The sequence below is a fragment of the Sparus aurata genome, chromosome 6 (assembly GCF_900880675.1).
Source record: "Sparus aurata chromosome 6, fSpaAur1.1, whole genome shotgun sequence".
Taxonomy (NCBI): Eukaryota; Metazoa; Chordata; class Actinopteri; order Spariformes; family Sparidae; genus Sparus; species Sparus aurata.
The window spans coordinates 22,905,936-23,050,114 of NC_044192.1; the positions used below are offsets into that span (position 1 = coordinate 22,905,936).

The 144,179-nt window shown below is 40.5% G+C and overlaps 7 protein-coding genes across 46 annotated transcripts in view; 2 read left to right on the forward strand and 5 right to left on the reverse strand.

Moving 5' to 3' along the window:
* Positions 1–257: 257 nt before the first annotated feature.
* LOC115583923 (nuclear receptor subfamily 1 group D member 1-like) lies at positions 258–11,394 on the reverse strand. The gene is made up of 8 exons (XM_030421175.1): positions 10,637–11,394; positions 4,797–5,108; positions 4,600–4,688; positions 4,337–4,481; positions 2,190–2,773; positions 1,891–2,076; positions 1,587–1,797; positions 258–1,487 (listed from the first exon to the last, which is right to left on the reverse strand). Exons 1-8 carry the CDS (start codon positions 10,653–10,655, stop codon positions 1,291–1,293), a joined length of 1,743 nt encoding a protein of 580 aa, XP_030277035.1. The 5' UTR covers positions 10,656–11,394; the 3' UTR covers positions 258–1,290.
* A 12,070-nt stretch (positions 11,395–23,464) lies between these two features.
* On the forward strand, positions 23,465–70,321 carry LOC115583205 (retinoic acid receptor gamma-A-like). Of its 4 annotated transcripts, XM_030419761.1 has the most exons (10): positions 23,465–23,677; positions 42,344–42,743; positions 43,972–43,992; positions 61,458–61,606; positions 63,610–63,751; positions 63,869–64,032; positions 64,169–64,345; positions 64,542–64,746; positions 65,348–65,506; positions 66,051–70,321. In XM_030419761.1, exons 2-10 carry the CDS (start codon positions 42,575–42,577, stop codon positions 66,377–66,379), a joined length of 1,515 nt encoding a protein of 504 aa, XP_030275621.1. In that variant the 5' UTR covers positions 23,465–23,677; positions 42,344–42,574; the 3' UTR covers positions 66,380–70,321. The 4 variants fall into 4 exon arrangements, with proteins under 4 accessions (XP_030275621.1, XP_030275624.1, XP_030275622.1 ...); XM_030419764.1 differs by lacking the exon at positions 64,169–64,345; XM_030419762.1 differs by lacking the exon at positions 43,972–43,992.
* A 194-nt stretch (positions 70,322–70,515) lies between these two features.
* Positions 70,516–78,852, reverse strand: LOC115583204 (calcium-binding and coiled-coil domain-containing protein 1-like). Of its 3 annotated transcripts, none has more exons than XM_030419758.1 (14): positions 78,830–78,852; positions 76,876–77,024; positions 76,636–76,738; positions 75,663–75,868; positions 75,270–75,482; positions 75,004–75,152; positions 74,846–74,915; positions 74,321–74,575; positions 74,129–74,230; positions 73,726–73,821; positions 72,829–72,916; positions 72,578–72,735; positions 71,598–71,680; positions 70,516–71,267 (listed from the first exon to the last, which is right to left on the reverse strand). In XM_030419758.1, exons 2-14 carry the CDS (start codon positions 77,005–77,007, stop codon positions 71,240–71,242), a joined length of 1,683 nt encoding a protein of 560 aa, XP_030275618.1. In that variant the 5' UTR covers positions 77,008–77,024; positions 78,830–78,852; the 3' UTR covers positions 70,516–71,239. The 3 variants fall into 3 exon arrangements, with proteins under 3 accessions (XP_030275618.1, XP_030275617.1, XP_030275619.1); XM_030419757.1 differs by lacking the exon at positions 78,830–78,852 and adding an exon at positions 77,982–78,151; XM_030419759.1 differs by lacking the exons at positions 73,726–73,821; positions 78,830–78,852 and adding an exon at positions 77,982–78,149.
* A 740-nt stretch (positions 78,853–79,592) lies between these two features.
* On the reverse strand, positions 79,593–82,343 carry LOC115583206 (single-strand selective monofunctional uracil DNA glycosylase). Its single transcript, XM_030419765.1, has 2 exons — positions 81,823–82,343; positions 79,593–80,999 (listed from the first exon to the last, which is right to left on the reverse strand). The coding sequence occupies exons 1-2, from the start codon at positions 82,147–82,149 to the stop codon at positions 80,469–80,471; spliced, it is 858 nt and encodes a 285-aa protein (XP_030275625.1). The 5' UTR covers positions 82,150–82,343; the 3' UTR covers positions 79,593–80,468.
* A 939-nt stretch (positions 82,344–83,282) lies between these two features.
* znf740a (zinc finger protein 740a) lies at positions 83,283–106,212 on the reverse strand. Of its 30 annotated transcripts, none has more exons than XM_030421418.1 (21): positions 105,847–106,212; positions 102,985–103,147; positions 102,604–102,786; positions 101,854–101,970; positions 101,032–101,149; positions 100,706–100,789; positions 98,422–98,505; positions 95,849–95,932; positions 95,246–95,329; positions 94,677–94,760; positions 94,229–94,312; positions 93,473–93,556; positions 91,652–91,735; positions 91,234–91,317; positions 90,773–90,856; positions 90,235–90,318; positions 89,378–89,461; positions 88,854–88,937; positions 87,750–87,833; positions 87,214–87,332; positions 83,283–86,680 (listed from the first exon to the last, which is right to left on the reverse strand). In XM_030421418.1, the coding sequence occupies exons 2-21, from the start codon at positions 103,027–103,029 to the stop codon at positions 86,507–86,509; spliced, it is 1,932 nt and encodes a 643-aa protein (XP_030277278.1). In that variant the 5' UTR covers positions 103,030–103,147; positions 105,847–106,212; the 3' UTR covers positions 83,283–86,506. The 30 variants fall into 30 exon arrangements, with proteins under 30 accessions (XP_030277278.1, XP_030277276.1, XP_030277277.1 ...); XM_030421416.1 differs by having other exon boundaries at positions 101,824–101,970; XM_030421417.1 differs by lacking the exon at positions 105,847–106,212 and adding an exon at positions 105,496–105,813 and having other exon boundaries at positions 101,824–101,970.
* A 3,014-nt stretch (positions 106,213–109,226) lies between these two features.
* Positions 109,227–125,101, forward strand: LOC115584052 (LIM domain and actin-binding protein 1-like). Of its 6 annotated transcripts, none has more exons than XM_030421401.1 (10): positions 109,227–109,315; positions 112,865–113,004; positions 114,343–114,385; positions 117,956–118,384; positions 121,236–121,290; positions 121,640–121,737; positions 122,115–122,166; positions 122,329–122,360; positions 122,469–122,602; positions 122,773–125,101. In XM_030421401.1, exons 2-10 carry the CDS (start codon positions 112,886–112,888, stop codon positions 123,815–123,817), a joined length of 2,007 nt encoding a protein of 668 aa, XP_030277261.1. In that variant the 5' UTR covers positions 109,227–109,315; positions 112,865–112,885; the 3' UTR covers positions 123,818–125,101. The 6 variants fall into 6 exon arrangements, with proteins under 6 accessions (XP_030277261.1, XP_030277265.1, XP_030277262.1 ...); XM_030421405.1 differs by having other exon boundaries at positions 122,472–122,602; XM_030421402.1 differs by lacking the exon at positions 109,227–109,315 and adding an exon at positions 109,334–109,350.
* Positions 125,102–125,708: 607 nt separating this feature from the next.
* The window catches only part of LOC115584026 (SPRY domain-containing protein 3-like), an 18,680-nt gene continuing 209 nt past the window's right edge, over positions 125,709–144,179 (reverse strand). The window contains exons 2-11 of the mRNA XM_030421355.1: positions 142,351–142,497; positions 142,103–142,178; positions 137,896–138,020; positions 136,373–136,505; positions 136,060–136,248; positions 133,257–133,406; positions 129,507–129,564; positions 128,765–128,884; positions 128,547–128,668; positions 125,709–128,443 (exon numbers count right to left, since the gene is read on the reverse strand). Of these exons, the coding sequence (XP_030277215.1) occupies positions 128,309–128,443; positions 128,547–128,668; positions 128,765–128,884; positions 129,507–129,564; positions 133,257–133,406; positions 136,060–136,248; positions 136,373–136,505; positions 137,896–138,020; positions 142,103–142,178; positions 142,351–142,478 (1,236 nt within the window). The 5' untranslated portion in view covers positions 142,479–142,497 and the 3' untranslated portion in view covers positions 125,709–128,308. The remainder of the gene's footprint in view (positions 128,444–128,546; positions 128,669–128,764; positions 128,885–129,506; positions 129,565–133,256; positions 133,407–136,059; positions 136,249–136,372; positions 136,506–137,895; positions 138,021–142,102; positions 142,179–142,350; positions 142,498–144,179) is intronic.

Below are 144,179 nucleotides of genomic sequence, written 5' to 3' on the forward strand. Positions count from 1 at the left end.
TTGTCCTTGTGTCGGTGTTTGCAAAGAACTTCGCCTTGTATTTATTGACGTATATCGCTCTTTGAATTTATAGTTACTTGTTATCACACACTCAAATATCAAGTGGTGTTTCTTGTTTATAATGAGGCCCCTAATGGCTCCTCAGAGCTGGAGCGCGATTGGCTGATTGCCCCTGTTGCTAGGTTACGGCTCTGCAGTGTGCCTGAAGGGAGCATCACAGTGAGGAAGGAAGTGAAAAAAGATGAACACAAGGAAAATTGCTATATAACGTTATTTTTTAATAATGGTACTCTATGGTGTAACCATAAAACATTTACAAAATATTCACATGGTGATGCAGTCAGTCAACGACACATTTATATATCCTCAATTATATATCTTCAAATTAAAAAGTTTATACTCAGAGCGTGGTTCAAATGCTGCTGTCTGGAGAGCAATCTATTATTGGTGACATCATACAACACCTCAATACTAACTTCATTTACATATCGAAGAATCTGCAAACTAACAAGGTTTATGTACAAAATTTACAGGAACGAACCTCGACATTGAACCCATCAGACGTGGTCTAAAAATGACCAATAATTTCTCCCTGATTACCGCATACAAATACAATGCAAATGACTCATTTCTTAAAAATGTTATACATTTCTCAATCACAAATGGGTGATTTTCATAAAGACTTCCCACATGGTGACATGTTGTGAAAATAGCTTATGTCATTTCAACAGGGCATACACAGACCGACATTTCTATTGCTATGTTATGCATTGATTTCAAAAGGTCTTGGAAAGTGCCCTTTACACTCTGTATGGAGCATGAATGTACGGTAAGAAACCATTGTTGGTGAATGTTTGTACATGTGTCTGTGCTTCCCTCTTGTTTAGCTTTGTGAGCTGGGATTGGAGGACAAAGTCTAGTCTTTCTTCTTTTTGGTCTTCAGGACAGAAGCCCGTCTCGGACACACTCCAGGAGGGAGAGAGGTGACGACTCAATGGTCTGATGTTGACTCAAAGAACCGAAGGAAGAACACAGTCTATGTTGTGATAGTTTTTTTTTTCAAGTGGGCCTGGAAATGAGTGGAGGAGGAATCAGTTTGTGTTCAGGAGCCTCCACCTCCTGTTGTGCCCACGCCCTTCACTCTCCACACAGCATCAGACTTGGCACAGCTCCCACGACAGCTGTCCATCATGCATAGGCCAGTGTGCTGTATGTGGAAGGCCAGGCATTCATGGGGACGCAGGGAGGATCCCCAAAGCAGATACCTCGGTCAGCTTCGGCTCGCCGAGCTCAAGGATCTATGCGGAAAGCTAAAAGCTTGTCAGAGTGGTGGTTGTTCAGGGTGCGCAGGTCCGGCAGACGTAGCAGCAGCTTTGGGAAGAGGGTGCTGTCGTCTGGGCGGCGACTTGTGATGAGAGAGCGCAGAGCTTTTATGAGATTCTCCTGCAGCTGCTCCACCGCTCCAACCTCCACTATACCAGAGCGATCTGTACAAAGAGAGGAGAAATCAGGGTTAGACTCAAGGATAGGCAAACAACAAGTACACGCTCCAATGTATGAACATATATGGGATGTGTGACTCTTACCTGCTGAAACAAGCACAACAGCCATGAAAAGTGCCATCTCATCCGGCTCCAGGCCCAAAGAGCCAAGCTTCTCGCTGAATTCAAACATGGCGTCCAGTAAGGAGCCCATGCCCAGAGCCCTCAGGGATGCCAGCGAGTATGTCTGCCCGTTGAGGAAGGTCACCGTCCTCTCCTTGGGGTCAAACAGTGAGCAGAACCTCACCATCAGAACCTGCGTACAGACAGAAGCACACCACGTCAGCACCCCAAAGGAATCAAAAAACAGTAAGTCAAGAAAAAATCTCACAGATGTAACTGGATGTACCTGGAAAGTGCCGGATTTGAGCAGCATGACCTGGTCATGCTGGCTGAGAGTCTGGAAGCCCGGGATGCTCTTCGCAAACTCCACCACTTCTTTAACAGCGGGGGTGAAGCACTGGGAGAAAGATTCCCACACTTCCTGACTGGAGCGACTGGCCGGAGCCACGGGACATGAGTTGAGAGGACACGCCTGAAGGAGTCAGACAGAGAGAGGACATTAAAGAAAGTGTAATGGACTTTTTTTTTATATTCAATTGATAGATATTCACATCACACACTCGATAGGGAGAATAAAAGTCTTACCAGCACTTTGGCTCCTCCATTTAGCTTCCAGGGGCAGGGGCTTTGGTTCTGGGAATCCCTGGCTGAGTAGCCGTTCTGATTGGCATGGTAGGAATGAGATGATACGCTGCCACTGAAGGGGCACTGATTCTGATTGGAGGAGAAGTTGTACTTGGCGTTGTCGATGTTATTTGTGTTATTAGCTGTGTTTTCATTGTTGACAGGGCAGTTTGTGGTGACGTGGTAGCTGGATGTCAGGTTGACCTGCTCCCCCTGAACTGTGTGCTGATTCGGGGCAGCAGAGTGTGAGGGCTCCTGTACTGAACTGTTCTGGAAAGACGAAGAGCGGCTATTGCTGTTGCCGTTCCTGTTCCTGGCAGCCATCTTGAGCGGCTTCTCATCACCGTTGATCAGGTTGCTGCGGTAAGACTGCGATATGGAGCCCACTCCTTCGTTGGTCGGGTTCTGTGGACTGCAGGGGGCTTCGGGGGGAGATGACACCTCCATCTCCATGGAAGCTGATTCGTTGAGACTGTTCATGTAGCTCTGCATCTCATCCAGAAGTCTCTGCTTCTCCCGTTTGGGTATACGCCCGAAACGCACAGCTGAGGACAAGCAGAAGAGAGCATCCTCTGTTAGCATTTACTGGCATCGAGCATCGATTCGTCTGCCAGCTTCTTACTGGCAGGACTTGAATAATACAGAAACAGAAACCCAGGCAGTGAGAATTATTTTCACATTCAAACGCGATAGTGAAACTACAGCTTCTTGTTCTAAAACCATAATCTCTTTGTGGATTACTAATCCCGAAACCTTTCTACTGTGCACATCACAGCTGTTCCACCACAATACAGACACTTAAGCCTTCATCTCAGCCAACTGCCTCATCCTCCTCTCCAGCATTTCCTCTCCTCCCATCCCCCCCTGTTCAATTCTGCACCTCCACTGACAGCCCTATTTATAGCACGCTGTATGCTACACCACCCCCCTCCTCCCCCCCTCATCCTCTCTCTCTCTCCCTTTCCCTCTAGTTCTTGTAGTTGAACACTCGCTCTCTCTTTTTTTCTCTGGAAGTAGGTCACTGGGTCAACAGCATTGAACATGACGTCCTTCATAAAGTGACAGGGTGAATGAGAAGTGCGAAGGTCGCAGCAGGTGGGAGAGGTGAAGAGAGAGGTGGAAGGTGGGAAAAACAATTGGATGATCAAAAGTAAATTTGCGAGATATTTTGTTGTCAAGAGGAGGACGTGACATGAAAATCAATCTGTGGCTCTTGAGAAGGGATGTCATTACAAATTTTCTTTTTTATTTACTGCCTGTGCTGTAAAGTGAGTGAAAACGTGTTTCCCTGTTGTGATCCGGTGAATTAGCAGGTGACTTTTTCACTGCTGCATTTTGGCTTTTTTTTTTTAGGTCAGCTAAAAATTTTGCTCCAGTAAAGAGCATGATTTATTATCACCCAGTTTAACCGCATCCCGGGAGATCAGAGTCCTGCGGTGAAATACAGCAGTAGGGAAGATTAAACATATTAATATTATTGTAATTTCAAGTCGGTTTTCATGATGAACAGGGCCGAATAGCTACGTCTGACATGATTATCTGTAAATGTCAGTGTTGAGAAAAATAAATGGGCAAGATTGTACATCTGGAGTAATCAACAACTTTGTGCCCCAGTTTCCAAAAATAAACTGTAATTGTCACACTTTCTAGATGACTGATGACTACTGGGACTGAGGAGCTCCTCTTGCCATAAATCAGGCAGAAGGGGCAAGGAGAGCGGAAGGCAGGGGAGGGGGCAGAAGACAAAAGGAGGGGAAGGGTGAGAGAGGAAGATGAAGAGAAAATAATATTCTGTGATGAGGAGGGAGCGTTTCTTAAAGGGACGGTCATTCGCCCACTTTTGGAAGTATCGGCCATAGAGATGTCTGACTTCTCTTGACTGTAATATTGTATGCGAGAGATGGTAGACGTCTCTACTCAGACTAATACAATTTAGATGAATAAATAGCACCAACAGCCCCTCGAAGAGTAAGTTTACTTTCTTAATTTCCCTCTGAATAATGATTCTCTATTTAAGAGAGGGAGAGATCATCTCCCTCTAAACTAAGAAAACAAAAAAAAATCATTTCAGTTTAAGTTGCCATATGTCTTGGTGTCTTGTTTCTCACCATCTCTGGACATGCCCACGGAGAGGCACTTCTTGAAGCGGCAGTGCTGGCACCGGTTTCGGTTCATGCGCATGATGAGACACTTCTCATTCTTCACACACATCTTGTAGTGGATATTCTGCTGAATGCTGCGTCTGAAGAAACCCTGAAGGGGGGAACACAGGAAGGATAAAGAGTCAGAAGGGCGTCTTTTGTGGCAGTGTGCTTGTACCTGCTAAAGGAAAACAAAGACATGACAAAAGGCTGTATTTGTATGGTCTCACCTTGCAGCCTTCGCAGGCATGCACGCCGTAGTGGAACCCAGAGGCGATGTCCCCGCACACCTTACACAGGAGCACCATACCTCCAGTCTCTATGAAAGAGGCACACATCCATCATCAGAGGGAGAAATACAATAACAAAAGCGCTAGCAGGTGAACACAGGGGCGAATAGGAAGGAGGGAAGGGAGTGGGTACTTACTGGTGAATGTTCCAGTGAAACCACAGGGTCTTTTGGCCACTGTGGGATGGTTGTAGGTCGCCGATGATACCGTCGTTATCTGGGTAACGGGGGCATTGTTTACTTCAGGAAACTGGAAGACCATCCGCGGGGGAGAAGTTCCTCCCCCTTGTTCCCCTCTCTGCTTCAGGGGCCCAATCTCCTGAAAGGAGACACCCTCTGGGGATGAAGGTTGCGAGTGGGAGGAGGGCGACTGGGTCTGGTATCCACTTGAAGGGCTGCCAGGACTCGGGCTGGCACTGCCGCATGAGCCAGCGTACAAGATAACACCACCTGGAGGAACAGAGAGGGGCAAAAAAATCAGTCATCTGCATCTAGGTCGGCGTTCACATGCGAGATGCGCGTGGGAGTGCAAGTATTGAGCAAGGCTCTGCTTTGATTCAGTGAGCTTAGCTGGCAGACGTCCACAACCACACAAAAAACCTTGATCAAGTTGGGACAACAGAAATTGGATCTGGTGAATAATTTAGAAAAAATGTCACAGCCAGAGCAACAACAGCTCTGACCTGGATAAGTGAAAAGAGTCTTTTGGTTTCTAATCTGTTGTATCATCAAATAAAAAAAGGCTTTGTCATTCAATGGCCGCATTGGAACTTTAGCATGCTGGAAAGCCGTTGGAGAGTGTTGTGTGAATAGATAAACACCACTATCAGCTGATCCAGCACCCACTTTCTGGTTATTTACCCACAAATACCACAACATTTAACTGTTTGATAGGTGGATTTATGGATGCCTAAAGGGGACTTTATTAAAATTATAATGTAAACTTGAAAGGTTATTAGATTCATATTAAATGTGACTCCACAATAGCATTGTAATTTTTGAGTAAAAATGAAAATGAAAATGTAATAATTTAATTTACATTATCATTTTCACATCCTTGTATGGCACCCTATGGCCATATTAAAATGAAAATCTAGAAACTGTATGACATTTAATTACATTTCTGTGATACAATAGGCCAAATGTGAGCGACAGGAAACACCATAAAAGGCTTATCACAACATGACAGTCAGCCACCATATGTCCACAATGAGTGCCATAGACAAGCTATAAACACGCCTTTGTTTAGGGATGTCAAATCAAGTCGGAAATGCCCTATTACCCCTCAACACAATGCCCACCCACCCCCCTTGTTTGAGACAGTGTTCTTCCCTGCAAGATGAAAGCCTGCCCCTCACGTGCAGCCTGAGCCAGCCAGCTCCCTGCCTGCCTGCTTTCAGCACTGAGGCTTTCCTCCTCCCCCTCCTCCCGCCCCGTCCCTTCTTCTCTCTCCTCCTCCTCTCCTACCTCCTCCCCTTGCTCCCTCCCCGTTTTGGCTGCGGGCCTGCAGACCCAGCCACCTGACCGGGAGCTCACATGGACTCTTGACACAGTTCCCGCCCGGCTCACAAGGCTCTTTGCGCAGTCCCGTGTAGACAACAGCAGCAGTACAATAACAAGCGCTGGGGCTGATCACGTTTGGAATAGAGAGGGCTTTAATGCTGTGACTACAGATGTAGGGGGAGGCATTCCACAGAGCCACTAGAAACCGTGCAGAGGGTTACAGTCACGTTGGCCGCTCATTTGACACATTTAAATGATTTGCTTGAGGGTTTTAGCCAGTTGAGACAAGAATTTCTGCATTTATATCACAGGTATTTAAACTCATTAACCAACTTTCAAGGCTGGCATCACTGCTTTAATTTATAATATCATGTAAATAAAAGTAGACAAATTACATACATACATACATACATACATACATATACATATATATATATATATATATATATATATATATATATATATATAATAAAAAACCTCTATCATTAGAGACATTTGCAGTTATATTTCTTCCCCTTATGACGTACCACATCTTCAGTTCAGAGGTTGCCCTGCTTTTAATTTGATTGTAGATCACTGTGTCAGATGTCAAAATACCTTCACATAGAAGCCTACTAACAAAAATGTTTCCCATGTGCAGATACAGCATCACTTGGCTGATGTCATCACGATCATGATCGCTCTTTGGGGGTGACTATCGCTTCAACGACAGCTTTGTAACAAAAATACTCGTCCTTATTCTGCCTGACAGGTCACTGCAGTCAAGTTAAGAGACGTGACGCATCTAAAGTACAAACAATACCCTTGGACTGTCTACAGTGTCATTTTGTGTGCATTTCCTCTCAAGGACTCTGAATCATCCGAGGAAAAAGGCTCCCTCGTCTCCTGCGCTTTCTCTCCTTGAGAGAACACGTGCTGCGTTTCTGTTTAGCTCTAAGTGCCTCCTTAATTCCTCTTCTCACACGTGTCAACACTGAATGTAAGGTACTCTGGTGGCCTGACAGCTTGTGTGTGTGTGTGCTGGCAGCTCCAGTATAAGACCATGACTTCAGCTCACACACAAATGTTACATGTGCCTGCGCTGTGTCCGGTGTGTGTGATAAAGATAAAGCTTTATGGACATGTGTATCACCTGCAGAGGAAAAGGGTCACATCCAACAGTCACATGAACTCCACACCCTCTTTCTACATTCATAATCTCCGCCCCTCGTATTTGAAAACATTGTATATTCCGTGTCCCCCTCATAACCATTTCCTGGAATCTGGTTTGACTGCGTGCCAGAGTGAGCTCTGGGAATATCATCTCTGCTGTATTCACGCACAGGTTACAACATGTGACCTGTGGATACACACGCGGCCATAAGGGTTTAGAATAAACAAAAACGCCCCCTCTTTTACCAGTCCTCCGTGACTTCCCCTCTCATGTGTTCCCTCCCCGTGGGCATGCATGTGTGCATGGCAGGAGCACTGTATAGACGCCATATATCTGGGGGGGGGGGAGAAACTCCCCCTCCTAACTTGTCTGTCCTCTTACATGTGAACATTAACAACTGTCTATGGGCAGTAAGCCTCACTCCACGTGAAACAGCTGGCCTCGTGTCATGTGTCTCTTTATGAAGCACTTAAGGTTCTATGAACTAAACCTGAGTTGAATTTGCTTTAAATCACACAGTGATCTCTTAATGCTGTGTGAATTATTGCTGAATGTGTTAAAGTAGCTCTGTAGTTCAAAAGACTAACAAGTTTGGGTCTCAAGGGTTCAACCGAACACAGATTAGAAGAAGTTATACTCCAATCTTCGGATAGAAACACTATCTGTCACCTGAATCAAGCTTGGCTTTTAATGCGAACTAACTAGTTGAGCGATCATCTGTCAAGTTTACAGCCACAAGGAAAATTGGTTTCTAGACTGGCGTCAGAGTTCAGCATTGAGCTTATTCTTCCTGTTAGCATGAATGACACCTGTGATGCATTCATTCATACGTATTGGAGGTTTTGAAAAAACATTCTTCGTATTATAATTTTTTCATCCTCAATGTTCAGCACATAATCATACTATTAGGTCACAAGGTCATCTCTCTGAACAGTGGAGGTCACTGGACAGAGATCCTTTAACCATGGAGTAATGCTTATTATCCCTTCCAGACACACTTTTCTTTAAATCATATTACATGGTACAATCTTCAGGCGCAGTTGAATGGAGAGCATACGGTTGACTACTTTCCCCCAAATGCCCTGCAAAATACTAAATAGGGTTTCTTTACTGATTAAGGCACTCGCCAATGATTTACACCAATGATGTTGTGTTATTGTTACCGTTCATTTGGCTTCTATAAGACTGAGCATATACACTATTATAGGAAGGGAGACAACAATTACGGCCTCCACCAACACTGTGGTGTGTGACGTTGAAGCTAGCAGTCTGCAAAGTCCTTCATCTTATCTTTAAAGCAAACATACGCAAGAGTAAAGATAAAACATACATCCGGAGACACAATATTCCACATAATTACATAACATTTCTTGTGGGTTTCAACAGGAAAGACGAACAAAACGACAATGATGCACAACTGTGTGTATTCTGATAAACTGTACTGACATGGCTGGCTTGTTTTGTAAATACTATTATAGCTTATCATGCACGATAATAGTTTATCTACGCACTTAGAGTGCACTGATATAAACTGAAATAAATAGTGGTGTGTGTGTGTGTGTGTGTGTGTGTGTGTGCCAACTGAGGTGACAACAGGTACTGGTGAGTCATGTCACCCAAAACCCAGCTTGAATGCGGCCAAATGTAGGTTGATATGTCGTTTTCAGACGCCAAACAGCAATAATTCGCATATAACACAACACTCTGTGTTCACCAGGACTCATTTCAGACCACTTATGGCAACCAGGGCGAGAGAAGGAGCCGCTGAAGCTCTCTGACCCACTGACCAAGCTACCAGCGAGTACAGAGGAATCCCCGTGCGAGCAGAGCTCGAGCGGCAGAGAGCGCGGGGGAGAGGGGCGGGGCCCGGGTGGTGTGGGGGGTGATCAAGCGCCGCACGTGGAATCTGAGGCTGTATACACGTGCTGTGAGCTCGAGGCGGGGTGGCTGCGTATTAAGAATCAGGCGCATGATTCCCAGCATCATCACGACGGTTTCTACCCAGGGTGCACCGGGCGAGAGGAGGATGAGGAGATGGCACGGCAGTTATAATAGTCACCTGCTGTTCAAGGGCGTCATAGTGTCGCTTACCGTGGCTATATATATATTTTATATTACGATTCATGCGGTGATTATGAACGGCGGCGTCATCGCGCATTATTTATTAATTATCATTTATTAGGGTATATTTTTGTATCTTGCTGTGATGCGGTGTCCATTTCGATTTTTATTTTATTTTAGCGCTAATAAATATTTTAACATTTCATTTCTGATATTCACGGGAACCACTTTCAAAGGAGCGTGTGTCATAAATGATGTGCGCTCGGTTCATTCATCGGCTCCTCCCGCTATGAGTCAAGGTCCTGGCAGGCGTGGGTGTTTACTCCTAACACTTCTCCCTTCCCTCAAGTCATGTGTGCCCGCGACACGGATGGAAAACGTTGGCACTTGTTTTGACTCAGAGGGCGTGACTACTCTTTGACACAAACCGCCCCGCTCACATGTGTTCCGGAGAGAAACTCTGCGACATAAGCCCAAGTTAAATGACACACACAGTGCCAGAGAAAAATAAGTCACAATCCACTTTCTCGCAACTTCCCTTAATAAACGCGTCAGGTGTTTCACTGAAGCACCTTCTGTACAGTGAGAGTGGCGATCTGACTTGTCTTCACATGCCGTGGCAGGAGAACGTGCCCGCTCCGCTCAGGGTCGTCCTGGGTCGCGCTTCACGTGAGTTTTGTTTACATGCAAGAAAAAAACGGAAGTCCGACGTCCAAAGACTGCAGAGGACTTCCCTCTGTCCTACAGCAGATATCTCACTCACAACTCTCAACTGTCTGCGGCTCAGCTCAGAGGCACCTGGCGACGCGCCAGATGTTTACGCAGCTGAATTACAGTTATAAAAAGCCAGTTAAATTCAACCAACCCTTAATTATAGGATGTGCAAATCCAGTGTCATTGTAGCAGAGACATTCATTTCTTTTCTTTTTTTTTAAAAAAAAAAGCTCCATAAACATCATCTTGGCCGAGAATACGAACTTGCGGCTGATAAATATGATCTACCCACTATTAAACACAGTCTCTCAAAATAATATGCAGTGGGACAGTGTACATACACCACAAACGCATCGGTGCGATTATTCACAAGTGCTGATAAATCATTCTTAAAAAATAAAATTCGCTGTATAAGAATATTATATGGTATACAATGACATCTGCTCACCATTGTCTGCTTCTTTTAAACATTACTCGCTAAAATATATTTTTCTGAATCCCAAGACTTTTCAAAAAGACATCCAGTAGAATATAAAGCTTAACTTACCACCGGGACTGTTTTCCATGTTTCCTTGAAGATCGATGTTGTTCAGGTGCTCCGTTGCTGTTTTAATCGTGAACGTTTAGTGCTGGACTGATCGCGTTTGCTTGCCACCGAGGAGTTTCGTTGATATAGGTGAAAGAGTCATGAACTGCCAAGGCATAAAAAGTGTATCCAAAAGCTCAGACCAACACGAGTGTGCACAGGGCATTGGGTTTTCTTTTTGTTTTAAAAAAAAAACGGCTAAGAAAAAGTTGTTTTTTTAAAAAAGAAATATTCGCGAAAAAAGAAATTAGAGCAGTTATCTATTTGATCCAGATTACTTCCCCCAAAGGTGAGAAGACGCACGAGACGTGATGCCAGGCTGTGGTGAGATATCACTGTGGAAGAGCTTCTCTAAATTACACGTCCTGGAGCATTCGTATGCTTGCCATGTAGTGTCACCAGCGAGCGGAGTGGAAGTAGTTTAAGCACCCCACTCATCAATAAGCAACACGCGTCCTAAAATAACCAGCACGTTTTCAGGTGCCTGAGAAATGTGACCATTTTTTTCCCTCCTCTCTTTTTGTGTGTCCCGTCAACCGCCTGTTTGTTGATGTGTATCAGGGATCTCTCTCTCTCTCTCTCTCTCTGTGTCACGCTCTCTGAAAACATCTCACCCACCTCCTCTCTACGTGCCCCCACTTTTTTTTTTCTCCTTCTCACTTTTTCATTGGCCGAGAGCCCCGCGTGGAGACGGCACATTGGGCTCGTTCGACATTGGAATGCTGCTTAAAGCTCTTCAGCGTGTGCGCACAGCACGTGAGCCACGCTGCCCTACTGACACACATTTTATGCTAATGAGCTGCCCGGGCTCGTCGATAAGAGAGCGAGGAAACGAGAAAGGGCTGGGCGGAGGGATAGGAGGTCTCACTCCTCCCTCGTTTCTAGGCTCCTCTCACATGTTTGGTGGTTGAAGGCAGACGGTGGTGAGTTTGAAAGCCTCGAGAGGAGAAACACGTTTGTTAGTGACGCCACCGACTAAAGACCAGTAGTTTAGCTGTGGGTTGAGGTCACTCTGCACAAGCACCTGGCATTATTTTTGATCAAGTAAAAAGGGGGCAGCCCTTCAGATTTAGACATTGTAGGCCTAATGTTATGTGTTTGTGAGCCAGACAAAATGTATCCCATGGTAATTCTGTTTTTAAATGTCAATCAATCAAGAAAAGCCTTTATTTCTGCTTCTACCTATCCCATCACATCACATTATCCTGCTGCACTAAAGGGGCTCTGTGGAACCTCTGCTTATGTTCATGTTTATGTTAATGTTCATAGGCATAGGAAGCATTTGAATTGTAGGCAGACAGTTTTATCAGCGGTTCAACGGGGTGGTTGCCGTTGTCCCCAAAATTCTTTGTGTATTTGTCATATGATATGTTCTGGTGCATTTTAACAGGTGGTTTGATACTATGTCTGGCTAAAGTAGCACGAGAAAAATTAATCAGTAGGCCTACATTTTACAATTTCATCCAGAGGAAGTGCCCTAGATCACATATTTGAATGTATATGTAAATTGATTCAATGACTAAAGCTCTTAGCTGAAATTATGATTGCAGTATATCAACATTAATGATGCATTGACACTTTATTTTAAAATAATTAAATAACATTAATGAGTGACAGTTTTATATTTAAAGTTAGATCCTATTTTATTCCCTTCAATTTAGATTTTAATTAAAAAATAAATGTTTATAGTTTTCATTTTTATGACATCCACCCATCATAAAACACAATGTCAACACACTAACACAAGAGCCACTGAACATACAGTTAGGAAGCATGTTTGATAACTACTCTTGTCTCGTTTGTAGGCTGGCTAAACTGTATTTATTGTGGCGCACTGAGCTCCCTCCCTATCTCTGGTTGTACGTTGCATTACCAGGTCACCCAGGGCGAAGTGGACACAGGAGCACATATGAGAGCAGGTACTGGACCGTAGGTGCAGATCCCACCGATCTCCTCCAGAGGCTTTCTGGTGTCAATTCCCAATGCCTCTGTTTTTCTCACGGTTGTTTCGAACAAACAGCCAGCGACGGTGCTGATGCAGCCGACTGTGAGCTGTAGTTGCCCAAGTAAACACACCACCACAACAGGTTTAATGGCTGTGATGCCCATGTCAGCGTTTAACATTAGCCCCTGTTGCTCTCTGTTAGCATAGCAGAGAGTGGCACTGAGATGAGGCACTTGAGAATGAGCATAAAGTCCCACCAGAGTCCTTTACAAAGATATCCACAGTCCAGCAACATTAAACTCCTTAAACAAATCATCCACAGGCAGACAGTCATTTTTCATGTCACATTATAATCTGCATACATATGGATAATTAAACAAAAAGATTCATATGTGTACACTGCTACAAATTGCTGCATTCAGCCCCTTTAACATTTAAGTTTTTTGATGGAATGTACTAGGTTGGCATTCGTAAGAGCAATGTTAAAGTAATTAGTAAATAAAAGGCCAAAGAGAGATTAGTTATGTGATTATTATTATTTTTTTTCAAATTAATTTATTATTTAAAGGTGGCATTGAAGGTTCTCAGTCATCCAGGTCATGGTTATTCTAAGTGCTGTATTGTAGTCAACTGGACTTGTTTCAGTTTCCTGAATCATTTGAAGGTGCAGAGATCCGGCCCTCTGCTTGTATTTTCTTATTATTTTGCTATGTTTGGGTGTTTCTGGACGTCAGCCATTTCATCTCACTCGCCAGAATTAAAATGTTGGCACTTATTGTTTCTGCAGACCGCTGATACAGTCACATCTGCATGTGTCAAAGGCTATGAATCATACTGACATTTCTTCAAAATGTGTCATGTCATTTTCTGATCACATGTCGGTCAACAGATTTTCATATCAGGAGGTGAAGGGGTGGAGTTACAGGCCAAAAGGCTGCTAAACCAGTAACTGCAGTTCAAGGCTGTGTTTCAACAGCCACAGGAAGTGATGGAATATAACATACAAGTAGATTTACTCAAGTACTTTACTTAAGTAAAGTTTTGAGGTACTTTTACTTTACTTGAGTATTCCCTTTTTCAGCTTGTCTGTTCGGTTATGGAAACAATACATATTTCTGTGTTTGTATTATTACCTCATTATAGGTGTTATTTGTATGAATGACTTTTACTTTGATCAAATTAATGTTTTAAAACAATATCTTTACTTTGACTCGAGTAAAAGGCATGTTTTTCCTCTCTTGAATGGAGGTTCTAAAGACAGAGAATGTCGTTCACTATGCACATTGTGTAGCCCACTGAGGCAATGTGATTGTGATTCTGGGCTATATAAATAAAATTAATTTGAAGTACGACTTTTGGGTACTTTTTACAACACTGTTCACAGGTCAAATGACGCTGTGGGTTGGCAGACAAACCTCCGGGGTTGCTGCACCCAGTGTGTTTACAAACAGCAGCAAATCATGCAAAGTTTGCCTTTGAAACAGAAAGATGAGATCAAGCTTTATAAGTCCTCTGGAGACAAATCTAGCATTAGCACAAGACAACCAAAGATATCAGAGAGATTGGGTGTAAATAATGTAAATAAATAATGTTTATCTGTTTTTTTCTCCTCCAAATAATAATGATACTAAACGCAATCAGAAGGCAGTGGAAGCAAGGGCTCAAAATATAATCCTACCATTTGAATGACTGCGTCAAAGCTGTGCACAAAGCTGAATGAGCAGAACGCATGCGCGAAGACCAACGCCCACCTTGTCACACCGGAAACAGGCGCAGCCTCGGATTAGCGCGTGGCTGTCTGCCTCGCACATAGACGATCTTTGCCTGGATGGGAAGGCACGTGTGGGCAGGGCGGTGCTCACCGTGACTCCCACCGCCCCTCCTCCTCCGCATCACGTTTCCTTTTCTCTCCGCAGATTGTGTTTGCGAAAAGCCAAAATAACGCCGGGGATTGGCTGGAAGAGAGCGAATGTAGGTCAGTAGCTGCTTGTGCAAACATGAGCATCGTAAAATAGCCCGAATGTGCAGAAATAAAGCGCGGCGTCCTCAGAACGATCTGGAAAGATTCGTCTGTTGCTGGCAGGGCACGTGGAGGTTTAAATTTAGGTCATGTCGACCACCCCTAGGCTTCGGGGGGGATATTATTATTCACAACCTTTCGCTTATTTCGATAGGTGAGCTGAATTTATAAAAAGAAAAAAAAAAGAATAAGGAAAAGCTCCTCACCGCAGCCTTCAACTTGTGGGGAAGTAGGCTATGGGGTCACAGCGTGGCTCATATTAAACTCGTCACCTGCTCTGGATTTCAATGTAATCTGCCAGCGGCTATCAGTTTCCATCTGTGCTAATCATAGAGCATCTTCATTTCACGGACCTCAGAGAGTCTTTATTACACGTTCGTGCGAGCATGTCTGCACATTTGGACTCTGTCGAAACTCTGTTCAAACAAAACACAATCTTTGTATGCACAGAGCCAACTCATGTTTAGAAACATGCGAAGTGAGTCTTCATAATATGGGTGGAAAGGTTATTCAGTTGCTCAATGATGAAGTTAAGAGAAATTAGGAACAACTTTATGGTACTCCCACTTTTTTTTCCATGTTATCCTCATTTCAGATAGACATGTTGCACATGTTGCTGCTCTACATGCTTTCATCAGATGTAGTTATGTATTTATTTTAGATTGAGGGGATCAATAAAGTATTTACGATTCCGATTCTGATTTCGAAACATATTATGAGTTTATAAAAATTAGGCATTGTTAGGGACTAAATTACCCAATAGTATATAAAAGCTCTAACTTTAGCTGTACATACAATATAACACTAACAGGGGTTATTCTGCATAATGGCTTACTTTTATTACTGGAAATTCATTTTGTTCCTAACAGTCCCGGCCTCTACTTAAAGACTTAGTGTGCAGGATTTGTTAGTGGCTGTTTATAAACACATGAGACAGACAGATTGTTGAGTCTCATTCCCAGCAGAGGTGTCATTTACACTGGGGACGTGTCCTCGCCACTTTTCTAAATGGCTGATTCTGTCCCCATCACTTTTTAAAAACACAACTTGTTAAAAAAGTGTTCCTTTATATAGTTTTCAACAATGCTGACTTGAATATACCTTAAAGCTGCAGTATGTAGGATATTTTGTTATAAACATTCAAAATGAACAGAACTCATCAACAGAATTGGAGGACATTTTCTGTCAGTTTTTGACTTTATGTCACAGACATCACTGTTTTGTGTTGCAGAGATATCGAATGGGGTTAGCATGCTCACTAACTAACTGTGAGCGATTTTGTACCAGAAAAGATTGAACCATCGAAAAAACAAAACAAAACCACCTCTTCCCATGTTGCTCTGAGCTCCTAGTCTAGGCCTAGTCAACTGATACAATCGATAGCTGCACTGTAAACTGAGCTTACTAGCTAACAGCAGCTACAGCGAGCAGTGATAATGTCGCCTCCAAGTCGTTTTTGAGTGTAAATTTAACAGATCGCCAATAATTACACATTGCACCTTTCACAAATGAGAACAGTTGACTGACATGCACTAATTTTTGCTTTCATTGAACTGATTGCTCTTATTTGAGTTTGTTAATTCCGTCATTGTCACAACCGTGGTTGTCACCATATTTGTGTTCTCCCTTGTCCGTATGAATGTGATCTCAGCGTGCTGCTGTAGAAGAGCTGAGTGCTCAGTCAGTGCTCCCTGAATAAACACTAATTGATGCTAGTGCTTTACTGTAAATGTGGTTCTGCCATTGTTTTATTGGCATTTTGTTGAAGTTGTGGATGTGATGCATATGGATGATTGTCAGTTGGTCGATCTCTGTTATTGTGCGTTTTATGCAGAGTACTTATTGTATTGTCGACTCTGTGATGAAGTCCTGTTTGAAGCCCCGTTATGCAGTTTTCACCCTGCTTGTAACATTACATTGCCTAATATGATATCAACTCAAAGTGACGTCCTTGATTCCCAAACCCACAAAACAAAACCTCGAAGGTTTCTCAGCATGTAGAAGTGATGATGTCCTGCTTTATTACTTTGTCATGTTAACTTCAACCTTTAAAACAGTACACACATACACATTTTTAATGTGCTAATATATAATGTAATACTATCATTGATAAATATGTTTGTCATGTGTTTCACATCCACGTTAAGGTGAAATAACTCATGCATAACAGTATTATTGGCTTGTTGTTGAACTGGTTTTTTCCACTGATACCATGTGTTGTTTTGTTAGCTCAACTTCCTGTTTCATCCTTACTCCACTCTTTTCATAATTTCTCATTCAGCATGGGACCATTTCATATTTCAAGTCGTTTATCCTTGCCAAAATTATTGCAATTCATGATATTATTCTGACAATCACTAAAATATACTTAAATATCTTAAAATGGCACTTCAACATACTTAGGTCACTAAACTTTATGTGTTGTTAATAAACAAATGTTTTTGTTGCATCACAGATAGGACACACATCTTTTTTTAGTTTTAGTTTATTTTGGCTGGCAAGATGCAATTCAGAATAAATAAAATCAATATAGGACTGAATGTCATCCAGCTAGAAAGCTTTTTTAAATCACTCATGTGACGATATCCATGATGATCCGATTGTGGATATATCCCACAATTGACTTATCCCTTTACCAAAACAAGAGATTGAGAAGATTTTGTTTTGAACCATGGAATGCTCTGTGATAGCTTATGTGCCATACCTGAATTTACCCAGCATTCTCAAAGTGGAATAAATGAATGAGTAATTGTAATTTTGCTTAAGACCCCCCCCCCCTTCCAGACCTCACTTTCAACATGATCTTGAACATGGAACAGTGGCCTGGGGCAGACATGATAAGTGATTACAGTGCGCACCTCTGTGGCTGGAATAAGTGGTGCAGGTCACTTCTGGTGGGTTAGACAGATGTGATTGTTGTTGTTGTCATTGGACCAAACAGAGAATCAGGTCACCTGAACATGATGAGTTATTTGGGGCATGATGTCAGTGTTGGGGACTTTTTTTTTTAGGGTGTCACATTGTGGCATTTAATAAAAATGTGCCAGAGGTAACTTTTTGATATATTTATTTTTTCTCCAAAGTTGGTATGTTTGGCTGAAACATGGAAACATTTGGGTTCATCTCATTATGTCTATTTACTATTCAGCAACGAAAATGCCAGGACAGAAGACTTAAGGCCCTGAACCCTCTCAGACTTACCTGATGTCACCGAGCAAGTGTTTTAGTGAGAGAGGCTGAAATGAGCTTTCTGAAACCTTTCTGGGTTTCTATGTTTAAACATTTATAGATATTAAAGCAAAACAAAAAATACACATCTGCACAAAAAAAACAAACAAAAAACATTCAGTTAGATGTTTCAGGGAAGAACCCAGAGGAAAATTTTACTGCTCAAAGCTTGCTCCTTTATGGCTATGGAGCCGTAAAGGAGCTCAATGAGAGTTCTCGTTTCAGTCTCGTTGTAGTCTTTTTTGGTCTCAAACATTTCTCATTTGGTTCTCCTAAAATTCCTTAGGAGCAATGGGTGAGACTTGCGACTTTACCGCTTAAATCTTGCTCCTTTCCAGCACTGGGGAGACATTCTGAAACTTCATTGAGAGCTTGATGAGATCTCCTTTGAAACTTACAGGGAGCCCAAGTTCAGATTTTCTGCACCTGTTTCTCAGGAGAAACAATTGAGAAACAGGAGAAATCAGCCACAGCCTCACTTTGGTCTCACATAGATCTTATAGTTGTCTAGGAGAAATGAATGAGACACTACTGAGATCTCTTTTCCAATTTTCGTTTCCTCTGGGAATCTTTCAATTTAATTTTTTAATTTTTTAATTGATCACTTTATTTGTTTGAGAAGAAAATGTCAGATCTTAGATATTGATATTAAACAAATTCTTTGTGGGAATAAAAATTGTGCCAGTGTTTTTTTTGTTTTCACGCTTTCTCTGGTCACCCATATAAACTTGCAGAAATTCACACATATGGAAAGTAACCATAAAGGTCTCAAAATGCCTGCAAAAGAACCCTCGTGCACTTCACAATTTGACAATGGGAAAGCCCTAAAACCAAGTGAGTCATTATAGTTGGTGGATTTGAGTGTAGACTTCGGGGTTGGGCCATAAATTTCTCTCCATTTCCTGTCAGAACTGTGTTTCGGTAATGCAGGACTATTGATTTTCCACAAGGTGGCAGTGCTTGTTAAGGCAAAGGCCAATGAAAAACTGGACTTATTTTAAGTGGGGTTTTTTTTGGCCGTTTCATCAAGTTCTCCAAATCCCCAGAGGATTTAAATCCAACTGTAAGAGGCCTTTTGAAACCTCTGTTGTCACAACGCTTCAGATTCGTAGACGTGGATGTGTGTGTGTGTTTATATTAGCAAATATGCAGGGAGTGCTAAATTAGACATATAATACATTAGCACTGGTGCTCTAATTAGAGTGCTGGGAAAATAAAGATATGAGCAGTCAAGCCTCATTAACTGCTTGTGGTGTATGCTCACACTGTGCTAATGTGCTGTATATAAGGGTCAGCAAAACACACTGCAAAGTTACAACATTTTTGCTGTCCCATTGCTATGTTGTCACTGCTCCCAGTGACACCTGTGAGAGTGAGTACAGTTTTGCCCAGGGCTATCATCCATCACCCACGCCTCCTCTACTCACTTAGTATTGACAATTACTGATTCACCATATTGACACTGTTTCTTTAACACTTTATGTACCTAGAAAGTTTTGTAAAGAACAATTATCGTCATATTTGACTCTGTAGAGATGCTGCAGTGCTGCACTGTATTGTTGGCTGCTGATTCTTTGTCTTCTGCGTGGATCGAGCCCTGTTTTACTGCATTACTCATTTCAATAGCGTCAAAATTCCCTCCAGTACTCAGGTGAACTGAAATCAATCAAGAGGCAATATACGCAAAGTTTAGGTTTAGATCCAATGCCTGATTTTAGATGCTGTATGACAGAGGTTTATCCTCCACATCTGCCAATTCAGAAAACAGTCATAACCAGAAAGATTACAAGATACTGTACCCTACTCAAATAGAAGGCACGTGCTGGGAAAGATCTGGGTTTGGGTTGAAATGATCACTCTTGTGAGGATTCCTGCGGGTCTAGGATAGGGTCACCATCTAGAATTGACCAAAATAGAATAAGGAACTGCGATTAATAATGAATACCAACATCAATAATTTAATATTGAATCCCAATTTACATTGAATGCTAATATTCAGCTCTCTTTTTCGGTTGCAACGCAGAAACAGCTCCACTGGCCCAGTAAATCCCATGCAGAGGCTGACGAGGTATTGCATCTTCTTCCATTTCGACAGTTACCATGGTGATGAGAGCCGTCATGGATGGGGATTCGTATCTCGGGTCAGGTGAGGTGAGTATAAACGATGACTAAGTGCATTAATAATATATGGACGGTAAATACGAAGGCGGTGTGTCTGAAAACAGACCAGAGTACAATTAATAGGATAAAATCAGCCTCTAGACAGAAACACAGCTGGGAATATGAGGTAAGTAAGTAAAGCAATTTAAGATGTGAAAACAGTGGTTTGTAGTGACTCCAGAGGCAACAGACGTGTAGGAAAAAGTGAGACCGTGGGTGCGGTTGGCAGTGGCAAATTAGCCGTTAAATACAGTCAGTTGATGCCATATGTTAATATGAAGTTGTGCAGGAGAGCTTTGCCAGTGCAGCTATGGGCTGCAATGATGAGATGCTGGTCATGTTCGTCCAGGTAAAACTAAAACCAGTGAGGGTACATGTAGGGTGGTATCCTCTGGTATCAAGGGACCAATCTGATCGGAGAATCATATTTAGCCTGCTCTTATTTCTCTTCGCTGTCGCTCTTCCTCCTCACCAGTAATTATTTAAGCAGCAACCATCATGTCTCAAGTCTTAATCACCACAAAGTTAACACAGGATGCCAGCTTCTGATGCACTGCACAGCCACTGCAGCTACATGCATAGATTGAAACACTAATATTCACAGCTGAAAAGACAAAACAGGTGGCAGTCTTTCTCTGGAATGAGGAAGATGGAAAAACAGCAGTGTCTCAGGAATAATTTCTCACATATTAAGGATGGTTTGGTCTGATTGGCAGACCTCTGTGACATCAAAGAGATAAACTTACGTTTCTGCAAATTGTTTGACTGGATAAGCCTCGTTATTCAATTTGCCTAGAAGCATAATCCACATAAGATTGTGTTAATCCAAAATGAGGATGTGTGTGTTCTAAAAATGTCAGATGAGCAGACAAAAGAACAGAGCTCAAAATGTGGGATTGTATGAGCAATATTTTAAATTTCCATTGCTGAGGATTAAGTCCTAATTTCAACTCCTTTCCAGCAACAGTGGTTGTGCTTACTATTAGTAACTAGTATTTCTATATGGTGGAAACACATCCTCAGTAGATATCATGTAAATTAAAAATTAACTGAACTCGAACCAAAATAAAGATCCACTGTGTAGGATTTAGTGTACACCCCACTGTGGCCACAAGTATGAATATGATATTTAATTTCTGTTCCTTAATACTACACACTAGACCTTTAATAGAATATGCTATTTTTGTAAATGACTTTATCTATTTTAAGGTGCAATATATAGGAATATTCATTAATTAAAAAAAATAATATATTTTTTTTAAACTACAGTTATCACAAGACTGTGAAGAAGCACCTGCTTCGACTTTACATTACGGTGCCATGATCCTCCAGTGCCTCCGTCCCAGGCCTGAAAAACCTCCTCCTCCCTGTGCACCAAGTTCTGGACCACTGGCTGCACAGCTAACTGAGCTAACTAGCCAACAGCAGCGAAAAGTTAGCAGCAATTAGTGGTTCCTCTGATTATTTGCCGCCCCCATTTGTTTGAACTCAACAGGTGGCCAATTCTTACATATTGCACCTTTAATGCCATTTTGAATTTAGTGATTATAAATAGTCATACAGTGCCCAGTCACTGAAGTTTCTACAATGACTCGTATTGTTGTTCAGCTACGCATCAACACTTGCAAACTAGACAGTAATATGTTCAAATCAATAAACCATTTCCCAATTTTAGTGATATATTTTACCAGTTCGGTCACATTTGAACAATCTCCAGCGGGTGAGATTCCTACAGTGAGTAGCACATTTGTCCCTGTGCTATAATGATTTGTGCTCAAAGTAGCTCAAGTTCAGAAAAGCTCACATGATCTTGAATTTGACTCATTTGCTGCCTGAGGGGACGTTTGATGGGAATGTAGGAAACAGCTGGTCACAATAAAACGGAAAAACAACAAACACATCAACAATCAGAAAGGAAATATTGTACTGCTGGCTCCATTAAGGTGGGTCACTGGAATACACTAGGTAACATTCAGAGATCAGATTTCTGAATGTTTTCTGCATTAGTCTCCTTATAAACAAAACAAAGCCAGTTTTGTGATAGCAGTAGCAATCTATTTCTGATAGTTGCCCTGTTTACCCTCCAGAGGGCATTTAAAGTTTCTGACAGGCAGACAGACATCGCAACAGGCAGCCAAGATCTGCTGAAATCTGTTGACAGGCGGACGCTTGTGAAGAGGTGCCAGGTTATCCTGAGGGGGACAGCTCCACCCCTGTTGTATCCCAACACTGTAGTCTATTTACTTTTGTTTTAGTACAGTGAGGAGAGTGGAGACCGTGAGGAGTCCATGAGGGCAAGTAAAACATTAAGAAATGTACTTTATACTTCTACTCCACTACATTCTGGAGGCAAATATTGTGCTTTTTACTCCGTTACATTTATTTGATAACTAGTAATTTGTTACGTTGCAGATTACACGCAGCACTGGAGCAAGTCATTTATATGAACCATTCTTGGATTTTAAAAAACACTGATTCAAGTGATTCAGCAGTGAATATCTGATCCAATGATCAGCTGCCCCGTAGTATACAGTATAACCCAACATATAGATATATGCATTATTGACTTTTACCTGCACTTTTGATACTTACTTTCATTTATTGACATATGATCACTTTTAATACTTAAGTACATTTAATATCTTAATATTCTGTATTTCCTTATACACAGTTGTAAGGAGTTGAAGTGTTGACTTACTCAGCATGTTATCGTATATTATCAATAACATTTATATGTAACACTTCATTCTGCTTACAATGACATAATAGAGTGTTATAAACAATTCATTACATGTTTATACACTGATTTCAAATGCTAAATATGGGTACATTGAATAAAGTCTGACCTATTCATCCCTGGACTAAATGTGGCTTGACCATTGGGTCTTTTGTGCGCACTAAGTCAAAAAATGGCGTTCTGATTCGAATTTCCATTTCCATTTTCAAACTGCGCCACATTGCGCCGAGTCGTGCCTGAGATGGACCATCTCTCCGCAGTGAGACCAGAACGCGCCCGGCACGTCTCCGAATGGGTTTCGTTGGCGTCTCGATGACCCCCCCTTCGCCCCCTCAAACAAGTGTGTGTTGTGCCACGAAACTCATGTCTGTGCAGGAGGACATTTTTAAAAGTCTGTGTGTGCTCAGCTCTTAGTACTTCTGTGGCCTCCTTACTGTATCTCTGTGAATTGCAGGTTCATCTCAGTTCCGTGTCCCCATTTGTCCTCTCAGACGTCGGCTTTATTCTACTGTTTCGTCACGTTCCCTCTCAGCTGTAGGCTGTAGGAGTTCTGTTAAGCTGCTGCCGATGAAAACCCAACGTTTCCTGATTTTGCTGCTTCATAATAAGAGTTTTCGAATAACAAAATAACGCCGGGCTTTTATTGTGAAGAATTCATATGAAATGAAATTTATTCACCGTTTTACAGTAGCTCCTTTGACCACGAGTCACAGCCATGGATCAGCCCGCTGCTTTTACATGTAAACGTCGTCAACTCAAGACAAGCGCGTCATTTGTTAAAGACACACCTTTATGCGGGTAGCCCCGTTGTAATGGAGATGCAAATGCCTTCTGCTCTGGACTGACACGCCGAGTCAAAACGAGTCGAGCCAAGCCATCACACGTGTATCGAAAGGGCCATTCGAGGTGCTGGTAGGCAGATTTTGTTACCTTATTTGACCACAGCCAGGCTAGCGGTTTCGCTCTGTTTCCAGTCTTTATGCTAAGCTAAGATAACCTGCAACTGACTGTACATTCATATTAAGCGTGAAGACTTGACATTGGTTTTACTTTTATTATCAACTCTCTGCAAGAGCGAAAATACGCATTTTTCCCAAAATGTCAAAGTATTTCTTTAAAACGGGAATTTACTGTTTGTCAGCCATTTGAGCGATAATTCCACTGATAATCTTATGAGAACTGATGAGGAGGACATCTTTATAGACTGTCCTGTTTGCGGGTGACGGGCGGGCTGAATGTGGCCTTCAGGTGTATGATGGGCAGCTGCTGAATTTTGGGGGAAAAAAGCTTGTGTTTAAAGCTGAAGAAGAAGGAGAAGGAGGTGACGCAGGAGCCTCCATGACGCTTCTCTCGATCTTCTTCTTCTTCTTCTTCTTCCCTCCTCCTCCAATTATCCGTCCTAAATTCTCGTTCATCCAATCATTTCGTTTTCGCAGCGCTGCGCCCTCCAATCACCATCTGTCGTCCAGGCAGTAACACTTATACATATCTGCTGTAATTAGACAATCATTTCCACATGTGGATCAAACTCCTTCAACCACTCAACCCCTACCTCACCCTCCTATCCGCCCACTGTCTCCGTTTTCCTCCCTCTGTTTTTCTTATTTCCCCGTCTCACACTCTACTACCCTCCGCGTGCCCCTTTTTCACTTTTGCTCTCCCCCCACGTCTCCCCCGTCTCTTTCTGATTGAATTACCATAAGTGCAGGTCTTGGCCAAAATATGCCAGCTTGTTCTGATTAAAACTGTCCTTGTTATACCAGAGACTTTCCAAATGGCTGTGAGCAGTTTCTGTGTTTGGGGGTTGGCTCAGGAGGAGGAGGAGGAGGAGGATTGGGGGGGGGATGGAGGGGTGCACACGCAGTTTGTGTTGAAAAGAAAAATGCTGCCAGACAACATCGGACGGCGAAAGATAAAGAGTGGAAGCCCGAGAACAAGATGGGGACAGAGTGGACGGAGATGGAGAGACGGCGTGGTGAGGCGGGGAGGGCGCAGAGACGGAATGAGACAGTAATGGTAGTTGACAGAGTTGGGTTCACAACAGGTTCATGGTGACATCATGGTTGAATTTTGGGGAACATTTATATAGGAAAAACTATTCACTGCTCATTGGATGCACATGTACGCCCCCAACCTACTTTTCCTTTCCCCGTCCTCTTTCTGTACTTCGCCATGAACACTGATCATCGCCACCAAAAATGCACATTTTCTTTGCCGCATTAAAATAACTGTTTTGGCCTCAGCTTAGCGAATATGCACATCTCCGTGCACACATATGGTTTACCCATATTTCGCCCGTGTTTAATAAAAAAGCTCCCTCAACTCTCAGGTTGTTAAACTTTATAACCCCAAACTGACAACTGCTACCCAGAGTGTCACTCTTTTCCCTCCTTCTCTTCCCCCTCGTCCTCCTTTTTCTCCCATTTTTTTTTTAATGCCTGCGAGTCTAGCCAACCCTCACCACTGGTACAGTATGTTCTTTGTGTTCATGTTTAGCTGTTTGAGGGACAGAAAAGACATAAAGGAGCCGTGGGACCCGAAACGTGTTTATGGTGTATGTGTGGGTGTGATTATATTTGTGTCAGCTCTTTTTCTTGCTTGAAGAAAATTAACAGCAGGGAGTTGTGGTGTATTAAAGGTTCTTTGTGTCTTGTGCATGTGTATTTTTTTGGGGGGTTTTTTTTGGTGCCAGTGTTTATTGGTTTGTGGGCATTTGCCAGCCGTAATATGAGAGTAAGTCTGCTTCGCGTTTTTGCATGTATGCTTGTATGTTTGTGTGTGTGCCCAGGCGAGCTTGTCATGCATGCCTGTCATCCTCTGCATGCCGCTCTGTGCACCACAGAGCTTCACATGACATCAATCTGAGAGCAGTGGGATAGTGATCTCATTACCAACAGCCTGTTGCTGATTAAAACCTGCCGTCTGCACCCTCCTCCTTCACCCTTTCTTTTCTTCTCCGCTCTCTCTCCGACTTCCTTGTCCTTCGCTCGACTCTCCCCCTCCTCTCCTGCTTCTTCCACCCCTCTACTCCAGAGTCGCACCATTCTGCGGTTTCTCCGCTGCTAGCTGCCAAAAAGGGCCCCTTTTCGAGCTCTGCAGAAAGTTATAAGCTCCCCTCGTTTTTCCTTTTTGGTTTTTATTCCTTCGTTTCTTTGTTCTGTCCTCTCTTCTGTGCATCTTTCGGCCGTCTTTATCAGATGCCTCCAGTAGTTACCGACCTGCAGGCCTCATCGAAACCCTTCTCATGTTTCTAATCTTCTCTCTGAGTCAATCTGCTTTGACACTCATCGATACAGAACAAGAAAAAGGGTGAGGGTGAGGATGGGGGATGGGGGTGGGGGCAGAAAATGTCTGTGAATGTGTCTGAGAGTGTGCGTCTGTGTGTGTGTATCACCATGTGGACGCATGTGCTTATTAGCGCCTCACAGATTTACAGTCAGAAATACACAAATGCCTCTTTCACACTCAGCCAGACGTTATACACTCCCCTGCTCTTTGCGCATTTCACTGACACAGAAACACAAACAGGACTAACCTTTCACCTTGCTCCTCGCCAACACTGCTGAGAAGTGTGGCACTAACCCAGATGGTCGGAGAGTGGGACTGTGATTGGACGCTCGCAACCCCGTTCCAAGTCAGAAGTCACTCAGCAGAAAATGACATCAAACACTGTGCTTATTTTAACATACATGGTCATTTTGTTATAGTAACCATTCAGTGGTGTGTGTTTCTGTCAAAGATGCCCCTGACACAAAAATAAAGGTGCAGAGGGAGGCAACAACAGAAAAAAAACAATCTCTGTCTTTTATTTGTACATTAACGGAATCCATTCCAGAGATTTCTTTTGTTCCTTTGTTCTACTATTGAAAACACACATATCATATTACTTCACAGAGCTATTTACTTATTCATTTATCCAGTCCTGCCTCGCCATGTGGCTTATATCAATTGTTTGCATGTTATGTATGAAAGGAAAGCATGAAGAGGTCTTCACACATAGTGATATGACATTAATGTGTTGCAACATTTGTATGTTTTAACATAACCAATTGGGGTTTGGTGGTGCATTGCTTCACTCCAGTGTCTTTATGCAAAGGCCCACCATTTTGTGTCAAAAAAGAAGGATTTTGCCTTTGGTGGCGGATTTAGTGAAATCCTTCAGAAGAACAGACATTTAACAGTTCTTTTGGGAGTTAAGTGCAGATGTATTTTTCAAGAGAACTCATCTGGTTAGTATAACGATAAATAATAAAGGCCTCTGTACAGTCTGGTTCCATTTGATTGGATGTATGAATATGGATATCTAACGTTTTTTGGCATTTTTATAAAGGTTCCTTTCAATTTCAATTTTTTCTAGTTTTGTTTCCAGGTCACTGTTTATTTATTTAGTTAGGTTGTTACAGTTTTAGGGGGTTATTTTAGGAGTGTATATAAACATATTTTTTTAGGAGACATGGTTGATAAAAACATAACATTTAACTATTTTCATATGTTTATGAAAATCATGTTGAGGACTGGTACAGTTATTTTATGTTTTACAACCTGTCAACCCTGAGAATTTAAAATAAATGACTCTTGTCTCAGCTTTTATTTTGGTGGGTGACCTGTACTGACTGCTGCTGTCATGGATCGGCCTGTAGTGGGCTGACTCCGCTACTGAGGCCAGTCAGTCAGACAGTAGCAGACAGTTTTATCTCTGACATGAAGAGGCAGGTAGCTCTGCCCCTCAGGGGCCGGCTGGCCAGGTTTGATCTCATCACGGATCAAATGTATCTCCATCAAATGCTTCCTTACCAGAAAACCGCTGGGTTGATTTGCTTAGGAAAATCCTGTAGGAGGAGAAGAGTCCGCTTGAACTGATTTAAAGGTGCGGAAACTGCCAGGAGAATGGCCCTTTGTACTTCTCAGGCTGCATGGGAAAAGATGGAAAACAGCTCATGCTAGTTTGCATTTTGGAGATTTAATAAAGTCATCTAACGTATATACCAGGCTCTGGATGATTTTCAGAGAAGATATCCAGATTTGTAGATCTGTAGATGAAATATTTTGCACAGTCTGTTTATGTGTAGCACTTTGAATTGGTTGTACATTTAAAGGGGCACTATGTCGTTTTGGAGAAGAAATTTAAACTTAGAATATATACTGAATATATACTTAATATACTGAATATTAATATGGTAATATTACAAACTAAGACATTTTTAACTTTACCATAACTGAATAAACAAGCTGTTCTCAGAGAAAAGTATGGTCCCCAGAAAGCAAAACAGTATGAAATTGTCTTTTAAGGTCAGTTTGTTTATTCAGTCAATTCAGTAATGAAAATAGTTTTAGTTTGTTTATGCATAAAAAAAAAAACAGTCAATAAAGATCTTTCTCCTCTGATTGAAATTTCTTCCCAAAACTACATACTGCACCTTTAATAGTTGCAGTACGCAATACTATCACCAAGGTCAAGATTATCATTATTAAATGGTACGTTTATAGTTATTTAAACTTCATTTAATAGGTGAACTACACATAATTCATTAACCATTTACAGTGTTATCAACATCAGTTGCAACGATATGGCTAACAATAGTTTAACACATGGTTTATAAAGCATGTCATTGTTTGTTAACACTGAAATAACTATTAACTCAAGTTTGATTAACCATACATTTACCATTCATGAATTATGGTTGTAAAGTGTCACCGAAAACCAGTTTAATTTTGATGATTGTTTACAAGATTCTTTTCTTTTCACAATTTTATTTACATTTTAAAGACATAGCAGAGTATTGACGCTGCATTTCCAGTTTTTAACTCGCTCGTTTTATTATCCTGCATCATAAGGGTGTATTTTTCCCTCATTAGGGATATGTAGTCACAATAAAGCACTGAGTGGTCCTTGATTGGCCTCGGGCCCCTGAACTCCCACTTTGGCTGGCCACACTCCCAAAGTCGAGGCATTGTAAACACGGAGCGAAAGCCGAGGGCTGATACTGATATCCCCAAAGGTGTGCAGCCCTTCTGCAGCATGTGTGTTTGTGTATGTCTGTGAGTTAATGACTGTTTCATTAGTGTGCGTACATGCATGTATGCACCGCTCTCACCTCTCAGTGTGTGAGCGGCAGAAGCCTATCTTTGGATGGTGAACAGCGGAGGAACAAATTTAGAAATGCAAAACAAACACTCGCAGAGTTGAGAACCCAACAAAAGAACGCTGACTGACAGTCCACTGTGGAAGGACTGGAGGTAAAGAGAGAGAGAGGGAGAGAGTCTGAGACAAAGAAACAGAGAGAGAGAGAGAGAGAAGGGGGAAAGAGAAGGGGGTGGGCAGCAAGATGAAACCTAAGCTTTCTGGACCCTGTTTTCCCTTCCTTCGGGCATTCTGTGGCTGGTAAAAAATGTGCTGTATATTTGAAGTGTTGGATCACGTGACAAAGGCAGGGTTTGTGAATCAAAGTACACAATGATTTCAGGAGGAAAGAGAGGGAGGGAGAGAGAGAAAGAGAGAGTGAGAGAGGGTGTGTGTTAGTGAGAGAGAGAGAGAGAGAGAGAGAGAGAGAGACGGGAAAAGGAGAGTTAGGCGGAATGCAACAGGCTGAGCTCCACCGTCGCTACGAGAGGGACTTCTGACTGACAAACACAACTACTACGCTCCTTCTCAGCTGCCACTGACTTACCCCCACTGACCAGCAGATTGTGTGCCGAGCTCACAACTTTCCAGGTCTGTTAAGTTTGCGTTTCAAACCCATCTTTAAGATCTTCTTTTTCCTTACAACTCAAGTGTGTTGGCGGTGTGTGAGAAAAAGAGGACAGACAGAGGACATGTCAGAGCATGAGTGAGAGATGTGTGTGTGTGTGTGTGTGTGTGTGTGTGTGTGTGTGTGTGTGTGTGTGTGTGTGTGTGTGTTTCTCTTGTCTCTCTCTTCCCTTTCTCTCTCTCGGTTTCTCCGTGTGTGTGTGTGAGTGTGTTTCTGGGACAACATGTGCGGAGAGGTTGAGTTTCCTGAGGACAGCTTTAATTGAGAACAGAGATTTTCAAGAGAGGGAGAAAGAACAACAGAAACAGCTAAGGAGGGGAATGAAAGCTGATCAGCACTTGCATGTGGTCCCGGGCCGCTCCATGTGAGGAGACGAACGAGGAGAGACGTGTGTGTTTCCCCATTAATGGATGCACATCCGTGTGTTTTTTCTTAACTTTATGAACTCTGATTCACACTTGCTGAATAATCAGAACAGAAAATAAAAGGGGAATGTTTTTGTGTTAAAAAATGGATGTTAGAAATCCCCTTATTTTTTTTATAGAATGACGTAAATGGGAGACGAAGTTGCCATACAAAACAAAGTGTACTATTTTCTCCTGTTGCACACATCTGTCCCGTGCTACAGGTGAGTTCAGGAACCATCTCAGGCCCATTTTCCAGCAGCAGACGAAGTAGCTGCTCAGGCCTGCAGGCACTCAGCCAACAGACCGGCTTGTCAGTCTTGATGGATTACTCCATCAACATCACAAATGGCTGAGTAGATCTGGTCTACCTGAGTATGTACACACTCAGTCACTCATCCCCCCCCCCCTCTCCCCTGAAGGTTATGTAAACAGGGTTTCCATCCACACAATTACATAAGCGGGATGGAAACACTGAAATAAGCTAGTCCGGATATCACAAGACGGTCTGCAGTGTGTCTGATCGCTGCTGCTTTGCATTGTGTTTGCGTGTGTGTGTGTGTGTGTGTGTGTGAGAGAGAGAGAGAGAGAGAGAGAGAGAGACAGTGAGTATGTATATGTGTGTGAATAAACTTTCTGACCCGCTTGTATTGAAACACAGTCTGTGAATCATTTCAAATAGCATCCTCTGTACGACGCGCTCTATAAATACGGACGTATCGCCTGATTGATGATCGTGATTTAGATGCTAAGTGCTTCCTCACAGCTGATCGAGCTGTCTGTCCACTAACACCACACTGCTGACCGGCCTCACCATGCCTCTCTATGATATGCACTCCAATGCAAGGAGCTATTCTGGCAAACTCTTGACAAATCTATCACAGATTAATTTTCCTTAATGTCTGGAGGAATGCTCATCAGCACATCCAGCCTATAAGCAGCACTTAATCAGCTGGGTGTAAGCATATATATTAGAGATCACATTCTGGAGAACAGTGACAGACACACTTAATATAACTCCTCTTATGTTCTTCGTCTTTGTCTTCTTCTTCTTCTTCTGCTACTGAGAGAGCTCTGTCACTCTGATCCCAGGTCAGATGTTTTCAGGTTTTAAACTCTAACTTTTTGTTCATCTGTTTTTGGTTAACTCCTGTTTCTTTGTTGTCTCTTTGTTTTCATCATTTGGGGGAAAAAAAAAACATTCACCAGGTTGGATGTGTTGGATGTAACTACTTTTAACTGCATTGCAATCTCATCTTTGTTCTCTACACTTTTCAAGAATGGCAGCCCCTCAGGCTGAGGAGGCTGTCTGGCTCCTCTCCCTCTTTCTCTCCGTCTCACTGACTTCTTTCTTCTTTATTTCCTCAATATGAAAAAAAAAGCCTCCATCTTCTTTGCTGGTCTGTGTCAGCTGAGTTTGATTTTGCACAGGGTTGTTCTCATCGCTCTCTCCCTACATATAAATGGAAACTTCAAACTTCCAAAACAAAGACGCGAGCGTTTGCTACTTTTTTTTCGAGCGAGGGAAAGACACAACTGTTTTCTTGTTCTGCAGAATTACATATTGTCCACAGAGTTATTTTGAGAGATTTTGGTGAGAGCCACGGACTGGCTGTGGTTCGACTTGACGTGCCCAATTGGCTTCAGAGATTTTGGAAGTCGCTTATAGCATTCATTATTGCTTTCACTGCACTTTCTCACAATTTAAGGCTGAATGTGTCTCAATGCATCCGGAGAGTTTCTCGGTGTGTTTAATCATGGCCCGGGGCTGCTCTTCGGTACAGACTACACATCCCTTTAAACACACTTCTAATCCTCCAGCAGGGCACAGATTTTTGAGTGTGTTTGAGACACAGGCTGTGGGGGGTTTCAGGCAGTCTTCAGGCTCACTTTTCACTTTAATACAAAATGAAAAGCTGCCTACCAAATAGCTCAATTAGGCCTGACCCATGGCCTGGCCGCTTAGCCCGGAGCGACAAGGGGCTGACCTCAGCTCCGACCTGGAGACCCTCGGTGGCCCACAGGGCTGGCTCCACATAATGACAACATTGTGTGTTTTATGAAACATTACTATCCTCAACATCATCCCCATTAGCAGTGCTAACACAGAACTCACACTTTGTTATTCCATGTATGTCGGACAGTTTAATTTTGCACTCAAGAGAAAGGCCATAAATTAGTCAAGAGACACTTTGTGGTGGCGAAGTTGGAGACTGATCATGGTGGCTTTGTTGCAGGTGTAGATTATTTGATGTTTGCTGTAACTCTTTTATGTACTTAAACTTGTTGATCGCAGTAGTTATTGACCCAGGGAAGCTATTGCCAGGGTAACAACTAACTTAAAGGGCCTCTGTAGAGCTTCTGTGTTGAGCTGGAAGCCCAACAAGTGGTTAGTTTATGTTAGCAGACTCCATTTCTAAACTAACGTTAGCCATTGAAACTCTTTGTCAGCGGAGCAGAGAGGCACGGAGTCGAGGCACCGGAGAACGTCCATGAAGTCACATCCTTTGGACTTTTGCAGAAAGTCAGACCCAAGTCCTTCACAAAGAAATCCACAGTCTAGCAGCATTAAACAACTGAAACAAATCATCCAAATTGTCACAGAGATCTCCTTTAACAATAATTGTATTGATTTAAATTTAGGGCTGCAACAAACAGTTACTATCATTTCTTTAATGATCTTTATGTTTTCTACGTTCATTAATTAAATGTCAGTTACTTTTTTCCCAGAGCTTGATCACAAATCACATTGCCTCAGTGGACAATCTGTTCAGTGTACAACATCCTCTGTCCTTAGACCCCAATTTAAGAAAAAGAAAAAATTCCCATAGTAATAAAGAAAAAACATTGTAACAAGGAAATTAAAATGTAAATGTGAAAGCTCAGTCTGAGCCATAGAGGAGGGATCCCTCTCCCAGACGGACAAACTTGTGTGTATAGAACAGAAAAAACTCAATCTCAGAGTACTCAGACAACAGTGACAAAATACAATGATACAAGCATCAAGTAGATTATAAAATGTACGTGAAGAGTGTGAATCCTGCAGGATGACGGAGCAGGCAAATCTTTTGCCAAGCTGCAATTTGGTGATCCGAGACACATGGCCTCCCCTCCACCAAGGTGACAGGAAGAGGACAGGCCACACAAGATAATTAGCAAACAATATCAGCATTAATACAGATTTTTTTTTCAAAGAAAACCGGTTTACTTTTAGCTGGATTTGTAAGATTCCTCAGTCATGCACACTGAAGTGTTTGAGCATTTTTTAGTTAAAAATGGTGAAAGATTAATGAGTCACCTGCTACACTTGTGTGTTTTTGTTCAACAAACTAGACAAGTTAGATGTAATAAAACAATAAGACATTGAACATGAGCATGTATGTAATTCATGGAAAACCAAACCTCCTATTCTCTGAGTTTGTAGTTTTACAAGAATATTGAATCTGTCTTTATAGAAACATGCTGTTTGAGTAAAACGTGCAGCTTTTTTATGTAGTTATATTGACTCTAAATAATGTTTTTTGTTAATAATTCCACTGGTCACCTACCTGAAAGTTACATCATTCAGGATACAGTACTCATTCCAAGCATATGCAATGTAACTGAGTGGTTGTGTGAACGATTCAACGCGATGGTGAAATAAAAAGATAAAAAAATCAGTGTGATAACACCCAAAATAACTCGGGACATTGATGTGTTACTCATTCGCCGTTTGGTGATATCAGGCTGGGAACATTCCTTTGGTAGATTTAGTGTCATATTAAAACAAACTAAACTAAAACTGTTTTGATGGACGTATCATGGATTGACTGAGTTGTTACTTGGAGTGAATTTAAGGGATTAGTCTAACTTGTTTGGAAATGATTGGCTTATATGATCGTCCAGCTCTTGGCAAGAAAGAAAAAAATGACTTTTTTCCAAAATGTGGAACTATGTCCTTCAGGTTGACATATCACGGTGGCCAAATGGATTATCAATTTTGCCGTCCTGCTTCAATGTATTTTTATTTTTTTGGGCCTCTCTTAACTAATTGAGAGGGGTCAGATCCAGCTTGCTAGAAATCTTTTTAATAGCCTGAATGTCTGGCGATCAGCACCAACAACAACACTTGGAAAACAGATTGTTTTCCAGACCTTATATATACATCTGAGCGTACATTATTGACATAATGGATCGCATAAATTGAAAATATGTGTTTGCACAGACAGAAACATTTAGTGGTTATAAGATAGATGTCTGACACGGATAGTTTATGGCTCAGCAATATTTGTACTCCTCAAAAACATTTTTACATGTCAGTTTGACATGAAATATAGTACGGTCATTTGTTGGAAAATCTAATTAAGTTATTTGTGGGTGTTGGTGCCTATGTTTTTCCTCCTCTGCAATGGTATCTGTGTGTCACTATATGCATTTACTCCTCAGTGTGTTTCAGAGCAGCTCGTCCCAGGGCTGCTTTCTCCCAGAATAAGACAGATTTGATTGTGGTTTTATGGTTTGCTTCTAATTGTCCTCGCTGAAGTCATGTTCTTTCTTGCATTTGGCTGTTTTCGGGGGAGTTTTTAGGCTTCATATCCACTCAGAGTCTCCCTTTGAGTTTACTCTATGTACAGAAACTCTGTGGTTTTAAAAGCGGAGATCATATTCAAGTTTGTCCTCTTGATTTCCCTCCGACGATAACACACTGTCTCCATGGACACACGCGAAAGCTAAACAAAACCATTAACTCGATTCCGTTGTGCAAGTCAGAAGTGGCTGAAAAGATTGACATTCGCTCAGTATTACACTGACAATAACAGATTTCAGAAGAAAAGGGAGAGAACAGCAGATAAGAAAAGCTAATATCCACAAAAGAACCTCTAGAGATAACAAACAAAACCAACAAGCTCAACAAGAGGAAGCCTATTTTTCAGCTGAGTCACATGGTTTGAAAACAGTTTTTAAACAGAAAGATGACTAAATAGTTGGAACGAGACGAAACACACTTTTCTTTTTTTACTTTGGAGTGTTGAGTGAAGGAGCAGACTTTTTGGTTCATTCGGTCTGTTCTCAGTCCAAAAGATCCAAATGTGTTTATTATCTGTTTTTTATTCAGACTTTCAGATGAGTGCTCGCACTCTCTCTGGGGTGAACACGCAATCGGGTAATCCACCTGAAAAACCAGCACTGAGGACTAATCAAGCACATGATTAAAGAGATAAAGGACATCATTGTGTGGTTGGAGCATTTATACCCTCTGGTTGCAGTTTGGAGTCACTTAATTGACACTGTTTCCAGGAAAATATGAACATCTGAACTGTTTTTAAGGCTGTTGCTCATTTCTTCCTGAAACTTTCTGAAACTGAAATCCTAAAACCTGCCAATGTGCTTGTACCCTGAGACAAGTTGAAAATTCCCCACTGTTCACATGGTGCTTTGCCATGAAAATAATGTTGACAGTACAGTCCAAAAAAGTGTAGGAAATAGGGAGGTTTTTATGTCATTTTTCCTGTAGTCCAGATGGCAGGATGGCAGACATGCAAGAACCGGATTTGTGTCCATCTTGGACCACTGGGCCACAGTGACAACAAGCATTTCTCATTCCCAGGTTATCAAATGCTGTTTTCCTTTGTCTCGTCTCACACAAGGTTTAGCTTTAGTATCTGCATGAAACACAACAGGCTTTCATCCAACTGCAGTTTAAACCCATCTGTGGCAATATTAAATTCTCAGAGCAGGTCCGGTGCCGTAGCATAAGGGCTCTAGCACACCAAGCCGAGGGTCGGCAGTCAGCCATATTCAAGGCCATCGTTGAAAATGTGTAGTTTTTTACAGTGTGCCCTGAACCATTGGCACTAGTGGGCTCTGGGCAGCTCTTGTTGGCTGACTGAGCATGTTGAATTGTTGGCTGGATGGCTCGGTATGAGAAATCACTCTGATTGACTGTTCAGTCGTGTGAATCAGTGCTGAATTTTTCGCCCCCGACTCTTCACCAGTTCCATTTCCTATTTTTTATCAGACATATTCTTGACCAGGAACTGCTACATTACTGACAGTGGTGTGAAAGACACCACTTTATCGTAACAATAGTTTGTGTATCCACAGTCCTGAGTCTTCAGGTTTCCCTTTTTGAATGAGGAAACAGTCTACCACTGCCGCAGAACATACCAGTTCTCTGGACATCAGCTGCAGTCTTTGCAGTGTGTTCTTCATCCCCACCAGTCCTTTGATTTCAGTTTGGTGTGTCCGGCCTCTCAAGAATGACAAGGTCCACACATGAAGGAGGTCAGGCCAGATGGATTAGTCAAAGTCAGTACTTACCACTTCTCAGGTGTGTGTGAAACCAAAAGTCAGCGTTGACTCATTTTAACTCACTTACATGACATACTTGACTTACATCACTTATATAATGACAAAAAGGGCAACTCACACCTAAAAATTGCAACTCATGCAGCCCATTCCAAATAAATCAATCCTAATTCATCCCATCTATAAAACACTAGTTCCTTCAAAAGAGGAGATCACTGCTAAATGTCAGTAATAATGAGATGCCAATGTGGCATTGATGGGGGATTTTATGCGTGAGACAGAAAAGAGTGTGACTAAGAGACTGTTCAGAGTAAGACTGGATCAGATGATGCCAGTAAAAATAAAGAGGGATAAACTCTAAATCAGAGTGGGACTGTTTAAAGAATCCTGGAAAATGAAATATTTAACTCTTCTTTTACTCCAAAGCAAAGAAGAGATGCACGACGACACATGTTAAAGTTCTGATGGACGCCATGCAAGAGTATGTGGGCAGTGCAACTGTTTTTGTTGCTGCCATTGTGAAGCTTTTGAATTGAATTTAACGCCAAGTAGTTTAAAGGGCCAGTTCTAAATGGCATGTATCTTTTTCATTAACATATGCATCCTTGTCAAGCTGCATTTTCTGAACACTCTAACTGTGGCTGTTTTCCGTTGATTCGCTGAGAATGAAAGACACATAGACTTCCTATTATCACCGCACATTTCGCAGCCCCTAAAAGTGGACTCATTATACCATAAAACTGAAGATTAACTGTAATTCTCCCATCATCTATTTCCTTAAAAATGCTGCACCAGACCATCTCCAGACCAACAAGACATTTGTTTTATAACGTGCCATAAAAAAAACAACTAAAAATGGAACCAAAATTCTCAAAACACGAAAGATTGATGCAGCTCTTACAAAACTGTTTACTGCCATAATGTTATGGAAACGTTTCATTTTGCATTATACATCAGCACATAGAACAGTCATTAATTTGAGTTCTGGTTGGGACAGCAACTTTTTTCTGCATTTGAGGCTTATGAGTCTTAAAATGATGGTTGGGTGTTTTTGTGTGGATGGGGAGGCCTCTGTAGGAGTAAAGTTAAGAATCCCTTCTGACAGAAAAGCCACATTTCAGCCCAAAACCCTCAGTTTCTGGAATGACTTTCCAAGAAAGAAAGATGGTCCTTCAGCTCAGTGCTGTCTGCAGTTCTACCATGGTTTAAAGACATGCAATGATTCGGCAAGTTAGTTCATTCATGTATGAAGAAGCGATGGCGGTTTTTACATGCAGACAATGATGATTGTCAGTTCATCAGTCATATTTATTTTTCTGTAACTCCATGTTGATGCAATGAAGCACAGTGAGGCTGCAGATTGTTAAAAACAGTGGCTGAAAAAAAAAAGGCTGTGCAAATACTTGACCAATCAGAAGTGTTCAGCACCACAAGCCCCACCCCCAAAGTTCCTGTACTTATGGGTACTACTTCTACCAGAGCAGGGAGTTTTGGGGGGTTAAAAAGGGGTTCCTAGTCCCTGGGGAAGGCTCCTGCCGTGGAACCAATCAGAGAAACAGATGTCATTAAGCTGTATGCACAAACTGGAAGCAAGAATGTCTGATCAACACGTGGCATTTATGAGTTACAAACAAATCATTATTTTGTGCACGTTCGGTTGAGTCAGTTCGACTCCGGGCCAGATGTTGGCTCTGACAGTGTTGTTGTTTGCTGACCAAGAAAGTAATGAAACAGAAGAGATCTTTCCTTTTTTTGCATTTCAGTATGAACAGAGATCTTCATGAAAACAGCCTTGGGGAATTTCCCAAGTACTGCTTACATGCAGAACGGAAACGGTGGCAGTGTCACCTTTCACAAATGATTGCCGGCCACAAATTGCGAGTCCTCCAGAGCTATCACATGCTCACGCAGGAGCTTCAAGTGTGCTGTTGGTTTTCATTATTCTGCATGTTGCCTCCTGAACTGCGGGTCTGGACACAGGTTGTTGTCACATGTAAATAAAAACTAAAGTTAACCAGTTTAGTGTGGACGGACTCTTAGTAATGACATTCTGTGTGTGTGTGTGTGTGTGTGTGTGTGTGTGTGTGTGTGTGTGTGTGTGTGTGTTTGTGTGTGTGTGCGTGCATGCGTGCGTGTGTGTGTGTGCATGCGTGTGTGTAGTTTCATAACTGTAACCTCAAGCTGATTTGAGATGGAAAAACCATAAAGTTCAGTCACATTTACACCCAGGATAACCAGCTCCAGATGATGCTCCTAATAAGCACTTAAAACATGTTATTCCAAAAATTGTTTTTGTCATTTCAACCGTTTACAGCTGGACCATGTTTACAGCTGTTGCAACAATGCGACTGAACGCAATGACGCAGCTCCCCAAAAGTGAAGTTTGATGGAAGTTTTGTGAAAACAAGTAAAGCTGACGAAACGTAGCAGCGTGTTGGAAAAGACAACGAGACGGAAAGCCCCATCGCTTCTACACCAAAGCTGTTTTTTATCGTCATCGTCTGGGAAAAAGGAGCATCATTTGTGTGTTTTATGTGTGTGTGTGTGTGTAAGAGAGTGTGTGTGTGTGTCTGTGTGTCAGCGGGACCAGGACCAGGTGACCCAGTCTGACCTGACCCAGCCAGGTCTCATAAAAGCAGCATTGAGGCCTGGAGGCCCAGAGACACAGCGCTGCTTTTGTTGCCCAACCCTAGGTGTATTCCCCCTGGAGGGAGGGTGAAGGAGGGCAAGGGGGGTGTTACTCATTAGAGAGAAAGAAACCATTCCTTGGCTTGGCCGCACATTATTTCATAGTTTATTAGTGGAAATAAAACTGTTTCTTTATTTTTATGCATGTTTTCTGCAACCACTCGGCCCGCTTTTTTTTTTATTCTTCCCTCCATCCCTCCTCACATGCTGCTTTACCACAGTCCGTTCTTTCTCTTATTAATCCAGTCTCCAGTATGGCTCTAATTAATAGGACTCTGTTCACTTCTTACACATGGTCTGCCAGATGCTTGAGACTCCCTCCCTCTCTTTCCCTCTGTATCCCTCTATCTTTTTCCAGCTTTTTTTTCCAGCTTTCAACACTTTATTTTTTTCGCTCCATCCCAATCCTTTTATACATCTGGCTTTCATACTAGTGATTTCAGTCTCTGAATTTTGATTGGATAAAGAGTCGACTTGAAGGGCTCAAAAGCTGCATCTGTGGAAGGATCCTCTGTCCTGTATTTACTCCGTCATTCTTCAAGGTCAATTGCAGCTTTCAATGGTGCTTCAGCATGTGTGAACGCACTGTGTTTCCCACTGATTACTTGCCCATGAACATGATTAAAGTCACAGAACATCTGTGTACGTTCACGTCTGCGGCCTGCGTGTCCGTGCTTGCATGTTTCCATGCTCTGCTTTTACAGAGGCATGTGTATGTATATGTTTTGCAACAAAAAAAGAAAAAAAAGAGTGTCCATTCCACACCGTGTATGTAATTGCTTATTATAATCACTACACACTTTGTCCAACCTGTGTTTGACATTCTTTGATGGTCGAACACAAAAGTTCTTTGTGGAAATAGTTGCAGGGACTCTCCCTAGCTGGCCCTCGGCTCGCAGTGAAGAAAAACCGCAGCGGAGCCAAGCAGTTACAGAAAAAATGTCAATATGGGAAATATGACTTTAAAAACAACACTCACCGCGCTGACTTTGTGGCTTCCAGTGTGAATCTGTACTATGTACTGTATGAGCGTGTGTGTGGGAAGAAATGGCTGCTGTAATAACAAAAGGCTGTTGGAGAGTTTTACTCTAATAATAGCAGCACAAACGTCCGATGATTGGTCTAATAGTTTGTCCTGCCCGTTTATATCAATGAACGTGCAATAACTATGAGAAACAGCCCTCGATAAAATATAACGCAGTGAAACAGCACCGCAGACTACAGGGGCATCAGCAGCATTAACATTGACATTATCACTTTCATGAAGGTCAGGTTTGTCGCAGGACTGACATCAGTTTCAACAAAGGGGTCAATACATTTTGTTTAAAGTCTAAAATGTCCCATCACATGTGCATTATTAAATTGCACATGTGTAAGAATACCCAGAAAAGATGAAGCACCCAACAAAAGAATATTTGTTCTGATTTTTACTGTTAATTTTAGTACCACCATGTGCTTAACAGGGTTTGTCCACCCACATAAAAAGCAAACAGACAAACATACTTTCTAAGGATCTGCAGAGATTAAATCTGGAGCACACTGTTATGGTTAGATTTTGTCTTTAAATCAAAGTGGAATGGAGCCATCCAAACACTTTGGATATGTTTGTCCAGGTTTTAAGATGTTGAGCTAGTGCAATAGAGGTGAATGGCTGCACGTACTATTTAATTAGAACTACTTTCTGCTGAAGAAATAGTCCCTATGCAAACTGCTCGCTGTGGGTTATTGAGAGTAACTGGGACACTGTTTTTGGAAAGATGTGTTGCTGTTGAATTTTTTATGTGATTTTGAGTATCATCTCCATTTTCAGAAAATAACGATGTCCTATCTTCAACAAATCATGATCCGTGTTGATAGATACCAAAAGACCAAAAGAGATCATTTAAGCGAATCGAACCTTGAAGATGAAAGCTGTGAAATGTATTCTTGCGTGACCGTGTGCTCTGCCCTCATGTTTAGAGCAGTTTCCTAACAGGCACGAGGCTAACTTTTGCAGTAACATTGAAATAAATGGTAAATCTTTAGATAAAAGTTATTTCATTGTTAATAAACATTGAAATGCTTTAATTATTTTAATGTTTATTTACAGATTCTGAAGGTTTATTAACATTGGATGCAGCCTACTTAATAAACAATTGATTTCGAAATGGTTTATAAAACATTTAATCGTTTAATGATTTTAAAAAACCCTATGAACTTAAGTTTAATGGAAACTATTAATGTACCATGCATTAATGATTATGAAGTGTTGTAGCTGTATTGGACAGGATCTTCTGTGTGTAACAGAAGCTATATTGTGTTGGGAGGGTTACTTTAAAAACATATTCCAATACAGTAACTTAAAATGTAATCAGTAACTCAATCAAGTAAAAAACAAATATCAATAAGATGACTTTTTATTTAATCTATGGTTATTCAATTACACTCTTCACCAGAGCGATTTTGTGTGAAACACTGTTTTTATGTGTGCAGTATATCATTCTTTATTTTAAGATATCTTGTTACAAACCTTCTTTTTTCTTCAATGTATCTATAATCTAATGACCTCTTTTCTCCTGTAACTTTACCGGAATACAATCCTTTTTTTTGGTATCCGACGTGATCCATGTATTCCAATACTCCCTAAGCCTCTATATATATTGTTTGTATAGTGTACCTGTATATGTGAACCTAAGTCATGTCTGTTTTTCAAAAACAGATGTGGACATGTGGAACATATTTTTTCTTGGAATCACTCGTATTTGTGCTGATTCTGTGTTTTCGTCTTAGTGGGACATTTGTAAATTCATAATTCTCTTGCTCTGCCTCTCACCCACCCCGGGTGTTTGATTCCCATGCCGAAGCAGGCCCAAAACAACAAGACATTCTTTGGCTGGCCTGTATTTACCACAGCTCCACCACAGAGAGTTAAGCTCCACCCACTCATGAAATCACTGAAGGGGATGAGAGAGTCATAGAGAAACAAGAGAGGAGGGCTGCCCTCATTTAACTTACCGACAGGGTCACAGAGTCCTCAGAGACAGAGAGGGAAGGTGACCATCACAAACTTTCAGAAAACTTCAGCCGCAGCAGAGGGTTGGTGGTGCGGGGCGCAGGGAGAGTGGGTAGGTTGTGCGTGTCTGTTGTCGTTAAGGGTTAATTGTACCCATGTTGTGGCTGGCCGTTCTCAGGCAGGCTGGCAGAGGGAACAGAGAGACCCTTTATAATACAGTCCTGCTGATTGAAATCATATGGCATTGCCTGAAATCATTGCACTACTTTGAAGACAGACACAAAGCAGGAGGAAAGTGTCGTGCACCCTTTTGCTTTTCAACATTCTCGTTTTTTTCTTCTTGGCTTTTATTCTTTGGCTGGATTTTGCGTTATTTTAGGTATTGTTTTGGTTACAGGTTGTTTGGTTGATTTTAATATCTGACCCCGTCATCCTGCTCTTCTTTCCTTTTCTGCAGAGTCTGGACCTGGTCAGGTTTTGGTCACGTGGTTCCTGGTTTCTCCTCAGTTCGTCCTCCTCCTCAGCATCCCTCTCACCTCCCTGCAGAAGAGCCAGCAGCCGAGAGGGGCTGAATGGCACCAGCCCATTCAAACTCATCATAGGCCCCTGACGAAAGACAACGCAGGCTGAGGAAACGACAAAAACAATCAGAGAGAAGTCACCGGAGTACCCAGCAGCACTTTTCACGATGGCAACCAACAGGGAGCACCAGCTGCGTCACATGACCGGATTCCCCCGCACTATGTACCCGTTCCCCTTCAACTCCATGCGGAGCCACTCCCCCTTTGACCTGCTGGCCAGTAGCCACCTCTTTGGCCGGTTTGGGGCAGACCTTCCTAAAGAGATGGCTGCGTTGTGTGAGTAATCAAAAATATTTATTATGCGTTTACTTTACTAACATTACAGAATAATCTCATCATACACAACTACAAATACATGTCCAGACTAATTCAGACTCCAGAAATAAGTGTGTTAGAAAATGGTTTACATAAAATCATTAGGGATCCAACTGGCCCATGGGTCAGTCGGCAGGCAAGAAATCCAAATCCCACGCCCTCGCTCATGACAAGATAATGTGCCAAATGTCTGTGTCCTGACCAGTGGAGAATTTTAGAAAAGTCCTCAGGGCCAATTTAGGCTTATAATCAAACTTTAAATCATGCACTGAAGAGAAGAGAAGAGAAGAGAAGAGAAGAGAAGAGAAGAGAAGAGGGAGGGAAGAAGAGAGAGAAAAGAGAGAAAAGAGAAGTGAAGTGAAGTGAAGAGAAGAGAAGAGAAGAGAAGAAGAGAGAAAAGAGAACTGAAGAGAAACAAGGAGAAGAGAAGAAGAGTTGATTTGAGTTGAGTTGACTTGAGTTGACTTGAGTTGAGTTTGCGGTAAGCCAGGCTGGAAAAAACAGGCTATAACAAGATCCTGTGTGTAATTTGCTGCTTTCCATAGAAAATTATTCAAATCATCATCAGTACAGATAGAAGCTGAAAAGGAAGATTAGACTTTTGGCAGATGAAAGAGTTTCTTATTTGTTTCAACAGTTTGTTGGGATGGAGACCATTTTGGGTCACAGGGGGCGCTGTTGCACTTCACATTGACATAGAGGACAGAGCAGCTGACCTAGAACCTGGAGGGAGTTCATACAGAGACTGGCAAAGAGTGAAGACTTTATTTGCTCTAATATACAATAAACAACAATCTTTATGCAATCTTTATTCTCTTCATAGTTTTAATGATGTTACTCAGACATTACAGGGTTTCAGCACTATTTGATTAAATCTGCATTCAAATAAGGACGACTATAACTCTGTCCCTTGCAAGTTCCCTGTAATGCTGGTGATTTTTAGAGTTTAAGAGTCAACCTGAGAGCATAAAACAACAGATTTTGTTGGTGTAAATAAAAATTATTTGCCTGTCACTTCTTCTCCAATCTCCGACACTATACACCACACATTGGACATCAGTTTTAAAAAAGAAGAGAAAACGAATAATAAACTTCAACAAAGGCAGAATTTTGTGGTATTGTTTTTAGCATTTTCTCTTTTGTCAATAGATAATTTTCACCTTTATAATATTTTTTTTTACTTTTGCAGATTCAAGACCAATAGATGCAGGTACCCAAAGCTCAAACTCATTCATGTGTTTATATGAATGCTGCCATCCTTCTGTTAATCAAGTCATCTACATTTGGCTGCTGTATGTCTGATGAAGCCCCACAATGGGTGTGTTTGCTTCTACGCCTATGTGGCTACACCGGTCCAATGAAATAATCGCAATACATCATACATACATCCCACGTCTTTTGAAGATTTATTTTAGTCCTCTCTCTCTCTCTCTCTCTCTCTCTCTCTCTCAAAACATACATTTCTCAGTAATTGTCAAAGTCGCCCAAGTGCAGAATTGTGCTGAGATGAAACAAAATGTCTGAAAATGTTTCAGAATTGGCAAACATAAATGACAGACCATTGCCATTTATGTCTCTTGGACCATGTGTTGAAAAGTCATATGTTTTTCCTCTGCAGCCGTGTTGGTTTGGACCCATAATGCCACTGACCTCTCAGCGTCGTAACATGTCCCATAATACCCTTTTAACTAAACTCTGATCCTGTGACATGTTTTCTGCATTGAAACACAACCTCACATGAAGACAACGAAATGTCTTAATCAAACATTATCTGAGGTGGTACATTTTAGACGAGACATTTTTTAACACCTTATTTATTACATGTTGAACAGTTTTTATAAACTCAAATCATCGTGAATTTATGACAGAAGCGTATAAAAAAAACATGACATTGACATATCTCTCTGAGACAGTTACACCTTGTGCTGTGTTGACCAATATTCTGTAGACTGCAGTGTTCAAATCAAACCCTTAAGGCAGAGACATGTTTGTCAGGTATCACTGATCCTGTGAGACTGAAATCAGGTGTGGAAATACCTGCTCAACACTGCTTTCAATCAGTGTGTGTATGTGTGTGTGTGTGTGTGTGTGTGCGTGTGTGTGTGCTATTGTGTCATTGTGTGCACACAGATAATGTGTTCAGTGAGCAGCTGCTATCTGTTTATCTCCAGTCGTTTTCTGGAGACAATGACCAGGCTCGTAGCACCCAGACTCAGTCATTACATCTTTGACATGCTGCCTCTGGGCCTTTTATACATATACAGACAGAGGCAGAGAGATATGAGGGGCCGCATCATGTCAGTCAGGATAGAAGACAATAAGGGTGGTCACACGTAACAAAACAAGAGTACCAAAAGACCTATCGGCAACAACTTAAATCGGTCACATTTAAGTTGATTAGATAGGAGGCCAACAAGAAGAAAAATAGTAGAGTTACGCTGTTAAACCAGGACACCATGTTGGGTTTCTTCAGCTTGTAGTGTCGATAATTGGTAATTATATGCTGAGTACTTAGTGCAGTAAGACAAGTGTGGCTTTGTTTGTGTGTGCGCATGAGTGTCTGTGTGATACTATTTAAAAGGACGATGGAAAGATGGAAATGAATCAGGCTGATATAAATTAACTTCTGACGCCAAGCTAATTGACCAATAGGACACATTTACAAAGGATCAACACCCGTGATTCAACAAATAATTTTCCAGATAATGAGATTACATTACAAAAGTATACATTCTCATTTCCTCTTTTCAACCAGCTGCTCAATCTCTTCGTGATAACACACTTACAGGTCACCTGGGCAAATAGAAAAGATACAAGAGATGACAGTCAATAGCAGACCTCACAAAGTGCTTCACAATAAAAGAACAAAAAGTGGATAAAAGACAGCAATATACATTAAATGCAGACAACCAACTTTAAACAAAAGGAAAACCTTGATTTAAAAATTCTTTGAAAAAAAAAGGTTTTGAGATGCTTTTTAAGTTGATCGTAGTGTCCAGAGATCGTAAGTCCAAATTTAGTCTGGAAATCAAAAAGTGCTGTCAATTTGATCGAGACTGAAAGTCTGACCTTACATCTGACCACTATCAGCCTGCCATGGAAAGTGCTCGGTGTGGATATTATAGGACCCTCTCCTCTGAGTGCAGTCATAATATCTACTTGCTAGACAGTTACTCGCACTCGTGTTGAGTTGTTCCCTCTATGTTGAGCCACAGCTGAATCTGTTTCCCAGATACTCAACAGAGAGATTCTCACCCGTTTGAGGAGTTTGTCTCCTGCAAAAGTGGCACTTAAAACAAGGGAAAGCTGGCTGGATATACAAACGTTTAATATGCAGCTGACAGTCGTCACAACCAACAGTGATGTCTTGATTAGTAGCTTGTTCATCATGCTCTTCAAATCTTAATGTGAGAAAGGAGTTGACACATTTCTCCATCAGCGAGTTTAAGGATAAATTATTGTATTAACTCTGCAGACATCCCTGATGTAAACTGTTTGTCGTGGCAGTTTGCCAGCAACGGTTTCAATTGAGGATGAGGAAGAATAGCCATGCAAATAATGAGCCTATTCTTAACCATTGAGTGAAGCTACAATAAATGACTTATCTCTCATTAGTGCAAAGTGAACAAAATTACACAAAATTACAGTTGGGGTTTAAGTGGGATTTGCAAATTAATTCAAACCAGGTCCTCATCAGAGTGAGTGGAAAACCAGACTTTGTTCCCTAATGAGATGAAACTCGAAACATCCCTGGACTCAAAATTAGCGGATATCCACATCAAAAGCTCCCTGCTGTGCATTCAATCATACAGAAGGTTCCCCCTTTCTTTTCCTAATAGCAGTGGGAACTGGGAATCAGAAAAGAAAAGAAAAAAAAACTGACAGGGAACCACTGCAACACTTTTCTGCCCAGAGCTTCCTGGAAATGGTGTAAAGACATGATGCCATCACTGGATTTTCTGGGGATTAGGTAATATTTCTCAGAAGCTTTTTTGGAAAGACTTATTTTATCTTTTTTTAATGACATCGGGATCAAAATCTACTCTACACTTAAATCTTTTTCTGTTATGTTAGGAAGAAAAATCTGACTGTAGTGATCACGAGGAAAAGACGTGCATTTTTCCACAATGAACACAATGTCCTTTCGTAATTTCTGCACTAGTCACATCTTGTTCTTTGTAATGTTTTGAGAGTGTATGTGTGTGTGTGTGTGTGTGTGTGTGTGTGTGTGTGTGTGAGTGTGTGTCGGTGTGATATTAGTAACTTGAACCTAAAGGCACGGAGTGAGGCTTGTGTGTTTTTCTTTGTGTCTTTCATCACAGGCACTCTGTTTAAGCACATACACACATAATTGTCCATGCGTCCGAACACACACACACACACACACACACACACACACACACACACACATTTCCACTGCCACTCTGTAGGCTGCACATTCCAACACCCATGAATATCACAAACCAGCAGTCTCGCGCTCCTTGCCTCACATTTGTGACTATATTTGTGCGCCGGCTGATGACCGCAGTGAGACTTTGTGCAAATATCTGCGGCCGAGCTGGAGGAGCTGCTGGTGGAGAAACAGACAGAGACAGAGAGAGAGGCCATTGTTCAGCTCTGTGTGTTTGTTTCAGACATGACGACTGGATGAATAGCTGAAGAACCTGATTGTGAAAAGTTGTAACGTGACTCCCTCTTCTTGTAAACTGTGTGTGTGTGTGTGTGTGTGTGTCTGACAGAGAGCTGAAACAAAAGTAGTTGGAGTAAGTTCATGTTTTAGTAAAAGTGAGACTTCTTCTTCACATTCGCCCTGCATTTGTATGTCTCTTGCCTCAAAGCAGCAACAGGGGGCAGGGTGCTGCAAGGCGGGGAGGGTAATTGTCTCAAGGTGTGGAGAGAGCTCAGCAGGCTGATACTGTGCAGCTCAGCTCCCTGCAGTGTGTCATTGTAGTGCGTGTGTGTGAGTGTGTGTCCTGGTGAAAGACAGGTAAAAAGTCCACTCACTGAAGTGGAGGGGATAACTAAAACACAACATGCAACATGAATAAAGAGTAAAGAAGAAGGGCTACATTCTGATATCTTGAATTATAATGAAAAAACAAATAAATAAATGGATCGAGGGAGATATAAACAACAAAAAAACAACAAGAGAAAAACAAAGAAAAATAGGGAATTTTAACACACAAGAGCAGAAAGAAACATATGAAGCCACAGGCAGGACAGTTTGGGAAGTCAGTGTGTGTGTGTGTGTGTGTGTGTGTAAAGGGGGGTGTTAGAGCCCCAGTGGGGGTTTCTTCCAGAGTTCATCCCTCTTGAACGAGGGAAGGAAAGGGAGGAGGAGGGTTAGGCTGTCTCGTATACAAACTATCCAGACTCAGGGCCTGTGCGGTTCGCCTGCAGCGGAGTCGCACTTCAGTGTGACTGAAGTATCCAATAAGCTCCAGGAGGGAAGATAACCGAATCCACTTGAACTGAAGGAATTGAATTAGATAACGGCACACATGCCAAAACCAAACAAGAGAGAAAGAATTTAATAGACTCAAACAATGAAACTGCAACAGATAGATGTTCGAGGTGGACGACTGCTGACAAGGAAGAAGACAGAATGATGAAGGAGTGAAACGTATCAGACTTCAATCGTTAGATTCGCTGAATTAGGTCATAACCCAAATTGCAAAAATAGAGTCCAACAGGTCCATTAGGAGTGCTGGGGAGCCTTTATGGTTTTTTTTTTCTAATATTTTGTAATTTATAATTGCAGTAAAGTCCTTGTTTTGTGTTTTATCCATATCAAGCACCAATTATTTATTTTCACTCTTTCTTCTGTAACATTTTGATGGTCTGCAAATTTCTAATAACCTCCCATGGATTTTGTTAAAATTATCAACAGAACATGAGAAAATAACTTTTCTGATTAAGGGACATGTGTTAAATTTATAGTCATGGTTATGGCGAAGATGTCTACATACTGTGTTGAAGTTAGCATGCTAAACAGCTAGCCCCTAGCCATCTTATGCCTCAAAATAAGATGCCTTTAATGAAATTCTCCTATAAATAAACAGCTGCACAGAAATTGAACGTAACTATCTATAATCTGATAACTGACTGAACTTTTATTTTACTAAATTGTACCAATTTGCAGATTACACAGGGACTTTTCAAGAAATCACTGTTTTCACTGTTGTGATATTGTTATTTTATATACGCCTATAAGGAATGAAAAAGAATATAAGGGGTGCAAAATATTTATCGGCCTAGTATAAGGAAATTTATTTTATCAATGTTTTTATTAACCTTGGTGGTATTTGAGCCGATAAGAGAAACAATAATATGAAGCCAAATTGCTGACTTTGGCTTCGAAAGCACAGCATTTTACAAACTCCAATGCAGTAGGTGTTTGCATCATAAAAGTTGGTTTGGGATCAACCAATAAACACAGAGAAGAAGAAGGAGAAGAAAGAAGAAGAAGACAACATGTTTGCAAATTGCAATACATCTTCCAAATGAGATCAGAGAGGAGTGGGGGAAAGTCCACGAGTTTTAACACAACAAATCTTATTAGAGTTATGAAATATTGAGTGAACCATCTTTTGTTCATCTTAGCTTTTCTTACCCTCACGTGTGTACAAACTACAGGTTAGGAACTTCTTTTTAAAATACAAAAATTTGAAAATATCCATTATTTTATCAGTATTGGCCACGAGAAGAAGCTCATTGTCTGCTGAAAAAAATCCCTATTGTGCATCTCTAATGAATATAAATTACTGTAAAAATACAAAACAGAACAAATTATAAGCTTTTAATTTGGGGGACAATTGTTGGAAATTAGTGTGTGTGTGTGTGTGTGTGTGTGTGTGTGTGTGTGTGTGTGTGTGTGTGTGTGTGTGTGTGTGTGTGTGTGTGTTCCTGTGGCCACTTTAAACCCCAGAGAGGTATATAATCCTACTGTCCCCGTACAGACACAACAGGAAAGCATCCAGTCTCAGGTTAAATTAGCTAATGACACTGTAACTAAATTGCCTCTCTCTCCCAGCACCTTTGTTTCTCGCTCCAAACAGACTCTGTGAGGTGGCAGAGCTGTTCTGTCTGGAGGTGAGGCGATGCTCCCTGCTGTGGCAAAACAAAAAGGGAATTAATGCAGCAAGAGAAAGAAATGAGAGAAAGAAGAAAGAGTCGGGGGCAGGGGGGGGGGGGGGGGGGGGGGGGGGGGGGGGGGGGAGGCGAGGAGTGTTTGTTTTCATTTGCTGGATATGAAATATGAAGAGGCAAGTTGGGTAAACTTGAAGGAGAAACGAGGGAGGGGGGAGAAAGTTTGGTGCGCGGCCAATCGGAGAGCAGGTCCACACCCCCTCGGGCATTGCGTCCCTCCCTCTTATTCTTCCCCGACCCCACCTCCTGTTTCTGTGCTGAGGGAGCATGCAGATAGTTGGCTGTGCCTGTGGTGGAGTGTGAGAGGCCCAGAGAGCCGGCGAGAGGGGAGCTGAGATCAGTTACAGCAGGAGAGGCAGTGCAGTGAGGCGAGCAAGTGATCTGGGGGAAAAGAAGATTGAGTTTTCTGGGGGGAAAGAGGATATTTTGTCCAACCAGAGACAATAGTTTGGACAGACAGGTAGTGTGGTCACAGGGCAGCAAGAGACAGATAGACAGACAGACAGACAGAAAGAAATACAGATAGGCAGACAGACAGGGAACACCTGGACCAGGCAGGGCATTGAGTTTCAGTCACAGGCAAGCTTCTGTCTCAGCTTTATACAGTCACTCTCAGAACAAAAGCAAAGAGGCTGCAGTTGAGGAGCATGTTTGACTGTATGGAGGCTCTGGGTCTGGCCCCGCGGCCCCTCTTCGATGTGTCCGGACAAGGCTCCTGCATGCTCGCCAAGGCCACCCCTTACTTCTCCGGCCTGGACCCATTCGCCTGGGCCGGGACCAGCAGCATTCAGTGTGAGTACTTCATCCTGTCCATCAGACTGGAAAAGAACAGCTGTGTGTGTGTGTGCTCTTATCAGAGTCCTGGTTTTGTTATCATAGAGCTCTCTCCACAGGAAGAGTCAGATTCCTTTCGATTCTATGTACCCATTCTCACCCTGTTCCTTGTTTGTTTATGTGCTTAGTGAGCTTTGTGAGGCTGAGTGAGTGAGCTGGGGAGGCACATATTTATACATCATCACTGTTTGTTTTCTTTATGAATGACTTCACATGACTGACAGCTCTTTTAAACAATTCGGGGGGCCTGACCCTGGCGACGTGTCCAGAAAACAACAAGCAGCAGGCGTCCAAACAGAAACAGCGCTGAACGCTGACAGATTGGAGGCAAACGTGCCCCGAAATCACACAGAATACAGAGTTTACAGAAGATAGATGAAGATTTGAGTGGACTGACGACAGACAATATTTTACTTTTCTTTTCAATGTATTTTTTAACATAAGAGATGATTGTGAGAATGAGAAGTATTAAAAGATACAGCACAAATCATTTGTCATATAAGCACTTCCTGTTTCCCTATTCAGCAGGCTTGACATTGTTTAAAAAAAGCCTCAAAAGACACAAAGACGAGGCCCAGATTGGTTCTGATATTAAGTGTTAAAAGGTAAAAAAAACTGCCCACCACAGCAGAGATATATGAGTTTAATACATCTATCTAGCTTCATAACAATAAGCAGACCTTTGTCATTGTCCTCTTTCAGACTCATTGATTACACTTGACTTTGTGGCTCGGAAAATCAAACATTGACTCTATCTATGTATAGAAAAAGGACCCGCTGAAGTCCATTCACATGTGTCACTGAGTTTTATTTTCAAAAATTCTCTCTCCCTCTCTCTCTCTCTCTCTCTCTCTCTCTCTCTCTCTCTCTCTCTCTCTACTGTGCTCAGGATGCACCTTGAGTCTATTTATCTTCAGTAATTATTGAGATACCAGGGCATCAGGCCCTGTCGAGCCCTCAGTGCTCGCTAATGATGATGGATGAGCAGTCAGGATGACAAACACCACAGCAGGGCCTGTTTCAACTCGCTAAGGAGCTTCGCCAGATGCCAACCTGCCAGATGAATGTCCTCAAATGTTCTTGAATCAGTGTTGCTTTGTATAGAAATCAACAAGTTTAGGATCTTTTATTTTAGCCGTGAAATCTACAGGTCAAATATCAGCCAAGAAACAAAGATGTCAGCTGACTGACCACAGATCAGATTGTTCGTACCTTTATGCCTTAATCCAGCTCATCAGCAAAGTTTTTTTTTAACAAAATCAGCACCTCTCAAACATGAGGTTGAGCTGAAAGACTCCACTGTGACTAGAACTGTTACTGACAAAATGACAATCAAAATCAAACAAGCAATTGTCAGTAAAGATTGTCGCAGCCATATGTGCAGCGTTGACTCAGCATTATTTTTTTTATTCTGGTTGAACAGTAATCGGTACTCTTTACTCTACAATTGCAGGTAGCCTAATTATTTTTCGAACTTTTTTTAATGGAGATCATGCAACGAATTTGTTTGATTCTATCTGCTCAGTAAATCAAAGCAGCAGTAACCCAGCAATACAAAAAAGAAGCAGATTGTGCAGGTGAGATTCAGAAAACCCCTGAAGGCTTTTAGAAGAAATCTCACCTCAGTATGCATCAGGAGCAAATACAAATACAAGTCCTGTCTTTTTGTATCCACAAACAGAAGCAGGAAAACCAAGCATAGGTAGTAAAAATGAAACAGCAAAAAAACATCAAATTCCTAAAAATAAAGCTTGGTCCATTAACCTAACCTATATTTGTTATTCCTGAGAGAATTTCACATTTAAACAGATTACAGTCAAACTAAGAGACAAAAATTGACAATGTTATGGTTAACCATTTGACACAGTGGGAAATCACCACTATTATTTAATTCCCCAACTTGTGAAATTATATCCCACACTGACCCTTTTGACATTGGTAATGGTCCAGGTCAACATGTTGACCTTTTAAATGATCAAATAAAAGTCCATAATGTTCATAATCCTGCATAGATGATCACCAGCTGTCATTAGAAAGTGTATAAAAGTTTGCTTTCAGTGAACATGTTGGACACTGAGCTCTAAACACCTCAGAGCATTTTGGTCTCTGTGTCTTTTTGACACGAGCTTTCTCTCCTGTGTGTGTGTGTGTGTGTGTGTGTGTGTGTGTGTTAAGCGGGGGTCATCTTTTCCTGTGGCTTTTTCTTTTTTTATGTGAGGCAGTTCAGCACCTCTCTGCCTTCCTTTGTTTCACTGTCAGGAGGCATTAAAGGCAGCGGGGACATGCCAAAGTCTGTCCTCTCTCCCTCTGTCACTGCCTCCTGTGCAGCGGGGGAGAACACTTTCTCCTCTATGTGACATTTGTTTTTCTCCCCTCTTGAACATCCCCTCTTTCTACACTTGATCTTCCCTTCCAGTAGTGTGTGTGTGTGTGTGTGTGTGTGTGTGTGTGTGTGTGTGTGTGTTTGTGTGTATTCTTTGCTCACCATGGCTCAGTTTACACGCCTTGTGTTGTGCAACCAAGAACTTTTAATGATTCAATTACAATTACAAAGGGTCAATTAAGAGATTAGGCAGCGTGCAGGGGCATGGGCAGTTAAAAGAGATGGGGGCTGAAAGGAGAGTGGAGGGATGAAGTTGGATTAACTCTTTGTATCTTCGTGTTTGAGGCCTGGAGGGGAAATGCTCTCCTCTTCATTCAGTGGTAATCTCCCTTTTCTCTGGCACCCTCTTTGCTTTAAGCGGGCTCTTCAAAGCTCGTTTAACAATGCTCCCTGACCATCACACCATCACGCGGGAGGAGAGCGGCTAACAGACTGCCAGTAGCAGTTTGAGACAGAAGATGTGTGCCTGATTTGTGAGATAAAAGACTGGAGCGGCTCCTGTAATTATTTTTAGCCACACCAGTATCACCAGTCTTAAATAAAGTGAGGTAATCTGTGTCACTGGGTCATGAAATACTGGCCTATACTCGTCCCCCCATGGTGCCCGTGGGCTGTCTTTCCTGAACAGTCTCTCAGCACATTGTGAGGGAGAAATTAGACTGTGAAGCCTGAACAAACCTCTTTGAACCTGGACATTTAAATTCAGCCAGCGTGTGATGTCTGCGAGGAAGTAGATATTCCTGTAGCTGTAGTAAAACAGCTTTACACCTACTACTACTCCCAGAATAGTTCAGCAACAACCATTTCAAGTCAATAATAGCCAAGATTAGAAAAATAATAACAGAAGTTTGTCTATATTTGGAATTAAGTAATTGCTCTCATTAATGTTATAGTAGGTCAAATATTCAGGTGCTCGTTTATTGCTATTAATGATGCTGTCAAGACAATAACAATGGATCTTAAAACTTTACATTTTAAACAGTGAACTTTTCAAATGTAGTAACCTGTTTCTGAAAATGTTGATCAACTCAAAAGCTGTGCATTTAGGGAAAACAGAAAGTTGTGCCACCACAAATGTTGATAACATAATATTGCAATATTTTCAGGCTGTACCACAATAAATGAATATCATATCATAAATTTAACTATATCAGATATCACCATATTTTAACAGAATACCCAAGTATATTGATATTGCAACAATATTTTAGGGATGACTATTGGTACAATCAACAATGTGGTTACAACGGCAAAGTGGTTGAGAGACAGAATAAGAGTCAGTAGAACAGTCTGGTTGATTCAGAGAATGACATCACTTAATCCCTTATGCAGCCAACCAACCAAAAAATATATATTTCAAGCAATTTTTATAATTATTAGCCAGTATTTGAATACATACACTTGGACCTGCAAGTCCATGTTTACACATTAGTCTGAACTCATACAGTACTTTCGAGTCTTTCCTGTGAAGTCACAGAACGAACAAAGGCCAAAGCAAAGCAGCATTTCAACACACAAACAGCGAAAAGGAGGAGAGTTTCAGGTTACAACCTACCCTGCAAGTCGGTAAGTGTTTGTGCTGAAAGTGCTCTGTGAGTTCATCGGCAGAAAAAAACCGCAGTCTCACTGTTTTCTTTGGACCCACACACAACCACACACGTGTCTCTCTCTCTCTGTGGTCATAAACAAGATTATCAAACACATCATGTCACGTCAGATTATTTAGTTACCGTGAATCAGGAAAACACTGTAATCACATTATTACTCTAATCTGGTTATTCGCAGTAATGAAGTTACAGTTAGCATTGGACTACGAACGCCTCCAGACTCATCTGTTGGGAATGCACTCATGACAAGCAGGTGATGGATAGTAGATGAGATCAGATTGAGCCTACTAAAGACGACTCTTACAATAGCATAGTTGTGCAGTTACAGCACTCAGAGAAGCGTCACCGAAAGCTGCTGATTGGTGACTGTTTCTCAGTCAAACTGCTTGAAATCTTCAGTGAGTTCATGCTCCAGCTTGTTTTTGATTTTGGTGTCACAGTTCCCAAGAATGTCTCCACCACACTGTATTAATCCCTGCTCAGTTTGGCCTGAATTAAAAAGATCACCTTATGCTAAACTTTTCGTCAAATACCCGACAGTGTGCTACATGTGTACATACCAGTCACATAAAAATGCAAAACAATAGAAGTTTGCAAACTTAAATATACTAAAAGGAACTTTTAGCTGATTATAAAACAGCCTCAGTTTAATTCTCTATTTAATAACTCTGATGGAGCTGCATAAGCAAACAACTCCATCAGCGATAAAATTACTATTTCCATATAGTCATTATAGTTATGATTAAAGGTGCACTATGTACTTTTAGAGAAGATATTTGACTTAGAAGAGAAAAATCTTTATTAATGATTAACTGTCATACAAGACAATTACATACTGTTTTACTGTGTTCATATTGCAGGACCCTTGAAAGTATCTCAAAACATAACTGGTCATTCATTATATAATAAGAAACAAAACTTTTTATGTTATAAACATAAGATAAGACAAGAGATTAACATCTCAATTATTTTCATACCAAAAATGCCTTTAATCTATCTAAAATTTTTCACATTGCCTGACAGTTATAATGGAAGTATATGTGTGTGAGAGGCCGTGTCGTCTGTTGTATTCATGATGCCCAGTATGGAGGTGGGAGCTGACTGTGTGGTGTTATAAAAAAAGAAAGGGTGTGTTGTAGCCTATGTATGATGATGAATGGGAGCAGGATGAATGGGACAAACCCTGATTTAACAACCTGTCCCGTAAACACAGCCCCCACCCTGCAGACAAAGCACAACTCCATGGCAGTGAAAAAGCAAAATATTACACGAACGTTGTTACTTTACAGGTTTTGTGATAAATCTTTGCTTTGAATGAGTGTAAACTGTGACTTCCTATATTTGTATTTAATGCTTTTTTCGTCCCAAAATCTTTTGCAGCACATTTAAAACTGCAGGATAAAGTTCACAACTGTGTAAGAGTTTGCAGGTTTGAGGACAGAGCCAGGATTTCTGTTTTTGTAGGTGAGCTTGTGCAAATGTGTTTTTTGTGTGTGCCTTTGTACACTGTTGCTTGTGTGTTTGTGTTTGTGTATGTGTGTGTGCCACCTATCAAGTGTGTGGTGCTGCTTTTTTTTATGGAGCCATCTCCTGGACAGTAGCCTGGTTTTCACAGCCTTTCCTTTAAAAGGCGCTGCCAATGACAGGAAGGACTCCTCCTCCTGCCAGGGCAGGAAGGCAGGAGAGGACAGAGGGGGGAAGAGGGTTATTACCGAGGGTTGAGTTGGGGGGGGGGAGGACAGGAGGAAGGGGGTGGGCTCCTGGTATTGAACTTAGAACAGCTGATGAAAGGGATTGTCAGTCAGATCTCCCCCATCTCCTCCCTGCTGTCGTGGTAATTACTCGCTCAGCATATTTGAAGTTGAAGCTCTCCCCCGCTGTTCCTCCGCTCATGAATTACAACACAGTACAGTCAATTTAAGCTGAATACATGCATTTTTTAAGGAAACGTATTGATCCTGTGACATAATCAGTCTTTAAGTTGCTTCGACATTTCCCTTTAAAATTGACTTGACAGAGTCACGGTACGTGTTGTGGCTGTTTCATAACGAGTGACTTTTATTCCACTGTCACCCTCCCTCTCCGTCCTCACATTGTTTTCTGTGAGTGTTGTCGCACTAAAAACCCTCAAACACACGCAGTCCATCTGACCTGCAGGCCCATGCAGCAGCCCACACACACACATATTCACATGTGCATGCACATTCCTCAGCATGCTGCTGAACATTTTGTCAGGCGAGAGGTTGTGTAAAAACTCAGATTAATCTTTTGAGGACTCGGGGTGAAAGAAATACAAGTCAAAGTCGCACTTTTGCCATCTTTTGAGATTTATTTTATTCTTGCAATTATCTGTATCACTGTTTTTGTCAAATTTTTAGTCAAACGAAAAATGATGATAAGCTCGGGTTATTCATCATTAAATTGTTTGCATCGATACCAAAGTCCATTATCCTCCACCCCTCTCCAGCATAAGGCTCTTCCAAGCCCCAGGCCAAAGTCTAGTTCAATGAGATGTGCGATGTTGGCAGGTCGAGCCAGGCTGCAGGCCCTATAGGCCATATGTCACAATGTGTCAAGCACACAGCCCCTCCAAGAGGAACGAAAGACACCTTCAATATAAGTGTAAAACAAACCACATGCTCAGTCTGCTCGTGTGTTTGTGTACTGTGTTCAGCCTATAGGAGGTAATCAGCTGCAGCTCGCTGACACATGGTGTCAGTCGCAGTTATCGTTCTCATGAAGTTCTTAACACTGAATGACAGATTAGTGTTGAAGGACATCAGGAGTCACCTTCATGTGAAATTAATTTCACACTCATGCTCTCAGAAAAAAGTAACAAATAATAATCACTCTCCCGGTTTGGAGAAACCGGGGGAGTGTTAGCGTTTATGGCGCTAGTAGGACTTGTTGGACAGGGGCAGGCTGGGGCTCGCTGGTCAGCTCGTTAACTGCAGTGGACATCACTGATTACACAGATTACACAGATTACCTCAACATTACCAATTATAGTAGACTAATCATTTTAAGTTGTTGAAACTGTTTAGCTTGTACAACTTAAATGTAATAGGCCTCTTTATATGGTAATTACCTCAGAATGACCAAATAGAGTTTTAACATTTTCGGTGTATGGTGTGGTTGGGTTTAGGCACAGGAACCACCTTGTTAGGGTTTTGAACACATTAAGTTTTGGCTTTCAATACCTGTTTATCTCGCCTCAAACAAGGCGTGTGGATGTCTTGTAAAAAATACCCAGTGGTTAAGAGTTTACAAATGTCAAAACAAAGCCTTGAACAGTGGTCTCCGACATTTGCACAAATGTAAAATTCCAGTATTTTATTCAGGCTGCAAAAGTACTATATCAATTCCTGTTCGTTGGTTTCTTGTATACTGAGCGCATAAACATTTTACTGTAGACTAAAGACTGCATTTTTTGGTAAACTACATACAGTTAGTATGGATATGGGACACTGAACCACTCAGGAGCGAAGGTGTCATTCCTGTGCTTCAAGACTCTCTCAGGCATCAGAGCTGATAAGGAAGGTGTCTGATTTCAGAGGAGCTTCTGTTGTCTAAACAGGGATGTGTTGATCTGACAACAAACACTGAGTAAATGGGAGAGGGGGAAGGTGAGGAAGACACAAGAATAGATCAAGTGAAGTAATTTCAAGGAATACTATAGTATTGTGGGTGATAGTAGCTAGAAGGGATTTTTTATTTAGCTTCATGAAAGATAACAAAGACAGTTTTTCTTTGTGCAGTGCCAGGCTACATTTAAAGTTCGGCTCGCTTGTGAGAGCGTATCCGGCTGATTCATGGGAGTCATCTTGTCTCTTCTGCATCCAACCGAGGTGTGCCGATTGATGTTGTGACACGCTAAGGGGTGAGCTGTAGGTTAAGAAGAGAGAGGTATTTTTTTCCAGCCGAGGCTCTGAGGCTGAGCTCAGTTCAGGGTGATGACAGCTGCTGACACTTTTTGGCTCCTCTCCCTCTTTCTCCACGCCAGGTAAAGTCCCCTCCTCCCTCCTCCCTCCTCCCCCGCTCGCCCCTCGCTGCCCTTCAGCCCAGTGTCTCTCACCCTGTCTCCCTCCGTCATGTTTCCCTCCTCACCCGCTCTTACCGCCCTCAGACAGTGTCAGTCACTGCCTCTCTTCTGGCGCCAGATGCAGCTTCTCTGTTTCAATGGGAGCTATTTTCCGCTTGTTCCGTCTGGGCCACTTTTACATTGTCAGTGTCACTATATAAACAGAAAACATTGATCAGGTTACAGTACCATTCATGCACCTGCACCTCCTATACATGGGCTCTGTATAATAGTATTTACTTTCTGCTTCACAAGCAGCTCTTTGTTTACTCATAAACTCACGTGAAACATGATTCTTTGTCCTGCATACTGTAATGGGAAAAAGGACATGAAAAGACCGAAATTATAATCTCAGATAAAACATCAGTTCTTCTATGAGGCCTGCAACTGACAGTCATTTTCCATAATGATTGATGTTCCCATTACTTTCTCAGTTAATCTGTAAAGCATTTGGATGATGAAATATCAGAACATACTGAAAACTCTTCTAAAGGCCAGTGGTCTGCTCTCACATAGTTCATTTAGAATGACTGAGTCCAAATCTCAAAAATATTCAGTTTTCTATCACATTAGATGAACAAAAGCAGTAAATTGACACAAGGGACAAACTGCAGCGAGACTCTCAGTGCTTTCTTATACACCTGGGTCACTAAGCAGATAATGTGTATACTAGAATCAACTTTTTTAAATCACAATGCATCACTACTGATTGTTTGTTACTGTGTCTGTGCATACATGATTTATTGACAGGGTTGTCCTGCTTTGAATGATCAAAAAAAGAAGCAGATGAAACTTCTAGCACATTTGGCACATTGTCTAGAAAAACAATGACTGATAATGTTTTTGCGGATTATTTAATTAATTAATTATTTCATCTATTTTTAGATGTGTCATCAATGATTTAATGGTCAGTGTTGTGTAGTGATCCCAGTAGGTGTTTCCATTTTTACAAAAAGTCTCCCCAGTGAATAATATACACACCTCTATTAAAAACAGACACACCTACATATCACTGTTGTAAAACTAGTTGAACCTGTAAAGTTCAATTTAAAATACAAAATGATCCAGTTAGGAGTAGGATTAACTTCTCAACTTCACAATTTACTGCTTTTCTGTTTTTTTAATCACATGACAGTGATGTATCATTAGGATGGAGGCAGTCGTGATTAAGTGAATGTTGTGTCATATTTGAAAAGCACTCTGAACTTTAAAGCGAGCTGCTGGTCGTGTAGTTAGTAATGGCCTCCTTCAGTCAAGGTCAAAGTTAAATGGTCAGGATTTTATTTAACCTCTCGGCCACTGGGAAGTTTCTGTCCTCGGGCTCACCTCCGTCTTCCCCTTTCTTTCTCTTTTCTTTTTCCCTCTCTTGTTTTTATTAGATTATTCCTTTGTGCCTTTGCTTCTCTGTTTTTTTGAAACCTTACCACTCTTGTTAATGACAAGCTGTGGGTTCAGGTTGGGGTTGCTGTGGTGGGGTGTGGGGGGGAGTTCACATTTGGTTCAGTCCTGTGTTATCCATTGAAGGTGGCAGGAGGGGCTGTGACTTTGGGGTTTTTGACCCCAGATTCTTTATTTTTACTAGGAAGGGATCCAAGGATGGAGCAGTTGATGTGAATAGCTGCCCAAGGTGACTGGATCCCAATAAAGAGGCCGTCAGCCTGGCCGGGGGCCTCCTTCCCATCCCAGACACAGCCTTTATAGGGCCGCTTATGAGCCTGGGCACCTATTAAACCCTGTCCAGCCTGCACTGAGGAATTTAGGGCCAGGAAACAAGGGAGTGGGGGTGGGAATAGGCAAAGGGAGGTGAAGTTGGGGTGACTGAAGGTGAAAGTTGAAAGGCATGTTTGAAGGAATCTGGTTGTTCTTTAGTCATCACCTTCAAATGTGTACCAGGCGGGTTTCACCCGTTTTGCGCTCTGGTCTGCGTGTTTTAATCAGCTCGATCGTCTCGCCAGTGCGCCCGTTTCACATTGTTTGTTTGGAGCGTTTTCATTAGCAGCAGTTGAATGACTTCGCCTGTGGCCAGCAAATGGTGTTATACAGTGTGCCATTTTCTTTAGCGAGACAGTGAGAAGGAACCGAGGGAGACAGCCGAGTCTCGTAAACATCCCGCCCCTGTTTGTTCACATGGGGCTGGAGGTATATAGGCAGGTCTGGTTGGACAGCATTTCAAATAAAAATGTGAGCTTGCACATGTGTGCACACAAACACACAGAGCAGATGCAAAAATTCAGATGTCCGTCAAAAAGTCAACAGAGGTATGCTGCCCCCTCCCCGCTCACCAGTAAATGGAGAAGCCAATCAAATCTCAGCTGCCAATCAGCATTTTATCAGCGGGGCCATCTGGCCATCAGCTAATTGTGTCTCTTTTAAGTCCCTGTCAATCAGCAGTGTCCCCCCTCCCCTCCCTTTTCTCTTAAAAATGTCTGCCTTTGAGCTTGCCTTCTGGCTCCGAGGGGTGGCCTGCATGGGGTTGGGGGTTGTTTGTTGACCAGTCTCTCTTAATCAGTTGTTGTATTAGCTTTCATTATAGTTTCAAAGACTTTAAGAACTTGTGTAAACAAGATGTTCTGATGTAATAAGAGGCCTTAAATGTTTCTTTTTTTTCTCTGTCTCTGCAGCGGTGGAGACCCAGAGCACCAGCTCAGAGGAGATGGTGCCCAGCTCTCCTTCGCCTCCTCCTCCTCCTCGTGTCTACAAGCCGTGCTTTGTGTGCCAGGACAAGTCATCTGGTTATCACTATGGAGTGAGCTCCTGCGAGGGCTGCAAGGTAAATTAAGCCAGAGACACATGGAGAGTTTACAGGACATGTATGAAGTGAAGAGCTGATGAAAAGAGGGCAGAGTGAGAGCCTGACAGATGTCAGAGATGCACAGCTATAATGTTTGCTTTTGTTAAGCTGCCCTCTAGTGCATCGTTACTAATACTGCACATTATCAATGTAACAGAGCTAATCAGTGTGCTGTGTGTGAGCAGCAAATGGTTACTGCAACTTGAACTGTTGTTGACATGAAGATCTTGAGCTGAAATGAAACTGACAAATTAAACAATTCAATAGAGGTTTTGTCTGCTTGTAGTTTACATACAGAGACCAATAAATGGATATTCACAGTTAGGAGAGAAGCAGTGAAAGAGGACTTCTAAGTTCTATGTGAGAAAAACAGCCAGCCTATCCTGTAGGCTACTGATTTATGCAATGCATCACTCCTTGAACATATTATACTTCATTTTGTGAGCATTATTTTGCTTTGACTTTGCGGCTGCTAATCACACCTCCGCACTTATACTGTAGCATGCAGGTTTTATAGATATCATGAAATGCTTGGCAAATCTTGACCAGTGATTTTTGATGCTGCTTCCACTACTCTATTACGCTTCTTCCTGTCATCGGCTGTTTACTGCTATTGCCTGTAATTTTGCTTTTTTGAGTCCAACTGCTTATGTATAGTTTCTATTTCATCATGTTCTTATTTTCCTAAAAAAAATTTCTCTTTAACTCTGAATTTATCTGTTCTTATTCTGTCCTTGGGCTGCTGTAACACCTGAATTTCCACTTTGAGAGATCAATGCAAGATCAAGACTTAAAGTCTACAGTCATGCTAGTTGCTCTGTGAGGCTGTGGCCCAGCAGTGCTTTGAGCTACATGCTCACAATGACATTATTAACATGTTCACAATTTTAGTAAACATTTTAGCAGTCTAACATTTGCTTATTACTTTAAAACACTTTGTAGAGTTTAGGAAGATATGACGTTTTTTAGTTTTGCAGGTTTTTAACATTTTTTTGACTAATTGACATTATGACTAGTTGATGGCGCTAGATGAAAGTCCAAGCATTGCCAAAGTTATAACAATTCATTCTGAGGTGCAAAAATGTCTGTGACATTGTCATGGCAGCCCATCCAATACACACCATTCACATGGCAGCCATTTTTCCTCTGAATTCAAGCTCAGGATGGAAAACACAAATGCTGAGATAATGCTGTACAGCTGGATTCTAGGTTTCAAAACATATAAATGTAGGGAGTCTGATAAATGCATTCCATCCATCCATCTATCCATTCACCACTTCCCACTTGATCAGCAACTGACAAGATGTTGGATAGTGACATGGAGGGAAGTTAAAACAACATATTTGATAACCCAAATGCTAACGTTAGCGTTTGACATCTTCCTAGCTAACACCATGGTTTAATTGAATCTAGTGCGTTTCATCCCAGGGTTAAAGAAATTTATGTTGATATCGATATCATGTTTATTACCCCTTCCCATTGTATCCTGTAACATTGTGAAGTGGTAATGTTAGCTAGGAAGTGGTTGAATGCTAACATTAGCTGTCATATAAAGCAAGCTATTGGGTTATCTAATATATTGTTTTACCTTTAATTTCATTCAGTTAAAGCAGCTGCACACTTTAGCATCCCAGTGTGATGTCTGAGAAAAATGGCCGCTTTGTGATATGATCTATAGTTGTTGAGAAATTTCACCATAAGACACAAAACTTCATGGTGGCACTAGAGGAAAAGTTGTGGATTATCAACTGAACTAGAACACATTGTCTGGGAATATGAACTGTTGAGAAAATTCATGACAATCCAGCATTTCTTTAGATATTTCAGTCTGGACCAAAGCAGTGGACCCACTGACAGACAGACATTGCCATCCCTAGAAACATGCTTCTAGCATGGCTCAAAACTATTTTCTGAGATTGTACTGAGTGGCTGTTATCCTGTCAAAAAACATTCTACAAGAAATTTCCTTTCATTGTTTCCAGGGTTTCTTTCGGCGCAGTATCCAGAAGAATATGGTGTATACCTGCCACAGAGACAAGAACTGTCAGATCAACAAAGTCACCCGCAACCGCTGCCAATACTGCCGGCTGCAGAAGTGCTTTGAGGTTGGCATGTCCAAAGAAGGTGAGAGGAAAATGTGAAAGTCAATAGTTTCTTTCAAATAAATAATAATTTCAAGAAAGACCTGATGGGGAGTTTGGCTTTTTAAGTGTGTCACCTTGTGTCTGTGTTTCCCTGTAGCGGTGCGTAATGACAGGAACAAAAAGAAAAAGGATGTGAAGGAGGAGGTGGTGCTGCCAGAGAGCTATGAGTTGAGTGGAGAACTGGAGGAGCTGGTTAACAAAGTCAGCAAAGCTCACCAAGAGACCTTTCCATCTCTGTGCCAATTAGGAAAATACACCACAGTAAGTTTTAATTAGTTATCCACCCTTAAACACTCACACTCAACTCAAGCATTAGCTCACCGCTTTGCCAGAACGACAGTCACAGTATGGACTTTGCACAGCCACACAGACAAGTGTCCCTCTTTCTCTCTCTCAGAATTCAAGTGCTGACCACAGAGTACAGCTGGACTTGGGCCTGTGGGATAAGTTCAGTGAGCTGTCCACTAAATGCATTATAAAGATTGTGGAGTTTGCCAAGCGGCTACCAGGCTTCACCACGCTCACCATCGCTGACCAGATCACCCTCCTCAAATCTGCATGCCTGGACATCCTGGTACCAATCACATGCTCCTATTACACTTTAACTGACTTCCCCTCCACCTCCCTAACGCTTTTCTCATCTGTCACGCTGCTTCAGTTGTCATGAACAAATCCTGAAAATGTAAATGTAAATCTGAACACCTGCCATCCTCATTTTACTAACTGCCAATTTGTTTTTCTTCTTTCCTGTAATTTCTTCCTCTTATTAGATGCTGAGGATATGTACTCGTTACACTCCAGAGCAGGACACCATGACATTCTCAGATGGCCTGACTCTCAACAGGACCCAGATGCATAACGCTGGCTTTGGTCCACTCACAGACCTGGTGTTTGCCTTTGCTGGTCAGCTGCTGCCTTTGGAGATGGACGACACAGAGACGGGCCTTCTCAGTGCAATCTGCCTCATCTGCGGAGGTAAGATTGACCTTTATATGGCATTGTTTGAATCTTAGATCTGGAAGCTTAACTTCTAATAAGTGGATAGTTAACTGCCAATAAATCCACAATAAAGTATGTATTAATCCCTATTAAAGCAATAAAAAGTAAAAATGTATCATGACATCATAGTTAAGTTAGCTAAAGTTGTTATTGATTAGTGGTTGCCAGCCTCTTGCACTAGCTAACATCCTTAACGCTTGCTAGGAAAGGTTAACTTTGCTAATGCTAGCTATCAAACATTAATTACTAACTAATGGTAAATGTTGTTAATACTAGTTAACTTTAACAACGCTAGTTAGCTAACATTAGAGCAGTACGGTATGCTTAACAAGTTTCTTATAACTGGTTATAAATGTGTTCATGGTGCTATTATTAACATTTATATAGTCTTATTAATGTTAATCATATCTTATAAGGCATTATAAAGGCCTGGCTACCCATTAACTAATGCTTAATACAATGACCTTAATATAAAGTGTTACCCTTTGTTTCTCTTGCTATCATCTTACCAGCTGTTTTACAAAATGCTAACAATTCCATACCTCTTCAAATTTGTGTCTTTCTGTAAATGTTTTAGACCGCATGGACCTGGAGGAGCCACAGAAGGTAGACAAGCTGCAGGAGCCACTGCTGGAGGCTCTGAAGATCTACACCCGTCGTAGACGCCCGAATAAGCCTCACATGTTTCCCCGCATGTTGATGAAAGTCACGGACCTCCGAGGAATCAGCACCAAAGGTCAGCCAAGGTTTAACATATCATTCCCAAATATTAAAAGTAGAATCAATCCATAAAGTTCTTAGTAGCTACAAAACTGGGTTAACAGTACAGGGTACCAACAACTTTAAAGTAGCATTTCAAAGTTAGCATCTAATGGATGGTTAGATCTGTATTTTTGTATACATTCTCCTTAAAAGTGTAATACGTAAGAATTGGCCAATTTTTAAATTCATACTCACTCTATTACTAGAGTAGGCTCACTGCTAACTCGCAGTAAATGTAAAGAAAGATAGAGAGTCTTTTTTAATAGGGCTTTTTAGGGGCTAAATTATTCATCATTACTGTATCCCAAGGCCCATGCATGCAAAATAGATCTATCAGAAGTAGAGAATATACCATCGTCTGCGTATATAGAGAACATGGCAGTAAAGAGGCATTGTTTTCCTAGATTGGGATGAAACTTGTCAGTTTTGCTTTCGAAAATGGTCATTGTGTGAGAAGCTTCCGTCTCTCCTTTTGATACACTGAATATTTGATCAAATATACTTGCATGTGTCTGTAGGTGCTGAAAGAGCCATCACACTGAAAACAGAGATCCCGGGCCCAATGCCTCCACTCATCAGGGAGATGCTTGAGAATCCTGAGGCCTTCGAAGACAGCAGTGACTCGGGGGAGAGCGCTGCAGCCGCTCCTCCCGCTCCCCCCGCCATTCAAGCCATCAAACAAGAGGAAAAGTCAACGTATGAGTCGACCGTCGAGGAAGAAGAAGAAGAGGAGGAGGACGACTACTGGGATGAGGAGAAAGAACGAGGGGCGGACAGTGATGGGGAGGCGTGTGGCGAGTTGGCAGCGGGCTCGCAAAAGAAAGGTGTGACTGGGAAAACGCAGTGAGAGGGACAGGTGATGCTGCTTCCTCCTTCAGATCACTGAGCCCTCACCCAGCTCCCAGAAACCTCACAGAATTAGGCTCTTATTCAACAGCAGTGTTGCATACAGCACATATTTACATATACTGTACATGTTGACTGAAAGGAAAATGTGTTAAGTTCAGTATAGGAATCAAAAAGCACTAAATGTAAGTAGGTTGAGGGGAACGCCATGAAAAATCACTGTGCCAAAATGAGACTGTCTAAAAGATGTTTCAGACGTGTCCATCCAGAGCAACGAAAGGTGGTGGACTGAAGAAAATGCACTCCTCCACTATCTATAAGGGCTATGCTGTGTATAAAATTGATGGTAAAAGATACATGTCAACAACAGAACTCTATGTGGTGTCCATTTGCCGCAAATGTCTTCTCAGAATTCCTTTTATTCCTATTCAGAGATATGCTACTTATTTTTTTATTGATTTTTTTTTTCCAAGCATGAACACAGTTCTGTTTTTTCTTCATACCTGTTGTGTTTTTTTTTTCTTTTGGTATATTTTTTACCGATCACATTTGACCGGACATATGTGTGTTTTTGTTAAGCATCTCTTTAATTTTATGCATTTCAGCTTTCCCGGACACAGTGAAAAGCAATAGCAAAAGTAGTAAGGAGAGCAATAGCAAAGAGCGAGCAGGACTCAAAACTTACAATGTGACAATAGAATAACGAGGAGAACTTCAACTGTAAATTTCAGCTCTGGTGCTTGTGATCCAAATATTGCAAAAGAAATGCAGCAACATATCTCTGCCTCTCGCCAAAAACACACAATCATTTAAAAAAAAAAAAACACTTTGACTAAGGAATCTGCAGGGTAGATTTAATGTCATCGCGCAATCTCAGGTTGATTCTATCAGGGCCGTGTCTCACCTGTCAATTCAGTATTTTAAGAAAACTGTTGATCCATCATAAGCCCCTCATCAACAAAAAATGCTCTCATACCAGGGAGTAGGGATCTTTAAAGCAACATTATGTAGTAATTTTATTGCGATTTGGAGCCCTCTACTATTTCTGAATGCCACACAACTGTCAAGACAAGACAATAGATTATATACAAATTCACAGTAGAAAATGATAATCGTCAGTGTTTTTGCAAAGAAACAAATGTACCAATGTCTCCACAACTGGGATTGGTAGTGTGTAGCGCTAAACCTTTGATGAACAGCTTGGAAAGTACTGCCTCCTGCAGCAACGAACATCTTACTTGCACTATTCCATCAAGGATAATTCTCAAGGCATTATTATAAGCTACTTGAAGATAACATTCTACCAGCTAAACTTCTGCCGAAATGGGCTGACGTGCCTTATCATCAAAAAGTAGCGAGTTGACAACTTTGCTTACACAGCCAAACATCTAACAAGTGCAACAACGCAAGACATATGACTTAGTAAGCCGGCTAATGTTACTTACTATTCAACACCAACAAGTCCAGCTCTCCGTCTGTCTGCAGTCTTCTATTTTGCTTAACTGTCATCAAGAACTAAAAAACCCGTCTGAGTCTCTTGCCTCTTGTCTCTTCTTTGGTCACTGTCCCTTTTCTCTTCTTAAGTTCCTCTGTCAACATCGTCTTTGGCCTCTTCGCTGTCATGATGTCCCTAGAGGCAGCTCCAGTTCTAGTGGTCCAAACACTACAACTCCCTGGCGGTCAGCCAGCTTACAGAGCTGACTTGTACCTATGGTATTAAGCAGTTACAGGTTGCTTTCGGGAAACGCCTTAAATCACAGAGAGTTGTTGCAGAGCAGCCAGAGGGGTAAACAAGAGGAAATGTTTTTTGCATCAAATATGATCCAGTTTCACCAAAATAAGTGATAGTAGGTGCTGTGTGTGATGTACTGTCGTAAAGTGTTAGACACTGTGATCCTATCCACTCAGCAGAACTACATAGTACAGAAACAAGCAATGGGGGGGCAGAGTGTCTGAGACAGAGATATTATTCACCCTATTACAAGTCACTGTTACGTGAAATGATTTTGAAGCTGTTACTTTCAGGTAAAATAGTTACATAATGTTGCTTTAAAAATGTAAGTTGAGTATCCTGCACATGCCCTTAGGTCAGCAACGAGGTGCAGGCAAGCCATAATAATTTCATATTGTAAGTAAAGAGTCATTCAAAACCGACATAAAAGTAGTTTACTTCACAGAAAACCTCAGGTGTGTATGAGTGTGTGCATGAGTGTGTATCTGAGAGCATTTACCAACACACAGATCGACGTTGCAGAGATGTGACGTTATTGCCATTAATGCCATGATCCACAGTAAAGCATTTATGTAGAAATCCAATTATTATCTCTTAAAATGCACATAAATAGCTTTTGTAGCAGAAATATAAATGTCTTCACTCACCCAAAGACTTCAGGTGGACAGCGGGACAGACACGTTGTAAGTGAGATGGCGACCGTCCAACATAATTGACAACAAGACAAAAGCTTTAGATCGGGTGACCTGTCTGCTGAAGCACAGCACAGTACTTTGAGACGATGTGTGTTAATGTGTGCTGTATCTAATGAGTGATGCAAAAGATGGATTTTTGTAAAATAAATACGTAATAATTTGTTTTTCATCGAGACTATACAGCTTTTTGTTTTTTTATGCAAGATGTATAAAATTGTCATTTTGTGCGTAATGAAAGACAGTGCGAGTCTGACTAAACTCCTTAATAGTTGTAAGGGAAAAGATTCTCATCAGCATGTTGTCCTTCATGGCATGAAACATATTTTTGATGTAGTTTTTTTGATATGAGGGATGCAGTGAGTTTCACAGATGAAGCTAGTGTATGATTTCTGAGAGAAAAAAAAAAGGTGTTTCTGGTTATCCTACGGAGACATTCACACCCTGAGTGAAGCAGAGAAAGAGGAGGAAAACAGATACTACATGACCATTGTGGCAACACACCAGCATGTACAAAGGTTAAATACGTCTTTATCACTATAGATGTTAAGTCATCAAGGAAAAAGAAGTTGATTATAGAAAATAATCTATATTGACGTCATGATGATGTTTTTGTTCAATTGTTGATTCGTGATTTGTGATATCATAGGATGGAAAAATCAAAAACCATGTGACTAAGGTAAAAGATAAGGCTTAACTTCAGTGTTTTTCTTCACTCTGTTTCTCTTCCTTGTGTCTCAAACACACACACACACACACACACACACACACACACAGATGCACACGGTCAATATTTTGCACGTCGTCAGCCAATTCTATATACTATGTTGTTAAGTATTTAAAGATATTTCTGCATCACATAACCAGGATATTTCAGAATAAAATGTTTTCCTGTTTCTTTTATCTAATCCTTTATCTAATTCTTTCTGTTTTTAAATTTGAGCTGGTGCAATAGTTAAGTAATGGGAGAGGTCACAAAGGCCTCGGCTCGATGTGTAAGCATGTGAGTAAAAAAAAAAGAAGAAAAAAAAAGCCAAAGATAGATTTTACATCACATGTGAACCAAAACAAAACATTAATTAATAAGAAAAAAAAATATTCTCTTAAGCTCTTCGATGTGAAATATATTCAGTCTGTATTGTGTGATTGATGAGATTTCATGATCTAGAATAACTTTTGAAGCTGGAACCATCTTATCTCTGTTGAACTGTGTTGTTGTTGTTTTTAAACGGATGTCCTACTTTTTTTATATATATATATATGTAAAAAACAAACAAACAATGTAGCATGCAAAATAACTTGTCTTCAAGTTCAGGGATCCAGACACCTAATGAGTTTTCTTTTGAATTGGACGTGTACCAAAATAACTCTGAAACACACACAGAAAAACAAAGACTGGGCTGATCTGCCCTTGTTTTTACATTTGACATTTTTAGCTTGTTTATTGCTTATTGTTTGCTTATTTGTTATTTGTTGTTGTCTTTCTTGTATTTTGATAAAGGTGCTTTCTGTTCTCAGACCTTTCGGTGTCCAGCTCTCTTCTTCTTTACCCCTCACCTCACTCACCTTTACGCAGAAACACGGCGACTGTTTTTCTCCAGACTGAAGTTGTATGCTTTTAATGTATGTAATGTATTTATGTCCCGTCAGGCGATAGAAACATACTCAACACTCCTGATGGCATTTTCACCAAAATACAAACAGCCATGAACATGTAGTCATTGTCATATTTTATTAAGGAGCCCCCTCTCTCCAACAGAAGCTCAGAAAAACAAATAAAAGTATCAGATAACATTTACTCTCATGACCTTCCAGCCTGACAATGTGCACAACAAGCTGCAACAGAACATTTCACACTCGTCTGTAACACACACACCCACACTTTTGACACAGTTTTAGGATTCACACTCACATGCAGAGGTTAGGGGCTGATATGCTACCAAAGCGAGATGTAAATGTATGAAACTCTAGCGTATCGTGTCATCCTTTTTCTCAAAACGGTTGCAACACATCCACATTTCAATCAGCTAAAAACGTGAGAACGTATCGATTGTCATATTACAAATGGGGACTAGAACAAAGTCAAAGACAGCCTTGGACAATGAGAAGCATACGAAGGAACACATCGTTACTTGCACTTTATGTTCATCCTGAATTTGATTCATTAAAAAAACACCAACATTATCACACTATCAAAACAGATGTAATTCTCGACACTTAAGACTTACAAAGTGGGCCGTGTTTTCTTTGAATACAGGCACTCGAGGTGAAGGCTCTACACTATATATACTGTATATGTATGACCTTTTTTGAAGACCATTTTCTACATAGAAAATACACAAAATATGAATAGGTTTTGGTTTTTTTCCATGACCCACATGAACATGAGCATTGCAGTGGTAAACAAGCAACATGCCATCCATCAACCTTCTTCATGTTACCACATAGGGGAGCCAGCCAGCTCACTGCAGGGAGACAGAGAAGTGAGAGGTTTACAGAAGGCAGCACTGTGTATGAAAAAGTTCATTAAAGCCATGTCTCTACTTCTGCTTGCTTAACATAAACGTATTTCATTACAGCTGCTATTTTTATTCTTATTACAATGTCATTTCAGCTTTTAAATTTTTACTGTCTAGAGCCCAGAGTGACTCCTCCCACGAGAAAAGAAAGTGGAGCGACGTCTAAAATAAAACAACAACCGGTCTGCCAGGGAGGAGAGTGTGAATGAAGTCATCACATAATATTTTTAGGAGAGGTGGTTTGCATTGTGGCTGGTAGAAAGCCAAAATTGTGACCTCAGAATGGGGTCGACAAGTCCTGGTAGGTTGAGTCGCTTCCCTTCAACGGCTCTGTTCTCAAAGTCCTGCCTCGGCACATCCTGATCGAACAGACAGAAGCAGAGAGTGAGGTGAACTGCATTCAGCCATTTGATAATATATATGTGCCACAACATATTTGTTTGATCAGTGATTGTATTTGGTGTTTATTTGAATGATCTGTTACTGACAAAAAAGTATACAAATAAAAGTGTTCGGATTAATCTTGGCGTCAAAAATTGATCTTAGATGTGAAAACTGCATATCTGCAAATATAATTTGAATCAGATTTTAAAATAAAGTGCTGTTAATTTTAAACATTTCACTGCCGGGTATTTGTAAATCAAGACATTATTACACATGGACACTAAACCCTAACCTGTATTGTATTACGCCGGTCTATAGTCTGTGACCCTGATCATATGTTAAAAGCCTTGATCTTACGTTTTTGTGACCCTTCTCTGTCGTCTATAGCCCTGGTCTATAATTCTGTTCTTTAGTCTATAAGCCTAATCTTTAGTTCAGCAACCTGGTCTATATTCTATATTCTAGAAACCCTGGTCTTTAGTTCATAACCATGACCTTCATTCTGACCTGGTTGTTGTGAATATTGCGAATCAAAAGCACAAGTTATGTTCAAAATAAATGTCCACAATAGCCTGCTTGAGATAACACAATAACATATTGTTTCTGTATTCACAGATGTTAACAATGCGTAGTTGTCTTAAGAAACTCTTTATCTTGTTGAGCTGCTGAGCAGTGTTCACATTGTTTTGCCTTCTTTCTACCGGTCAGCATTTTTAACACCTTGGTTTTCAACAATTGCAGCTGGCGCAAAAAAAAAACCCACAGGACAAGCACTGGGAAACTAGTCAAATATTTGCCCACTCAGGTCGGTAAGCTCCGTATGCAGGTGGTGTTAAACCCTGTTTGGTTTAGGTGTGAATGGGATGGCATACCTGTCTGTCAGAGGCTGGTGTGTCTCCTTTGTTCTGGATCGGTGTCTCAGCGGAGGTCTCGGTGCTGTCGGGCAGTTCCAGGTGAGTGGACGGGAAATGAGCTGAACTGATCGATCTTGGGGAAGCATCCTCGTCGTCCTCAGAGGAAGGGCCGGGAGCTGTGCGAATCAGTGCAGACGCCTCACTTCAGTACTAATAACAGTGCAGTGAGCTAGCAGAAGTGCTGTGTTCAGAGAAACTTCACTACTCACAGGCACGTGCGGGAGTTTCTTCATTTGATTTAGTTTCTGGCACATTGTCCAACCTCTGTTCTAAATGACGGATGTAGCTCAGCAGGTCCTGCAGATGTAACATTTTAAACCCACAGATTTCAAGATGAAGAGGAAGAAGAACCGAATGACAAAAGACCACATACTGTACAGGGTTAATTTACATGTATTTTTCAATCATGAAACAGGTCTGTGTGCTGTGTAAACACTCTGGTCTCTCGTCTTAAGACTGTGCCTTCAAACGAGCCATCAGGACTTTCTAAGGTTGTGATGTCACAACTATACAGGCACCGACCTCAGCCATGACCCCAACACAGCTGTGGTACAAACTAACAGAGCGACAGATGTGGAAACACGATAAACGGTGCCTGCTCATGCCTTTCAGAGCTGACTAACAAGAGCAGACTGGACTTTTCGGAAGCTGTGGCCTTAAAGAGACAGAGGGTGAATAGAGGTGCTGCAGCAATGGACAGCGTCATTACAAACATATGTAAATATGTTTTTTTGAACATCAAAACATGTAAAACGACTCTATTAGACACCTAAAATAAGAGTATGAAGCTGAAGATGACCACAGTATGGGCCCTTTCTGTTGATTTGAGTGGTATTTAAAGGTCCAGTATACATCATTCAGCCTCACTAGATGTCAGGAAACAGCTATTGGCTGTGTAAAGATGTAGTGTAGAGATGCCCGGAGCAGAGACTGACGTTACACTCCCTGACTGTGTTAATATTATTATTATTATTGTTATTATTGTTATCATTATTATTATAATTATTATTATTATCCAGCTGTTCTGTTTTTTGTTATGTATCGGGTCTGGCCACACCTGCATGTTAGTGCAGGTGTGGCTCCTCCCTCATATGTGTAGTCCTTGCCTGTCTGTCGGCCTGCTGCTCCTCTCTCTCTTTTTGGGCTTTCCTCAGACTGGCCTTCAGCTCCTGCAGCTCTCGCTTCGTATCACTCAGCAGCACCTACAGGGGGCAGCATCATTACACTCAGACCGTCTGAATACCCACACGTCTGAACAGGCCCTTCCTCTTTGCTGCTGCTGCTGTTGTTGACCACATGACGGTCAGAGGAAATGTTTACTCACTGTTCATGGAAGCCCGTTTATTTGTGCCTGTGTGTGAGAACTTGCCTGAACTCTGGCACCGTTTCCAAATTGTGACCTGAGCAGCCGATGGTGCAGATTTCGTGGCACATGAGCAGTTATATTTAGATCTGAATGTGTTTGTGCATGGAATAATAGTGATTGCAACACAGAGTACTCTCACTCACCAGCTCTGTGTCGAGTTTCTCCCTCTCCGTCCTCTCCTCCTGGAGCCACTCCTCCTTCATCTGCACCTCACAGCTCAGTTCTTGAAATTTCTTCTTATCCATCTGCATGCAAAGAAAAGCAAAATAACAAAAAGGAAATGAAACGACTATATCAGGTGGACATACAGGTGTCTGCATGTGCAGCAGCCTCACCTCTGCTGCGTGTCTGTATGCTTCTCTTTCCAGGGCCCAGTTGGCGCGCTCCTCCCTGAGGAGCAGGTTCTCCTCAGACAGCTGCAGGGTGAGCTGGGCCACCTGCAGCCGGGCTTGGTGCAGCTCGGTGTGGGTATGGCTCTGACGGGAGCCCAGCTCCCTAAGCTCCCTGCGCAGGCTGTCAACTACATGTTCACTGACCTCCAGACGCTCTTGCAGCCCTTGTACCTCCACCTGAAAAGCCTCGTTCTCCGCCTGCAGAGATGAGAGATGTACAGAGATGGCTGTCACAGTTATGGCTTAATTTAGCCACAAGAAGGAACAGGAGCGTAAAAACCTCTCAGGTTCTACTCTCGAGTAAATGCAATTACGGTGCTTTCACCTCCACCGCTGACAAGATGACACCTAACCACCCACATCTGGCCTGGTTCCAGTGGGTTGTTGGGTTGGAACACAGAACTAAACAGAACTCAAACAGACTCTCTGACCAGCCTGTGTGTTCTTGACAAGAGAATAAGTAATTACCTGCAGAAACTTTCTCTTTTCCTCATCATGTTTCATTTGACCAGACATTTTCTTCACTCTCTCCTTCAGCCTGTAGGACAAACAAGGAGGTTTGTTTTAGGTCCGAGGAACCAAATTAACCCGAACAAACGTTTGATCTGTAACTCTCAAACACTCGCCTTTCCAGTTCCATGTTTCCGCCTTTGTCCCTGTCATTCAAGATCTTGATTTCTTCCTCCAGGTCTTGGATTCGCTGCTGCCTTTCTTCTTTTTCAGCCATGAGTTTACTCAGTTCAGCGGTCAGACTTTCCTGACTGTATTTCACATCCTTTCAGTGTCGTGGAGAGAAGAGCAATGATTATAGATCTTTTATGGTGTGTTTCTTTGTAATTCAGAACATTTTGGGGGTAAGAAGGAACTGGTTGGTTGCGTGGCCTGTCCGTACCTTGTGCTTTCCCTCCATCTTCTTGATCGTCTCGTAGGTTTGTCTCATGTTGTGTCTGAGCTCTGAGATCTCCTCCTTCATTGCCTCTCTCTCACGCTCCCACTCCATCCTCGCAGTGTCACGGCTCTCTTTCTCACTCTGCGTCTCCATTTTCGTCAAATCCAGAGCCCGCTGTATCTCCGCTTGTTTTTTTAAGCACTCCTCCAGCTGACTCTGGTCACAACACAGGGAGAGAGGACAGGGAGGTTCATATAATTCATTCCTCACATCAAGATATGTCTGTGAATATGTGAGCACCTCCACTCTATTGTTCTAAGGAGTAATTGTGTCAGTGTTGAGAAAAGTAGTTTATCAGGATGCTTCAGTGCAGTGCTCAAGTGTTTTTACCCCCACCTGCAGCAGCTGAGCCCTGGGGATGACGAGGAGCAGGTCGTTCTCCTCTCCGTCCTCCTCGTCTCGCTCCTCTTTCATCGTCTCCAGCTCCTCCAGTGGCTTGGGAGCGCAGAAAGTGAAGGGGCGACTACGAGCACACACCTCTCCCGTCTTATCCACGTATACAAACTCATACTCCACAGCACTGGGGCGGGGCAGGTAGGATGCTGCATCAAGTAGACACAAAGACACAGAGATTTAACTTAACAGCAAAACAATGCAAATATTGGCGCATACTAAGACTTCAGTGATCATCAGAAATAAGCTTATTAAATTATTACAATTAAACCTTTTTTTGTGTGACCAGCACCTGCTTCGTCAAAATGAGAACAACAAGAAACAGAAATTATTAATGAGACAATCGACTGTTTACACAAAAATGATCACGTGTATTATTAACATGATATCAATATTGTGCATGTGTGTCAGCGTAATTATGACGATTATGGTCAATAATGGGGTATACAAAAGTATCAGCATCAGAATATACTGAAAGTACCACATGTAAAAGTACTCACTGTGCAGAATGATCCAAACTCAGAACAATGTATATGAAATTAATGAATTTATGATGAATGCATTCGTGTGTAAATTAAACTTTAAAACTTGATGTGTCGCGGCATATTTTGAATTATTAACCTGAAAAGCTACTAGTAACTTTAGTCATTAAACATACGTAGTGGAGCATAATGTTTGCCTCTGAATTGTAGGGGAATAAAAGTATAAAGAGGCCGAAAACAAAAATACTCCAAGTAAAAGTAACTCAAATTACAGTACAGTCCTTTATTTTATTCCACTACAAGAGAGCACACCTCTGACCACATCCAAACATCAGTGATGCCATTTTAGAGTTACTTGTTGGTAAGAATATCAGGATGATCTATTGAAATATTAGCTGCCTCAAATTCTTCATGAATTCTAGTGATAATCTTACCGTGGAAGTTTACACAGCAGTTGACAGCGCTGCCCTCAGTGTAGCCTTCAGGAACAAGAGCCCATGTGTACGTGTAATACTTTTTCACTGAAGGCCAACCCACCTACACCACGATAGGAAACATGTGTTCAAACCACAAGACATATAAATGTGCATCTGTGTCACCACACGGAACTCATCTTGCTGCAACAATGACTTTTTTTGTGTGTGGAGGAATGGATCTAAAGAGCGTAAGTCTACCTCAAAAATCCCTATCCAGTCACTGCTGCTCCACTGATGCTCAGCGGTCAGACTGTAGTGGCAGTCCACTCTGGTTTGGGGGAAGTACAGTTGCCCCACATTTCGAAACACCACTGCGGGCTGTTTATCCATGGTGATACGGAGCTGTGCTGTTTAGGAAGAAAACATACATGGATCGAGTGAAAGGTGCTCCAGTTTCAGTCTGGAGGAGGACAGCTGATGAAAGGTGATAGCTGAGTCAGTTCAGAAATGCGGCTTGGTCATGACACCAGTCGCCTATGGCCCCATAATACGTTTATAAACAACAAGCTCATATACCTACTGAGTACTGAAGTTATATTCCATGTAATCTGTTTAGAAAATAAAGCTCTACAGAGGTCTGCTTGTAGCTCTCAACACTGTACTGTTTTTTAATGTTTTTTTTTTTTTTAAGAAATCAATAAATCATATCAAAATCTTACTGTAACAGTTAAATATTGATCACAAAAGATCATTTGATAGCTCTGATTTATATTCCAATACTGAAACAAAAACATTTTTTTCTCATGTCTTATACTTCATTGCTAAAAACCACAAAACTGACATCATAACTGCATTTAGGCAGCACAAATTAAGAGGCGCTATGTAGGTTTGTAGAAGAAGTTCAAACTGGAAGTTAATTTTTTCCATAATTCAATAAACAAGCTGTTTCAATTGGAAATGGTCCCACAACACTGTTTGAAACTGGAAAGGTGGCAGGGTCTGCCACATATAAACAGAGTAAAACAGTAGGAAACTGTGTTGTCATTTAAGGTCAGTTTGTTTATTCAGTCATGAAAACAGAGAGGGGTTTTTGTTTGTTTGTTTTGGCATTAAAAAAAATGTTGATATTTCTCTTCTGATTGAAATGTATATCCCAAAACTACTTAGTGCTCCTTTAAAAATACATATTTATGCTTTAATTGACAATAATTTGAAATGAACTGCTCTTAAATGTGTATAGTATATAAACACGTATTCATCCCTGACAGGTAAGTCTTTGTTATTGAAATGATGGCTTTCTAAGCAGAATATATCATTTAATGCTTCATAAATTACTCAATTTTCTGCTGTTAATCTTTCCTTACCTTATTCTGCTGAGAAATTAATGTCCTGTCTTTCCTGCTATCTCATAGAAGATAGAGCTGTGCATCAATCTTCAGAAAGTGATGAGTGATCCCGTTGGGTGCAGGAGTTTCACAACATCCCCTCAACCACATTGGCCTCTCAAGTCAAATGAGTGATGCTGAGGGAATCATGGGAGTTGTAGTTCATGAGCACACAGCACATCAAGGTGCAAAGTGTTGCTGCAGACTTCAACTCCCATTACAGGAGAGTGTTAAAGGATACAGGATCTGCCTCTGATAGTTTATGCTTATTGCAATTCTCAGTAGTGGATGAGAGGAAAGGAGGAGGAGGGGGCAACTTTTCTTTGAATAACAACTTAAGTGAACTCACTGTCCTTTAATCAGGGACAGAGATAAAAACAGCAGATCCCCAATATGGTGAAAACTCATTTCTGTATCATCATGTACAAGGTTGAAATGTGTTGTATTTGTATGAAATTGCTGTGAAAGTACTGAATAGACTTCATGGGGTTCAAAATGTGATTTGTGACGAACTCATCAGGCATTTTCATGTTTCAGTTTGGAAACAGACCACAAATAAAATGTTCTGCCGTTTGATTTCATTATCAGTGTCTGATTGCGCAAGAATCGTGGTCCCACTTGTGATCACTTGATGGCGCTGTAGTTAAGCACAAACTAACATTCATCAAATGAGTGGTGGTTTTTGTGAGTTCACTTTGAAGCAACAGTCAACAACAGAGCCTGAAGATTATGATGGCCGACAATCTCTGTGTTGTGTTATGACACAGCTCATTTACATGTTGTTATTATAAAATAAATGACATCTATTCTATAATAACTAACTTTACCTGTTGACACCTCAGCCCCTCTGGGACCTCTGCCTCTCTAGTGTTCCAGGGAACACTCTCTGCACTCCATGTGGCATTACTGGAAAAGATGATTTAAGTTCCTGCTTGCACCCGTTGGCAGGCGATAACTGCAGAGAGAAGAGAGTTTAAAGGTCTCCATGTGATGTGTTCATATCGGTCAAATTCGTTGTTTTCAGCTCCAGGTTTATAAAAATCTGCTGGTGTTCCAGAAAAGTTAGACATCAGCAGTGTTTGGCTGAAGGGCTGGAAGTATTTCACAACAGACATTTTGACATGTCATAGTAGAGAAAGCATGGTTCTATATTAGTGTCCCAACTAGCATGCACAAAGCCAGGAAGCAGCTAAATGGAACTGTAATTAGGGGCTTTTTTCTGCTGTGACATGTCAACAGGTGAATGACTGTGAATTGCTGATACAGTAGGCAGCGGTTTGCGCCTTAGAAGTTGCTTTGCGATCCACTGACAAACACAGAAATAGAAGAATATGTAATAGTAAATCATATAGCATTGCTCACTACATCTAAGCCCCTCTCTTACCCTCTGTTGTGCATAAACTGCAGGTTATAAACTTATTTTTAGAATACAGTAATGTTTAAATTATTCGTATCTACAATGAGAAGGAATTATTTATCAGTTGTTGGTATTGGCTGGACAAAATAAATATGCTAAATGCTAACTGAGCCTTACTTGTCAGTTTGCCTTAATCTTAGTTGCACCAGAGGGAAAAAAAGTTGTTTTTATCATTTAATATCAAATCTTTATTGAAACAGGAAAGTTTTCAATCCAGTAGTTCAGAGGCCAGGAGTACACAGAATTGTAAAAAATGTGGATAAAAACAGTGTGTAAAGAAATAAAACACATGAACAAAATAAAAGACATTTTAAAAATAAAAAGCTTGAAAAGAACAGCCTCTGGCAGTCCAGTACGAGCGAGATGCACAGGAGTATTTTTACAAAATATTCTTTGTAGTATCATCATGACATGTTGCTGAGTGATCCAGAGCTACAGTAGGTCTGTAAATATTTTGTTCTTCCTGAGGAAATCATTCTGTAAACATGCAAAATGGTGTTTGTTTCATGTATGCTGAAGAGTTAAAGTGACAGATGTTCAGCTTGATGAATTATTACCTTTTGTGGGTAAATTAAAATGTCTAATATGTACAATCACTGTACATTTTTCACATATATCTTGTGTTCATGTTTCTGGGTCACCATGTGTCCCAGTATGTACCATCATTAGCTAATGCATTTAGAGACAGGCTGTAATGCCTGTTGTAAAGCTGAATTTAAAGTTTCAATTCCCACTTTAAATCTAGTGCTTCTGCACTAAACCAAACTAAGACAGACAGATCTTTACAGATGAGGACGAGTGCAGTTGCTGAGCAGATGTGTCTACAGCATTAGTGATGACAGAGGTGGAAGGCATTAGTGTGTTTCTCTGTGTCTTTGGAGCTATGAGGAGAGATGTGTACATGTACTCTTTAGGAGTACACACAAAAGTGGATCACATTACACAAACACTGAGTCTCTTTTGCAAACTCCTCACGCCCTGATCCATGTCAGAGTGAGTGTAGCTTATGCTGCAATTGATCAGACAAGTGTGAAGGGAGGCTGATTCGCTCACTTGTTGCTCAGCAGTGACATGACACCAAGTTCTTCCAGCTTGCGTTTAGCTACATCCTCCCAGCCCTTATTGGCCAATGGGTTCCTAGGCGATGGATGCATGATGCCCTCAACTCGTACATTGACATCTGCAGCAGACAGAGCTCGTCGTGCCCGTTGCTCTGCCACTTTTCCAACTCCTATCACCATGGAGACTCCCAGCGCTACCACCGCCTGGCACAGTGCAATGTCACAGAGGCCCAGGAGCTTCTCTCGTTCCCCTGCGGACAGCTCAGGAGGGGTTAAATTCTTCCCACTGGCGCTCATGAAGATGAGCGGACACAGATTGTGCACAAAGCAGTGCCGAAAGAACTGCGCTGGTTCACCACAAACCTTCCTGAAGAAGCCCCAGAACCGTGCGCCACTCACTTCACTCTGTTTGCAGGCGAGTCCTGTGATCCGTCGCTTTGGGTGCTCGTCAGGAGGGTGACCGACCTCTCCGGTGATCTGCAGCCAATCAACAACTGACTTCACTTCGCCAAAGGGGACCTGCCAAGGAAAAGTGGGTATTTTTAGCTTTTGTGAACACATTGTAGGGACAACATTGAGAGCTACCAGTTAAGCAAGATAACACTGATTTAAACAAGATAACACTGATTTAAACAAGTCAGGAATGTAACTTTGTTATAAGTAACCAGCAACATAATGAGATCTGGTGAAAAAAAAGGGAAAACAAAGCTAAAACTGGGTGTGCAAGTAATAAGGCATGAACAAGAAAATAAACTTTAGAAGCAAGATAGGACTATATTCCTTCCTAAATAAATGTTTATTTCACCTCATGTTGCACACACAAATTTACTGTGAGCTGTGTGCCTCTTTTGATAAGACAAAACAGAAAATAATGCAGCTTGATCAGCATAATCAGCTCTTAGTTTCACATGATAATGTTTCCAAATTTCCAAATAAATTCGTGTTCAATTACATCACACAGATCACTGATGATCTGAGTGCCCAGGGAAGCCTGTCTTGCCTTCTTCAGTCATGATTTTATATGAATCATGAAGGTAATATTCATGTCGTGTGGCTTCATCGTGCTGTGATCACAAACAAAGAACCAAAATAATACCCATAGCTTTTCTTTAAAAGTGCTGTATATAGGATTGTATATAGGCATCAAAAAAGGAAGGCGAGTGGTCAAATATGGAGATGTTTCATGTTTTGTTAAGGTAAAGCTGGCCCTGCTCAAAACGAGGCTTGTTGTTTTTGTTTTAGCTTCCGTATTCCCAGCCAATAAGAAAACACCATCGGTGCGTAATGCGTCACTGAAATATCATGCTAAATGCAAGTCAATGTGTGTAACTGCAGTGGTCACCCCGGTCTGTGCCATGCCGAAAGGTCCTGGATTCATGCCCAGGAACAGGACCCTTTGTCCGGCCTGACAGTACTTCTCCACGTAGCAGCGGTGGGTCTCCCAGGCGTACTCCAGCGGGTTGTAGATGTACCGGACGGGCTCGCTGAAGGTGAGCTCCCGGAGGAGAGTGTTCAGCTCCAGTTCAACCTTCAGAAACCTGGAGGAGGGTGTTGTGTTGACCTCCGGGGCTGCTGGTTTAAATCCCTGCTCCTCTGACCCGCACAAAGGCTTCTCCGCACCATCTCCACGCGCGAGCTCAGCCGTTTCACCCGCATTGTCATCCGACATCTTTTACAGTAACCGTGTTAAATGAGAAGACGTCTGTCAGATAAAATCCTGGCATTAACGTTACATCTGACAGCTCCTTCAAAGTGTTGGGATCACAGTGTTGGAGGATTGTTGTGATAAATCTAAACTTCTTCCACCGGTGTGTTCTTCTTCTGCGCCTTCATTTGTGTGGCCGCGTTCAAAGCGGCTGCTGCCCTCTACAGGAACACCGGGGTCGTTACAGCAAAGGGTGTTGGTGCGTTCAAGCGCTGGCGAAATGTACGGAAAAATGTATTATCGACTGGTAAAATTCAAATGATTGCCGTCACAGAAAGTTGTGGTACACGAGTTGACACACATGGCGGGAGAAAGTAAGCTCTGAGTTGACGGTAAGAAGCTGTTACCAAAGTGTTTGTATTGTTTCCTTTGCACTTCACCAATATACTGAAAACTGCTGCCTGTCAGTGTGTTCTTAAAACGATTTGAGCGATAGAACGTTAGAAACCACTGGGACAATCCCAGGAGTACCTGAATGCAGCATTGGTCAGCAGCGATGTTGCGCTCAAATTGTCCACAAAGATAATGGACAGATATCTTATTCAGTTTTACAAAGTTACACCTAGGTGGCTCCAAAGACACTAAACTAACCAGAGCAGAAGCACCCCTCTCATGTATATGACATTAAAAAAAAGGTCACAGGATTTGTAGGTTACTTGAAGCGACCTTTTTGGGCCGATTGTGACAATTTGGGAGTAAAAAATCCCAATATCGATTCATCTGCTGTAATATATGCCTGTGTGTATGTATATTATATCATAGGTATCATTAACACTAGGGGGATGTCCCCACCATTTCCGAATTTACCAATTTCGTCGCCATATATAAGCACAATTAGTTAACAATGTGCCAAAACCCAGAAAGACCTGGACCTTATCTGGAGTTTTCTGATTCAGAAAACAATGTGTTGCAACTTGGCTGTATGAGTAACCCTTTTTAAAACCAGATTACACACAAGAACGGTTGAATAACATATGAGTGACAAGGTTTTGTAGTTCAGAATAATGGGAGACAAAAAAAAATCTCATCTTTACCATGTTCTTGTGTGAAATAAAAACATAAAAAAGAAGTCAACACAGCCAGTGAGCATACAGAAATCCTTTACAAATTCTTTTATTTCAGCATAATAGTAAGAAGCCTCTCCTCTGATTTTCATATACTTGAAACTAATTGGATCACAAGGGTACATATTAGTTAGCCCATTTTACAATAATCATTGTAACATTTTTTTTAGGAAGTTATTCTTATGCACTCATTTTCCTACACAAAATAATCAATATCAAGATCCTATCTTAACTGAGGACCATAACTCTGCATGCAAGACTAATAAAGAAAACAACTAATCTGTGATAGCTACTGTTGCTGTTGTTCATCTAATACCATTATCAATATAATTTACTACAAATACCAGGGACGTCGTATAAGAAAGAAAACATTTTCTTGTGGTACTACTGCCTCTAATGTCAAAATTACCAAACATACTGGGCTCTCAACTGTACGGATCCAAATTGTTCTGTCCACCTTCTGTCAAGTTGAGGAGAAATAGGCTTTGTCTAAAACCTAAAATCTAGTACAGTCTGAAGGAAAAAAAAAAAAATATCCATCTCTTTTTTGTCTTTTTCTTCTCCTTTCACTCCAGTGTTTACAATTTCATCAGAATAAAAAAGGTCCTTGAAACAATCATCAAAACGTGATGAGAAAGTCTCAGACAGACAAATAAACCCTTGGATCTGTCTGAAAACAAATTAAACCTCAATCTTATAAACAAAATGATCTGAGACTCAAGGATTCTATTGCATTTTTAACAATGAGATTGAGAATACTAAAAACAATAAATGACAAAAAGGTATTAACAAGTGACGTCAACTATATACTGTATTGCCCTTTAGCCACTTCACTATGTGCTCGTGCCAGAAGTATCCCTTCCACAGATTTGGAATAGTGTTTCAATCACAAATCAAATGCATTTCTCAAACTTGGCCCCTTTGCTGACACTGGGTTCAACTTCATCTCATCAGAGTCATTTAAAACCGAATCCCACTTCTGTACACACTTGACTGTAACACAACTTTGCCTTGATATCCATGGACCATTTAAAAGGAAAATCTTCCAAATAATACTCTTGGTAAAATATCACATAACTCAGTAATCAGCTTCTTATATGTATTGAACACAAACTGTTGAGATAAAGCATGCCGAGATTCCCTCTCCACATTCAGTCTGAAGCTTATCTGGAACTTTAAATAAAAAAACAATAAAAAGAAGATAATCGTACTCCACTCCAGTGTGATCCAAAGGAGACTTGCGTCTTCTGAAATCAACCTTGATGGTTTCATCCATCTGTTACTTGCTGCAACATCAAAGAAAGAGTTGATATGTACATGTATGTTCATCCTTGCAGACTAATCCTCCCAACCAGCACTGACATTTCTGGGTTAAACAAAAGAACAAAAGACCATGCCAGCTCTCCAGTAACAGTAAGGAGCAAGTTTGAGAAATGTTCCCAACAGGCAGCAGAGTGGACCTGCTGTCCGACCGTCAAAGACTTCCACACAGTACGATCAAAGTTCATCATAGGTAAAACAAATCGTTCGTTACAATATCATTTAGAACTACAATGATTATTTGTGTAACCGCACTTACTTAAGGCTAAACCCAATGACATGACAGACATCCATTATTACACACCAACCACATAATATTTGGATAAAAAGGCAATTGTTAGTGTGTAGTAGAGTCAAGCAAGTGTTGATTCTGCTATGGCCCTCGACTGGCCAAAGCACTGCAGTGGGAAACAAGTTAGCACTACTGACTTCTCACAAGGATCGTCAAACTCCCAAGGGGGCTCCTTAAGGATTACAGACTGTGTTACACTGTAATCAGTAACAATGATCCAACATATTCATCATCATCAGAAGACAACTTCTCTCGACAGGAGAACACATTAGTCTGTTTTAGCGCCACTGAAGCCATCACAAATCTGTAAATATGACAGCTTTAGGATAGAAAAAGAAAACATACAATGATGATGAAAGGCTGTCTCGTCTTAGTTAATACATCTGATCCACGATAATAAACGGTTGAGCAAAAGGCAATTAAAAAAAAAAAACAGAAAAAGAAAAGAAACACACTAAGGCCACAAGATTTTGTATACCCCCGCTGATCTCACAATGTGAGAATCTGTACAAACAACATAATGGGACTTCTAGTGGCCAAGGATGTACGGACAGAGCGAGGAGAGACACTCTTCTGCCTAGCACTGGAGATCTCTGTATATATAAACAGTATATATACAGCTGAATGCACTATAGCGTGACCATCAGTAAGTGTGGCTGGACGAATTGCTATGGCTGCCATTTCCTGAGTCACCAGCATGTCACAGACCATGAGATGACCAGGTGATACTCCTGGGACTCTTCATGTGTGACACAGTGCCAGTCAACTGCAGGTTGCCCTGTCATCATCCACTTATCAACACCGTCTGATATTACTTTAATAGACACACTCAAGTTACTCATTTTTCCCCAGGATTTCACTGAAACCATATTAGAACCAGTTTCTAATTTTCATTTTCTTTCTGGCCCATTTTGTGCATTAAAAACACTACTGAAGTCCCATAGTGAAATCATAATAAACATTTAAAATTATTTACACAAAATAATGATCGTAACTGCGCCTCCCAAGTTGTTAAAGTCAGGAAATACCTATTGTTTGAGTCATATTTAGATCAGACACTGCTTGTAGTGAAATGTTTAACACTATGTTAGCTGCAAAACCGAGCAAGATCTGCTCTATATGACAACCGAGTGGTCTACCTGCTTTACCTGGAAGGACAGTTCATTTTTACTAATTCTGACCAAAGTGAAAATACAATTTAAGCAAAATGGGCCACATAAGAAAAAAATTTGAAAGAGGCTCAAATATGTTTCCTCACCACGTTATCCCATTTTGTTGCTAACACATCAGGATAAACAATACCCACTGCCCTACCCGAGTACCACCAAAATGCAGATATATTTGAACAACAATAAAAACTTCTCTTTTTTTGCAAAAATCAAATAGATTAAGTACAAAACAGGACCACTGTTCATCACAGAAAAGTCTCGTCTTTAAAAAAACGGGGGGAGGAAAGGAAACACAGTATAAAGTCAACAAAACAAAAACACAAATGTCTCTCTGTCATTAGTAATCCCCAAGACTGGAGCTGCAATGTCAGCCTGTGCTAGAGTGTGGCGTCACTCAGCACAGAGCTGAGAAGAAGAAGAAACCCTGTGGCTTGTCCCGTCTCTGGCGGTGTGGTGGATATAGGGGAGGTGGAATGTCAGACCGCCAGTCGACCTGGAGGGGGATGAAGGGGACTCCAGGTTGGGGGTGCGGGCGGGGGTTCTTGGGGGTATGGGCGTGGTTCGCAGCATGGCTGGTTCTCTACTTTGGCTACGCTGCGACCCTGGCACAACCGCCGATGCCGTAACAGCCGGTCTGTCCTTGAAAAGTTCTTCAGAACACACAAATTGGACATGGTTTAAATTACAAGTAAATATAGAGTTAATTATATTTTAATGGTTGTAAAGACAAAGAAACAACGACAAACAAGTCCATTTTAAAACATTAAGAAAGTATCAAATTTCACATTGACAGTCACACAGTTCATTTAAAATTGCCTCGGCAATATATCAACATTATATCCTGATGTGAGACTTTATAGTCTTAGATTCTGGACATCCTTATATCGTGGTATGGCAAAGTGTTGTCTTTCCTGGTTTTGAAGGCTACAATACAGTAAAGTGTTGTAATTTTCTGAACTTACCAGCCTTATCTACTCATTTTAATTGTTGCCTCTACCCACACTACTGGTGATTATTTACCAAAAACTTCACAGAGTTATTATTTTGTGACAGTACCAATAATCATCCTTGTAACATTACAATCACAGTATTGGTAGAGGTATTTGGTCAAAAATACTGTCATATTTGATTTAGTTGCTTGGTCCTACTATTAATTACTACTATGCCTTTGCTTCGTACATACCTGCTGGCACCGTTCACACTGGTAAGGCTTCTCCCCACTATGGACACGCTTGTGTCTCTCAAGGTGGTAGCGCTGGATAAACCTCATATCACACATGTCACAAGCAAATGGCTTCTCTCCTAAAAGAGCACACAAATACACAGTCAATGCATCAATTTTAGCATCTCGTACTAACAAACAGCGTGCACTTACTAATCTTTATTTGCAAACTATATTTCCAACACTAACAAAAAGTTGGAAAACAAACTGCCCTGTCAGTAAATCAATCATCAGTTTAGTTTCAGCATCTGACAATTAATCATCTAAAAAGGCCTCGTCATCAACTCATTATGTGTAGATCAGAGTGGAATTTCTTGTTTTCGTGGCCCAGATCTACGCAACATAGTGGCCCCAAAAAAACTGGGGCAAGTATTTTGAGGCTGGTTCAACATCCCATCAAATGACTTGACAATCCAAACTCGAGTTTGTTGTGACCCCGTTCTGTTGCAAGCTCGTAGCCTTTCTCAGTAATGAGGGTACGGTAAAGGAACGCATACCCGTATGAGTGAGGCTGTGTCTCTCCAGGTGGTTACGCTGAATAAACCTCATGTCACACATGGAACAAGCATACGGCTTCACCCCTACACACACAGAGCAATATATTAGCCCTACCACCCACAAGAACATGAAATACAACTTTCAAGCTGACACTAGGATTAAAACACTTGCAGAGATAATAGTGTGTAATGTGTTTATCCTTTTTAAGACAATATGTTGAAATATTCAGTCATGCAACTAAGACCACAAGTTTTACTGTGAATGAAGTTACGTCAAATTTTAACAATATGTGGAGCTAAACTTTTCTGGTTTCAGAGCAAAAGCACCAAGATCTGTCGTATGCCCTGTGTGAGATTAACATTTAATACTGTTGATTTTGGCTGAATAAATATCGGTAACATCCTCACTTAGCACAACATCAGCATACTCTCACCTTCCATCTTGTATGCCTATATTTACATCACAAAGATATTGACAAAAATCACTTTTCATTTCATTTTTAAAAAATTCTTTTTTGACATTCTTGAACCTGTTATTACTGAATATTAAACATATGCATCATCTGTTTTTAATGGCAATTTGTCAAGTGTCAAAGTCTATGTACTTGAATGCTATCATAGATGCAATATGAGGACAGTCCTGGAAGAATTTGATATTGCAGCACAAATTCCCCTACAGCCCAAAGAGCATATTGCCCAGAGAGCGCCATTATGCGACTGCTGATAGTACATCTTGAACTGCAAACAAGGTCAATAACACCTCTTTCTATCAATAATTTTTGATCCATGAAGGTTTTATTTTTGTAAAACTTCTCTTGGGCAGTAAGTAAACCCACAAGCCAGACAACGTTTTTGGGTTAAGGGGTTGTGCACCAGGCAGTTAATTCTCACTGGACTGAATAGGCGCAATTTGGGTGTGGTATACAGTTTATAACAAATCTCTGCACTGAAGAGATTAATACTCTGATTAATACTATCTGCCAACAATTCTGGAGGGCAACACTCACAGAAGTGTGAGCTAAAGAATAAATTATAGTAATTTACAAAACAGCAACTAATCTATAACTCATATAATGTGAAAAGGGCAGGTGCACGGACCCATACCCGTATGAGTGAGGCTGTGTCTCGCCAGGTGGTAACGCTGAACAAACCTCATGTCACACATGGTACAAGCAAAAGGTTTCACACCTAAACGCAGAGCATCAATACATTATTTTCAGGTATTTTTTTGTCACAATCCATCAATCAGTAATGTACTTTTAACATCTTTTCACAATTGATGGGTTGTTAACCACTTTTCACTCACTATGTTAAATCTTCCTAAAAGAATGCATGTGGAGTTTTTTTTCCTCCAAATCCAAAAAACAATAGATTAAACTGTGTTGATAGAATTTCAAATCCACAACTTAACACATCACATGAGCTGATGATGTCACAGTCCTGTATCCATTTACATGTAAAGACTTTAAGGTTGCATTTACATACGTAATGCCTTGTTCAAGACAAATGTACAGCTAGTTCCTTTTACAGAATAACAATAACTGTCTCAACTAGCAGATCCTGTAGCCAAAATAATGTCTAAGTACAGGCTGATCTCAGTGTCAAGGGTAAGGTGGGCGGACGCATACCCATGTGAGTGAGGCTGTGTCTCGCCAGGTGGTAGCGTTGAAAAAACCTCTTGTCACACATGGTGCAAGCATAAGGTTTCACACCTAAATGCAAAGTAGCAATATTATATTACTTTACCTCCATGTCCATTCTTTACAAATGCATGCCTGAGCTAGTGATTAACCACACACTTGCCAATTCATGCACAGCAAAAAGATATGTCAGATGTGTCCTTCATGTAACATTTGTTGGTACCAGCAAAGACAACCAAACATCGTTTTAGCTGTGTCACCAATGTAATGATTATTATTCTTCTAAGTAACAATGCAATCAAAACCCTTGCTTTTGTTTCTCTTATATTAAAAGCCAATTGTCTAAACTAGGATTAAAAACTATGTCTGACAAAGTATTTCTTTTCAATGTAAAGATAAACAAATTTAGGAACTGATCATCTCACCACTAGTTATTATACCTATTAGAGAAGGGCTGCTGAACTAAGATTTTCTGAAAAGCACTTTCTAAGAACTATGATGATCAAAAATGCAGTAGAGTTTTATAGCACAAGATGAAGGCCAAATGTGTCGGTGCTACTGGTTACTACCACACTTCTATTATTGTAATTTTCATTTAAAATTGATCTTAATGTCCTAGAGGGCATCAATAATTATCATTCTTAGTGAAATGCATTAACCTACTTGGGGTAAAGGTTACAGAAATGTGCCGCAAATACTTGAAAGTTTACACACAGCTACTAATTTGGCTAACTCAAAAATAAGACATCTGTGTTGGAACTGTTTGTGCTGCATATATTAGCACGATAAAGATTATATAATAATGGCCTACAAAATGTGAGAAGGGCAGGTGCACTGACGCATACCCGTATGAGTGAGGCTGTGTCTCGCCAGGTGGTAACGCTGAACAAACCTCATGTCACACATGGTACAAGCAAAAGGTTTCACACCTAAACGCAGAGCATTATGGTATTATTTTCAGTCTTTGTATATTTTGTGTTCACAATCCATCAATAAGCAATATACGTTGAATATCTATTCAGAATTGATGGGTTGTTAACCACTTTTTTTTTTATTGATTTGAAATTTGCATTTCAAGAAATTCATGTTTATAATGGCTGTTTTTTTTCTCCAATTCCAATAAAGAATACATCAAACTGTGTCAACCAATTTTCAAATCCACAACTTAACACATCACATGAGCTGATGATGTTGCAGTCCTGTATATCTTTAAACATAAAGACTTGCTTTAATGTTGCATTTTCACACAAGATGTAGGGTAGGCTTGATCAAGAAATCACTTTACTGATCAGTTTAAGAGAGCACTAATGGCTGGCTCTGGATCTAACTTAATGCAATTACAGGCTGATCTCAGTGACATGGGTAAGGTGGGCGGACGCATACCCATATGAGTGAGGCTGTGTCTCGCCAGGTGGTAGCGCTGAAAAAACCTCTTGTCACACATGGTGCAAGCATAAGGTTTCACACCTAAATGCAAAGTAGCAATATTATATGACTTTGCCTCACTTTCCATTTGAATAATTTAGGACTTAAATTCTACGCTATTGGTTATTAACCACACAATTGCCAATTCATGCAAAAAAACACAATCTCCCTTTTTTCAAATGTTCTCTCCATGATGTCTTTATCCATTTCATTGTGTTGTAGTTAGCAACAAACATTACAGAGAACAAAATAATTTACAGTTATCCTGCTCAAATGATTTAGGGCTAACATCAACAGACTACGCAACCTTGTTAAAACGTTCTACTTCATTCTGATATTTCCTCAAATGTAACAGGCATATAAATGTGCACACTGATCTTTAATACTGAATGTCATGGGAACGGTGCACGGACCCATACCAGTATGAGTGAGGCTGTGTCTCGCCAGGTGGTAACGCTGAAAAAACTTCATGTCACACATGGTGCAAGCATAAGGTTTCACACCTAAACGCAGAGGATCAAGAGAATTATTTCTCTCTCTCTGCCATAAAGAAAAAATTACTGTATCTGCACTCAAATCTGGACTAAATTGATATCGGTGGTTAATAACCAATGACATACCCTAAAATTACTTACAAGGGCACAATATGATATTATAAGATTTTTGTTTCAATCTAAAATCCAGTTACACAACACAACACAAGGAATGATGGTTGATGATCTATTTGCTATTATACTTAAATACTGTGTATAAATACAGATATTTCAGACTAGATCAAGCATACAGATGTTGCAGCATCCTAATCTTGTTGCTGGGTTATGATTGGCTGACGCATACCCATATGAGTGAGGCTGTGTCTTGCCAGGTGGTAGCGCTGAAAAAACCTCTTGTCACACATGGTGCAAGCGTACGGCTTCACCCCTATGCACACAAAGTACCAACTTTAGCATAAAAACACTCAACTGCCAAAAATGATCGACATTAAACTTTACTAATTACTTAGTAAAGTTTGGTTGCACTCATTAGCGCTTTGTTTCCACTGGAAATTCCAGCATGCTTCAGAAATCAGCCACTCCAATTGAAAATCACTTCTGTTAAAGTAAAAAAAAAAAAAAAAACGGTAACCGCTAAAGGTCTATGGCCAAAGTTCGAATCAGAAAAATTGACGGTTAAAGAGTAGAAATCAAAATGAACTTATAATCTTCAAAACCTAAGATCCATATTGAATGACTTGACAATTAAACAGGGCTCAACCCGAGTCCCTAGTGGACGCATTCCAGCTAGCACAATAAAACGTTTTTTAACACTATGCCAATAGGTGGTTGTGTTCACATAATTTCAACATAATGCATACAGATTTCTGGAATAAATTGTGAACGTAAATACTTTAATTTTTGCAACGCTGAATGCAGTAAATAGACAATTTTAGGCAGTTGGCAAACAACTATGCACATCACATTAAGATTGGACATTCGTTTGCAGAGCTACTCATGTGATTTATATTAAAGACTGATTTTTAATCAAAGGTAACAGCTCTGAAAACCATTATACAGAATCAAACTTATGATTTTAGCAAAGATAAACCATTAACTCCAATATAAAAGCAGACTGACAATATAAACAATAACTTTACAGAAAACCTGTATTAGATATCAGACAATTAAGTAAACTAGTCATAACAGAGGATTGTTATTTTCTCACCTTTACTTCAATTTGAAATGACACAATGACTAAGCTGTGTGAGCAGTCAGTTACAATTTAGCATGGACTGATTTTTTTTTTTTTACAGGATTTGTTAACTTCTGTGCAAATGTTTATCTAAATTCAAAGTATAAAATCACATTTACATCACCTGAGACACTACATAGTTGTTTTTTTTCCTTCACCTACAGGTCTCTGTCCGCCACTAGGCCATATTACCCAGACACACTCCATCATTATGAATTTGTTAATCATTTCCACAATTGTTACATAATAACAGCTGGAGTCTTTAAAATGGGAGCTAAAGCCAATCTGTAGACAGGCACAATCATGCCTGCAGCTGCTTCACAGTAAACACCTTCTTTTACCCAGTCTTAGATGAAGGAGAAATGGACTCTTTAGACTTTCCTACTTTATATTTATCATTTATGAGAATATGGTTGTTTTTTGTTTTTTTTATATTTAGGCAAAAAATAGGAATCATGTTTGTGCTACAAAACATATTTTTGCACTTTTGTTTTTCACAAAATAGATTCTATGCTTCACTGTGTCGAATCATTATTTCTAGTTACAGCTGAGCTGATTAAAAAAAAAATAATCTGAAAATGAAACATTGTAATATAAAGCATCTGAACATTAAAAACACATCTAACATTCAGAATTTGACCGTTTCAAACAAAACGGCTGAATTAAACTGAAAAGAGTGGTGTTGGCATTTATGCCTCATGGTCATCATGTCATCTCATATACAAAGTTTTGGTGGAAGTATTGTTATGCAAGTGCTTATGAAGCTCCTTGCAGATGCTACATGAAACATTAGCACTTGTCAATATAGTGACAGAAAGCAATACAAACTCGAGTTTGAAGCAGCCATGTAAATATTAATGTGGAGCACATGCACGAGCGAAGTCAAGGAAAGAGAGGATCAAGGGAAAAAAAAAAAAAAAGAGGACGTACCCGTATGAGTTAGACTGTGTCTCTCCAGTTGATAACGTTGTATAAACCTCATGTCACACATGGTGCAAGCATAGGGCTTCACCCCTAAACAGAGCACAATTATGTTAGACGTATTTTAACACACAGATGAACTTCATGAACACTAACATTTTAAAAGATATAATGAAATGCTTTCACATTGTTTATTATTGCATGCTCTAAGACAACCAAATTTCTTTTAGAGACATTACACAAAAAAGAGTCTAAGATCCTGCAGATGTCAAGAGTAAAGGTGCATCGATGATTAGGCAGAAACGTGGCTTACATGCTGCACTTTTGACCAGCTTGAGTTATATTCAGTCATCCTGCAGACAAACTGTTGATGGCAGGAGCCCAATTTAATTTAATTTCAATGCATTTATTTTTAAGGTAAACCAGGTTTAAGATGCACCACTAAGGTTTTTGTTTGACATTCTAGACTAGTTAAGCCTGCATTTAAATCCTTTTCAGTGTAATGTGCCTTTCAATTGATATGTAATACAGTACTCAACAATACACATGCAACAGTACCATTGAAATGTTTACAAAAACTGACAGAGAGAGTCACTTTTTCAGTGGACAGTTTTCCAACAAAGCCTAAAAATTCTATGAAACATGTTTTGAAGGGGAAATTAATTTACCAACAATGGCATAGTTATGGTATTGTATATAAATCATGTGTAGGTTGCTTATATAAAAGTTTTAAAAGTGAAAGGGGAACAATTAATTCAAGCATACCAGTATGAGTGAGGCTGTGTCTTGCCAAATGGTAACGCTGGAAGAACCTCATGTCACACATGGAGCAAGCGTATGGCTTCACCCCTAAACGCACACAGTACCAAATTTTAGAAAATGTTCTCATGAACTATGTACACAGAATATGTCATTTTACATACAGTAGTCAGTGTTATGTCATTACAAAAGTTTATAGTATAGTCATGGCCAACTAGTGTGAAACATAAAACACATAAAATGAGTACTGTCAACCCTAAAAGCATTAAATACAAAGAGTACAGCATTAAAAGAACAGATCTACTCGATCTTAAACCTTTCAAAATCAAGAGCATGAACTGAGTTTGACAAATTAGTTTGCTTTGGATCAATGTACTCTCACAGGTAGGCACAGAAGGGCAAATATCTACAACCCCTGATACTGTCAAGTGAGAGGGATAAATAAAATGTATACCCGTATGGGTGAGAGTGTGTCTTGCCAGGTGGTATCTCTGGAAAAATCTCATGTCACACATGGAGCAAGCATATGGCTTCACCCCTGCACACACAGAGCAAAATATTTTGTAAAAACAACACAATGAACTGAACAGGACACACTCACTTATATAATGTATCCAGACATGCTAAAAGCAATTTGCACCAGTATGATGTAAAACTAAATGAATTCCGTTTACATTTTCTAATCTGTCAATATGCCTGAAATAAGGGCCTAAAAATAACAGGTTTTAGTGGAACTTTTTTAATGTCAACATGTATTGCAAAGGTCTAAGCGACAAGGTGTAATTTACAGGGCTGCATTGAAATGCCAATGGAGGTAACCTGGGAAATGCTGTCCAAAATACTGACTTAGGGGTTACAGGAAAAACTGAAAGACACACTAACATACTCTAACAGTTGAAACTGCTTAATGCCTGATATGAATATTTTTTTTAAAACCTCACAAAAACTAGTTATATAAACATTGGAAACGTCAGCAAACTGGGTATTTGGGTCTAAAAGTAGCAAAAAAGGGTGAACCCATACCCGTGTGAGTGAGGCTGTGTCTTGCCAAGTGGTAGCGTTGGAAAAATCTCATGTCACACATGGAGCAAGCGTATGGCTTCACCCCTACACACATAAAAAGTATGTAAATATAAAGCTAGAAACAGAAAAATAAGTGTCAACACATAACCATCAACTCTTCCCTTAGAATAGCTCTTCTTTTGCCTCAACACAGTATGCCATCAGCTTGAGAAACAAGTGCTTGTTTTGCAGTACATGGTTAAGTGTATTGTTACCATGAGTGGGTCATTTCAGTCAAAGAAAATGTATCTTGCAAAATTAGAAGTTACAAAGAAATGATTGCAGAAAAACAGAGCATTCTACAGGGGGAAAGCTGAAGTTGTGTACATTCAGGTCCCCCAATATATATGTGTATGTATTTACATTCAGAGACAAAAATTTTATGTTTTTGTACTTTACTAACCTAATACATGTCTGGATACATCTTTATGTTTCTGAATATAAGAATATTTGAAGCTGGTGGTCATTTTAGACATGCTACTCCTTTGTTTACACTGCTGACAGTTGAAAAGTTAAGGCACTAAATCACCACTACCCAATGAGCTAGGGTAAGCAGACGCATACCAGTATGAGTGAGGCTGTGTCTTGCCAGATGGTAACGTTGGAAGAACCTCATGTCACACATGGAGCAAGCGTACGGCTTCACCCCTACATACACAAAGTATCAACATATTAGCTACGAGGTTCCTTCAGCATCAAAGGAAAGCATCATTCACAGGCATTAAATCACTTGGACCTAGCAGACATAATACATTCCAGTCAAGCTTCATGCGAAGGGGTGAACTGTTTTACTTCTAATTAGTAAGGATGTCTTCAGTTATGGGGAGCATTCATTTTCAAATAATCTGTAGCTATAGGACATCGTGAAACAAAAGCAGCGACAGGATATACCATGAGCCAAGTAGGTTTTGAACAAGACATACTGTACATGTCAGCAGCAAGGTAGCAAAGAAACGTCTAAGACGGTGATCATACTGGCCAACTGAAACAGTAGCAAACATCTCCACTGTTCACTTTTATGAGTGTCCACAACATGTTTTGGGATTTCGGTGAGTGTGCGTTGCAACAAAATTGGTTTAGTTCTGTGTAGAGCACATTGGTTCAATTTATGGCAGCATGGTGTGTTTTGCTTTTAAGTGTTTCAAATGTGCTTGTTACTAGCACTCCACAGTGATGTGTCTCAACTTTGAAAAGCTTCCAATCTGATCTCCGTCATAAACTCACAGCAGAAGTACCTGCATGAGCAACTGTGCAAATATAAAACATTAATATTGATTTAAAAAGCCAGACAATTAAAGCTAAGAAACATGAGCTGTGCAGCCACTAATATGCATGTATAATAGGTGTGGACATCAAAGGACTGTTCCCATAATATACCATGGCCCAGGTTTATCAGCTACTTCAGTATAGCTGGATAATTTTTTATAGTTAATTAAGAAGTTTAAAGCCATGCACGATTTTATCTGTGAAATTACATGTTACATACGTGAAACATGTAGAACTAATGTGTCCTATAATGTGTCATAGCTAAAAGACAGTTTTCTCACTTTAGCTCTGATAGGATGATAAAGCCCCAGTGACAATATCTTAGAATAGCAAATATATTGTAAAATAAATTAAGAGTAACTACTGTTGAACAGCAATGGTACAAGAGGGATAATACACTTTGAGGGGTCCACATGAGCTATTTTAGTTCATAGCAGGTGTTCATGTAGTTAAAAAGCACATTACAATAAAAAGCATATTATTGGATATGTTGAATATTAGGCCATTTAAGAGAGGTGTTGATTCAGCCCAACATAGGCCCTCGAGAGGCTATTGTTTCAACTCCTAGACTGAAAGAACATGTTTCTGTATTTTGTCCAACTAATTCAACAAAGAATTTATACGTTTATCTGCAGTAGGATTTATTGCAGGGCGTTTAATTTAAATAGCATTTTACAGGTATTACTATTTCTCTAGTATTTCAGTGTTGCTGTTTTTTTTAGAGCTTAGTGTGCAACTAGTATTTTAATAGGTGCACATTGTCGGGGATAAGAAATAAATATTAAAAATAATGCACTACTTTCACATACAAACTCTGACAGCTACACACCAACATGCAAGTCTGACTCAAAACCTACTTTTACATATTAGCATTTGAGCCCTCCCCATCTGTTCTGGGGGGGGGGGGGGGGGGGGGGGGGGGGGGGTGTTCTGGGTTTTATATAGTTCTTGTGTTGATCTTTGTGCTGTAATTTTGGCTTTGTATAGCACTTTGGTCAGGTGAAGCTGTTTTATTTTTATTTTATTTAAATCTAAATAAAACATCAGTCACTGGTGGTTTTTTGTACATTTTGAACAGATCTAACAGTCAAAACCCCTAATTAGAATTGTATGATTTGCAAAAATTAAATACTATTTCACACTTAAAGCCAAAATGCAAATGAGGCTTTTTTATGAATGTATATGACTCAAATCTTTGTGTAAAAGCATAATTACGGCGTAAGAGGCACTTTTAAGATTTACCGTATTTTCGTTTTCGAGTCAAACTCATTTTCAACGGGAGTGCTTGAGGCAAATTGGCGATGGCATCAAAATTGTATTGTTTTTTTTTAACACTAAGGCTCGACACAACATCAAACTTTGCTCGTAGTATCACCAGGGTCTCTACACATGAACAAGAGCATTGAGAACATTGTTGTGTACACAGAGTTTGCTAAAAAGAAAGATTTGAACAACTAGTTTTTGATGCCATCGCTAATTTGCCCCAAGCACTCCCATTGAAAATGAGTTTGACCAGAAAACGAAAATACGGTAAATCTTAAAAGTGCCTCTTTCATCGTAATCATGCTTTTACACGAAGGTTTGACTCAGGTACATTCAAAAAAAAAAAAAAGCCTAGGTTGCATTTTGGCGAGAATTTTACATTGATAAGGTCAGCAATAAGTCCAACACTAAAGGGTGACTGATTGATTTTTTTAAAGATTATTTTAAGATACATGGTTGTTTTGGGCGTGCATGTTTGCCATTTATTTGGCTTTTCATACTGTGCATGTTTTTGATTTCAACCCTCTCTTGAACTCTTGGTCTCAGTGAGACTACCTGATCAAATAAAGTTTCTTAACTTGAACTGGGTACGGTAAATGGACGCATACCCGTATGAGTGAGTCTGTGTCTCTCCAGGTGGTAACGCTGGAAAAACCTCATGTCACACATGGAACAAGCGTACGGCTTCACCCCTACACACACAGAGCATAACATTATTAGCTATTCAGCCTATCAAATAGGTGAAAATGTGGATAGAGAAAAATTAAAAATCACAAAATTCATCATGTGGAGAACACAAAGAACAGATGCAGTGTTTTTAAAAAGGACTACTGCTTTCTCAAGCCACTGAGATATTGGAATAAAATGATATATTTTATATACATTACCGATGCCAACTGAGTTGGGTAGATATGGTCAACATTAGTTTAGTATTAATGCATTTCCTTTGGTGAATACTGGGGCTGTAGTCAATGACTGAAAAGTGATTAGATTGGAAGTTGACTTACCCACAGCATACTTCTTAAACAATGAAAAACAAAGAATTGTGTAAAAAGGTGCAATGTAAATACTGACACTATGAAAATGTTATGAAGTCCTAAATGTTCATTTAATGTAACATTTAAGAACATAGTCCTTTGATGTCCATGCAGTTATTTTCTCTGATAAAGTAATAATTACATACCAAATGATTAAAAATAAATCTTGCATGTTTTTTGCGGCCTGTGCTTGGAGGCTTTCAGATACATACACTGGGGTCCACATGTTCGAGTCCACTATCAAAAAGTCCTGTTTACAGATTTGTTTGTTGTCATCATTAAGCGAAGCATATAACTGATAGTTTGAATCACTTGAAAAGTCACATAACCTGACCATTTCAATAAGCAGCACAGGTATCCTTTGCAATAAATGGTGACAATTATTGTGGTCTTTTAAAGAATATGCTCACTCATGTGTCATTATTGCTGGTGCTTTAATGCTGAGTTTCTAACTTTAACATACTCTCAAATGGTCTGTTAACATTGAGGTCCCAATTATGTAGAGCCGAGTGGTTCTCTTTAGTTAAAAAAATTTCCACAACATAAATGTGCTTTCAAAGCAAGAGTTCTACAGGTCCATTCTGAGTGATTTTCTGAGGTCAAATCATCCAGACATGGCAAACTGTTAGAATAAAGTGGTCTGCATGCTTCAAAAGAAGTGCTTGTCAGATGGTGGAGCGGTGTGGGTGGTCAGATGTGGTCTGTTGCACTTGTGACCAGAACCAGCTGTGACATATCACTGCCCAATAGTACATTGTGAAGCGTTGTACTGCACAATGTTTACAGAGCATGCAGCAACTGCTAGACGGCAAAACACACAGGTTTATTAGTCTGGGTATGGTTAATCTTTAAGGTGACCACACCATTAGCTCTTGGCTTGACTTAATTGGACCGAGAACAGCAGCCAAGCACAGCAGGGATTTGCATCTCCATTACAACAGGGCTACCTGCGTCTTTTAACTGATGACATGCTAGTCATGCGCTAATGACATTTAATAGCATCTTCATTCACTGTAGCACTCTGCAACAGGTATTGGGAGCCAGCTACTTATCATCATGGGTTTTTCAGGCTATCGTTAGAATTTTTCTTGGCATCTACCGCTTATTGCTGGAGGACAGGACGACGAAATCGTTTGAGAAGAAGAGGTCAATTTGGCATATTTAGACTGGTAATGGAAGTGCAAATAAACGTGCTGTGGTTTGCTTGGTGCACAAACAGAAGCAACAATGGATAAGACCACATGTAAAGACTAGCGTATCAAGCTGACACATTAGAAGGACCCAACAGCATTTCCATGAGCACAAATTCAAATGAACAAATGACCTTCCAACAAGTCAAAAGGATGGACAGAAAGTGGGCCAGGGTGAAACGTATGGAAGTATCACAGTCAAACACAGGAAGAAAGTTGTTTTTACATATGAATCAAAGTTTCGATTTGCAAGACAAGTTGATGACAGGCACCAGAGCTCACCCCACCTAACATTCTGGAGACAGGGATTCTCAAATCCTTCAACAATTCTACAACTGATGCTGGTCAAAATATAGAGCTATGATGAAGGGAAATAATGACCATTAAAAAACTGAAAGAAAAAAATAAATATATATTTTAGCATGAATATTACAACAGTTTTTAATAGTGGACTCGGGACCATTTGACCACACTGCATGATATCGCCTTCTGTAAAAATTTTCATGGTGTTGGGGGACCAATCTGAACAGATTTTTGGGGGTGGCTTTGTTGGAAATTACTGTCCACAGACAAAATGAACCCTGAGCATCTGTCCATTGATTCAAGTGACAGACTACAGATGTAGTCCAATTTATGTAATATGGGTACGGTTGAAGGACGCATACCCGTGTGAATGAGGCTGTGTCTCTCCAGGTGGTAACGCTGAATAAACCTCATGTCACATACGGCACAAGCATACGGCTTCTCCCCTAAACCGAAGAGCACCAGTTTTAGTTAAAGTCCCCACAGATACCACCAATTAGCTGTGAGGCAAAAGCTATTACCAAACAAGGCTTTTAAGCTGGCCATTGCAAAACCTTACAGTTGCTGCACACTCCTATATTCAGTCCAACTCAAGCTTTCAGGGCCTCTTTCAACAAATGATTCATGTAATCAGGCATTAAAAGCTGTTTTGGCTTAACTGTTAAGTTGTTCCAAGCATGACCCATACCTGTATGAATGAGGATATGTCTCTTCAGGTGGTATCCACTCCTAAATGCGCCGTAACAGTGATCACAAATAAAGTTTTTCTGCACTTTGGATGATGGCCCATTCTCATCTCCTGTGCCCTAATGAGGACAGTAAAGAATAATGGTTCAATGTTTGTTTCAAATTCCTGCTCAACAGTCCCCCCCTATGAACTAAACTGAGATACACTACATTTTACCACAAACATAACAGCACAATCATACATACACACCCACCCACTACTGCTCAGAACCTGAAGAAAATCTAAAACTCATGTGAAAAATGTCAGTAAATTGAAGGCATGTGACTGCTATTACACTCTGACATTTCACACATTTCTAATTTTCGTCTGCACTTCTAATGTTCACCTTTTCTAAAACCAAAACGATCAAGAAATATAAGTTGTTTTGTTGTTTATACTACTTGTAATTAACATGTGAATTGAGAAATACCCCACAGTCCCTTCCAATGGCCTAATGCCCTCATGTTACTGCTCCCCCTGTTATGCACACAACTGCAGTTATTGTGCTCCGCTTCGCTCTGCTCCCCTCCCCCTCTTTCCTCTCCAGAGATCCTCCACCCCCTCCACATCTTCCCTGAACTCCTCCCCCCACCCCCACACAGACACACGAACCACACATGCACACATGAAGGCTTGAGTAAAGTTAAATGCTTAAACAAAAAGGTGTGGAAGCTGCTAACGGCAAATTTTATGTAATGAGGAAAAAATAAACATGCACAGACCATTCCCTATTTAGCAACCACAGCCACTGACCTTCCCACCCCTTCCCTCTTGTTCTCTCACTTTACAGGGCGTAACTGATTTCCTGTTCTTTTTTTTCTGCTGCATGTCCTCGTTGGCCCTCATCTCCTTCTCGTCCAGCAGGCGGGGAGCTTGGAATTCACCTTCCTTCCGGATAAGCTACAGAGGCAGAAAAAGTCAATTATTTCCTAATTTTAAACCTGTTTGCTTTAAAACTAAAAACAGAATATCTGAACAGAACTCAATAGAAGTGATAAATGTGGAGCTATATTTTGTTTTTTTTTTGCATCAGACAGAAGAAGGCAGTGTTAAACAGTGCAGGCTTTTAAATTCAATTTTAGTAAAACCAACACTAAACCAAAACAGTTTGAATAATTCCTTATTGAGGAGGAATATTCTGCTAGTTAAGGCAAGGTTTTGTCCATCCGAAACAAACATAAATTTGAATAGAAAAGAAAACTGTCAAAGGCCAACAGAATACATGTAGCCTCTGAAACTGTATACTTTCACCTTTGCACATATTTCGGCATTAGTTATGTCAATGGGTTTTCTACCCATAAAGGATGAATAACATTAGCTCATATTCCAATCTATAAGTTTAAACCACAGTAAAACAAGAAGTGGGGGTTGTTTTAGCATAGAATAAATCGAAAGAGTGCATTGTGAGGGAAAATCCTCCCACAGTGAGTGTTACAATTCCATAAAGCCAATTGGTTCACACCCTCCACAATAATAAAAGCATAGCATGTAACAGCACAATTTCCACACTGAATTTCCCAAGTGGGTCCTAACCAGGGGGGGACAGCTCATTCCAGACGGGAGGATCATGTGGCTCTGGGGACCACGGTCAGGTCCCTCCCGCTGTGGTGGTGCATGGCCAAGTGGAGCCATCATCTTTTTGGGCGGAGCAGCCATGGAGCTGGCCTGCATCAGGGCCATACTTGAGAGGACTGCCTCGCAGCCAAGCAGCCCCGCCTGCGAAGAAAAAGAAAGAAAAGCAACTCTTTTAAAAACATCTGGAAATTTTTCAAAACAATTTGAAATGATCTGCATCTCACAAAATCCTGCCAGTCACATGGCATTTGCCAAGCTAGTCATCAACGACAACATCCTGAGTGACACAAGTATTCAAATAAAGTTATTTGTAACCACTTTGGTGTTCTCAAAACAAACCCATTTCATATGGTCGCGGACTGAGCTGCTGGGCAGATGTGACATTGCTGTGGTGTATGTGAGCGCAGGGACAGGGGTGGGGACAAGGTCATCCAGAGATCCGTCAGTCAGGATGGTCGGGCTGGTGGGAAGCCACACCCACCTCACTCATCTAGCATTAAAACTGAGGAAGAGGAGGATGTGGATGAAACAGACACAATCATTAAATTACTGCATCACCCCTCTGTTTATCATTACATATTCCACTAAGTCCAGTTAGATGGTCATTACACAAAGTAACAAATATTTTTCTATTGTACAAATAAACTATGTTAACAGATTTAGCTTTATATTTCTTTATAGACATTAGTCAGGATACTTACCATTAAAAAAATGACTAAATACAGAGTTTACTGGTTGTGGCCAAAGATCCTATTCAGCATATTGCATGTTTCACTTACAGCAAAGTTTTTTTGGAGCCCCCTTGGCTGACTTTGGTCGCAACTTCCAACAATGATTTGCTTGTGAATAAGCCCTATATATGATAATCATCCCATAGCCAAGCTGTGGTTTGTGGTAAACCTTTAACATTCAACCTATTTTACTGCAGTGACACACAGAGAGAGTAAAGAATAAAAAACACTGAAGGTCTTTCTTCAAAGCAACAGGACTAACATTTTCCTGCTAGGTATTGATTGCCTCTCTAGCTGATGTTGATTACACTGGACTGGAGGGTAATTCAAGTCAACTTGTCTGGCATTCTCAAATCTTTAAGACATTCAGGGGGAAATCTGCTACATGTTTCTTGGTCTGTACAACAATAATTTGTGACATGTGACTGGCATGACATGCAAACTTTAAATGCTGTTTTTGAAGTGATGTTAGGCTGCTGTAAATGACCAGGTATTTTCTGATCAGTTTTATCTTATAAAAAAACTACACTCTTATACCATTCACAAGTTGAATGGGTTAGCGACAGCTTATTTGAGGGCATTACGATTGTCTTACACTGTGTTTCATGGATGTATGAAATTGTTTGCGCAGTGATTATACTTTTCTCCATTACCACTGTGTTTTGTTGACATCACTTATAGGTTAAAGTGGTTACACCTACTTGCTGAATGCATAACCTCTAAAGCACAAGGAAGTACAATCAAACTTTGCTTTTATCAATCAATAAGTGTTACTAAAAAGCACATTTCTAATCTGGCACCTATTTGGATTGGAAACCAGTTATCAATGTATGACATTAGATAATAGCTTGATAAAATACAAAACACATGTAAAAAAACAACTGTTGTACAGTAAATGCCAGATATTTTATTTTATATCTAGTTGTAAACAAGCAGTGTAAACCTAATAGTTCAGAGTAAACAGCTTTTAGTACTTTGCATGCTGTTATTAAATAAATGAAGGCTCATATGCAAATAACCACACTATCAACATGTAAAAAATGAATTGATTCAAATTTGCAGTGAATTGGATTTTAATTCTAATAGGGCGATGGGTTCTGTAGCATAAAGACGTATCTAGATTACATGAAAGTCATAAGAATAGAAAATGGTCAAGAACATACAGAAAGAACCAGTAAATGAAGTGTGAAAGAATAAACAATGAGGGGGAGCAGAGTTAATTAGTTTAGGCTGCCAGTCTGTGTCTGTTGTTTTCATGAGCTAAAGAAAACCCACATTTCTGAGAAATATTTTCCTCTGTAACAGCTTTAAAAAATGTATTTGTCAAAACAATTTAAAATCCCCACATCTTCTGTTTAACAAATGGCGAAAGCCTTTGAAATATACCGGTTGTATATACACTGGTACCTGGTTGTATCTCTTCATGTAGGCTACTTTTGAGGGGGAATGCAAACGCTACCATTTACCAACTGGGCTGTAAAATTCATGCAGCTCAATATATTTCAGTAAACTAAAACTCTCCAGCCATGCTAGTCTTTTTCACTAAATCGTACGTTTTTTCCATTCTGAAATGCCACTTATCAAGTAACAGTTACACTACGAGGAGGCCATGATTTTACCTGAAGAAACATTGCGTGTGCAGTGTTAGTTTTTTGTTCCTTATTTCCAACTGTGGCACAAGTAAATCATAACGCTTGCGTGGCATAATAAAAGGTTAACGGTGGCCAGATGGATTCAGAGATATGCTTTAACGCTACGGTGCTTTCGCCATTGGCGTTGTTGGCTAGCTAACGTTGCTAGGAATACAGACAGCTAGCGTAAATCGTTGGCTAACGCTAAATAAAAGACTAACATACAGCACCGCGTCGTAGAGTTGGTTTTAGGCTGCCTTTGTGTAAGTCGCCACAATAGTAAATGCCACAACTCGAACATTATGTTGTTCGGAAAATATATATGTGCTTTATCTGCACTGACTGAGTTGGCCTTCGCACTACCACCCAACCTAACGTTAGTTTTGCTGATGTTGTACAAGCTGGCTAACATCAGCTAGCCAGCAGCTAGCTGCTCGCTGGCGCCCTCGCCCACTGAATTGTTAGTAATCGAACATTTTTCAGCCCACCTGGTTATCAGTTCGATACAGTAGCTTCTAAGAGGGTATCTATCTCGCAGACTCGACCAATGAACGTATCCACCACGATAACGCCATAAGACACAAGCTCAACTCGCTCAAGACAAGATTGAGCGATAAAGACATTCGTGATGGCCGTCGCTGCGAGTGCCTCCCCCTCTCGATGATTAAGCTAACGTTTGTTAGCGGGCTAGCAATGGCTAACATTGACGCTGTAATATTAGGGAAAATCCTGCTGCTGCCATTTCCGAGCATGCATATCTACACACGAAACCACAGGACACTGCATGCACAGTCGAAAGGCACCGAGCATCGAAGAAAAATCACAAGATATTTATCTACCTTTGAGCTTCACTCGCCCGTCGTTTTCAAGACCGTCTAGTTTACAAACACAGGAAACGCCACAGGATGTAACCCACTCCCCCACACAGCAGCAGCACAGCCTCCTCAAGCGAAGAGAAAAGGGGCATCTTCTTCTCCCAGCTCCCCGGGAACAGAGAGCTTAGCCTCCAAAGTGCGAGCAAAATACGTGTCTTAATCCATTTTTTTTTACACCGTCGTGGACATTTCACGCCTCCAGACTATTACATCGACGTGTGTTGTGGTGGTGGATGTGCCCCTCAGTTTGTAGCGGATTCAGACGACGGCTGAAAAGACGCAGATGAAAAGAAGGAGTGGACACTAAATGACTGAAAACAGGGACGAGCTTTCCACAGATATCTGTGGCTTGAGTGGCTCAATCCGATGTCCCTCTGTCCTGTCCGAACTGCCCCTCAGGCCAAAAACGTAATAATAATAATAATTATAATAATAATAATTAATATATGAGTGCTGTTACTGAAGTTATTAAATGTTTTATTCTTACAGAGCAATTAATGATGTAAGATAGCGCCTCCCCAGCTGCCATTTAACAGGCGGTGGCGTCATCGTTTATTGTGTCAGAATTGATTTGTTTTGAGGCACTTTGCTCCTTTGTGTGTTGTGCTTACATGGAACTTAACCAGGAACATTGTCTTTGAATGGCTTGATCACATCAGACATACATGTGTTTTGCCACTGTTTGCCATGGATTTGGAAAAAAAAAAAAATCAGTACATGTACTCAAGTACTGTATGCCTGCTTTAAATCTGAGGTACTTCGCTCAAGTCTTTTCTTGTCACTCCTCATTTTAGCCTCCTTAAACTCTTCTGAATCTCAGTGGGAAATGTTGCCCTCAACACCACACCAAAACATGATTTTGGGGGCAGAAGACGTTATTAAGGGGCAAAATAATTCTAATGTTGATATATTGGCCAATATTCTTACAGAATATAAACATAAACATGCCTTCTTATGCAATGAGCTGGTTACCAAACACATAAATAACATAGGCAGGACAGTTTAGAGGTAAACAATAAACCTTTTTTTCCAAAATGACATGAGGTATAAACTGCCCCAAGCATATTTTTCTGCAATATTTAGTATTTGAAAAAAAAAGTTTTATATTGGCACATATCAGATAACATACACCGATACCGATATATCTGTGATAGGCCATTATCGGCCAATCAATATATCGGTCAGGCTCTCCACAAAACAAATGAAATGATCATAAGATATGTGTTGTGTTTTTCATGACTGAATAAAGACAACACAGTTTCGTACTGTTTTACTTTGTTTATATTTGGTGGACCCTGCCACCTTTCTAGCTTCAAACAGTGTTCTGGGGACCTTATTTTCCTCTGAGATCAGCTTATTTTTTCACTTATGGGAAAAAATAATTTTTCTGAGTTTTTATTATAACCTTATTTAGTGTAAATATTACAACTGAGTTTGAATTACTTTTCCAAAACTTCAGTGCATCTATAATACTCCCCCCCTACTTTAGCAGAGGGTCACAATACCTCCTTTGGCACTGTGTGATATACAGTATTTTACATTTGGTGAAATCTTCATTTGTATGATTACTGAACTGTTCTGTCCTTCATACATCATATTGTAGGTCATATCCTTCATAATGTAATTGCCTTTGTCTTCTTTATGCGTTACTTGACATTAAATTGTGTCTGTGTCTAAAAACACACCCCATCCACTATTCTCTACAGAATAAACACTCCATAGGGTCTGTCCAGTAAGAAGTCACATGAGATCTGGACTCATGAGTCATCTATCAGACTTTATATGACAGCATTTCAACATGGAGACACTCCATTGGTTTATATTTCAGCACACTGTTGCTAGGTAACTAACAACAACAACAACAACAACAACAACAACAAAAGCTTACTCATTTGCGTTCGATGATTTAACAGCATTTTTAGGAACAATAAAAAAGGCATCAAACACTGATTTATATCTCTTAAAATTATGTAATAATGTAGATTAAAAAGATACTTGTCACCTTTGAATCTGATTATAAATGTATTACCGTCAACGCATTGATTTCTTCTATTGTTTTTTGTTAAATGCCTTGTAAGGCATTTTGTGCATTTATTGTTATTACTTATTCATATTCATATAAATATTATTACTATTATCATTAACAGAAGTAACATAATTATTATTTAGGCATAGCGCAGCTATGTCATATGTTGATATTGTGAGGATGATGTATGGCAATTGCAAAATTTTTGTGTGGGGCATCAGCGCAACTTTTTGCTGAAGAGTATCATGTAATATACTTGATGTTTATGTTCTGTTTTCTATTTATCTGCATGGGATACTGTACCAAAATGTAGTTTGATTGTGTTTGTTTGTTGCTGGGTTCACTGTCCTCGTGACACATTTCTCCTCAGGGGGACAATGAGGGCTAATGTAATCTATTTTAATCTAAGCATTGTTTTTATCATTATATTGAATAAGGCAATTTCTAATAATCTTTTAACTTAAAGGATAACTTCATTCAAAAATGAAAGTTCAATCATTATCTACCCACTCCCATGCTGATGAAAAGTTGGTTGAGGTTTTGAAGTCCACAAAATATTTCTGGAGTTTCACAGTAAAACAGTGTTGCAGTATTCTCCTAAACAACTAAAGTAGATGGGGACTGGAAAAAAGGAAAAGAAAAAAAAAAAGAAAAAGGCCCCACAACACCAGAGACCCCGAGTTGCACCAGAGAACCATTAGTGCAAGGTTGAACTGGTGCACCCACATACTTTAAGCTTAGCAACTGCAGTGAAGATGTTGGCTTTATAATAAGTAAATAAATAAAAACAGAATCACAAATTAATTCAGAATCTCTGGATTTCCAATGACATGGATTATGTCGGACCATTTCATGTTCCTCTGGAGGAGGGTTAACCCTAACCCTAGGGGCGAATAGATAATGACTGAATCTTTATTTTTTGGGGTGAACTTGTCTTTTAACCTGAGTAAATAAAAGCAGTGCTCAATCAAACTCACTGTCTGTGGTCTAGCACTGCACTGTCAGTCCACTGGAGTATCAATCAGCCTGTCCCACGAACTGTAAACCTGAGCTGTCCAACATGTCTGCTTGCTTTCTTACTTTCTCTCTTTCGTTTCGTTTCTCTCCAGGTGTTTTCCTTGAGCTTGAAGCATGAGAGGCAGTACGTCCCCTTGTTCTCAGGAATTTTTCTGGTGGGTGGTATGCAAGGGCGCCCACACACACATAAACGCACCAGGTAGGGGTAATGCAATACCCAAGGTCATTGGTGTATGAAATCACGTGACCCGGCTCTTCCACTCCCATGACACCTTTGTGTTCACGCCACCTCTGGCGGCCGCACACACCGGGCGGTGACGCAGCTTCAGCAGGACGTGTCAGGTGTCTCGAGGCTTCGGTAAAGGAGCGTGTTAACGGAAGTTCGCACAGGTAAGACACGACTCACAGCAAGGACGTGGAGACAGGTGGGAATAACTCGAGCGAGGGGCTGCTTTAGAGAGAACAGAAAGTCTGTACTTCAAGAAGTTAAGTGAGTGTTCAGATGTAGGAGTCGGTTTTTTGTAATACTTTTCGTGTACAGGCTCAGTCGGTCGAGATAATCGATACCAAGCTAAGTCCAGCTGCTGAAAGCTGTGTTGTAGGCGTAGATTTTCACTTTATGTTCATCACTGAACATAACTTACCTGTACAAAGGTGTAGACAGTTGTGACACTTTAGATTCCCTGTATGTTTTACCAGACGTCTAGATGTAACACACCTGACATTCAAGTACTCTTAATGACATGTTTAGATCAGCCAGTCTTCAACACCTATCATGTCATGTTTGTGACATCTCGTCGGTACTGATTCTTCAGGTCCAGCCCAGTTATTTACACGTAAACAGCATGTTTGGTGCCTTTGTCTTATAATAACACTAATTGCGTCTTAGGCCGTTCGTGTGTGAGGCAATGCCAACTCCTCCTTATTACCCCATGAGTCATACTGTAGACAGCCTGACTGTTTGGCGGTGGCTTGGGGTATAAAGGTCAGTATCCACCTTTCACTGATAGCAAGTGATGGAGACCAAGCTGAACGAGGGTGTTTAGGTTATCAGATTTCAAAAGCTCATATATCAGACGGCCTGTAATGGTTTCAAGGCTCCTCTTGCAGTGTATACCTGCTGAAACAGGGGCCACCTTTGTTAAGGCTTTGTTTACATTCGGTTGCCTTTGTTACTTCTGATTAATGATGATTTCGTCAATGTTGAATTCTGAGATATGATGGGCCTGCACGAAATGAATGATGTAATGCCAGGAGATATACAGTTCCCTGTTCTCACACAAAGCAAAACTACAGCAAAAAAAGAGATGGCTATTATGTGATAGTTCTCTTTTACTGCTTACTAATAATAATGCAGACTGTGCCTTTAGCTTTTATGTCTGACCTATGAAGTCATACTTCTAGTAGAGGGGCTACATGTAACAATTTGTAACAACAATCACGTATTAATCACCTGTTATTGGCCATATGTAAGCAGATTGTAACGCGACATGAAAAATAATACCTCCCCCGTCTCTCTTGGTTGCCTGTACAAGTCTGTGCTTGATTAGTTTAGGTTGTTTAATGCTGATGGACTGTGGAGTTCTTTGTGAAGGACTCAGGTCGGGTTTTCCTCGACAGTCCAAAGGATGGGACGTTATTCACATTCTCAGGTGCTTCGTCTCAGTGCCTCTCTCTGCTCTACTAACAGAGAGGCTAATGTAAGCTATTGCACAATACAGATTCAGTACCTGCACAGGTTGCATGTGGTATATGCAAACGTGAATGAGTTGTATTCACAAATAATGGTGTGTGCATTGTCTTCAGAGTCTAAATTGAATAGCAGCTCCTTAAACAATACTTTGAGGAGAACCTAGTGTCTTTACTCTTGGGCTTTCAAACCAGATAACGTGAAAGGAGGTCAGAATGTAGAGGAGGTAATTTGTTTGGACATACAGGAAAAACATGCTATGACCCCACCCTATTCTTTATTTAAATCAGCAACATTTCCTGCTGTGTATTGGTTTTCAAAGGCCAGCTCTGCTCAGCTTTGCTGTTCCCTTTGTGCGCTTCAAGTGTCAAGAACTTGATTCTCAACCCTCGTCATTTTTGTCGGGAGTTCATTCATACGCTCTTCCTGGTTTCTTCAGTTGCTCAGGCTTCCCTAAACAGTTAAAGGATATGCAAAAGAAGTGTATTGGAGACTCTAAACTCACTCCACCTGAGTTTATTAATATCCCTGTGATGGGCCTGTGATCTGACCAGGGCGTGTCCCTGCTTTTCCATCTACGCACCAACCCTAAGAGATTCTGCAGGAGGACTAACAGGATAGAAAGGAGAGGTTAACTAATGAGGAGCAACCTTTTCAGCAACGCCATCAAGTCACATTGTTTTACCTATTCAGCAGTGACTGTTCATAGCACAACGTAAACGAACTTGTCTGTCAGGCCTTGAAACCTGTAGCAACAGTAAACAACCCTGTGCTATTCAAGAGGTAAGAGACCTAATAAAAGTGGACTGTCCTTTGTGCCTTGCATTGTATCTAATTCTTTGCTAATCTTGTTAAGCTTGGCAGTAAATAAAAGTAGTTTTAATTAGATACAATTCCATATCGTTAATATGTAATATATGAAATTATTGCATTTGTCTAATTTGTTAAGTCTGATGGTAATGCATTCAGAAGTCATTGCATTTGACTGTTTCAATGTTTAATGTCGGGCCTGATGTTGAAATTCACTTCAGTCCAAAGTCCTCAAACCAGTATCGCTTTGCATCTGCGTGGTGATGTAATGGCTGCACTTGGGTGAAAAGGCCCAGACGGTAAGAGAAATGGTAATGATTGAGTCAATCAGCTGTGGTGATATAAACACACTGTCTGAGCACTAACAGAGGGATTCATGGGCTGACATTAGGATATCTCTCCATGCACAGAAAGTGTATCAAAGGCTTGTCATCCGTCTGCAGCACTTTATTTAAGTGTGGGTTTGTTGTAGTTAAAGAAAGATTGCGTGTGCCCTCGGCGAGTTCTTTCTCATAATGACAATGTGCTCACAGTTTGTAGTTGTGTTTCCATCTTGACATGCAGTCAAGCGGTATGAGATTGATTGCAAGTTTGAACACGTTGACTGTATGAGCACATATATGTGTGAGCACTCTTTGGTATGTACGTCAGGCAGTGAAGTGTAACGAGGAAAACTGATGTAGAGCATCTTGTTAATCAGTGATCTCACACAGAAGATAGTTCCTCTACATGCATAAACCTGGAATCTGGCACCAACACTCTGAACAGTCTGAACACGTCCAGCAATATTTTAGCCTTTTTTTTTCATTTAAAACACAACTGTTTTGTCTATGTAAATCTTGTCTGATGTTGGTATGCAGTATTGCCAGAATGGTGGTCTCAGCTGCCTAAAACACAAAACTTGTAGATGGTACACTGGTGAACAAATTTGCCAAAGAGGGTGGAGATTAGTATTTTTATTTTCTTGTTAAAATAAGGAAGAATTTCTTCGGACAGTGAGGCCTTAATGGCTTGTTTTTGATTCAAATCTATGATCCAGCCTAAGGAGATGGTTGATTGTAGGAAGTTTTGTTGTATGGTCTGACCCAATAACACTTAGATATACACATAGATAAAAAATACAGACAACTAAACTTTTCTCTTACCATCTAGTTTTACAGTAAGTCAAAATAAAAAAAAATAAAAAAAACACAAATGTCAACAAATGTAAGTTTGTTTACTTGCAGGTACACAATTTGCTTGCTGTGTATGAATATTGGCTACTTGGGGTGCTTGGAAGTAGCCATGTCCCCTCTCTGGACTAATAATTCTCATAGTATTGGATCGAGAGTCACATACTTGCCGATAACACGTTCAACATTTTAGGCAGTATCGGGGCATTTCAGATACTGTTATACGTATCGTAAACATCGCTAATTGTGGTTGTGTTTTCCTTACAGGTGTTGAGATAACTGCCAGAAATGGAGAGTGGCCCATTCAGTCGACGGTCCTGGGCGACACAGTCCTTGCGCGTCACAGCAAAGGAGCTGTCACTGAGTGGAAGAGGAAAAAACAATGCCATAGCTGAACGCTTCTCCAAGTGAGTAACGCCTGGCTTGGTTTGGCCCACATGATTACATCTTATTACCAGCCGCAACACCAACTGGTAATATTTATCTGGTGTGTCATTATTGCAAGCTGTACTCCTGGGGCCACCTATTGGAAGTTGTCTATCCAGATTTGCCAGTGTGATAGCATCACAACACTGTAAGATGCAGTCACAAAACTTCTCAGTTGTGTAGTCCAGATCAAAATGAAGGCCAAGGTTGACAATGGGTTTGGTCCAACCCATTAGTACTGAGTTCTAATGCAATAATCTGGTAATGGTTACTTAGTAGACATGGAGCAGATCATGAACATGTTGATGGGCATTGAAGCTGGTGTGATTCCATCACATGATGGTCGCAAGTTATTAATGATATTAACTGTTTTGTCAGTGCTTTTGACTTATTTTATGCTAAAGTACAAAATGTAAGCGCTCCATTTAGGACTACAATGGACTAGTTCAGACTGTTGCTGAGTCTGCCTGTGCATTTCATTTCTGCAGCCTTAAAAAAGTGATTACCATTTTCACTTATTTGACGATGACATTGAAAACCTATGTTAAAAAATAATATTAATAATATATATATAATATAATATTATTTTGTCTTACAGAATGCCAGTTTAAATCAATTTGCCATTTAATTAAAAAGTATCACCCCCTAATGTAACTAAACAAAAATCAAATACCAAATAATGAAAAATCAAACGAGAGACAATCCAGCCACAATGCCTGCCAGCATGTTCAAATTCTAGCCCGTGACTAGTCATAATAACATTATTACATAATGGGTCTAATCACACTTTCCTTCAAACTGGGCTTTCATTTTGATCTCAGCAAGAAACCTGAAAAATGTTTGTGACTGCATTAAAATGAATGTGGGCCAGGAGTATGGTGGCCCTCTTGCTTAGACTGTGCGTGTCTTCAAACTCTGCCTTCATTTTGATCTTAACTACACACTTGTCAAATTTCCTGAGTATTTTGTATAGTTGTGATGCTATCGCGCTGGCAAGAATCTCTCCATAGACAGATGGAAAGAGACAAACATAAAACCGTGGCAAAAATACTCAAAACTGCCTCTTTGGCACTTGGCACTAGGTGTCTCCAGGACCACATTTTTCTAAAGAACACACACACGACCCACACACACACACAGAGTCACAAGGTGAAAACATTTCAACAACCTCTAAAAATTCTACACTAATAAAAATGTTTTCACAGTGTACTGTTGCAGAACATTTTGTGAGACTTTTTAACAGAAAAATGTCCCAGATGTGAGAAAAAAAGATTTTGTTTTGAGTCAGCAGAGGTCAGTGTTGTTTCTATCTCTCCCAGGTACCAGAAAGCTGCTGAGGAATCAAGTGCAGAAAAGAAAAAGGTAATACATATTTTATATATTCTTATTTTAATTTAGAGACAATTAATGGAGTTAATGCAATGATCTGTAATGCAATCTTAAATCAACGATCAATGCATCTTGTTTACGTTGTTTTGATAAGCATCTCCAAGATGAAATGTGTGTACACTTGCTTCATTTGCTCAGTAGCTGCTGGTGGGGTTGAACACACACACACACACACACACACACACACACACACACACGCTCACCATGCCAACACACTGTCTGGGCCAAATGTCTTGTTTAGCTGACCTCTCATTGGCCACTTGTTGCGATGGGCAGGCTATCAAACCCATAATCCTACTCCAGTGTAATCCCCCTTGCGATGCTCTGTGTGTAGCTGCTTTGTCAGTGTGAAAGACAGATAAACAAAGCAGGACTGAGATTAAATGAGTTAACTGATCGGCTAATACCATGAAGAACTATAAGGTAATGTGGCTGTGCATGTAGCTGCTAGATGTAATGTGGTGGCTGTTTACCTGTGTGAGTGTGTGAAGCAGGTGCTTTAAGCATGTGAGCTTCTATAGTCTGTTAATTGATCTGATTGGTAATGACAGTGACAAGTAGGCTTTGTTCTTTTTACTTCTGACCAAATGGGATATGAATGTTCTGTGTGTTAAAGCAGCTCTCCTGCATCTTTTCCATACATGCAGTGAACAGACGATGCTCTGAATCCTAGTTTCTGTCAAACACACAGCTATAGATTGATGTTTTCTTCTTTACACAAATGTATATTTCTGGCGTGATTCATCATTGTTTATTATGATTTTCCGGAATCATTTATATGTGTCACTATTATAGGGTTGCAGAGGTCTAGTTAAAACTGTTATGGATAATGTTCGTATCCTGATGTGTCTTAGGCAAGTTTGAATGCGCCGGGTAAATAACCATCTGTCTGTCTCTCTCTCTGTGTGTGTGTGTGTGTGTGTGTGTGTGTGTGTGTGTGTGTGTGTGTGTGTGTGTGTGTGTGTGTGTGTGTGTGTGTGTGTGTGTGTGTGTGTGTGTGTGTGTGAGAGAGAGGGAGGGGGGGAGTTGGGGGAAGGGGGCACCACAGTTAGTCCATTAGATAAATTACACAAATGTATGCGTTTTGGTTGCAGCTTCTCAGACTTGCTGCTTTTCTTTTCTCTGTTTATTGTTATCTTTTTATTCATTTATTTAACCTTTATTAATACTGAAGAGATCTTTGAGGGGCAAACCTCAATACAATGATGAGGAAGAGATAAATCTAGTGCCGTTCTTGTTAGAAAATATCCGATTAAATTAAAATATAATCAGATCCACTATTAAATGATAAATAATCGTGGTTAGAATCTGTGAAATTTGTTCACATCATTGACTAATATTTTCCTTTTATGTAGTAAATGATGTAGTAATACCACCGGAATTCCTATAAGCTGTCTTAACATCGGAGGTGTACTGTTTTCATGGTGAATATTCCTCCTTCAGAATCTGCAAACAGGCTTGACTGTCTCAGAATTCACCTGATTGTATCAGCGGGTGCAGCTGTACTCGTTGGCCTCATGAACAGTTGAACTAACTGTACTCATTCTTCCAAAATCCGAACAGAGGAGTTCAGTTCAGTGAGGAATATGTGAAAAAAATGAAAACATCATTATCCATTAATGATTTGTAGAGGAGCATTCAGACTTTTACAATGTGTAATATACTATTTGGGCTGATATGCCTTCCTTACCACATACAGCAGTCAAGTTAGTTTCATTTCCATATTATCTGCCACTTTTGCCTTACCTAGAACTGTTCTTTGAAGATAAGATCTATGGAGACAGATTTTTTGACAGTATTAATGTTCACATTGTTTTTTCTTTAGGAAAGTCTCATTGAGATACAGGATCTCTTCTTACAGGCAGCCCTGGTCGAGATTACAGCATAATAATAAAATAAAAAAAACAATAACATGAAAAAACTAATTCACATGATGGAACACATTCAATATATAAAAGCAACATGAGGTAAATGGTAAAAGAAGAGAGGCATACACATTCCAACCCCAAGTCACAGATTATGTAAAACAGCAAAAGGGTTTCCCTCAGGGCCGTCTGTAAAAGACCTTTAAAGGTGTTCAATGAAGACAATGCTTCTAAGATAATGGTCATTTGCAGCTCATTCCCTGCCCTGGGTGCATAGAAGAAAAAGGCATTCTTACTGAGCTGCACCCTGGGGACATTTAAAAGAATCCCACGTGTAGATCTTGTTCTTTATTTGCTGTGATAGAAGGCTGGAGATATAACGTACGTAGTTGAACTACTAATGTCTCCGCAATCACTGAAGATGGAAAAATGTCAAAGCTGAAACAGTGAACAAAGAGTTAACTTTTCCCTGAATGTATCATTTCCTGCTCTGGTTTCCTGGCTATTCTGACTCTCTCTCCCTCTCTTGGTCACTTTGCTGGTGTTAAAGGGGTTGGACTTACTCTTAGGAGCAGATTTTGTCTCGCTGCTAACATCTGGGAGAGCTGTGCCTCTCGCTGTCTCTCAGCACGCTGACCGGTAGAGAAGGACCAACTTAAGGACTCTCACTTTCCTTGCTGTTTGGTTTTGCTTACAACTCCAGCAAATTAATTTTTTTTTGGTTTTCTGTCTTTTTGCTTAAAAAAGGGGAACAATCCTGTCACTGTCCGGTTCTTCCTGTTCACTCTGGATTTGCCTCACAAAGACAGTAATTGTATGTCTGTTTTTTGTCCACTTTGGGGGGTTTGTCCCTTTTGTTTGAGTCCATATTATCATGTTCTCATTTCTCTCTACTTTCCTTTCTTTCTTTATGTGTTTGCGTGTTCGTATAACTTATTTGTCGATCTAGCAGTTTCATTTGATGTGCTTATAAAGTACGCTAAAGCAGTTAAGTCTTTTCGGATTTCAAAACATGCTTTGTTTGTTTGTCATCTGTAATCAGCCCTTATTTAAATTTATAATATAGTGTATAATAGATTATAATAGAGTGTTTAAATGTTTCCTACTCACCGACCTCAGCTGGGAAGCTCGCTCATAGAAACTCACATTGTTTTTTTTTAAGATTTATTAGTTGATTAGTTAACTTATACGAGCGTGATTTATTCACTCGTCCACGTCCTCTTTCTTCAACGTGTCATTCCTCTTTTATAATTAAGGAAGTTCCCGGAGGTCACACTGCAGTAGTGTGCCTCCTGTTGTTCTGTTGTGCTGTTTGCTGTTCGACATGTTTTAGTTGACATGAATGACCGAGTAGTGAACAAAGCCCCTCTTAGTGCTGTTTTTCGGAAAGGTGATGTTGTATTGTGGAAGGGAATGCAGCTCTCCATCTTGAGCCAGTTGTTGCCTTGAGCAGCCGCAGCAAAACATCTATTTCCTGGATCAGCTTCGAACAGCTGTTCTCCTCCTCTGTCAGTGAAGCCAATTTCAGAATCTGGCATTTCCTTTATCCCATTGTGTTGAATGAGGGTTTAAGCTATATGTTTATGCTGCATATGCTCTTGAGTCCGTGAGAAAGACGGACTTCCTCCTGATGGTTTTGTTGATCGACATTTTTTCTTTCTTTTTCTCTCTCTCACAGACGTCTGAGAGTGCAGCACCCTCCCTGCGGTCAGCCAACCTGAGTGCTCTCAAGAAGCGCTGGGAGCAGGCAGGCAACATTGATCCGGCAAAAACCGTGCCACCTCCCAGCCAGTCCAGCTCTCGCTCTCGACCTCCTGCTCTGTCCAGGCCTGCTCCTATCGCAGAGCACCCTGCTGCACTAAAGAGCCCCGGCCCACTGACCACTCAGGGAGGTCAACTTACAGCCAGTCGTGTCCGGAAGTCCTCAAACACATCCCAAGGAGAAGAACAGAGAGGGATGGAGAGGGATGAGCTGACACACAGTGAAAGACCTGAAAAGCTGGAAGAGCAAGTTCCAACCAGCCCCTGTGCCTCTTATGAAAAACCCAGAGTGCCACTGAACAACCTGAAGATGAAGTTTGAGAGGGGAGAGGATGCCATCGGCAAGGTAGGTATTGACAGGTTCACTGGAGAGGAGCACATGCCCAATACATTTGCGACACAATGTTTTTTAACTGCATGGTACGACTCGACTCGACTTGTAAGAAAAGTCAGATCTCATTGTCATGTCTTTTTATTTTATGCTCTCAATGTTTTGTCAATTTTAAATCAAAAATGGGATAAAATGTCAGTACTTTTCAAGGTATTGTACTGAGGTCCTTAGTAATTCCAGATTTGTAACATCACTATACATTGCAGTGTGTCAGTGAATAAATGCTGCAGCTTCAAATGACTAAAGCAGAGCTCTCGTCTATTGTTATTCGACTGCCACAAAAGATTTCCGCCTACCTTGAAGGGGTTTTTTTCTGAGGTGGAAAAGGAAGTAGAGAAAAGTACCTGGCACAAAAAGTGAGAAGGGTCAAGTCGAGCTGTACCCTGCAGTTGAAAAACAGCACTGGACTCTTGAACAAGTTCTGACACCCCTCGATACATTAAACTTACATTATTTAAGTTTCTACAGAACTGAAATGTAATTTGTTAGTTTGGGCATACTTCCCACATTAATTGAGATCATATTTGTTGCATGAACGAGGCGTAGACATTAATCTCTTCTTATTAACAGCTGTGACAGCTGTGCATCTATTGGCCATGTTTCTCAGGCAATAACTAGAACCACAGTGTTGATGATTGACTGTACTGATGGAGGTCAAAAGGCAGAATGCTTTCACACGCAGCCAACTGTATGTTGCCTGAAGCTGCAAAGAGACCAGAATTCATTCATTTTTGAGGAACTCTTAACCACTAAGATCATAATTCACAAGGCTTGTTGCTGCACCACCAATCACCAATTACATTTACTAAACTAAACAGAAAGGAATATGTAGTAGTGATATTTCTATTATGAGTATGGGGCTGTGTCATTTGTGTATGCATGTAAAAGAGAGATAAGAAGTAACAGTTACTGACCACAGTGATAACTTCTCCATGCACAATACCACCTACCACTTAAAACATGTTGCTGTCTGTGCAGAAATACTCAGTGCTAAGCATTGTTGTGTTTCTACCTTCATCCCCTCATTCCACCTGGATTTTTTTCCCCACCCTGTTTCTGTCCTTCCTTTCACTCTCCCCCTCTGAGCTCAAAACAACAAGCCCTCCACTCTTCACCTTCCAGCAGAGGAATGCAGGGACATTCCTGACCCAGGGCTGTTTCATACTTCAGAGAATCACCTCTGAGGAGTCTTTATCTCACTTTACATTAACCACACTGTGTATCTTGGATTTCAAACAGTCCCAGACTTTAGTTTTTGGTCTTAAGTTTTCCTGTTTATGTCATATTGTGCAGTTCCATGTCCTCGCAGCAGTCATCACCTAAATAGCACAAATCAGTGTTAGCTGTCTTTTACATTTCACTGGATTTTCACTCTGGCACACTCAACAGTGTCATGACTCTCCAGCTCTGAAAGCTGAAGCCTCTTAAAAATACTTCATAGCATGACTAAGAGCATGACCTCACCATTAGGAAAGAAGAAGTAACACAAATTATAACACGTATTCTGTGAATACTGGTCGGAAAAGGTTGGTTTATCTCCTTACTGTAGGTTAAAGCAGGCGTGCCCTCCTAGTGTTTTACAATCCAGTTGGTGTTTGGATTTACGTGGCTGAGAACGATGGTGGCACAACAGGACTCCTCAGTGAAGCAGCCTGAAGAAAGGAGCTATTTTAATTGGCTAAAGCTCTTTTTCCACTCGTGTGTGTGTGTGTGTTTCCATTCGTGAGTGTGTGTGTGTGTGTGTGTGTGTGTGTGTGTGTGTGTGTGTGTGCAGGATAACCGTCTGCTTTACACATTAGTATTGGTGACACGTGGACACACACACACACACACACACACACACACACAAAGCTCATTCTTTTTGTTAAGTGCAATAGAGTATCTCTTTGGTTCTCTGTGCTGCATTTCAAAGGCATGTTGGTGGCTGTCCTTGCAGATTCCTGTCATTTTTCTGTCTGTGGTGCAGTGTTGCTTGAGACAGAGTCTGTAATTTAGTTTTAGTTTAGCGTTTGTAGTTATGAAACTGTGTCAAAGGCAGGGAGGTGGAATAAGGAGCCAGGATTCAGGTATAGTGTCCCGGAAGGCTATATATTTAAAGCTGCACATCGGTCATACTTAACTCAGGACAATATCTGAAACACACAACATATTTCATGTCAATTAGTAAATCTGGTTATTTTGATAGTGTTACTAGGACACAAACACTTCACATCTTCTACCTGTTTTACACTGAGGAGTCAAAGTGCTGACCTGTGTGGGATGCTTGTACACCAGTCCTCATGATTTGTGATGTCCATCTGTGATTCAGGCAAGGGGACAGACGGTGCCTCACATACAGGGTGGGAAATTTGTATTTACCAGTAATCTTTGTCTCAGAAATCATTTCAGACTCTCTCTCTCACTCCTTACACTAGTTGACAAAGTCTAAAATAGTAGCCCACAGTATTAAATCTCACACAACCTTAAGCACTTTTACAATGTAAAAGTTCTGTACATCACGGGAAAATTCAAAGGCCTTGAAGTAAACACTGACGAGTAAACACAGGTCTGCTTTATTGCATCAGAAATCTCTTATGGTATTCTGGTTAAAACATGTCCACCAAAAAATCTGATATAGTAACCTAAATCCAAAGGGTCTGTGTTTTATGAGAATGCCAGATGTAAAGTAATGTTTGGTTTGGCTGAAAGAGAGGAAAGTAGTAAAGATGTAGAGTTGGTAAACAACCAAAGTCAGGAGAGGAAACGGGTAGAGCAGCACATTGTGTCAACTGGATCTCTGAATGCTTGAATCCTTTTACTTCTTCAGGGTGACAGGAAAACACTGCGCAGTACTTCATCAGAGGACATGGACCAACATGGGGGTAAAGGCAAAACACACACACATACACAAGACCCTTTGAAGAATTAAGGTTAAGGTTCTGTACATATCACTGGAGATGATACCATAGAAATAATAAGTGTCTCTTAACCTTTAAGCCCAAAACTGTAATCAAATCTTTACCTTAAAACGTACTTATATTGCACCGTAGTGCTATGCATGTTTGTTGGTGGGTAATGTTGTTTCAGGGGAGACAGTAGTTTGTAGATCTAGATCATGAATAGTACTTTTAAACTGAAGAGTGATCATTTGTTGTTTAGGTGAAATGCAACCACAATTTTCATGTGAGTTTAAGGTCAAAACATTGAATATGTTTATCTCCTCTGCCGTAGGTCTGTCAGTGTCTGACAGAGTGTTGGAGTCGACATCCACGAAGGAGAAGATGAAGAAGTACCAGGCTGCTGTTTCCAAGCAAGGCAACACTCGTGCTGTGAGTTCATACGATAGGAGCTGAATCAATAACATGATCCAATCAGATAACTCCATATATGTAATTTCTCTGAAATAAGAATGAAATGCTAAACTTTTCTGTGGTGAAACATTTTTATTTTCTTTACTATTTAGTGTGTGCGTGCGTGTAGAGTTCTCATAAAGTCATGAAGGAGACGACATTGTGTTTATGGTGATTTATGAGTCTTTGTCTCGACCCATGAATGTTACTGTACATACATTGTTTCTTGCCTTCCTGTTTCTTAAATGTATTCCTTCCTACCTTCAAAAGAAAGAAGGGAAATACTTAGCAGCTCATATGTATTTAAACTTTGAGTGTTTGTTTTCATTTCATCTTTCACTTTGTGTTTCCTTCAGGGTCTGGCCTCAGACCTGCCTGCTGCAAAAACATCTGCACCCGAGTGCAATGGTGAGTCTGAGTGGCAAGGACACATTCACACATAAATGTTATTGATACAGTATTAGCTGTAATATCAAATGTGAAAGAGAACACTGGCATTCAGAATTAGACACTGGTCTGATTTTCCTTTTCAATTGGCTTCTTAAGTTTTGTGTGTTTTGTCTGTTTCAGGGGAGAACGGCGAGCAGCCCAAAGCAACGAGGGTGAGTCAGTCATCACAACAAGCAGGAGACATGCAAAAATCACCAGAAGAAATCCAATTTCAACCCTGGTTGATTATGGATATATGTGACTGTTCTTGTGTGTTTCAGAAGTTCTGCCCACCGGTGATGGAGAAATGCATCGCCTGTCTGAAGACTGTGTACCCGCTGGAGAGACTGGTGGCTCTTAAACATGTCTACCACAAAAGCTGCTTCCGATGTGTTCACTGCGGCACAAATCTCAGGTTAGAATCACATTGTTGCAAATTTCCTGAATTTTCTTTTAATTCTGGTTTTCCTACATGTCTTTTAATGTCACCAGTAAATATGATTTAGATATTTCCTCCATGGCTGACATTGCCTCAAACAAAAAGCAAGCAAGTAAAATATCACCTTTGCTGTTCTCTGTTTTCAGTCTGGGGAACTTCGCCTCTCTGCATGGTAACGTCTACTGCAAACCCCATTTCAGCCAGCTGTTTAAGTCTAAAGGCAACTATGATGAGGGATTTGGCCATCGCCCTCATAAGGAACTTTGGGAGCCACGAGCCGATGAAGAGGAAGGTGAGGATGCGGTGAAGTCAAAAGAACAACCAGCAGCAGTGCCACGTTCAGCTGAGAGTATCACAGAGAAACAGTCAACCCCAGCTGAGGAAACATCTCCACAGGTGAAGGTCACAGATATGACCGCCATGCTGGAGACTCGCGTGCAGACGAAAACAAGCTCCGGCGAGAAACTCCAGTCTATAGAGAGGCCGGCTGAGACACGCAGGCTGAGGGTGGCCTGGCCTCCTCCTGGTGGCGAAGGCCGCTCTGAGACCACAGTGGTCAGTCCAGGCACAGAGGGAGCTCCTTCAAGCCGACCCTGGAGAGCCAAGTGGCCCCCAGAGGATGATGCACCATCAGCCTTCCAGAGCTCAGACCGGGCTGAACTGGTAAGCCTGAGGAGGAGCTCTTCTCTCAGGGAACGCATTCGACCTTTCACAGTCGCAGTTAAACCCAGCCCCGCAACCAGTCAGGAACCCAGAGGACCTCGTCGCCCTCTCAAAGCCCTGATGGACTGGAGAAAATCTTTCGAAGAAAAGAACCCATCGGAAGAGTCGCCTAAGGAAAACAAGCCAGAGCCTCAGCAGGTGAAACAGGAAAAGAAAGAGCCTCAAATACAAAGTGAGGCCATCTCAGAGGAAGACGTGGAGACTCAGGAAGAACAAATTGAGCAAGCACGGAGAGGAGAGGCAGCAGCAGACAAGACGGCAGCAGAAGAGGGCTCTCTCAGAAGCATCTCCACAGATGTTTCACCGTCACCCTCTCCACCTTTACAGCCAAAACAGAACCGCTCCTCGCAGGATGTGGGCTTCTGGGAGGAGGAGAAAGAAGGAAGTGATGCAGAGGAGCTGAGCGCAGAGGATATCATCAAGAGGAACCGCTACTATGAGGAGGAGGAGGAGGACTCTGACTCATAGAAACATCTCACATTGTCACGTCTATCCACTTTTGACAACTTTCAGTCAGTTTTCTTTTCTTTTTGTTTAAATGTAGATCAAAAATATAGCTTTGCCTGATTTTATAGTGTTATAGGAGATGCACAAATGCATAATAGATATGCAATAACTGCCTTTAAGTTTAGAAATGTTTGATTTTTTTTTTTTTTTTTTTTTTACATTTTAATTATATACTGTAAAAATATCTAATACAGCTTTTATATGACTCATGATTATACTAGAAGATGGGCCTCTATTAAATTGAATCATCACATCTCTGGACATCATCTCTTTCTAATTATATGCAGCAACAGTGGCACATCAGATAACCAGTTTACATTATGCAGCACTTTAAGTGCTTTCTAATGACAGGCAGTGCTCTTGTGCATCAAGCAAAACAATCATTATGTGTATTTTTTCTGAATGGACCAAAATATCTCATGCCTGAGAGTGAACACCAGCAGAAGATTTTAGGATGCTGGTGGAGAATACATCTTTTTTATATAGTTGTACACATTGCTGCAATCTAAATGGTAAATTAAAGAAAAGAAAACAGAACTCAAGTGAGAATACTCGTCCTCTCTCAGGGATGAAAACATCATCAGTGTACTGCGCTACGTTATCACAGGTATTACAATTACTGGAAAGTCCCCTGCTGTTAAAATACTACAGAGCAGACAATGTGCAGTTTATTACTTTGACTGTTACTGAGTCTTTAGCTCATCACTACACCTGAATAGTCATAAAGAAGTGAAGGTCCTTCAATATAAAAGTCTTATGAACCTTTATATTACTATCCTGCAGGAGGCACTGTGCTTCAGCTAAAAATGAAACGAGTTGTACACTTGGGGCAAATTGCAAAAGGAGTATTTTACTCACAGGAGAAGCTGTGTGGAGCAGCCTTCAGATTTTCTTACGACAGTCTGAACTTTTCCAATGTGTCAGAACAAATTGCAGATTTTCAACCAGGTTCTGCTCCTCAGCTGCTCTAAAACATAACTAATTACATTTCTTTTTAGTCCTTTCAGTCAAATAACAGAGTATATGTTCTCTCTCTGGGCCTTCTGGATTTGTGTTTTTTTTTCAACTGGATCCAGTTTATATGTTATGTAAAACATTGTATTTTAAAATGTGCTGTTGAATATATGTTTGCACTGTGGAGGATTTTTTAATAATTTGTATAATGACACATGGGGCATTTCAGCCTTTACTGTTGCTAAAACACAATTAAAATGTATGAACAAGGAAATCCAGAGTTTGCACAAATCTGACTCTGCTTTTTTCATTATTGAACCTTTTGTACAACCTTACACACTAGACTTAACAAGGTCATCATTGTGCATCTGGACTTTTACATGAATTCACAAATTAGTATAATATACTTTGTGCACATTCTCACATTGTTTTAAATGAAGACAGAGGTCTTTACTTGCAAGCTTTACTAAGAATATTATCCTTACATATGCATAGATATTATTTTCTTCATTGATGCTGATTAAATTGATGTTTTAGATTTTCAAATTTTATTGCTCACTGGTGCCTTATGTAGCAGTACTGTTGAGTTATAAATAGCAGTATTGGTACTTAAATAACATAGATTTTTTAAATCATTTTAAGACATCAGAGGAAATGTCTAAATGGCTTCTTCAGATCATCACCTCTGTGAAAACACTGCAACCCTTACAAAGGGGGACAACACACTGGGGAGTAGGGAAAATAATCATCATACAAAAATAAATTGAGGATTGAAATATGAGGTCTGCATTAAAAAATAAATAAATCTGATCTCATTTGCATGTGAAGTCAGCAAACAGCACTAATTGTTATAAATTTTAAACATGACCCAACAAAAGCGAGACGAAGCAGCCAATGGTGCAGTGAATGTAAATAGTCTTTATTTTTTAACATTATTTTTGGCATGTTTTTTCTGATTGCTTCAAGTGAAAAGAGACCTAAGTAAACAAGATATAAGAAACAAAAACACAGTACATGACAGGATGTACACAGGGGCGGGACAGAGACAGCTGCTGTAATTCTGTTGAACTTCATGATTAATGACATAAAAGAAAAGGTAAGGCTAAATATTAAAGCATGTGGCAGAGGGCCAACAGCAGCAGAGGAGGAACATTATCAGCTCCTGTGAACTCAGTTGCTGACTCACCAATACTGGACAATGACACAACCAAACCGGAGTACACCCCGTCTACAGTACAGGCTGATACGATGATGTGAGTGTGTTTCCTCAGCACACAGTTAGCAGCAGTTGAGCATCACATGAGCATCTCTCAAATCTTTACACTTCATGGACGCAATTAATCCTTATTCCAATAAATATACCTGCAGGAGAAGGATGACTCCAGCATGGATACAGTAAGGTGTTTTTCAGTGACCTGCAGAGTCCACAGACACGCAACACCTTTGGGACAAGGTGTCAATGCCCATTTTCTAACACTTCCCACATGATCCTACTAACAGGTGTATTATTTAATAAAGGATCCAAATTGGATGTTTTCACACAGGCACTTTGCCCATTAAAAGCAGTCTGGTTGTAAAAACATAAATCAAGTTCCTATATCTATTTATGTCAGATAAAGGGCAAGGTAAGGTAAAAGATAAAACTCTGGAAGTTGTTGTTGCCCGTACTGTTCCATATTTTTTAATAACTCAGTTACGCAACAGTTTTTGGTAAAAATTTGGTGTTTGACAGCACAAAAATCCCAAAATATCCCCTTACTATAACTTGACACATGAATCTGACAGGATAACAGTCCAAAAGTATTCTACTTTAACAGTCTGCAATTGCCCAAAAAATTGATTCCTAAGGAAAACAATGACTCACATCAAAAATGCATTACAGGTTTGTGGCAATCAATGGTTGACTTCAACATACAGCACAATCAATAAAAAATAACCATAGAAAAGACAAGGTATTTGATTTTCAAATATACCTGAGAGCAGCAAACAGTTACAGTATGGCTTCATTTTAAACATTCAGATCTTAAGTAAAAAGTAGAGTAGAAATGTTATACCATGTTACGTCTTTAATTATTCTTGACATGGTTTGATACTCAAGAGAATTGTCCTTCAGAATTTTCCCTTTTTGAGACATTTATGATCCATTTAATCCCAAATACCTCATGACACCGAATATCATGACTAAAAAATGTTGTTTTTTTTCTGAGAAGCTCAGTTTAAGGCTCCACTGGGTTTGTCATTAACTTAGATTAAAATGTTCTTGGTTTGACTGTTTGACTGTAAAATACAGGCTCCAATATGTGTATGGTTAGAGTTCTCCATCTGACATGATTGGTTTTACTTTCCCAAATATTCATCCCTAAAGAGTTTGCACTGATTATGACTGTATTTTATGACAGAATGTTGTCTACAATTAGGTGGAAAAAAAATATATCTGCTTTAAAAAAAGGAGTCATTAAAAACTAACCTGGATTTTAAAAACAATTAAATATCATCAATTTTTATTATTACATTTAATTATCCCATAATTCCTAATGCGTGTGGCTTGTACTTCATGTAAGAACCACAGCCACAAAGCAGCTGGTTTTACTGACTAAGTGAACTCACTGATTTACTGTTTTTTTCAAAGACTTTCCAAACACCATCACTCTCACCACTGAGTGTCAGCAACACGCCATCAATGAGCTCAGTGTAGCTGCAGGCTGTGGGAGTGAAGCTACATATCTGCTGACGTAGATTATAGCTGATAAGAGGGTCGCCTTGGTAGATGTGGTCTGCTCTGATTGATTCGTTATTCTGGTGAGATCCTTTCTGGCATTTGATCTTATTTTATTAACTTTACTTTGTCTGATGGAACAATAATAGTATTTCGCCCTCATAGACAACTGGTTTAACAATTTTCTGTATAAGGATTTCATTATAAATCACTTCTTTGAGGCTCGCCTCTTTCAAACAAAGTTCCCAGTGGATTACTGGTTTAACCTTTCAGGCACAGACTGTGAATTTCATGATTGACACATGAAGCTACATTCAAGAGAATTTCATCAAATTTGCTTTTATGTGTTTGATACATTAAAAGGAACTTTAAAAGAGCATGGGATACTGAGGACAAATTTGAAGACAATAGGCACATGAGAGTAAGGCGCTATAGGAGACCAAGAGCTGCAGCAGAGTCTTGTGATTGGTTTGCTCTTTTTTGTCAGTTGGACGTTACCCTTTATCGCATTTTCCCTCAAATTTAACTTGAGATGCGGTATAGGTATTCCTGAATGACCCCATGCAAGAAGTGTTCCTGAAGGGGCCTGAATAACATACATTATTCTGATCATTCCTACAGCATGAGGGCGCCACAGTCCCCTCCTACACTGGAGTGACTTTTTCAAGTAACGCCATTTATTTGGAGGTAATATTTTTAGTCCGATCTCCAAAATGTCCCAGAGCTCGATCATTCGTCCCTGCTCTGATTTCATCACTCAGATTGCATTTCCTACACTCAGCTCAGCCGCTGAGCGGGTGCAGGTCCACTCTGACCTTCTCCCCAGTGCTCATCATGCCAATCGTGGGATACAAGCCTCCAACAGGTAAGGCCACTTCCCTGCGGCCCACCACCTGTCCATTTCTGGTGAAGAAGACCTGTTCAAACACAAGGGCACAGCAAAGGGATAGTAAAAATATTAGCACTAAAGGCTTTAGGAGTCCCTTGCTTTGATATTCCAAAGTTTTAACAGCATCTCACCGCGACTTTCTTCCCCTCCACATCTTCTCCCTCGTCCTCCTCATCTTCATTGTTTGCATACAAGTCATTCTGAACCTCGCTCGGTTTGGGAAACACCTCGAGGTCCCAGTCATCTATGTCATCTAAAAGATAGAAAAAAAAAGAAAAGAAAAGAAAGACAGTTAAAGACTGAACAAGATGAGACACAGGGCTTTGTAGACCACATACAAGATGTTCACCTCCACCATCAAGGCTGTAGTCACGTGGGAACATGATCCCACAGCCCATTATGTCCCCTTCAAAGCAGCGTGGTCCAAACGGGTCTCCGACCCCGCTGCCCTGGAACAGCTTTCCATCATCTACAAAGAACACCAGATTAGATTCATGTCACATATATTAAAAAAATACAATCAAGACAAAGCTGCCATGACACAACACAACATCTGCCATTGTTAACCTCTCTAAAAATCTGTTTGTTTGGTTGAGCAGTGTAAAATATCCACCTATTCATTTTCTGAACCACTGATCCTGCTCAGCCTACACACACTGCACAGACAGACTAATTCCCAATCACTCCCACAGTTTCCAGTTTACCTAGCCTGCATGGTTTGAACTGTGGGAGGAAACCAGAGCAACCAGAGGAAACCCACGCAGACACAGGAGAGAACATGTATCAAATATTAAGTTGGGACAATGATAAAGTAGTTTAGTCGGAATTGTTTTCACTAACGCACTGAAGCCAAAGAAAGCTGCATAGAAATCAATTATGACTGTTGAATATTTCATTATCAATATTAATAAAATACTGGCAAACTGCTCTCTCTACTGTCGCCAGAAACATGAGAGACAGTTTGGTGCAGTTACCAATGTGACTGTGGGTGACAAACTTGAATCTAAGACAGATTTTAAGACTGGCAACAATGACATAGTTCAAGTGTTACATGGATTTAACTTGAAAACACATGTAACATCAGCACTCACCTGCATGATAGGCTATGGACCCTCTGCTCCAACCTGGATGTCTGTTTTTGGGGTAGTCCTGCAAAAAAAAAAACAGTCGAAGACAAAGTCACATATTATGATTCATCAACATAACTAGTCTGAACAATGTCCCCATCCACTTCACTACCAAGGCCAAGGGAGTTATGTTTTCATCCGTGTCTGTCTATTTGTTGTTTGGTTTGTCAGCAGGATTACACAAAAAAAATGCTGAAACCTGGACAAAGGATTCACATTCATGGCTGATCTCACAACAGATAAAAAAAAGGACATAGAAAACTCTACTGCGAGGTGACACCCATCCAGGTGTAGGGATTTTCTTTTCAATAAATCAAAAAACAAAAGCAAAAAAGTCTATTAATACATCAAGATCAAGATATTGAGAAAGAAGATTGAACATTATCTTGAGAAGTTTCCCTTCATTTAATTGGGGGTTACACATCATAAAGATTTGACAACCTGCAGACATCAACTGTAAGTTATATAATTAATCACTAAAATAGGAGTTCAGGTCAGCTTATTCAATGTGATTTGTAACTTTTCAGTCATCACCTGCTATTCAGTTCATCCAATAGAACTGTAGACATCTTATATCTATCTTTGGCCATCCTGAAGGTTTGTGGTCCCAAACCACCATCATCTGAGACACTGATCAGCTAAACCACCTACTGAATACAGTGACTATGCAGGGAGATATTCATGAAATGTATGTCCTGTAATAAACCCTGATCTAATATTGACTTTACGGTGAAGTGTTATGTGTAATTCTAGGAGGTCTAAGTAGCCGTTTACGCTCCTGTAATCAGAGCACTGATGTGATGATGAGCTCAGCAACAGGTAAAAAAAATTAGGCGTTAGAAGGAGAAAGCACGAGACAATAAAAAGGCCGTTATACCAGAGAATAAAAGAGATAAGTAATGACTGTTGCGCAGAAAACAGGACTTTCCCTGAAGCAACAAGAGAAAAAGGAATGCATCATCAACAATGATCCTTTATCCAATACAAGCAATCATTGAGTAACTGGTGAAGGTTGAGCATGAGTTACCCTGAGACAGAGAGACAAAGATTGAGAGACACCTTTGTTTTGCTTTTTTGCAGCGAAGTAATACTTCCCATCAGCAGGCTGATGCATATTGCAGAAGATGACAGGGGACGGAAAGAAAAACCTCAGGAATGACCGTCTGATGGATTTATAATGCTCCACCGAGAACCGCAGACACATCGAGAAAAACAATTCCTGGAAAACAATCAGCGAAATGACAGAGCTCCATTCTCCCCACCGTCTGACCCGAGGGCGCGACATGCCCACACACAGTATCTACCGGCAGAGGAGTCGGGGGAGCTGAATGGTAAGGGTGAGTGAAACAGTGATCCACCACCTCCCAGGCTGTGAGCGCCATCACACCTGGCAAAACAGCAGAGTGATTAGCAAGACTGACACTTGAGCAATTAGCGTCCATTTACCAAACGACGTGATGTCGACATCCAAAGCAGGTATTACGCAGATTTTTTAGCACAATATGCAGTTCATGATGATTTCATGGGAGGCTTAGGGCCTCACATCTCTGATGTGTAAACATTCAACAAGTCTTCTCTCTTATTTCCAAAATATGGATCGTCAATAGCTGTCATCAGCACAGATTCCAACCACCTAATGTAGCCAAACAAATAAGGATATCCTCCTTTAACTGCTTAGCCCGAGAAACTCCTGCATACTTTCAATTCTCTTCTATTCTTTGATTCTTGTGTATGGTAGTGCTAACTGATAATTCACATTTTCATTGTGTCAACTGAATATGAATTTGCACCATCACGAAAACCATCTTTTATGTCCCACTAATATTTGAAGCTTCACATAAAAAAATAACTAAATGTAATATTGGGTTGGGTAGAAAGGGTTGTGACTGGTTTCAATTATTTGTCGGATACCCCTTTGGGCCAAAGCGAACCAAGTTTGCTTTTTCATGAGAGTCACATCCTTCAGGTCCTTTATACGTCTCCAATTTCCCAGCAACAACAGGATCAACTAAGGTGGACTACATCGACTATAAAATAGTTGCTCCTAGCTTTGCATGCGTACACTGGCATCAGAACATGACTCGGAGCAGTGCTGCTTTGATTTGGCATCCATGATGAAAATCTTTTGTTTATTCTCCCATGGATCAGTCAGAACACAAAACACTAGCTCTGCTTTTTTAAACAGCGATCAGAAGCGGTGTTTGTCATAATAACCCCACCTCGAGGCCCTGACGCAAGTGGTTCTCTGTTCTAGACCAGCAAGTGTTGGTGCCGCTCTGAAACCACTTTTCCGAAGCCGAAGAACTGGTTCCAGAGCAGGCACTGGCTCCAAACAAGCATCTGAACTACTTCGGTCAAAAACCTGTAAGGGAGGCATCAGTTTGTGATGTCCAAAAATGAGTTTTTGCCGGTATCAAAGGGTGTGCAAGGTTACATTTTATCAATATGATCTCTTCCTTTGATTGTTGTAAGGCACATCTTTATGCTGATGATTCCACCATAATTATATTGCAGGCTCTGTACAACTGGTCATTAACAACCTGCAACGTTCTTTTTGTGCATTCCAGAAAACTTCTCAAGCTGGTACTATAAGCAATACGATCAAATGTATGGTTTGTCAAAATTAAAAACATAGATTACTGTAACCTCAAAATCTCCACAGTTAATGGATCAACTATTAAAGTCAGTCAGTGATCATCAAAAAAAAATGTTTTTCTTTTTAAATACATCCATCAGATTGTTGAATTAGCTATTCTAGCCATTTTGGATTATGGTGAGGTAATTCTTCTGAGGTCCTTGGATTCCATCTACCACTCAGTCCTGAGGTTTATATCTGGTGACAGCTATAATACTCATCACTGCATCCTCTATGATAAGATCGGTTAGCCTCCTCTGTCTGAGAGACTTCATACTCAGCAGATAATTACCATCGTATATAACATCTTTGCTACGTTGGTCATTTTTAAACTCACTCCAGTGACTGTATGGTTATTGAAGTGCCTCACGTTAGGACTGATCTTTGGAAGACTGCTTCTAATGTTAGTGCAGCAGTCTCTTAGAATCTCTTGCAGCATGAACTAAAACTGAACATTAGGTCTTTGCGAAAAAAAACCCCATCCTCTATCAAGCTTGTAATCATTGTTGTTTTGGAGATTTGTACTTCTATTTAAATCTTGTTTGCTTTTTGTGTGTTTGCTTAATGTCTCTGTTCATGTTTAGTATCAGGGAAAATAAGGGCCTCTCTCAACTGATTCTCTGAGTCTTAAATCAAGGTTCGAACCAATTAATTGCAGATTTTACTCATATCGTGACAGCATGGAAATAGGAAGTGAAATAAGGCAGAAACAGAAGAAACTGAGACAAAAGAACCATCTGATCTTATCTCATAAGTAACCTTTCACACACGTGACTGCAGTACTCTAGTTAACATGGCAGATTAGCATCTAAATGGAAAAACCTGCTTTCTATGGAAAACCAGATGTGGGGATGAAATGAGACAATATTTATTCTGTTGTTAGCTTTTCCTCTTTCGATCATTCATCACTCAGACTGGAAACAGTGAGACCAGTGGTGCATATGAGTGCGATGACGAGGATTGAGAGGGGGGAAAAGAACTTTTCTTACCCGACAGATAACAACAGAGTGTGTACAGTAAGTATCACGGCCAACAAAACTGACACGTGATGATTGTGGTGAAAATGAGGAGGCTCTCACCCTGCGTGCCAGCCCCAGGGCGATATAACACTTCTCTCCAGCATCTGTGATCTCCAGTTCATAGTAGTGGAAGCGTGTGTTGAGAGGCCGACGGGCCTGAGCCAAGCCAACGTCCACGATGCTCTTCCCTTTACCCACGTACTCCAGCAGCTGTGGAAATACAGCACAAACATTCAGGTTATGACTCAGTTACTATCCAATAATTTGTTACCATCTTAGCATGAGAACACTGATTTAAAACAGTATCATGATGTACCATCTGGAGTCATTTTTTTAAATTTTGCTTTATGTTCATCTTAAAAAAAAAAAAAATCCCTTTATTTTATACTTAGTAATGTACCTAGACAAAGTCAACTAAAGGACTTGAATACTCAAAACTTAAACGTTCTTGATGCCCCTCAGTCTGCTGTTACCTTACTGACTAAACACTTAGTTTAAGATACAGCTAAACCAATCAATATTTTGATATAATAACAATGGATAAAAAGTGCCAGATCGTGCCACTTTTAGCCCATGGTTTCGATTTTCCAGTCTGCAAACTCCACTTTGATAAGCCGACTGAATGCTGCCCCGCACCAAACATCATACACACACAGTTAGCGACCAGCTAGCCGGTGAACACAGCGGAGCACCTGAGGGGTGAAGACATGACATATTCCTCTCAGCAGTTCATTGAGACAAACAGAGGGACGATAATGGACTGACATTTGTGGTGTGACCAAATAAACTCGACTCCAAATGAATGTTCATGTGTAAATAGACTGATTTGCTGAAGATGTTGCCACAGTGTGATAATCCGTTATTGTTGCTGTGTATTCATCTTGTTCTGCTGGCCCCTAGTGGCAAAAAAATAAAAACTAGAAAATGAATGTAAAAATAAATGAACGCAGCTTTACAGCAAGTCTGTATGTCTTTTGAAAGATGTAATAACATAATCTTAGTCGTAGCGATTCAAAGTTTAATTTATAAGCAATACGAACCCTCGCTCAATTTTAATTCATTCATTCAGGACTTTTGCTTCTACAGCCGTACCTGGGCTAGCCTGACCAGTAGTTGCTGGTTTCCTAACGTTAGTTAACTTAAATATATTTGGTTGAGATTACAGTATGTTAGCTGACTTAATGATCCTTCTCTACTTGTATTACTGTTACATATTGCTTTAGCATATAACAACCCTGGTTAGCATGGTTACCACATGGGGATAATAAGGAACTTGCTTTGATATTGAATGGAAATTCATAAAAAAATTTGTACATTTAAATCTCATGATAATTTGTGTCTTTTATTACACTACTTAGCTGTGGTCAAGAAATATGCTGAACATAATGTATGTATCATATGTATAAAATTCCTGAGTTCGCACCAGTTTCACATTTTCTAATTGTGGTCTGGCTCTGCTGCCTTCTCAGGCTGGTAGAGACAAGAGTTGAACTAGAGAAGCGAGCATGTTTTATTCACCCATTACCCTTTTCGGGATGTTAGATGATGAGATGAAAAAAAAAAATAGGTCGCAACGTCATGCAATTCTTTCTTTCCTGGAAAAATAGGGCAGCGTCTGGATTCGTCATCGCCGCGCCGTATTGTTCCGAGACTAAAAGCAAGGCTACTGCAACAGAGATAACATAACTGTTTACTACATGCAGCAGAGGAGATCAACACCACGAAAAGCTGGATCCTTTTGCTGAGCGGCATTCATAAATGTCATGAACATACTGTCTGAAGATAACAGGGAAAACAAAAGACTACAACACTAGAGTCTAGGCCTAACACCTCATTTGTAGTACAGCTGCCCATTTTCTCGGTTAACTTCACACATCTCTCGTTAACAAACAGTCAGCTGGATGAGATGTCAAAGAAAAAAAGTAGTGATGAAAATGTGTAAAGTCATTAAGATCTCCCTTTAGTACCAATAACAACATGAGGTTGGTTTAAATTGTATACTTAGTTAAATAAATAAGATATATTTTAGTCTCATTTATCGGCATTATCAGACGGACTATTTTCTAGAGAACTTTAACTTGTGTTTTATCATCACACCTCATACTCTTCCTTTTCTCACTATATTGTATAAGCACAATCTCGAGAGGTAAACTCTAGTCTTGTAACTCTGGCTGACCACATTTGGAGCTGATATTAAATCACCCATTAATCTCTAAACAGCTCTGCCAGTTTCAGTTTATTTGTAGGCAATATCGGGAGTTTGTGTGTCTTGATAAACCGTTTTTGTCAGTTTTTGACACGCCTGCGTGTCCGATGCATTCACAACTATCAGCAAAATTAAACAGAACAACACTTGCAGTTACTGTTTGAACAATAACAGAGAAAAGAATTCAAATGAGAAACAGAAACCAAGAAGCATAATCTCAAACTTAAGTACGAGCCTTGAAATCCTGCATCCGGCTTTGTTACTGACTTGTTTTTCTGTCCTCACAGCCCTCAAGTAGTGTTACGACGTGCACATGTGTAATTGCTGATTTGCAGGTAGATCAGACTGTGGTTTATGGGCCCAACATTCATACAGGACAGGGCCAAATTTGTCGAACTGAAGGATAATTAAATGTGAGGGTGGCATAAGGTTAGTTGTTCCTGCCTCAGGGCTATTCAGCTGTCATCCCCTCCCATCCTTTTCAATTCAGGTTTTATGCGTATCAACGGCTGAGTCAAACACAAACACTGCAGCCCGGCCGTCACAGGGAGGGGTGGACGATATTCACTCAAGGATTTCTATATTGACTATGTGAGATAAATAAATAAATGTGTGTGTGTGTATATGTATACACACACACACACTTTCAGGACTCACTGTGCCAGTCACTCTGACGTCATGAAGACGGCCCCAGTCCTCTTCATGACTATCCACTATCATCTGCCCATCATCCTCCTCTGTGCCCCATTCAGCATTCAGGTCCAGCTGCACTTCTTCCCCCAGAGAGTGCATACCCACAGCAGGGTAGAGACCGTCAGGAGCTGCTGGGACCTCCACACTGCCGACCTAGGCGCACATTCAAATTTTGTATTTTTGAGGAAAAGTAGCTGGGAACACTCACGTGTAAAACTGCACTGGCTAAATAAATTCTGTCTAAGGTGAAGAAATATGGTGGTAATGGAGCACTTACTTCCTTGCCATTCTTGGTAAAAAACACTGTTAACTGTCCGTCATCAGAGTCCAGGGATATTCCACAGCCGATTCTGTCACCTCTACAGCATTTTGGACCAAACTGCTGACCTACAGTGTTGCCATTATACAGCCTGTGGAAAGACAAGTAGGAGAGGTTCAACGGCTGATCATTAATCATTTTAAGTTGTTTTAATCTCAGGCTAACATTTGCACTTGAGCTCTTACTAATGTGTTTTTATTGTCGTGTCTGATTAGATGCAGTGGTTAACAACACATTTCTCCTATGGGAGACAACAACGTTACCTACATTTCGGCAGATACAGAGAGAAACATCAGACGACACAAGTAACAGAAAATGAAGTTGGAAAAGGGTTAACAATCAGCAGCTCATTTGTGTAATCTGCCTCTGTTTAACTTATATTTTATACTGTAAATGTTTACTCGGTAAACTTGGTGTTTGCACTGATAATTGCATTGCATGCTCACTTGGATTTTTATTGCTCAGCCATGGACTGAAAGAAATCCAGCCGGAGACATTTGCTGCATGTCGTCAGCCCTGGATTATAGATAGAGAACTCTTGGCCCCTTATATGCACTATTTGATACTTGGTAAACAAACAAAACTACTCAAATGCCACATGGTTACTATTTAACTGATTCATTTAGTTGGGTAGGTAGTTATCTATTTATATTTTGCTATTCATACACAATTGGTTTGTCATGCACCTATAAAAAAAGTAAAGCTAACGTACAGTTGCAGTTTTAGAGTGGACATTCTTGTAGATTTTTATAATTATATAACTATTCTAAAATGTCTGTTAAACATTATTTTAACTAGGCAGTTCTTTTTCTCCACTGTCTGGGCCCTTTTGTGGCAATAAGGCCCAAGGCATGTGCGTAGAATGCCTAAATCCTGCCCAGCCTGTTGTTGCTGAATTCCCTCTCCCATCATGTCCTTTTTCTCTCTACTGTCAAAGCTCTGATGTCCACATACAATTTTAATAGCTTCCCTGTGGTGGAGCAAGTAGCGTTCGTGTGCTCTCAGATTGACTAACAAATGTTGTACTGTGTTCTCATCCATCAACAGTTTGTTATTGCAAACACCAGAATAAAAGAGAGAAAACATTCACAAGGTAGATAACCAAATGTGTACATGAAATCCTGGTGTCAGTCTGCCATAAATGTGTAATGTTCTCTAACCTTCGTCTAGTTTCTGAAACATGACCAAATGTTTTGTAACACTGACTGACGAAGCTCTTTCTAAAAGTAGTCAGAGTTTCAGAGAACTGGACATGAATTGTGCATTCCCCTTAGTCAAGACTCTCCCTAATTCATCTCAGACTCATTAACAGACCCTGAAAGCACATAAATATCATTATCTATACCAGGATAGTGTTTATAGACAGACTCACATGAGATATAGCATATCATACGTTATTTGGCTGCATCTCCATGTCAAATATCATTATAAACACGTAAAGTCTACAGTATGTTTTAAAGAAATTCAGCATGGTCACATACTTGCCATCATCAGCATGAAAAGCCACAGAGTTTGGGAGCCAGCCCGGCTGATGGTCCAGTTTGTACATCTGAGGCACCAAACCAACAGCAATCATTCCCCTCACTCCTGTATCGATGATGGTCACCTGCAAAGGCCATAAGTTGTCATTAGTTAAAATTATAATGAATTATAAATCATCACCAGAAGACATAAGAAAAAAAATACTTATCTCTGGGATGTCTCCAAACATTAATGTGACCAAACGTAGCTCAATTAAATTGGAAGACTGAATCAGAATCGGCTTAATTGGCCAGCTACATACAGAGGGCACTTGACTCATGTTTGTCTTTGCTCCCACAGGAACAGACATACAGCTAAATACAAGGATAATAAAGCCTAACAAACAAAGGTTGTAGTAACAGGCACCTATCACTTGTTTCTATGTAACTTCAGTAGGAGGGTAGGATCACAGAGTTACATACATGTTTAGGTCAACATACAACTTTTCAACACATTACAGCGTTATGACGTAATGATTTCTGTTTGTAGTCAGCACCTGCATTACATCTGAAACATTGTTAGAGACCTGGGATTTGTATTTGTACCACAGTGACGTTGTGCTCAGAGACTGTGGGGGACACCAAATTACATAAAATGCCAATTTTTACATAATGTTGCACTAAGAATAGAGAATACGCAGGATTGTAATGTACAAGTAAATAAAAAAAAAGTGTGTATATATCTAAATACTCACTGCTGACCAACAACGTCATAAAAACTTGTATACAAGTCAAGCGTTGTTATAATCGTAAACATTAGAAACAGTGCAAAGATATAAATAGTGATTATGTAGAGACAGGCTGTCATTACATTCTATAAACTTTGGAGGCGTGAGCATCACAGCCAGTAGCTTCAGATATGAATGTTTCTTCTTAATGATGTGGTGAGTCATTTTATTCTTCCTCTGACACATCTTAGGACGCCACCCGTGAATGTAAAACATGCTGTTGTCACATCCACATCCGACGTGTCATGAACTCCTCTAACAACACACTGGTAACTGTGCTGTGACTGAGGAAGATGAGGACGAGTTTTTCAGAACTTTTTTTATTTCCTTCAGTGGATGTTGTCATGTGAGGGTGACACAGCCACTGTGATAAACTGCATAGTATGTGCAGTACTAATGTTATGTTTACAAAGAAATAGGTTTTTAGCAAACATGTTTGATATAATGCTACTGCTATGCTAGCAGGGCTGAACATGACCATGCTACTGTGCTGTTGATCAGGTATTATGTTTGTTTGCCACCTTAGAGTTTGGTATGTTAGCATGCTTATATTTGACAATTAGCACAGCACAGCTGAGGCTAATGGGAAGCTCATTAGTTTTGCAGTTATTCTGTGACGAAGTATTAGTCAAAAAATCCTGAAGGTGTCACGAGATCAACAAAGTCAAAGAGATTCATCCTCTGGGTACCATGAATGGGCGTTTTTTTACAGCAATCCATCCAATAGTTGAGATATTTGAGTCAAAGTAGTGAAGCACAGTTTTACAAATTTTGAGCCTCAGGTTTTATATGTCATTATATTCTACTTTTAGGTTTGACACTGCTCTTGTTTTCACATCATGAAATTTCCAAACCAACTTCATAGTATCTGTTTGTACAACATTGCATGTTGGTTCAATGTGAAAACCCTCCAGTAAAGAGCTGGCTTTCACCGCTGTTATCATAACTAAATGCTGACCATATGACATCATCCCTAGGGAGCCCAACATGGACACACTGCAATCGGAGCACTGCTGGCAAATCCAGGGCGAGGAGAAGAGGAAACTTTTTAAGTTCTTTCCCATGACCTCAGCAGTGGTCTCCAGAGAGTGAGTAGTAAGTAATACGTCCCTATTTTCTGTGTCAGTGTAAAAGTGCAGAAGACAGAAATCTACAATAAGCACCTGCTTTACAGTAATTTATTGGCTCATATGCCCATTTACGTAAATGGCTTCCTATCTCCTCCTACGTGACTCTCACAAAGTGAGTCACAACAATGAAACACATGAGTTTAAAAGGTTGAACGGGTAAGTTAGTGTTTCATTTCACGTCAGACCGGGGGCAGGATGTGTGTGTCAGGCAAGTTTGAACACGGTTTACTCTGAGTAACAGTCACGGTCTCAGGATGTTTGTGCACTACAGTGTCTATTAGGAAGAGCAGTGAAATAAACAAACCAGCACATGATTTGTAAATGAGCCGCAATGTTTTTGGCTCGCTGAAACCAATTTGCCAGGGCTGAGGGAAGCAAGCCTGATCAGAATTAAAGTGAAAAGCACCACTGTAACTCTGATATACTGTACCTGTGTATGCAGCAGTAAATGTTCTTTATTGTTACAGTATGAAGTACAGTACTGACCCTTCATACCAGTTTTTGTAGTTGCTAGCTGAGGCTGTTTACAAAGAGAGTGAGAATCTGACTCCAGTGTTGTCAACAGCACAGTATTATATATTTCAGCCACCCAAGCATCAGCTAAGACTTGTTAGTGATGTTTTAGCAGAAGCAATTGTATCTTTAAGACCAAATTTTACAGAAACATTTCCACCAGCTGCAGCTAATAAAACCTGCTCAAAAGTGCTGTAAGTTCAGCCAGCAAAATTATTGGTTTCCAGCTAGAGATGTCATGCCTCCTTTTGTCTGCCTTTGTCTTAAACCAAGGACTCATTGTTGTTAAACAAAATGCCTTCGTTATCATTGTTGGCTGAATACAGTTTGGTGCTAAAATGGAGGGCTTCGCATGCTTAGCAACAGTAGCTAAGGGAGGCAGGGCTTAGTTACAACACACTTTGTATGAAGTGAATCGATGTTAAAACTGCAGGACATGTTTGTGACTCTGGTGACAAAATGTACTGAGTATCTGGAAGAATAACACTTACCCTACTTCCCCTCAGATCCAAAAATATATTCCTCTCGGTCACAGGCTTTATGATAAAAATGATGCAATCAAAAGACATCAAGACATGTTTTCATAACCTGTGTCAACATCAGAGATGTTATGGAGGAGGTTCAAACTGGCAAACCTGCTCAGCATGCAAAAGTGAATCTGTTTCCATTATAAAATGTATAGTTGTTATTTGTTCAACACCTGAACCTGCTTCTGACATTTGGTCATACATAATTTTGATAAATGTGACATGAAGAATTGGTGTTAACTTCAGTAATTACTGTACACACAGTCCCAACACACAACATAAAGGGAGCTGCCAAGTATCAAATCTAATTGCAAGCTTAGAGATGTTTAGTCTCTAAAAGAAGTGTCAGATGTTATTTTTCATTGTGGCTCAACAAGATGACGGCAAACAATCAGACATGACTCTCAACGACAGAGCAAGAGTTGTGTCTGAAAGCTACAATAAATTCTAGTAAGTAAATGTCATCATTATAATCTACATAGTGTAAAAGAAATCAATGTACTTTATCACTTTCTACTTACTGCAATTGACACAAAAGTGGATCATCTGTGTTTCAAATATAAAAAAATATATTTACACCAAATAATAATAATTCATTTATTGTTTTCTTGAATGCATCTGAGCTGAACCTCCATGTCTGTGCACTGCATTGTGGGACAATAAGTGTCTTTCAATACAAAGGCAAAAATGTATTTGTATAAATTCTCACTGCTGAATTTTCTATGCAGTGTGGAAATGAGGACATGGGTCATTTGTTAGTACTTCACTATAAAAACACCCCGTTACATACTGATGTTTACATTGTAATACAGCAGTATAGTATTAAGTATAGCTTAGCTTCTTTTGATTACCTCCCAGATTGTTTCACTTGTATCTCCATTTGGAATAAAGTGACTCATGTACAAACAAGTCTGAGAAATGTGGCCGTTTTACCACCCCACATGCTTAATAAGTCCATAATTAAAAGCATCCTGAATACATTATATAGCTGGCAAGAATTCAAGAAACCTTGTAGGACTTAGGCTGATAATTACAACAATAAACCTGCTACAAACTGTGGTGCATAATAAAAAACAGCTCAGCTTAGAGAGTTATATTGGGTTCTTCGCTGAATATCACACTGAAACTCATAAAGGCCCAAAGTAGAGAATCATTGTTAATCAGGCAAATTTACAAGTAAAATCAAGTCACTAAACAACAAGTCTGGCTGTATTTTTAAATTGTCACTGCTACACTATACACAGACTGAAAAGAAAAGATCATCTCTTACTTCATAGTAGCGATTTCTTCTCGACAATGGCCTTGCCGCCACAAAACAGCCAACTTCATCTGAATTCCCATGATACCTACAGAGAGATCCAAAAAGTAAAACTAAATATTACAATAACCATCACTTCTGCTGAGAGCAACCAAAGTGGAGTGCTGACTCAGCAAGTGAAGGAAAGGCTTCAGTGTATAATAAGGGACTAAACCTCATGAGTTTCAGACTCTCATGATGGCATGGCTCATCACTGTTACCTGAGTATGTCTCCATCTCTCAGCATCCTTTTGAGTCGCTCCCGATATCGCACCGCTCGCACTTCACGAATTTCTCGAATTCGCCTCCTCCAGTTCAGAAAGCGATAATGAAGGTTTATGTCGTCCATGTCTTAAACTCATTACAATCTGGGACAAAAGAAGAGATGTTTCACTGCTTTAGAGAATCACATATATCATCTGACACTAGATCTGAAGACAAAGGGCTATTTATGCGTATATAATTTGTTCCTTATGATTTATTTGACTGAAATATCAAACTAATGACTCAAATGTGTGTTCACTCAATCATCATAGCCACAGAAGCTATTGGGGAAAACTTTCAGAAAACAAGAGGACTAGTAACAGCACAGGTCCTCCTTAAAAACACAGCAAACATCTCTGATCACAACATGATTAACACTGTTGCCTGACAACAAGAAGGACCTGGGTTTGAACCTCAGGCCGAACCCTTCCCGTGAGGAGTTTGTGCATTTGTGTTTTTCCATTTATGTTTAATCCCACATTCCAAAGACAAGCAAAGGCCTGGACAGTGACTGTACACTGCCAACAGGCATGAACGTGAGTCCCCTGTTCGTGTTAGTCCCAGGATGGACAGGTGTGGGTGTCTTCCACCCAATGTCAACTGTGACTGACTGACTCAAGTATCGACTGATTCCTCCGTTACTAACAGACACCCTGACTCAGTGATGTGTTTCTGGTCTTTCTCTGCCCAAAACACTGCAACATTTGAACCTAATATCTCACTGGTGTAGGGGGCAAGTAATGATCATTTCTTTTACTGACTACTGAGTTGACTTTTTACAAGAATCAATCAATCAATCAATCAATCAATCTTTTAGTCTATTAAATGTCAAAGGGCAAGGGCTGAAACTAATAATCATTTGGTTAATTTGATGATTACTTTCTAGATTCATTGATTCACTTTGGAAATTTCAGAAAACGGTGAAAATTAACGATCACGGATTCCCAAAGTCCAAGATGACGTCCTCAAACGTCTCACTTCGTCCAAAACTCAACAATGTTCAGGTTAATACCAAGGAGGAGAAAAGAAACCAGGATACTCAAATTTAATAAACTGGAATCAACCTTAATCCTTAAAAAATACTCAAACCAATTTATTGATTGATGATCATACTGATTATTGATCACTGAAAACATCTGGCAATGGATATAATAGTTGACAACTAATCGATGAATTGGTAAATTGTTGCGGCCTAAGAATACTTGACATTTGTGCTTAAAACATATCAATATCAGATAATTTTTCCGTTAATCAACTGATCAATTAATCGTTTCAGCTAAACGCTGGTCAATTACATATAATTTATCATGTTTTTCCTGTCAGGTTAGGTAATCCAAGCCAGGGTGAATCAGGTGACAGGAACTTTATCATACAGTCAGGTTTTATTTTTCCATTCACAGCCATAACATAGAGCAAAAGTATTTTACTGTGTGGATTTTGACTGCTTGGTAACATTTTTAGTTTCGTCTCACAACGTCGGAGTATTTGATCCTTTCAGAACATAAGAAAGTGAAAGTAAATAGAGGGCAATTTTTTTTCCAAAGTGGTAACAAAACCGACTTTCCAGCCCAAATACGACTAAATAAAAAATAGTTAAGGCTGTAAATGTCGATGAGTAAACAAATATTCAACCTCATATGATCATTTGATGTGGGTTAACTCCGATGTAGCCATTTCCGAGCCTACCCTAAACGCAGCATCGCATTTCCCAAACTACGGGCAGGACTGTGTTGGCCGGCTAGCTGCTTTCAGCGACACAACATAATCGCGCTGTGCGGCCAATAAT

Coding starts and splice junctions, on each gene's coding strand:
- LOC115583204 (XM_030419758.1), bottom strand. CDS start 77,007: ATGGATAAACAGCCCGCAGTGGTGTTTCGAAATGTGGGGCAACTGTAC. Junction 74,916..75,003: donor GGAAACATGGAACTGGAAAG/GCGAGTGTTTGA, acceptor TTTGTCCTACAG/GCTGAAGGAGAGAGTGAAGA. Junction 72,917..73,725: donor AGCAGCAGGCCGACAGACAG/GCAAGGACTACA, acceptor TTACATCTGCAG/GACCTGCTGAGCTACATCCG.
- LOC115583205 (XM_030419761.1), top strand. CDS start 42,575: ATGGCAACCAACAGGGAGCACCAGCTGCGTCACATGACCGGATTCCCC. Junction 42,744..43,971: donor TAAAGAGATGGCTGCGTTGT/GTGAGTAATCAA, acceptor TTACTTTTGCAG/ATTCAAGACCAATAGATGCA. Junction 64,747..65,347: donor AATCTGCCTCATCTGCGGAG/GTAAGATTGACC, acceptor TAAATGTTTTAG/ACCGCATGGACCTGGAGGAG.
- LOC115584052 (XM_030421401.1), top strand. CDS start 112,886: ATGGAGAGTGGCCCATTCAGTCGACGGTCCTGGGCGACACAGTCCTTG. Junction 114,386..117,955: donor CAAGTGCAGAAAAGAAAAAG/GTAATACATATT, acceptor TCTCTCTCACAG/ACGTCTGAGAGTGCAGCACC. Junction 122,361..122,468: donor AGCAGCCCAAAGCAACGAGG/GTGAGTCAGTCA, acceptor TGTGTGTTTCAG/AAGTTCTGCCCACCGGTGAT.
- LOC115583206 (XM_030419765.1), bottom strand. CDS start 82,149: ATGTCGGATGACAATGCGGGTGAAACGGCTGAGCTCGCGCGTGGAGAT. Junction 81,000..81,822: donor TCGGCATGGCACAGACCGGG/GTGACCACTGCA, acceptor TTTCCTTGGCAG/GTCCCCTTTGGCGAAGTGAA.
- znf740a (XM_030421416.1), bottom strand. CDS start 103,029: ATGTCACATCTGCCCAGCAGCTCAGTCCGCGACCATATGAAATGG. Junction 94,313..94,676: donor ACACACTCTCACCCATACGG/GTATACATTTTA, acceptor GTGTGCGTTTAG/GGGTGAAGCCATACGCTTGC. Junction 88,938..89,377: donor ACACAGCCTCACTCACATGG/GTATGCGTCCGC, acceptor CTCTGCGTTTAG/GTGTGAAACCTTTTGCTTGT.
- LOC115583923 (XM_030421175.1), bottom strand. Junction 1,798..1,890: donor TCAAATCCGGCACTTTCCAG/GTACATCCAGTT, acceptor GTCTGTACGCAG/GTTCTGATGGTGAGGTTCTG. Junction 1,488..1,586: donor TGTTGTGCTTGTTTCAGCAG/GTAAGAGTCACA, acceptor CTCTTTGTACAG/ATCGCTCTGGTATAGTGGAG.